Source organism: Pyxicephalus adspersus, chromosome 2 (genome assembly GCF_032062135.1).
Source record: "Pyxicephalus adspersus chromosome 2, UCB_Pads_2.0, whole genome shotgun sequence".
Lineage (NCBI taxonomy): Eukaryota > Metazoa > Chordata > Amphibia > Anura > Pyxicephalidae > Pyxicephalus > Pyxicephalus adspersus.
In genome coordinates, this window is record NC_092859.1 from 146237975 (window position 1) to 146354950 (window position 116976).

Below are 116976 nucleotides of genomic sequence, written 5' to 3' on the forward strand. Positions count from 1 at the left end.
ATAAATCAGGGCAATTGAGTTATTTTAACTCCATTCTCCATTTTATTGTATGACCATTTTCTTCTAAAACTGTTTTCATTCACAAACATAATTATATCATTTTGGTGTGAATTTGTTTTTGCATGAAATGATCATTTTCTTAAAGATTCATACAATTTGATGAGTAGTGCTGCTTAGCATTGTGATAGTTTGTTTTATAATATATGAATATCAGTCTTCAGCTCTCATTCAGAATAAATGATCATTATAGCTTAGTAGGAAGCTAGGGGAGGGGGTCTGGTATATATTTTTTAGCACAGGATCGGTGCCTTTGTCCACCACTGCTTTTCTGGCCTCTCTATAATAAGCAGTAATGTCTGTATTGTCATCATAGAGAAGACTTTTCAATGGTAGCTTTCAAAACTTTCACCAAGGACAAAATCTGTGGATATGAAAATCACTTCATAGAACCTGAAAGGCCATTGAATTTGTGTATCTTGTACATTTATGGAAAAAGGCAGCCAACTGTTTTAGGCTTTTACATAATTGCAGAAAAACATGTGGACTTCTAGTATTGTTCTGTTACCTATTATATTACAATTCAGAAAGTGTTTTCCATGGAAATCTTAATTTAACCTAAAAGTGTGTTTACATATTCAGAAAAAGGATTTTAAAGGCCATGCTGCTGAAATTCTAGTGATTAGATTAGAATTGCTAGAATATGTTGCATTGATTTTTACTGGTTTGTCTATAACTGCGTTTGTTGGCCTTTTTACCATGGGGGACCTTCAATAATCTTCAGGTCCCAAGGAATTCCTTCCATAAATACTATATCCACAGCTCACAGTATATCGGTGTGGTGGTCATTGGGACAAATGCTTTTTTATTATTAGATACAGATAACCAAAATGACTATTGGTGTCACTAGTTACTGATCTGAGAGGCACAAATTGCTCAAGGAACCTCCAGCAACCTCAGGAGGAACCCTGGATGAGAAAGGTGTTACTGTTGATGGTAAATATTAAGGCCAGTTTAGGAAATGGAATACTAAAAGCTAATATTAACAATAAACAAGGTTTCAAAGAGCTGAAATCTATCTGTTGCATGCATTGGCTTAGTGTGCTGTGTGAATGTATGCATTGATCAGCCAAAACACGCCATCCACCTCCTGTGTCACAAAAACAGCTTTCATCTGTTGAAACATGCCATCCACAAGACCTTTAAGGAGATTATTTGGTATCTGCCACCAGATTATTTATGTCATACTACATCTGCTGGCCTGCCTTCTTCCCATGGTGCATTTTGCTGCAATCTCTTCCCTAGGTAAACGACGCACATGCAATGGCCCATCCAAATGATCTTAGGAACACTCTGTATGTAAAAGGCGTAAAGATCTGCAAGAATTAAAAAAAATAAATTATAACAATTATTGCAAACCTATATGAACTGGAAGAAGAGACATGCAGAATATATGGGTATTAAAATGTCAACTTTAGATGTTTGATTACACTGGGGAACACATTTTTTGAGGCGTTAGATCTTACACTTGTTTTTTACTTATTTTCCAGAATCCAGAAATGACCCTAGTTTTTTGCTATCACATCCAGTTTTTACTATACAGGGTACCCTCCATTTTTTCAAAAAACATGCAAATTTTACAATGAAAAAATAATGAAATAATAACTTGAATGTACTGTTTATTTCAATTTCTTTTGTTCATACAAATGATTTATTGTTACATATTTTTTTACAGTAAAACATTTGAAAATTAGGTAAGCAGTTAAGGAAAAATGTATGCTTAAACCTTTTCCTGGAGTGTTCAGTGTTAGGACAATCCCGCCGGATGCGCCAACAATAGTCAGCCATCATATGTACATCACATCTACTCAGATACCGTCCTTCCATGACCTTCAAATCTTGGATCGTTCACCTTGCTCATCACTGAATACACCAAGGTTTTAAATGACAGGTTAGGAAATGCCAAAATGAAATACTTGAAACTTCTCCTTCACTTGGTAAAGCTTTAACAAATCGCTTCATCAGACACTGCTTTCATGTGCAGAGGCGGGAATATAATATTCTTTCTATCAGCAAGTGCCTCATGTACAATGTTTGGATCACCTGGTTTTAGGGCAGATCTTGGAGGCCAATTCCTTTCCACCCAATGCCTCTCACAAGCTCCGCTGTCCCACATGCACAGATAACGGGGATACACAGCATACCATTTTAAGGTGAACACAGATGACCTAATTGTGTTTATGATATTGCAACAACTCAATGACTCTATGGGCCTAATTTATTAAACCTCTCCCAGGCTGGAGAGAATACACTTTCACCAGTGAAGCTAGGTGATCAAGCAAACCTGGAATGGATTTCTTCAATGTCATTTGCTATTTGCTAGCAAATGCTTTCAATCCTGGACCAGATCCATCCCAAGTTTGTTGGATCACCCAGCTTCACTGGGGAAAGTGTATTCTCTCCAGCCTTGGAGAGCTTTAATAAATCAGGGCCTATGTCTGCATATTCTTCACAAAGCGAAACTGAATGCCCAATTAGGACTGACCCAAATATATATTGCCATTGTGAAGGCAGACACACTTTGGGCACTGCTTTGAGCTATTGATGAATAGTCACCATTCAGTTGAGTTATAGATTGGAATTCCCAATTCCTCCATTAAACCAGGTATGTTATGGCAATAAACTAAGCCACTGTCAGTTCTAAAGTACTGCAGAGATGCAATTTTGAAAGTTTGATACCTTGTTCATTGTTTACCTATGTTTTTCTCACGCAGTTTTGAGGTTCTGAAGCCTTCTTCAATAGTCCCAAATCACATGCCAAATCACTCAAACCATGCTGAGCCAATCCCTTACGAACAGAGTCCTCGTCAATTTCAAACTCTTCATCATTTTTCTCACCTAGTTCATCACCATAATCATGTTCTTTAAGAGAGGGTAGTGTAAGGAAAACCAGCACTGGGATTTCATCTGAATGAGCCACTGGGCGTATAGCCGATGGTAGACTAGGATACTCTGTTACATTTATTTTACCTGTTATATCCTGAAGTTTTCACTATACAAAAGTAACAGTCACTGAAATTATCTCCTGGCTCTCGCCAAACCATAGGTATACCAAATGGCATCTTATCACCTGTTCCCTTTGTCCACATCCATAAACTCTTGACACACTGTGCACACCTTATGAGGGGCCCAAGACGTATCTTGATCACCAGGTTTAACTTTGAAATATGACAAATATGCTTGCTCTACAAATGTGCTGATGTTCACCCTTTGACTGGGAATGGTGAATCTGCCACAGATATAACAAAATGAATCAGGGTTGTTTAGGCACTTACGGCAGAAAACAGCAGAACCAGACATGACATGAAAGAAAGGAAATACGTGTGTAAGTAGAAAAGTAAATTTTGCTTATTCACTATGTAGGGCAGCGCATGACCTCTGACCACACTGTCTTCAGTGTAAATGAATAGACTATATAAATCCACGCTATAGTAATCACATTAATATAAGCAGTAGAGAAAAAACCTAATGTCATAGAAGAAAACTAACTGCACTTTCAGAATCAGCATACTTATTTTAGTGTAAATAAGCTTAAAAATTGAAGTCAACAAAAATGTTTTTGTTATGTACTAAACCTTTGATTTTATTGGTTAGTGTATTTTTTACTATACTTTTGTAATAAAGTAATAAAGTAAATTAAAGAAACTAAAGTCCCATTGAACATTGTTTTCTATCTTCTAAGGAAAAACTAGATTCATAAAATCAGACCTTTTCCCATTTCCCATTGTGGGCCAGTTCTGAAATTCATAAGCTTACTCTAGGTGCTTTTGATGGTGCACAGGGGTCAACATAGTCTGCAACTACAGAACGTCAAGCACAGAAAGCTGTGATGCATTGTGCAATAATGGCATTCTCTCGTGGCCAGCATTATGTTTTTTCAGAAATGTGTGCTACGGTAGCTGTTATGTTCGATCAGACCTTTGGGCTATTAATCCCCATCACCACCAAGACTCTGACTTAATCAGCCTTGGGTACCCATGCCAAGTCACTGGATATCCTTCTTTGGACCACTTTTGTTTGGTACAAGCGCCTGCTTACCAAAACACTTACCATTCAGTGTTTTTAATGTTTTTGCTAACTGATGTATGTATATATGTGTATGTATGTATGTATGTATAAATATATATATATATATATATATATATATATATATGCCTATGTGTTTTTGTATAAATATAAATATATATATCAGTGCAGCAATTGCCCTTTCATTATTTAAATTATGTCCTTATTTCAGCATTTTTTTGCAGTTTATACAATACTCCACTTAAGGCTCCACAATTTTGCTGAGCAGAATAACCTTTGGCCCACATGCTTGCCAAAAATATACAGTGCATGCTGTAAATAAATGGAAAATTCTTTAAGTGACAGCCCCTAAGTGGAACTAAAAATACAGAAAATACCTTGGTAATGGGTTAGGGTTTTTTTCTCTCCGTCAAAAGCTATAGTTAAGCACGAAGCCCCCAAGTCCAGACAATCAAGTCTGTATGGTGTTTGCTCCTGAGAATGGATGGAATAAAGAACTTGGAGATTGCTAACCTTTTTATGAGACTTGCTTTTTTCACCTTGATATTTTACCTCTAAGTACCGTTATATTGCGATTGTAGATTAAGGTACTCTATAAAGGTCGCACAGGATTGCAGATAAAAGCAAAAGCCACTGAATGAGTAGGCACGTGTAAAAAAAAAATTAAAAAAACTTTTAGAACAACTGCATATTGGAAAAGAAATTTCCTGGCAATGTAAAATAGCTTCAGCCTTTTATTAGAATTAGATTAGAATAATAGGCATGTGGTTTTAGTAATATATGTGACTCTTTTTCTATGTATTTATATTTATCACGTTTTCTAAAATGAACCACTTTGTTCTCTTCTGTGGTGACCCTGAATTTTATATTCCGTGTGGATAAAAGCAGCCTAATATAAGGGCCCATTGGTACTCTCGGCTGCATCCATAAGCCATCGTGAGCTTTGGCTTAGCCCAATCCACTGTTATTAATAATTACATAATAGTGCTTTTCCTCTTTAAGAGAGAAAGAGATGGGCTACCATGGTAACCACTTTGGATTTAACTCACTCAAGGCCTCATTATAGGCATCAATGCTGTATGCTTTTTATGTATGAGGAACACGCTGTTGTTAAGCTTGGGATTTCAAGAGTTGCTATTAGTGTAGTAGGAAAGGTCCTACAGTTCTGCAGAAAAAATGAATATATTTTTATTTATCATCTACTAAGGGACACTGGAATCTGATAACTTTGGGGTACACTGCCCCCTTCAGGAGGCTTAGTTACTGGCAAATACAAAAATGTGCGGGCAACTCCCAGATATTCCCTCCTATCACCCACATCTCCAGATTTTACTAGTGTCCAAGGAGGAATGTTTCTCAACCGGGTTTCCGTGGAACTTTAGTGTTCCTTTGGGGGGTTCCTTGAACGATGAGTATTTTTTGTCACATTTTGGAAGACAGGGCTACAAGGGGGCGCTACGGCTTGCCCAGAGGTGGTGTGACCCCTTAAAAAGGCACAGAGTCCAAGCAATAACCAGGTTGTTAGGACATGCTCATCTGTCTGGCGAGTCCTTGCTGTGCACCAACGCAGTATAAATCACTGTCATTCTGTCCAGGGATGTCATTTGCAGCTCTGACTCCGTTGAAATCTTGGTACTTCTTTATCTGTGGTCTCCTGGCTTGCTGCCAGCCCATCCCTAGGCATCATCCCTTGTGCTGGGGGCAACGGAGTGCTGGAAATGCAACCAGTTTCCCGAGGCTGAGCAGAGGCTTACTAAAGGGGAAGACTGCAGTGTTAGATTGGGGGACTGGTGTTTGGTGAGGACTGCTGCTGACCAGGGCTTTACACAGGTCTTCTCCAGGGCTTCTAGTGGTGAGGATGTTGCACGGCTGGTTACTGCCAGGTTATGGTCCTTGGGCACACCAGGGTGGGCAGGATGATGCACGGTACCAAATCACTAGGCAAGAGATTTGTCAAGGAAGGCTGGGGTGGAGGCAGGCAGCATGCAAGAAAAGTCAGGAACAAGCCAGGGGTCAAGAACCAGAAATTCAGGAAATAGACACGGGGGGCCACCACAAACACAGGAGACTTTGGAAGCGACAGGAGGCACAGGTGACATGGGAGACACAGGGATACTGCAGAACACTGGAACAGCACAAAAGAAACAGACAGGGAAACACCAGACTGGGTAATAGGGTGTTAACAGGAGCTGGACAGGGGAGCACTGAATTAAACAGCAGCTGTAGCAGGGGGCTCAACGCTAGTGGAGACATGCAGCACAAACGCTGAGTGCTGTGCCTGAGCTGGCTAAATAGCTAGGGCTGATTAGGAGGCTATTTCCTGATTGGCCGGCAGGATGGGCGAAACTGATTAAACCTGGGAGAGCAGGCACACCCAGCGTCAAAACTGCCCACATGCGCAGAAGAGAGGCTTTCGACACTTTAGCGATGAAGAGGTAAGTGTGACAGTTTGTAGCTCTCAGGTCAACCTAATAGATACCAATTATCTTTTTGGCTATTTGTAAGGGTGACATTCTTCCCATTGGCCAGCAATGTAAAAGGCATTCTTCCCAATGACCCTAATGCTAGTGTACTGTGATCTGTGGATAAAGTAATTATATCAAGGGTTCCTAAAAGTTAAAAGACTTAAAATGTTTTTTAAGGGTTGTTCTATGTTACAAAGGGTGAGAAACACTGATGTGAAGGTTTCTGCTAAAAACTTACCTATTTTGACTAGTCTTCCAAGTTTTTCTTTCTGAGTACTGAATGCTGATTATAGGCACTTCCCAGAATCTGTTTTGCAAAACTGCAAAATCTGCTGTAGAGTGCCTTTTAGGTCCACAGCCATTTGGTGTTGACGGGGCAATTACACTTGACTTGTCTCTAGAAACCCCTTTAAGTGAGTAGACTGGTCAGGACAATTTACATACGCTACCTTTTGAAATGTGCCTTCTCAAATTCTCTGCCATTCTGCTTCTTAACTTTAACACTGAGGCACTAAGCCCTGATATCATCTGTTGGTTGGAGTGCCCTGTTCTTTGTGTTCTCTCACACTATCTATCTTTCCATTTCTGCTCTTGGTCTTCAGAGCCACATGGCTCCTCAATATTTGATTGTTTCTGCTGTCCAACTTCTGTGACCTCATCACCTTCAGCCACAAAATCCTCAACTGATGGCGGCTGTTCGATGTTACATGAGTACCTGAGGCCATTCCTCATACTCTAAACCCTAGTTTTCCTTACCACTATATCTGGTAATAGACACACAGGGGACAGTCCTGTTGGGTAGTTCCAGCTCAAACTGTTCTAATTTCAGAATTGGTTCTCCTATGCTCTATGAAAGTGATGATGTCTGCAAGTTACACTGTTATACTGTTGTTACCACTTGTACCCCACTCCAACACTCAGTATTGCGGAATCTCCATCCTATCCAGCAGAATGTAAAGGTTCTTAGCAAATCTTTTTGCCTTTCTTTGCAGAATCCCTTTCTGATCTGCTCTTGGTCATGGAAACATTTGAACCTGTGGCTGCAGTGGTTCTGTTAAATTCCAGGGGCCATCTTGGCCTCCTGAAAAAGTTAGGATCTTTCTTGAGCACCTGGTTTTTAACAGGCCCACTATCCTATAAAGAAGGTAACCTCCTTATTTTTGGTATATGCAATGCAATGAAACATGTAGATTTGATTTGTTCCACTGTGCTATAAATTATTATTTGGCATTTTTGTGCTTGGTTTTCTTCAGGTTTTCATGTTTTTATTACATTGACAACAATTTTAGCTGCACTAAAAGAAAATCAGAAATCACTTCCAGTGATGGCTGGGTAAATGTATTTTCTGTGGACATCTATTTTGACTTGCTTGAAAATGATACTACACAAAAATATCATTCAAGAAAAATCAATATAAAACATTTACTTTGGTATATACACAGAACACTACACAATAATTATATCCAAGACTATTGCTGAAAGTTGTTTTTACTTTTTACACAAACATACAAAATGCCCACTGAAGACCACAAATAGAGCCAGACTGCCATTCTTCCCTTTACCAGTAGGAGTGTTGGGTCACCAAACTTTGGGTCAGCAAACATGATGTAGACCTCCAATAGCTACATAAACTCAACCAGTCTTTGGGATCAAGAAGTATTTAGGACACAAAATTGATCTGAAAGAGTATTGCTAGTTTTAATACTTCTACTAAGAGTTCACTATCACAGTATGGACTAAATTATAATATGTAACTCTAGTAATAGGTAACTAAACGTAAACATGTGGTTTATTGCCATTGAAAAGAATATATGACATACAAAGAGTGTTTTTTAGGCAATAAAAGTTAAACATTTTGTTTATTTTAACAGATGTGTTGTACATTCTAAAAGCAAACAGATTAATTTAAAGTGCTACTAGAAATAGTTTCAGTACGTATGTATATATGTCATGTGTAATCCATCAAGGTTATTGAAAAATGTGCTTTAGTTAAATGTGAGTTTGTCCCTTCTTCACCTAATTTGGCTACCTCAGGGGAGTTTTTCAAGATGTAAAGCACAGAATGATCCTGGTGTAATGCAGGATTAGTAGATACTGGGATGTACTAATTTTAGTTTGGAGAGGATTGTTCTTGTATTGTTTTACTGTTGTCGTAAAAGCTCTTACCATTAATGATAGATGAAGGTAAAGATGTACCAGCCTGAGTGGCTAAGCATAAACCAATCCTCTAATCGCCAACATGCTGGCAGCTGAAGGCTGTTGAGGATCGGTTTCACCTCCAATTTGAGGAGTACGAGGGGTGGTGGTAGTGCCCTCCACTGGAATCTTAGGAGAGAGGGTTTACCTTTGTTGCTCCGTGGGGTCTACTTCCCAGGACGGTGTGTAGCTCTGTTAGGTAAGTAACCTATGTCTGTGTCAGAAGCTGGCATGGTTTTAATTATTCTACTTCTCTTGTGGTCACTATAAGGTAGGGCTGCTAAACTTTATATTGTAGGTCTGTTTATCTGTAGAAGCCCTGAGTGTAACCACCACTTATGCTCCATGTGAGTGCCTACACAGGGTGTGAAAACCTATTCCCCTTCCTCATGTGTTTGAGCCTGGTAATTGGCTACTTAGGTCTCAGCACTGTATTTCGGGAGTATAAGAAGACGGTCCAATGCTCCCTGTTACCCAAAGTTCCAAGTGCTCCAACAGATGAATGGAGCACAGGTAAGATTTATAGAGGTGGGTGAGGCACCAATCTGTCAAAAGAACCCTAAATGGTCAATGTGAGAGACCTGTATCCTACCTTTATATATATTATCAGAAAATTGTTTAAAATCTTTAGAAGTATCATAATAACATTTTAATTTTAATTTAATTGATCATTCCTGTCCAGTTGTATGCTCAGGTTACCCATCAATTTTAGCGGCTTAGGAGGGTGGGAAGGGACAAGACCAAGCTCAACATTGAGAGAGATTTGCAGGTACATCAAATATACCATTATGATTTTTTTGTTATCAACCTGATAAAGAATGTAATTTATTACATTTTATCAGTGTCTAACATTTCTTATTGCTTATAAGGAAGTATAGAAAATCTCCATAAGCTAATGCAAACACAGGCTCTGCACCTGGGATCACATACAAACACACTGAAGAAACGTGACATTGTGCTTGGTACTAATCTTTGTTACATTATTTAATTGTTTATTTATAAAGTATTTTATTCCTTGGGAAGTGATATTTTAATTAACAAATCAAATTCTAATCAGCGGGAGAGTCCTGTAACATATAGTCAAAAAATGAATTAAAAAAAAAATAATTAAAATCAAGTCAAATTGATTCTTAATAGCTCTGTGGATAGTAATGAATTGTATAAGTGAATATTGGACTACACTGCCTTAAAATTACATTTTCAATCATTGAGGCTCATTGTGGTGGAGAAGTTAGTTTTGGCTCTAGGTAGCTTTATTCTGCAGGGCTGTGCAGGACTGAAGGAAGTATGAAAGATTTAACTGTTACTGCCATCTGAGGCTTCATTACAGAGATCTCCCTTCATCTTCTTCGACAGACACAAAAACAGAAATAAAAATGCTTTTCTTGAGTAGAGTAAGGAAAAGGTAGAAACCATCAGATTTTTATTTCTGTGTTTTAAATTTGAACTTTAATCACAAAAAAAACTTTTGTTATATATTTTCTTCAATTGCTACAAAAGTTATAAATCCACTTTGTGTGCATCAAATGCTTTTGCAAACTCAATGCCTGTACAAAAAGCGAAGTTGTGTCAGCTGCCTGCGCTTAAAGCGGAACTAAAGTAAAAAAAACAAAAAATCATGCTTACCTTTACTCCCGCATTTACCTCAATCGCGCTGGACCTTTCCTTGATGCAGTCCCGCAACGTCCTGGAAATCTTCTTCCCAGCACAAAGGAACTGCCAGGGGCCAACTCTCTTCAGTCTTCTCTTCCTGTCTTCTTGCATAGCCCCCTGTAAAGGGAAAAATAAAAGCCCGTCTCACTGCGTATGCATGGGAAAAAATGCCCCTTCTGCGCATGTCAGAGAAGGCAATGCACAGAAGGAGTAGCCAAGAGCCCCCTGGGATGTGTGACGTAGGTATCCCGGGAGGCTCTGTGCACCTATTCAGCCACATTGATCAAGACTGAAAAAGGCGGTGCTGCACCCTTTTGTTTTCTAAAATCAATAAAATGTTTACTTTATTTATAAGGGTTGTCTATCATTTTATGTAAAGTAAAAAAGTTGAGTTTAGGTCTGCTTTAAGTAGAGAAAGGGACAGATACAAAACCAAGACAGGGAAGACCTGGTGAAAATGTCAGCATGGATGATGGAGTAAGCATGAGCAAGTTTAGTTCAACTTTAATTCACTGCTAGTAAATGTTTTTTGAAGAAGGAACTGGGAGTGGCTGAAACAGGGGTGAGGGGTTACAGACAGAACCAGAACTTCCTGAGTTTGATGGGTTTGTCCACTGAGACAGGGTGACTTCCAGTTCCTCTGCTATACAAAGTGAGGGGTTGTACTTTCTGCAGAAAAAAGGACTTCGGAGGATTGAAAATGCATAAAACTTCGTCAACAAACATTCTTGGGTTTTCTTCAGCGGGTAAAAAGATTATTTTGCCCACATGTGCCATTTTGATGAATGTAACCAAAGCCAACCAAAAAAACATTATTTAAAATTCTGGTAGATTAGTAGCTGAGGCAGGATCTGCAGCCCAGTGTCACAACCATATCATGAAGAGCAGAGTTATAATTCTATATTAGATAGTTTAACAATACAGCACATTTATTACTGTTATCTAAAGCCCAATTGTACCTTCACCTTAAACACAAGCACTGTAATGATGTTGGGATATCAGACACAAAGATCAGCAGTCCTTAGCCATAGTGTCCTGCTAACAGGGGGTACATTTGGCTTTTAAACAGAACTAAATCTCTGCCATCTTCTGACTCCAGTCCGCTTAAAAGGGTTAAAAAAATGAAAAAACTAATAGCCATAATTTACAAGCTTGGTGATGTAAAAGCGGATTCTATGAAAAAATTTAAAGAGCTTATCAGAACAGAAAAGGTTTCAATGGAATGATGGATGTTAATGTGGGTGGAATGTTATAAGTAGAGTTGTTGTTCTGTAATTGTGTTGCAGAAAACCATCCGGATTCCTGTTCATGCTTTTAGCCATGCTTCATGCATGTTAAAGCTCTCCAAGGCTGGAGAAGATACACATTCATCAGTGAACCTGTGTGATCCAGGAAAATCTGCAATGGATCTGGTCCAGGGTTTTCAACATTTGCTACTAAATAGCAATTATGTTTAAGAAATTAATTTCAGGTTACTCTGGCTTCACCTAGTTTCAATCATAAAAGTGTATCCTCTCCAGCCTTGTAGAGCTTTCCTAAATCAGGCCCAATGTGTGAACTTCCATTAAATAATAATTTGTATGTTTTATTTATAAAGTGCCATAAACTTCCAAAGCATCCTAAAGACTTCAATGCAGGCAGTAGTTGGTAACAATACATTAACAGATCAAACATATACAGAAGGAATGTACGGCTACACAAAAAAAGTTGCAAACAAATTTAAAGTAAAGCAAAAAATAACTCTAAACAATGCAGTTAGTGCTTAAGTAAAACCAATATAACAGACAAAAACCAAAAGAGAAAGGGATGTGTCCCTTCAAGCTTTCGATCTAGCGTTGAGTGATAGAAACACTAGGTAAGGTTAAAAAGTTAAAGCGGAGGATGCAGCAGTTTTTTTTTTACAGCTGGCGTGGGGTGGGCAGAGGTGCAATAATGTCATGATGGTGACTGATTATAATAAATTGAATGTTTTTTCAAGGCAATTTAAGTGAACGCTAAACAAAACATAAAATGATATAAAACATTATACTCCCCTGTCCCTGGTCCATTGCAGAATTCCACCTTCTTCTTCCTTCTTTTCTTTCTAATTGTGTTATTCGGTGTCATCTTAATTGGACGGGCCAGGATGACCTAACCGCTGCATAAGCGCACGGGAGTTCCTCCAGTCCGCAGGGGAAGTTGGATATCCTGACAATCAATGCTGCATGTGCAGCTCAGCAATTCTGACAGCGCCAGCGAGTGATCAGGCAGGTGAGAATGCTTCTTGCATAAGGAACATCGTCTGTACCCTTTCTGCATTGAAGCCCTGCCTGATTTTTAATGGTGGAATTTTAATTTTGTTTTAAAAGAACCAAGACTTGGGGCATGATGGGTGTGGTACAGAAGAGTGTTCCAATGGATTGGGTAAAGCCCACTGGAAGTCCTGAGTATGACAATTTTACTATTTTTCTGAATTCCATTCCTTTCTGTAGCCTGAATTCGTCCATGAACACATTGTAAACCTCTTGAGTGACATGATTTTTCTTTGTTAGCCAAGCTTCACAGTATTTGAATATATTTGAATACAAAGAAAGAAAAACATTGAGCTAATGTCATACCTTAGTTTCAGTATACACATGAATATGCATATATAAATATAAAGTGTTGTGTTTCTGATTGGTACAAGAGTTACTGTCTTGCATTAAGTGGATACATCTGAGTGTTGACTTTGTGACCTTGCGTTGTTTGTTTTTAATACAAACATATCCAAATTACTTACGCACGACCTAAAAGGTCACTATAAGGTAAAGGGCACTCACATTGTTGTTCTGTTCGTCTTGCATAATACTCTCCATTCCTTTCTGCATTTTAGACATTAATTGGCACTCAATGACTGCAAGGCTCGCTTGCTGTCTTTACTATTGAACTGCCTAATAGCTGGCTGCAGAGGAACAAGGACTTGCTTAGCAGAATACTTCTCTGTGAGCGCATTTTTTTTTTTTTTACCCCCCTACGTTTTCATTTTTCCTTTCTGACCACCACCACTTGAGTTGCTCTATGCAGCTAAAAAACAGGAAGCGAGATAGGGCTGAGCATCAATTTATCCATACAGCAAAGTGCTCTTAGGTTCCTTTCAGACCATGTAAGTGATTGTTTTGTAAAAGCCGGGTTGCTTCTTTTCTCTTTATTCGTTCTTGCGTTGGCCTTTGTTTCTTTCTGGCTTATCATCTGCTGCTCTTGGGGATGAGCCTCTTGGGGGAATGGATGTTATATCGGCAGACCCTGTACATGTCTTGGTGACACCAAGATATCTTTCAGTCAAGCTTTAATGTACAAGTGATGTTAAAGATTACTCGCTCGGATGCTATAAAGTATTTTTTTAATAGTTATACATATAAATAAAATAAATCTTTGGTTAGTTTGAGCACCAGACAATCTACCCATGATGTCATTGTGGCATGTTTCAGTTTTTAGAGATGGGAAGTAAAACATTTAAATAGGATTTCATCTTCTGGCCAAGGAGATGGACATTCCAAATGATGTAATGGTTGGCTAGATTTACTCAACTTATTTATACATTGACCATTTCCTTTAGAATATTTTATGTTGGCCATTATTTATTATTTACTTGTATTTATATATTGCCAACATATTATGCAGCTTTGTACAAAGTCCATAGTCATGTCACTAGCTGTCCCTCAAAGAGGATCACAATCTAATGTCCCTACCATAGTCATATGTCTTTAACACAGTCTAAGGCCAATTTTGGGGGGAAGCCAATTAACCTAACTCCATGTTTTTGGGATGTGGAAGGAAATCTATTGCCCAAGGGAAACCCACCGAAGCATGGAGAGAACATACAAACTGGCTTCCAAATGTGCCACAATGGTTCTAAGCCAACAGGTAAAAACATTGGTCTTTTATTGCCAAATCTATCCCTAGGAAGTAAACGAGGGGAAAGGATCGAAAAATGGATTCAATAGCAGCTCTTTGGAGGCTGTCAACAAAAAGAATGAAAAATGTGAAAGTTTAAAAGTTTTGTTTAGCAGCGGCTCCAGGCTGGTTAGTGGCTGACAGCTTTGCAACAGCACTCAACGTACAGCCTGGTTGGTAGCTGACAGCTTTGCAACAGCTCCCAGCTCCAAGCCTGATCATTGGTTGACAGCCCTGTGGGGGCTCTCGGCTGACAGCCTTGCAATAACTCTGGTCAGTGGCTGTTAGCTTTGGGGAAGCTCCTGGTTAACAACCTACACCCATGATCAGCCATTGTCACCATGCTGGCAAAAAAAGGTTGAGCATTGTAGTGGTTTTAATGGGTGGTCAGCGAAGGTCCTTATTTATTCTCAATTGAAAGACACACATGGGGCTCGGTTTTCATTGTTCATCTGGAAGCTGAAGTTACCTGCATTTAGAAAGCAGTCAGTTCCTAATTTCCATTAAATAAGAAATTCATCATATAGAATTGCAACACAAGGCAAATTGTAATATAATGTCTTTAAAATTACCTTTTTATTATAAATGGGAAACAAAAAAAAAACAAATCCGAAAAAAATTATATTGGCAACCTGTAGGAGTTCTGTGGTTGGTGTACAGAGAGCCCTCAGGAATAATATTTCTGCTTGAGTGATTGGATCATGGATTTTGTTAAATGTCTGCACTTAGGTCAAAATTTACACATGCCCTGCAATAGGAATTGTATTTTGGTGAGACCCCACGTTAAAGGGATTTAGATACTGCATTAGAACAATGAAAGTGTCTGACTAGAAAAGTAAAAACTATTTTGGGTGAACCTGGTTACAACAAACCTAGAATTGATCTGGTCCAGGATGTAAATGGTAAATGATGTTTAAGAAAAGCCTTGCAGTTTTTTCTTCTCCCTACCTCCTAATCAGGGATTTTTGTTGAATCATCCAGATTCTCTTATAGTCTATCTTTGTCATTCTTGGAAAACTTTAATAAATCAGACCTGGTATGTCATGTATTCCTTAAGGAGTTAAACCAATGCACACAACATGCAAAAAAATGCCTTGCAATGAAGGTGTTACCTTGGTATGTTGGCATATCATTAGGAATAAATGGCACTGCAACATCTCAAGTTTATGTGTGGGAATCTGAAATTTGTAAAAATCTTTGCATTTTCCTTTCTCTTTACCTCCAACATTTTTGAACTGTAAGAATATAGTATACAATTGTGCAATTATCTTTTATATTCTTTATGAAATGTTTATTCTATTGGATTACATAGATATATACTGTATATACAAGAAAATTCAGCATCCAGTTTTTTGGTCACATTGGGCCTGAATAAGTAAAACTCTACAAGACTGGAGAAGATAGACTATCATGGGAGACCCTCAATGATCCAGCAAACCTGGAATATTTCTGGTCCAGGACTAAAAGCATTTGCCAACTATTAGTTAATAATTTCTCAGAAATATATTCTATGATAGTCTATCTTCTCCAGTCTGGAGGGGCATTAATAAATTAGGGCCAATGGTTGGTACTATAGGGCAGTGGTCGCCAAACTTTCGGACCTGACGGACCACTAAATTCATAATTTTTAATCCTGTGAACCATTAATATGAATTTTTTTTAAAAAAGATAAATACATTTGTAAAATAATAATCTTCCTAATGGTGCCTGATGAGGACTGTGGTGGCTCTGATTCATTGATCAGCTCACGAATAAGTGAAGTATTACTATTGTTACTATTATCATTAGTTGCATTATCTTTGGTATTACTAAAGAAATGCAAATTATTTGTTTGCTTTTTCTCACTCATTTTGTTTTTTTTTCATTTGAATCTAAGCCCAAACAAGAAATGATAGTTATCAAAGTCAAACTATTTAATGCCAATAAATATAACAGTTAAAGAAAATACACAGTTAAGGTCATACTTACCTTAAAGAGCATCTGAAAAATAAACAAATACAAAAACACAATCGGATGAGAATCGGTTTTGGTGGAGCGGGGTGACTGTTGTAATGGTGGAAACAATACTAAAGTGTACGGCTCGGCAATGGTTGCCTTATACAACTTAATACTACACTGACGTCACGCTGCGCCTTCCTTGTTTATCAGGTCATTGAAACACCAAAATCACCATTTGGGTCTGGGTTCCACTCTAAAAAAAAAAAGCAGGCAAAATATTACATTTTAAATGTTGCACAAAAAATAAAAGAAGAACGTAATAGAACTAACAGACCCATCTAATTTTTGGAACTTGTAAGGCAAAGGGCATACTATGTAGCTGTGATCCTGTATAGTTTAGCTCAGTTATGAGCTCCACCAATTGTAATTGGGTAATTGTATACTCGACAATCAAGTTGTGCATGATTGCTAAGTGCCACTATCATTCTGAATAATGATCGTGCCATTCTGATCAGATTCTGTCATATGCTGCTGTCGCAGCTGCCAGGGTCTCCGGTTACGAACTTACAGAGATAAAATCTAAAATGATGCCTTAAAGAAATTGGAAAGAGTAGAGATTAGGCTAACATTCTTATCTGATGAAGCCAATTAATGTCTCTAAAATTTGAGAAGTGCTGATTTTCAGGTTTCAAAAAAAATAAAAAAGCCACTTACAGGAAATCCAGGTCTGATATTAGGGAGAGGGAAACATGGAATATGGGTACTTAAGGCAGACGGACTAGCAAATCAGCTTTGGATTAACTCCTCCGTCTACTATAGAGCTTGATTTTGATGCTTGTACATGGCTAAGAAGACTGTAATTCAAAGGCAGACTCAAGCAGCGAGGGGCATAACCTGACATTTTTACCTAGAGGGCCGAGAATCTTTTTTCGGAAAACTGCTGCTTGGATCACAGTATGTTTTTTTAATTGTAGTGCTTGACCAACGTCTGAAAAGAGCATTAAGCCTCCGTTTTACATAGCTTTAAATAAGTTATATCCGACTTACAGATCTACTGTAATGATGTAGCCAAAAAAAGGTTTGGAAAAAAGTTTCTGACTTTTATAATCCATAACAGGTTTTACAGAAAGAATAATATTATATGTTTTATAAGCTCACAATTTACCTATCATTTGAATTTGAGAATCAGTCAGAGTCGTACCTGTAATTTAAAAAGTGATTTTTTTTTTGGTTTTTCATTTTTGTATAAAATGTATGTTGTCGATGACATGTAACATTTACAGTCTGAAAGCTCAATGACAATTGTACTGTATAGTATTACAGTTGTGTAGCACTTTAATGTTAAGTATTGTGAATGTGAAGTATTTAATGTTATGGAATAAGAAAATAGAAACAAATATATCTATAACCCCATTTAACCTCAGAAGGGTAAATCATTCTAGTAATGAATGTTAACGAAGAATTATATTCTAATTGAAAAGTATTATATTACCATATCTTATATACTTTATTATTTATCATTTGGAGACCTTCTAAAAATATGAATCCCTAGATTAACACATTGGGCCTGATTTAATAAAGCTCTCCATGGCTGGAGAGGATACACCTTCATCAGTAAAGCTGGGTGATCTGACAAACCTGGAATGAATTTTTAAAAAGTAATTTTCATCAGCAAATGTTTCTAATAAAAGTTTGCTAGATCACCCAGCTTTACTGATAAAAATGTAACCTTTCCAGCCTTGGGGAGCCGTCATAAATCAGGCACAATATATCAACTTTCTCAACTTTTAACATGGGGGAACCCTTGAAATAATTTTCAAGTCTTCAGGGAACCCTTTCTATAATTAATATATCCTCAGCTCACAGTACATTAGTGTGGTGATCAACAGGAAGAATGCCTCTTACATTGCTGGCCATTTGAAAGAATGTTACCCCCCTCAGATAGTCAAAAAGATTATCGGTGACAGTTAAACTGACCTTAGAGGCACACATTTCTCAAAGAACCCCCAGTAACTTCTGGTTGAGAAACAGAATTACAGCATGTTCTGTGGGAGGTGAAACATGTATTAGGCTAAACAAAAATAAAATCTTTTAGTACTTTACTCTGCCTATATAACCTTACCCTACTCCATAGATGTCTGAATAAATGAACTTACAACATAATAAAATTTAATCATGCACAAGGGTCAAGAAGAGGTTTAGTGATGGTGGATTCTCTTGATACCATTACCTGCATGGACACAATTCCAAATCAAATGTAAACACTTAGATTGAGAAAGGTCGGAAACTTCCTAATAATATTATCTGAATAAAATGTCTCCACTATCTACGCTGATAAACAATGGGCTAGGGTGAATGCCAAAACCACTGTAGCATATTACAGTACTGGGGATATGTTCCAGAAGCACTCCTCAGCTGAAGGGACTGCTGGAAGTGGTGGTGGGGTGAGAAAAGCTGCTGGTAATGGCTTTAACATATAAGGCCAAATTCAGAGGGCATTTGGCAGCGTTTTCACCCCAGGAAGGAATTAAAGGGAAGGATAAGGCTGTTAATAATTGTACTGCTGCAGATTTGTGGCTCTTATTTGGGGTCCAGGCCTAGGGTGTGCTGGAAGTAATTGGTGAGCCAAGCACTCAATCCTACTTCCCGGCTAGAAGTTGAAGGTACCTAGGAAGCACCTGATGATAAGTTATATTTTATGTATTTCAGTCTAGGGGGAGTTTGACACTGAGGCCGGGTGGCTCAGGCAGAAGGCTGGTTGTAGAAAGAAAAGAAAGAGAAAGAAAAGACTGAAGTCTGGGAGCCTGGACAACCAAGAAAGTCTCTCCAAGTTTGGGTCCGTCGGACCAACAATTCAACAACTGAACGAGTGGGAGCCAGGATGCTGAAATTTATGTTATTTTTCAGATGGACTGTGATATCACTGATCCCCTGCGAGGGAAACATTGGTTAAATATTTTCTTGTTTTGGAGCAAATAAAATTGCCGATAGTGCCCTGTAATTTGAATTGATGTCTGGACTACATTTTTGCAGGGAGGACGTTTAGAGCTAATCCCCCACAAGGCTAAAAATCCCTCTTGCCTCTTCAGTTACTGGATGGTGGCTGCAAATATTTATTTTTTATGTTACATCATTAAGTTAAATGATAGTGAAATCCACATTCTTCAGTCTGTTTGTTATATACAGAGATCTGGAAAATTGTGTCTCGGCCTGTGTCGCTTGGCTTACCACAGGTTCTGGGTTTGACCATTGACAAATGGAATCCACAAACAATATAATAGTCAGAAGACCTAATCATAAATAAAAGAATACATAAATAAATAATACAATTTGTCCTTTGGTTTTGGTTATCATACTTAATTTTAGATAAAAATATCCTATCATATGAGTCTTAGAAATTGCAGGGGGGATTACACATAGGGCATTTGAGAGTCTTCCTTGGAGGATTTTTTCTGAATTTATAATAAATGATCAGACACTAAGTTTCGTAGCCATTCCTAATAACTCTCTAAAGTACAGATCCGCTGTCATCTCCCTCTCATTTTAACTTAACAGCATCAAAGCAAACTGTTCAGTTCCCTATTTCGTGGCTGGCAAAGGAGCATTCTGTGCAATTTAGGCCAATCTCACCTTCCCTGTAATCAAAGCTGAAGGTGCTATTAGGAGCTTAACTGGGTCACCACTGACAAATCAATCCATTAATTTCAAAGAACCAAGCAACTGGTTTCCAAAAGGCCGTCTTCTCTAAGCGTGTGCCTCTCTCATCACCTTCTGATTTACCCTAACTAGGAAAGAGGATAAGTTAGTGTAGCAGGAAAGACAAAACGATTGTAGGGTGTATTAAAAGTAAGTGACCTGAATTGATATCAGACAGAGCATACTTGCTGCAGTGGGTAGCTAGTGGCCTTTTTTACCTTTCTGACACCTCAAGACTTGTAAATACAGACATACACTGGGGGAAATTGATTTTAACTCCTCATTTCCCATAGGAATTGATTGACAATCTGGACACGACTGCAAATTAGGAGACTTGGCTTGTTTTCTGGCTAGACAGGAGAAGAAGAAAATATCAGTGGCTAAAAGTAAGTTGTATTTAGTTGAGTTTTGAAATGTTAAAAAACAACTCAAGGAAAATATATATATATATAAAAAAAAATCCCTGATGGAGAATATTCCAAGTCTGTGTGTTTCAAGTGGAGTAATTGATTCTCCACCAGGGAATATTTCAGTGAATGTCAGATTCGCTGCTTTATAAATAGATCGATTAGGTATTTCTTCACAGCTAGTGTTATTTTCTAGACTATATTAAAGCAAACCTATCACCACATTTGTAACAATATACAAAAGAGTGGCAAATTCTTTTGTTTATTTAAAAAAGTTGTGTTTTTTTACATTTTTTCCAAAAATGAAAAAAACATTTTCCAAAGATGAAAAAGTAAAGACTGAATGGAAAACCCAGAGCCTCCTTGGGTACATATGTCCCATATCCCAGGAGGCTGCGGGATGCTCCTTCTGTGTCCCAGGTAAGCGCGTTACCCAATCTCGCTCCTGTGATGAAGGAAGAACCAGGAAAAGGACGGAGGTCCTTTTGAAGGAGATGGCGGTGAACGATGTCCACTTCACACTGGGAAGAAGAAGAAGGAAGATTGGACAGTGCAGGACCTACTGGACTACTGGACTAGGATCGCGGAGTGATCAAAGGCTTTCCACCTATAAAGGTGTTATATATTTTTTTTAAATTAAAAGTTCTGCTTTAACTTCAAATCACAAATTCAATCATTTACAGGCAGGATGGCAGTTTAGTGAAAAATTTCACTTTTTTATAGCTAAATAACACATTTTCATAGAGGTGTGTATATCCACCCTAAAAGTGGGACACAAGGATTATGGTGAGGGCCTATGAGGTGAGCCTAAAGGAAACTAATCTATGGGTTGAGGACTTTGAGCTTTAGACTGTTAACAAGAGGTTTTTGCTTGTTCTACTTCCAATGCAGATACAAAAAATGGATATACTAAAAGGGGGGTTAATCTTCATTTTAGGAAAATTAGAGCCCTGCAAATTATTTCTTTAAGCTCCTGCAAAAATTAGTACAAATTGCTACAAATTAGTTTTGTTGTTTGTATCTGGGTTAATTGAGCTGCTTCATTAGATCCTGCTTCATACACAATGGAGAGTCATTGCCCACAAACAAACTCATAGCAGCTGATAACTAATGTAAATGTTGCCTGGTAAGCCCACTGTCAAGGGAGATACTGGTCAGCATTGCCACTGGCGGGTGCTCATCAGTGGCAATGCATCTGATTACCTTGCTCAATAATGCAGTGCATTGAACTCGGGGCTTCTATGGAGTAGAATGTATGGATCCACAACACAACTAGGGCAACACGAACCAAAAAGTCCCCACCTAATAAGTAAGAAACATAGTAGAGCATACATAAAACAGACTGTTGGTGTCAGCATGGGCACCTGTGTACATCTTCACCACTCTGCAGGTCTTCCCCAAACTCAGGCTACAAGTTGCTTATGTTGATGATTCCAGAGGTTAGTGTGGGTGGTAACAATAGCTGGGTCATGGATGCTTTCATATTTCACCCAGCAATAAGATTGGGGATGTTTTCTCCTGTAAATGCCAATCTCACTGCATGTGTTTTTTTCACATTGCCGGAAAAGCTACTTCTGCACATGCCTATATCAGGCATCAAGAGCAACGCAAAGCCTCCTGGCATATGTGACGTAGGTATCCCAGGCTGCGGGCTTCCCATTCAGTTACCATTTGTGTAGTTAAAGACAGAATAGGAGGGGTTTTCCTTTTGTTTTTTTTTTAATAATTTTGAAAAAATAAACATTCATTTTTTACTTTACTGCTTAAATAATTTAGGGGCCAGTTCATATTACGTTAGATACATTGGCCCTGATTTATCAAAGTTCTCCAAGGCTAGAGAGAATACACTTTCGTCAGTGAAGTTGGGTGATCCAGCAAACCTGGGATGGATCTGGTCCAGGATTAAAAACATTTGCTAACAAATAGCTAATGACTTTTAGGAAATCCATTCCAGGTTTGCTGGATTACCCAGCTTCACTGATGAAAGTGTATCCTCTCCAGCCTTGGAGAACCTTAATAAATCAGGGTCATTGTGCTTGGATGCATTGAATCATTGCTCTGGTGCCATTCATCAAGCGTAGGCTCACAAAGCATGTTTGTTGGGGTGTATTAGGCAGCTAATTCAAATGCATGGGCCCCTGCGATCCATGGCATGATAAATGCAATACTATGGATGTAACAGGGCGGATAAGTTTCCTTTAGTAACTTTTGGTCATTGGCCTTCAGTCTAGAAGCTGGTGACATCACCAGAGCCTTTCTGTAACTATCTGGGAAACCCGTGCCATTGGAGTAAGGAGGCGGTGTTCCTGCACACAGTTATATCTGATCAAGCATTTATCAATGGAGGATGGGTAGCTTACAATTAGGTAAGTATATCTGGAATTGAAAGGCCATAAAGAAGTAGTCACAATTTAAACAGTTTCTGCAGCAGGTGTTTAGTTTTCACTTAATGAGTGAACTGACCCAGATTGCTCTTCTTCACACATTCATATGCAACAGTGGATCAATCAGCAGAATTGATGCTTTGGAATCACACTTTCAGAATGTCCATTTGCGCTTCCCAGGATATCATTTACTCATTCTTTATCACCTTCTACTGAAGAAGCCAGCAAGTCGGTCACCATTGTTATAGTATAGTAAGCCCATTCACTAAAATCTCTCAGCTTTAATATGGTAATGCCATTTAAAAAGTAATTTCTTTATTTTTCATTCTGTAGCTCGTATTAAATTATTACTCATGATCATGCATTAAAGGTCTTTGTCCAAGAACTTCCTAATACCAGCAATCTATCTCCATTAATATTCAATCAGCCACACGGGCTACAATATGACAGATTCTTCAGACATTATTAATGCACGATCCACTGTTCTTACCATCAAGATAGCAATGTATGATCCATACCCATACTGGATTTACATTCCTGGAAACTATCATTTGTGAAAATCTCGGGTTCAGCCCTCCAACACTTCTGCCAAAATCCTCCCCAAAACTAATTACATGTTTAGAGGAAGACAATGAGCCATTGCCTTGATGATTCCGATTGGACAAATTTTGGAAATGTGGACAACAACCATTAAGTGCTCTCTCAGCGTGTATGCTTCTCAGACTGAACATAAGGTTGTGTTCAGATGGTATAAATATTACCTTCTTTGTTTTCAGAATTGCTCTGATGTATCATATCCGGTGGTTGTGTCTTAAGGTGGTGAAACTGTGTTTTAGGGTTCATAATCTGCCTTGCACTTTATTGAGCTATTTATTGACCTGTGGGAGAACTCTTTAGGGAACCACCACTATAATTACTATATCAACAGCTCACAGTATATTAGTGTGGTGTTTAGTGGGAAGAATTCATTTTACATTGCTGGCCATTGGGAGGAATGTAAACCCTTATAGATAGCCAAAAAGATCATTGGTGTCACCTAAACTGACCTGAAGGAAATTTATATTCTGGAAAACTCTATATGCAGTGCCACTAATCCAACCATTGCTCAGTCCTGGAAAACCCCTTCTCTTAGCTCAGGCATGTCCAATGTCCGGCCCGGGGGCCAATTGCGGCCCGTGTTTAGATTTCCACCGACCCGCAGCCTCTGTCATAAAATCAATAATATGCCAGCACTCTTGACCACAGTATAAAAATTTACGCATACAAAAAAGCTATTTTTTATTTAATTTGAGTTGATCTCGGCGAGCATAATCAGCAGGACGGGAGTCCCCATGTGTGCACAGGAAATCCCCTACATCATTATAGTGGGCGTGTACTGTTCGGGACCATGCCCACTTGATTCCAAGAACGTGCTCTGCACGAAGCCTGCACTGACACCGGACTCAGTGCACAGGAAATCCCTCATGTTAGCCTGGTTGGCGTGTGCTGTGTGGGACCCGCACAGACCATGCCCACACTAACCCTGAGTACGTGCTGAATGGTCGGCCCCCACACATTTCCACCTCACCAAATCTGGCCCTCTTTGCAAAAAGTTTGGACACCCCTTTATTAGCTTCTAAGCAGCCCTCAATAGGCTGAATGGGAATATGGTTAATGAGAAGTTGACTTTTATAGCTTTAGACAAACATTGCATTTATAAATATTTGGACTCCTTGGATTGGTCATGTGTTGCCAAGTTTGTAATCTCTAACTTTCTAAAAGTTAATAATGCTGAGTGACATGTTTTATAATTTTTAGGTTTATGCCTTTTTATACCTTTATGGGCTCCTGATATGATATGTTGCAGTTTTCTAAGAAACTTTTCTGGAAATCTAAATTCTCCTGTTGGCTACTTATTTTATTTCTTTCCACTCTTATTTGCCTTATCCCCCTTTTTTTCTGTACATATATTTTTCATGACTGTTTAGAACTTATCCTCTGCACTTTGTATCTGACTGTGGATGATTGTTTTTGTACCTTTTTCTAAAACTCTTCAAAAATAACATTGACAGAAAATCTGAGTGTCCTCCAGTATCATGGAGGAGGCCAGTGGTGACCCGCCAAAAGATCCAAAAACTTGTCTGTACAGAAGTCGTTAACAAATCCTCACTCAAAATGATTATTAAAAATAATTTCAGGCAATAACAATTTAAAGTACGTACTTGGCCATTTAACTGTTTGCTGGATTGGTTGCATGTAAAGAAGAAGAGATCCCAGAGAGGCTGCAGGTGACCTGCAGTACCAATATGCAACAAAGGATAAAAAAAGTAAAAAAAAAATAAAAAAAAACTTTAGTATACTAAATATCATTCAGTAACATATTACATCTACTTTAATCCTGTGCTGAGAATAAGAATTCTTTCTTTAAAACAAGAACAAATAAAAAAAGGTAAAATCATAATTAAATCCAACTGGAAAAGGAAATGAAAATCTCCCAGTCCATATAAAAGGAGATTGTAGAACTCCATTGTCTTATAGTATAAGTGAATGAAAAAACCAGACCCACTGAATGGGTTAAGACCAAAAGCCTAAAAAACAAACACAATCATTTGGATTATTTGGGATACGCAACAACAAATCTGAAGAGGAAGCACAGAAAACAAACTGCTAATAATACCTGTCGTATTTTTTAATGGCTTAATTATAGTTATGAAAATAAATGTCACTACTTATTAAAGCATTCTGAAAAATTGCTCTAAAATATATCAAAGCAAAAAAGCTTCCAATTCTACAATTTACCCTAAAAAACAGATTTAATTTTTTGGGGTTTTATTAAATGATTATTATATTTTATTGCTGTGAAATCACTTAGATTATATTGTAGAAATATTTTGAGAGAATTGTTTTTTTTCTTCTTTATTATTTTTTACTTTTTTATTTTATCTTTTAATTTATTTTTTTAACTTTTTAATTTCTTTTTGGTGTCTTATTTTTTTTTTCAAACCTTTTATTTACTTTTTTGCAACCCTCAAAAAATTGCAAATACTTATAATATAAGTATCAGCCAAATTGGGTTTTGCACATGGCCTTTGAAAACATTTTTTTCCCTGTTGTTTGTACAAAATATTTTTTTGTCTGCAAATCCATCCCCCAGTGAAGGACAGACCAAACTAATTTATTTCCTTATTAATAGCTATTCTTAGCGTTTGCAGCCAATCTGGTTGTCATAGTTACAGTGATTAGTAAAGGCTAAAATATCAAGCCAGTCTTGAGGGAGGAGAGACATTCTGTACCTCAACATACAGTAACCAAGGTCAGCAGGTACATCTAATCCTCCCAACCTCGTCCTTGATTATTGGAAGCTACAAGGAAGCAGAGAATGTGGCAGCTGGCTGCCAAATAGACTCCGCCACACCAACCTCAATTTGCTTCCCTCAGGCTCGCCGTGATAAACAACTGCACTTTAAACCCATGCTAAAACGAGGAAACCATCTGCTTTTCCAATATAGAAAATGATCATGCTCGACGAGCCCTATTGTTCAATTACACGTTGGCACTTGGCACCTCCGTCTCTACCTTTGCAGTGTCACTACTTCTCATTAGAACACTTAATGCCGCGATTCATCTTCACGGCGGATTTGTAACGCGGTCATCAAATATTATGATTGTAGACAATATTGTAGCCATAATAATATTATAATGAGATAACTTTTTATACGCTACCATTCAAATTTATTGTCTGTAATGATAATCCTTTTTTACGTGTTTTGCTGCAAATAAATTTGGTGTGCATTTCTAGGCTTCAATTACGCTGTGACTGTGGAATAAATACAGCGCGCTGCGTTACATAGTTATGTAGTAGGTCGGGTTAAAAAAGGACGTAAGTCCATCAAGTTCAACCTCTAGAGAAATAAACATCCCAGGTAATAAACCCTATAAGATATAGTTGGTCTAGAGGAAGGCAAATAAAAACCCTCGTACAATTTGCTTCAACAGGGGAAAAAAAATTCCTTCCTGATTTAATGAGGCAATCGGATGTTCCCTGGATCAACAGTCCCTGTTATTTTTACTTTTAATCCTTAATACTCAGTTATATATTGTGTGCTTCTAGAAATCATCCAGATTTTTCTTAAAGCAATCTATAGTAGTTGCTGAAACTACTTCCTGAGGGAGCCGATTCCACATTTTCACAGACCTTACCGTGAAGAATCCCTTCCTTATCCGGAGCTTAAACTTCGTTTCCTCCAGAGTGCCCTCTTGTTCTTTGTAATGATCTCAAAGTGAATAATTGGGAAGTGAGTTCTCTATTTGGACCATTTATATATTTATACAAGGTGATCATATCCCCCCTTATACGTCTCTTCTCAAGGGAGAATAGATTCAGTTCAGCTAATCTCTCCTCATAGCTGAGCTCCTCCATTCCTTTTATTAGTTTAGTTGCCCTTCTCTGCACTCTCTCAAATTCCACAATGTCCTTTTTGTGAACTGGTACCCAAAACTGGGCTGCATATTCCAGATGTGGTCTGACCAATGCTTTGTACAGGGGCAGGATAATGTCTCCATCTATATTAAATGTCATTTGCCACTTGGCTGCCCAATCAAACAGTACATACATCCTGTATAGATTTAATTCCATTATATAGTTTGGTGTCATCTGCAAACATAGAAATGGTACTTTTAATCCCAAACTCTATATCATTTATAAAGATGGTAAACAGTAAAGGTCCCAACACTGAACCCTGGGGTACTCCACTAATAACTATAGAACAGGATATCTCTATGCTCTGTGGACAGATGCAGTTACACAATCGGTTTTTGCATTTATAGTTTAGTTCCAATAGTAAAATCTAAAATTCAGATGAATCATCATGATGGTTTTAGGTTGTTAACTTCTATTATATTTTGAGTTTAGTTGGAACATTAAAACAGAACTAAACTGGTTGGGGGTTAATGAGATTCCGCCATAATCAGCAAGCATGACCAGTTGCTAATTCTTGCCAATTATTACACATACTCACCGATGTTCAGCTGCATCCCCAGAAGGCGCCATCTTTGCTGCCAGTTCAGTGGCAGACTTCCATGAGGATGATAATCCATTACGGTTATTGGACGGCCTTCGATGGTGTAACTCCTGGGAATGTGCAGAAATGACATTGTGTTCAGCGGCTGGCTCTATGTGTAACTTCAGTGTAGAGCTTACACAAAGGCCCTGATTTATTACAGTTCTCTAAGGCTGGTAAGAATACACTTTAATCAGTGAAGCTGGATGACCCGGCAAACCTGGTATGGATCTGGTCCAGGATTCAAAACATTTGCTAACAAATAGCTAATGACTTTTAGGAAATCCATTCCAGGTTTTCTGTTTCACCCAGCTTCACTGATTAAAGTGTATTCTCTCTAGCCTTGGAGAGCTTTAATAAATTGGGGCCAAAGAGCCACCAGAAGCCAGGTACATAGCATGTGTCTTTTGTCAATTAGTACAACCTTCAGGGGACCTTTTGTTTTTTTAAATTAGGTCACATTTAAGGTTTACTGCACTGCACCATTATATAAAAAGGACTATCACCCCATACACTCCTGTTTCCACATCTCCCCTTCACCTATTTATTGGAAAATATCAAATCATTCTTAATATTATCAAATCAGTGTGTAAGTATATTACACAATGTACCTCTTCATCAGGTAACACGCATGGGCTAACTTATTCATGATACACATGTGCAGAGATATTGTCAGAATTTCCACATACACAGGCAGAGGAGCGCTGCCCACCATCCCAGCACTTCTATATCATGAACATTACAATTATCATCTCCCTCCCCATCCCGCTTCAGAGCAGAGGCTAATGAACACTAGAATGTATGTGAATGTTAAAATATGAAGAAATGCAATTTAGAAAATGAAAATGCATTTGGAAAATTTTTGAAAGACTCCATTTAAGTGGACTTAAAAGCCAAACTAAAGGTCATCAATTCCATGCAATTTGCTTGTGACGGAAAAAAAAAAAGAAAAAGCATAATGCAAATGGTATGAAGTTTAGAAGCTTTGCAATGCTCTATATCCCCTCCCTGGTTTGAAGAGCAATAGAGACACCAAGGATTGGAAGGAAGGAGCTGATCGTGAGCAAGGCAAAAGCCGACAATGCTTAATGAGAAATTGCTGTAATCAGGACAGGCAGAGTATGATAAACACTGACAGCCAATGACTTAAGCTGCGTACACACTTGCAATTTTTGTCGTTGGAAAGGATCTTTCACGATCCTTTCCAACGACAAGGGAGTGCACGATGCATGAACGGTGCTGTACATACAGCACCGTTCATGCTCTATGGAGAGGGGAGGGGGAGAGCGACGGAGCGGCACCCGCGCTCCGCGCTCTCCCCTTCCCTTTCATTAGGATCGGCTGTCGTCCGTCGTCCGTGGATCCGGGAGGTCGGTCGTCCGGACGATGGACGACACCGACTGTACACACGGTAGATTTTCGCCCGATAAAAAAATCTGACGTGTGTACGTAGCTTTAGTCAGAACTTATATTTTTGATGCCATAGCTGTCATAGGTGGAAGTAGGCACTGATACAGATTCTTATGATTATGTGTAATCAATACTTGGTTGTTTGGAGATCCTAATAGCTGTTTCATTATAGAACACAGAAACATTTTTATATTATGGTTTTCCCAATGGGAACCAAAGAGCTGAATACCTTTATAATTGTGTGTGTGGGGAGGAATGTCTGAATTAAATACAGTAATGTTTATTGTCGTATTCAGACCTTGGCGTATTATGTCATGTACTGTATGCATATTAACATGGTAATTTAAAGTGGCATTAAGGCAGCTCATTCTAGGAAATTAGCAATTAAAACACATCAATATTTTAAAAGAAAGAGAATATGCAGAATTGTTTCAAATACAGCAAGTCACAGTGCATAGTAACGTGTTGCCTTGTGTTATAGTATTCTGCAATGCATGCACATAACCTCCTCCTCTCTGGTATTCCACTAACCCGACTCTCTCCTCTACAATCTATTATGAATGCTGCAGCCAGACTCATCCATCCTTCCCTCCGCTCCTCTTCTGCTGCCTCTCTTTGTAATTCTCTCTATTGGCTTCCATTTCACCTAAGAATCTAATTCAAGCTCCTGTGCTTTGCCTTCAAATCCCTCCACAGTTATTGTCCCACTTACATTTCTGACCTGATAGAAAAATACTCCCCCAGCCGCTCTCTCCGCTCCTCCAATGACCTACTAATGACTTCCTCACTCATAACCTCATCACACGCACAGCTCCAAGACTTTTCTAGAGCCGCCCTAACTCTCTGGAATGGTCTTCCTCCTTTTCGGCTTAAACCCTCACACCCCATTCCATTCCCCATATCCCCCCCTGCAATGGCGTGATACATCTTAGATTGTAACAATTAGGGCCAGGGTCATCTCTTCCTCCTGTTCCATTGTCTGTATCTGTCTGTCATTTGCAACCCCTATTTAATGTACAGTGCTGAGTAACGTTTTGGCGTTATATAAATACTGTTTCATAATAATAAAGCACATCAGAGCTGTGCATCAGAGTTCAATGAATTGCACCACAACGCAAAGTATGCATTTTAACAACACCCCATAAATATGGGCCACTGGCGACTCAGGCCTTGTCTATTGGCGGAGGATAAACACTTGACCTGGGTCCCCTGGTGTTTAAGGACAAGCATTATGACATCACAAAGTGGCATAATAGGACCAGTCAAGAGAACAGCAGAGACCAGCAAGTATTTGCTTTTCCCCACAAAACAGGCAACACATAAGGTTCATGTATTTTTCACGGGCAGTAATTGATTCTCACCAGGGAATGTCTGAGGGAATGTCAGATTCCCCTATTTTATAAATAGAACTTATAGAGGACCATTGCAGGCTTTCCACCCAAAGATGGGAAACATTGTTCCTGGAAGCGACATGTCACTACCCCAAATGTGCAACATGCTTGGATTGACCTGTGGTGCACTTTGCTTTGAATCTGCAAGCGACTAACTGTGCTATTTGGCAACCATGGACTCAAATCTAATAAGCTGTTAGAAGCTATTGCACTGCCTTCATTTAAAATATAAAAAGAATAGGGACAAAGAAGGACACTGAGTAAAAACTCAGAAAGTATTTTAAAAAAATAAAGATTAAGTAATAAACACAAAAGCAGTCTATACACAAGTATTAAATGCATACTTTACCATTTAATAAATCAATGTCACTCTTTACAAAAGGTCAACTATACAGATTATTTGAAAAGCAAAAATCATATGTTGTATTTGGAACTTTACAGCTAAAACATTTTATATGGATTTTTTTTTAATACAAACATATTTAAAATAAAACCCTAAAAATGTAAGAGCGAAAGAACAGGCTAGAACAGCTAAAAGCTGATATGATTTTTTTGTTATATAAAAAAATATATGTGTTTAGTGTTCTTACACCCACATAAAGAGATTTCACCTTCAAATGACAATGAGAAGCTGAATAGACACAGAGTTCCCATTAAACCTTGAGGTTGAAAATGTTTGACATGAAGTGAGGATCTTGATAGGGTTTGCTTTACAGAAAATCATTTCTCTTTTAAGCGTTAAAGATATTTGTCATTTAAAGAGACGTCTTTATTTGTTTTTAAAGCACTTTTAAAAAAACAAACGGTTAAAACCTTATCCTGCATACCATCACATATGTTATTTTCCTGGAATAAGTACGAGAAGGAGAAAACAAACAAAGGTATATTCAAGTCCGAAAAATAACTACCTTGTCTACTGATTGGAAACATACATTAAAAATATGTAAACATTGCATCTTTATTTCAGACTCATCCAATCTCTCATCATTGGTTCTTTATAAAAGTTCAAGCTATTCTCTCTATACTTCTATGGAACAATCAATGAAAAGCTATATTTGAATATAATGAATGCTAGGGAGCAGGGTGGTATGGGTTCCATGAACATCAGGTTATATTATTAGGTGGCCAGTTTAGCTGGGATCATACATTCCAATTATCAGAGAGAAATAAACGATTGGGTTTATTTGGAATTCTTCTTTTTTTAACCTCTTTGAGGGCTTTGTTACCTTGGATTCCTCCAGTTCAAGAATCAGCCATTGGCGGGACCAACCCTTCTATTTCAGAGACTTAGGCTGTGTACACACGTTCAATAATTGATGTTGGAAAAGATCTTTCACGAACAACAAAAGTCCTAAAGGTGCATGAAGGAGCGCTGTACATACAGTGCTGTTCTGCTCTATGGAGAGGGAAGAGGGGAGAACAATGGCGTGGCACCCCACTGCACTCTCTCCCCTTCACTTGTATTACAAGGGTTTGTCGTCAGTGGATCTGCCAGGACATATCCATGAACAATGTCGGACGAGCGCTGTACACATGACAGATGCTCATCCGATACCACCCCTGAGGCGATTATCGGAGAATCATCTGACGTGTGTATGTAGCCATTACTTACAAGCTAGCACCAACAACAGGCCTCCTTTCCCCCTTTCATTGGTAAACCGGACTACCCTCCAGGCTTAAAGAAATTTTTTTTTGTCTGATTTGGTAACTCCCATACCATTTAGATTTTACCATTTCCTGGTTAAGGAAGTGGAACATTACTTAGTAATTTCATTAAAAAGAATTCTTTCCCACTATGATCATATCCAAAGATGCAACATTTTATTAGATCAGTCGGTAAGAAGTACAATCTTTTACAACTGCTTTACCTTTTTTTTTCTCCAAGAGTGGAGACGATAGGCTATCATGGAAGAATCAGGGAAGTCATATTCATCATGACCTTGTTGTTCACTTGGTTGTTTATTGCAAGTTCAGGATGTTTCCTTGAAATACTAGGGGTATTTAACAGCATTCTTTGATTCCTCTTTTTAGAAAATCTCCTCTGTTCCATCTATTTTGTATGTTCTTAAACATGATTGGTGAAATGGAATAGGCTAGAGCAGTGTTTCTCTTTTTGGGTTCCTCCAAAGTTTGCTAGGGTTTCCCTAAGCCATGAGCAATTTGTGACTCTCTGGACAGTTTATGTGACACTATCGATCTTTTTGGCTATCTGTAAAGGTGACATTCTTCCCAAAGACCATAACACTAATATATTGTGAGCTGAGGATATAGTAATTATAGCAGGGGAGCTTTTCAGGGGTTCCTTCAAGCTAGAAAGGTCAAGAGACACTGGTCTAGAGCTTTTTCTTTGAATTTAGTTCCTAAGTTCTTTTGTTTTTTTAACCCTCCCCTACTGTAAGTTGTTCTTTACTGCAAGGTGTACCCTTTGCTTGCAGGTCAGCTTGATTTTTCTGGAAGTTGATCAAGGTTCATTATCCACCATTCAAGCCATTCTTCATTGTAACATCATCACTTTCTCTTTTGTCCATGGTCTGAAGGATTAGATACAGTGCTATGGGCTGTAAACCTCTTTACAATGTTGCACACCATGGACACAGGAACATTAGGATTTCTGGAGATGAACTTGTAGCGTTGGGATTGTCCATGGTTTTCTATAATTTGGGTTCAAAAATCCTCAGTCAATTTTTCGCTTTTCTTTCTTTTTTTCATGCACAGCATCACATTTTTGGAAAACAATATTTAGTACAACTCTCATAAGGTGCCAATAATTTAGTCCAGACAATTTTTGACATTTTGTGTGCAACAAAAGAAATAAACATGAAAATACTAGCATTTGAAATTGCAACAATTTTTTGGTTGAAGTGGTACATTTTCTGACATAAATGCAAGGATGGATGTAACTCCAATCCAGCTTGTTTAACCTTCTGTGTCAGCAGTGGGGTCCTCCTGGGTCTCCCGCCATATCGTTCCTTTTCATTCAGATGACAACAGATAGTGTGAGCTGACACTGTTGTACCCTGTGCCTGCAGATCAGCTTGAATTTGTTTGAATGTTGATTGAGGTCCTTTATCCACCATTTGAACGTTGAGATTTCTGGTGGTGGATTTGTAGCCTTGGGATTGTCCATTCTTTTCTATCATTTTGGTTCTCAAATCCTCAGACAATTCTTTGCTCTTTTCTTTTCTCCATGCTCAGTGTTACACACAAACAACGAATTACAAGATTGAGTCAACATTTCTCCACCTTAACTGGTTGCAAGAATTTCCATATTGCTAGCACCTGTTAATTGCTACAGGGGATTTTAATTACAAATAAAAGAGCATCACATGCTTGAAATACAGTTATATAGTACAATTCTGACAAAGTACCAATAATTTTGTTCAGGCCATTTTTGATGTTTTGTGTCCAAGGTCTCATTTTGTTCCCTGCTTTTTTGTGTTTTTCCAAAAGAAATAATAGATAGATAATTGAAGAAGTGAGAATTTGTAATTGAGAAGTGGAGCATTTTCTGATATAAATGCAAAGGTGCCAATATTTTTGGCTATGAATATATAGAGATTATAAATCTTCAGAGTTTCCTCTGTGAAGCAATAATAAAAAGCATGGGGATTCACAATCTTTCTCTAATAGAGAAAATGTATTTTTGAAATCACTAATATTTAACTGCTGCCTTCTCTTTATTTCCCCAAGACTGGAGATTATAGACTATTATGGGAGAGCCAAATTATGGGCCAAAGTATGGATGTTTCCTTGAAATACTAGGCATCTTTAACGCGACACCCCGTAATCTGGCCTGATCTTTGATTCCTCTTGTTTTGGAAGACCTCCTCTGTTCCATCTATTTTGGATGTGATTAAACAAGGTTGGTAAACTCTATGAGATGGAGTAGGCTGGAGAAGTGTTTCTCAGTTAGGGTTTCTCCAGAGGTTGCTCCAGTGTTTTCTAAAGCAATGAGCAATTAGTGACTCTCAGAGGTCAGTTTAAGTGACTCCAATGATCTTTTTGGCTATCTGTAATGGTGACATTCTTCCCAATGGCCAGCAATTTAATTGACATTCTTTCTACATACCACCACACTAATATACTGTGAGTTTTTTTTCCCTTCCCTTACTGTAACTTGTTCCAGTTAATAGAGTAGGCTAGAGCAGTGTTTCTCAATTAGGGTTCCCTCAGAGGTTGTTAGGGGTTCCTGGAGCAATTTGTGCTCATGGGGTCAGTTAACCATAAACACCAATGATCTTTTTTGGCTATCCGTAATTCTTCACTGTTCATAGGCTGCTTCTTCTATGCAAAATCGAGATCTAACACTGCATCAAGTGCTTTCCTCAAACGTTCTAAAAAAAAAAACAAGCGCTTGAACTCATGTCCTCATGCCCTACCTGATGCCAACTGTTTAAAGTTGAACTTTATTTCCACTTTAAAATAAACTTACCTTTGTTACAATGTAATAAAAAGCACAGGGATTCACAATCTTTCTCTATTAGAGAGATCTTTCTATTTTTGAAATCACTAATTACTTCAATGGCCCACCGTTAGAGTTTATATGATATTGATTTTATTTTATTCAAAAATTAAGCAAGCTTGGGGACACATCAATAAAGGTTTCCAAATACCCATGGAGAATTTAATTGCTGAATTCCTTTTTTCTTATTATTATTATTATAAGGAGACTATTCAGCCTCAGTAAAGGCCTGTCTGCTGCAAATTTAATTTAAGCTGTTTGTAAGTATTGTAAATGAAAATGGATCAACAGTTTTCAAAGCTAACAAATTTGTTTGATGCATTTTAATTGACTTATTGCTTTGATGCATTTGTTATAGTAATATTTTATCTGCCACAAGTGAAACTTTTTGTGGATCTAAATTAGAGTGGTGGTTGTTGTGCTTTATTAAGGAATGCACACAATCAAATGGCTGCTGACTGATTTAATATTTGGACTTTGTGATAGCTTTCATTGTTGTATGCATTTTGATAATTTAATCTAACATGCTGGATATCAAAATGTAATTATATTTGTTTCAAACTAGTGGTAAATGCTTGTCATACCTCCCCATGCAATTAGAAGTTGCAATCAGTATATACCTTTTAAACACGTATGTAGTGCAAGAAAATGAGTGATTGGAAATTGAAAATCAATTGGATTAATTATAGTCTAATAGGAAAAAAAAAGAAAAGTTCACTCAGGTAAACCAATAACCTCCGTATGCATAGTTCACAGAGAAGGACAATCTCGGGCAACAGAAATTAAAGTAAAACCCCAGCTCAACTCTCATTTCTAAGTCATAGAAATTGAATTCACATAGCCATCAATATGAGAGCACAGCTTACAAGGCCATGGATATGTGGAACCAGGGTCAGATGTAGCCAAATGTGCAGAACTGACTTGGGCCCCCTTATCCGTGTAAAAGACTTGGGGTACTTGTGGGGGTTCCTTGTGACTAAAGAAGGGCCTTCACAGCAGCATATTTTGCACCTCCCTCTATTCACCGTGTGGATCCAACATTCCCTGCATTTTCGGGGTGTTGCATGTATTTCAGAGTGTCATATGAGTCAAACTGGGGTTCCATTTTAAATTGTTGTATCGTAATACATTACACCCAATTTAAAGTTGGCTGTACAGAGAATGTATAGTCAGATTAAAAAGTGCATGATGAGCACTGGGGGTTTTGGTCATATCAAAGCAGCTTTTTTTGATAAGCAGCTATGTCTGCTGCAATGGAAAACGCATGGGATAACCTACTTTACCTGCAAGTAAAAAGCACATGAATAGGGCAAGCTGCATCCATAGAAATACCACACAATGCAAAGTAGGTCAATTGCAACCTCTGAACTGTCATGTGTACTGCTTAGAGTCAGAGTCAGTTTGCTGACCTAAATTTGGATAGATGTACATTGCAAAATGCGCTAAATACAGAAGGGGAGGAGGCTTCACCTTTTTTATTTCTTAAACAAAAAAAAAATTGTCTATCCTTTTATGTAAAGTAAAAGTTTTGGTGATTGGTCCACTTTAAGGGCAAGAAGTAAATTTATCAGACGTTTAGCAAGCCAGAACACAAATGTGTGTATGTGTAAATATTTTTGCATTACCACTTTCAGTGGGAATTTTGTATTTTCAGCAAATGCCTTTCCTTCAGTCACTTACGTGACTCCTTATGCATGACATACGTGACACTTCTATAGAAAGACCGAACAAAAAAACATCTCCATGTTGCCATAGCCCTTCTGTAACTCTCCTGGTCAGTTGCAGTAAGCAGTACAAAAAAAAAAATTATGACAAGTACACATTTTTTCCCATTCTCTATTGAAAAATTTATTGCTCCACATTTATAGACTTTGAGAGGTCCTAAAGCGGTTAAAACAGTAATACTCTTTTTTTGTTATGGAGATGAGACGAGGTCTTTGTTCTTTGGAATCAAAGAAGAGGTAGACAGGACTGACAACACATGCTTAAAAAAGCAGTACCAAAAATACATAAACCCGATTTAATAAAGCTCTCCAAGACTGGATGAGATAGACTGTCATGGGAGAACCTTGATGAGAAAGTAAACCTGGAATGGATTCCTTATGGATTCCCCAATTTGTTAATTTTTGGCAAACGTTTTAAATCCTGGACTAGATCCATTCCAGGATTTGCTTAATCACCCAGGTTCACATCTTCTCCAGTCTTAGAGAGCTTTAATAAATCAGGACCATTGCGTTGTCATGTCAAGGAGAAAGGTAGGAGCACATTCAATTTCTAAATCAACACTTATTTTTCAGTTATCTTGCAGTTAGTCTGCATAAAGTGAGAATTTATCAGAAAAAAACTGCATGTATTCCAGGGATAAATATAAGCTTCTGGATAAAAGGATTACTTTAGAAAATATAAATCTTGCTCACAAACATTAAAATAAACGAAAATCTGTTTTAATATTGAATATGATCCCTATTACATACAATACATGATAGGAAGAAATCCTTATAAATATAAATCTTTTAATAAAAAAGGTTGAATGGCTGTAGTACTAAGAATTAACAGTGTTCAGGTTACAGGTGTTCAAATACAGAAAGGAAATGGTAGTTAATAAATGTACCAGTAGTGTATTCTAAAATGACAGAACCCCCCCTGGACACCAAAAGAAATAAATTATTCTCAATGAATCGCTACTACCGGTGAAATGCTACCAACTTACAATAGTGTTCAACCATCCAAGGGTACCGGGAAAGTGGACGTCCATGAAAGGTTAGATAGTTGTTCCTGGGTAGCTGACAGCCTACTCTAAATGAAAAAGCATTGAAGTGGCTTCAACAAAGTTTGACAAAGCTATACTCCAGGCAGAGAAATGATTTGTATAAAAAGAACAAAAAAAAATATTTATAATAAACAATATAGGCTTTCCATAAAATTGTAGAAAAAAAACCCAGAAGCCTCCAGGGAAATGTGACGTGGGTATCCACAAAAAAAAAAACTAACATTTTTTTTCTTTTGGGGTGAGGAGTAATTGTGGAAGCCAACTTACCTTTCCAGGTCTAAATAACGGATTTAGCTCTGTGAGCTTTACCTCCATTTCTAATGCTGTCATATATCAGAATTTGGTGCCAGCACCAATGATTTCTTTGGAGAAATTGTAATAACAGTAAAAAAGAAAAATAAATGAAATATAACCATTAACAATATTTAGCGGCATTGTCGGATAGACAATTTGTATTTATATAAACCCAGCTATGAACAAATTGAATGAATCCTCCAAAGTTGTATGTAAACATTAAGCAGGTCACCTGGGTTTATTTCTATGTAGGTCACCATGGTAAATTTGGAAAAAGCTTGTGTATCTTAGCGATGTAAAATCCTGAAAAAACATTTTTCTTACATAATGACTAATAAAAAAACAAAAAAAAACAAAGAACAAGGGGTGTTAAGGCAAAATGGCTTTGAGTCATTACTTCTGCTATGTACATATATGTCTCATGTGAAAGTTCACCACATATTCTGCATTAGTCCTCTGTACTGATATTGCAAACGGTTCAAAAGGGTGAAAGGTGAAAGCCACAAGCCTGCGAACCGTGTGGTTGATAGGTCGTCCAAGAAGGCCAGCCTGGATTTTAAACTTTAGAAGTCCAGAATCCCTGGCATAGAATCTAGGAAGAAAACAAAATATAAGAATGAAGTTCACACTACTATACATGACATAATGTTCATACAACCATTTACACTTGTCTGAAGTCAGATTCTCCCAAAAAAGAAAGAATTCTCAGTATTCTACCAAGATATTGTTTTAAGATGAGTGGGTCAAAGCTGTAGGAAGGTGGCAGGCCCTGTATTGTGACCCAACTTTTCAGTAACCACCCAAAAACAACCAGGTGGTTACCAAAAAGTGTCAGGCGGTGCACCCAGCTAAAAGGGGCTGGGAGTAACACTGTACATTAAAATTAAATGTAGCACACACGCAACTATCATCCCTATAACTGTCACTTTTAACTGCCAAATCTTATCTGATGGAGTCTGTACAAATAGAAGACATTGGATTATAATTTAATATCAACAATAGCAATGTTTAAAGGGTAACAGAAAAAAAAAAAAAAGGATAGTATAAACAATTCATAACATATACAACTGCTACACATATCATTTTATTTTATTGTGATTTAAAAATGACCCTTACATTTTATTTTTCAGATACTGTATTAATAAAATAAATAAATGTAATTCCACTTGGCAACCTGTAGGCATTTTGTACACCACTGGAGTACAGGAAACCCCCAGATTTGTAATTTCCTACTATCTTGTGTCATATTTTCCACTAATGGTTCACAAATTTTATCAGAAGTCTACAATGAAATGCAAGTTAAATTTTAGTTATCTCCTGCAACAGGAATGTTATTATTGGCGAGAAACTCCCCAAGGGTTAGTTATTTCTAAAAGGTTGCCAACAAAGCAGCTTTCCACATTAGACCTTTTCCACACCAGAAAATTTTAATAAATTAGAAACTCCTATTTAGGATTCATTATGCTTAGGAGACTGCAGCACAAGCAGTTGCTTAGAACAGACACAGGTAGGAATCTGCAACAAGTGTTATTAAAGTTTTTGCAATATAATAGAATTAGCACCCAGAGGGTTCTTTTCTCAACAAAAGTAGAGTTACACCAACATCTGTTTTTTAAAAATCCTTTCACATATCATAGGTAAAGAATGAGTATAAAACTTTGGTGGCTGGTTTCTTTAAAAAAACAATTTTGAGCTCAAATATCAATAAAACCTATTTGCAGTTCTAATAGAACAGTGACAGCATCCGTTGTAGTCAGCAATTTAATGGCACATCTTTTTCTCAATCTTTTTCATTATTTGTGTCGGTGAGCCCAATGCCATATCCATTCTGAAGGTGCCAACAAATTTTAGATACTTCCTTGTAAGCTGGTGAGAAAAAAAATACCAGGAATTTACCCCCGGATTCTGCAAATTAGCCCAGGCATACTATATCAATATTTGGCTATTTTCTGGCATGTGATGGTGGCACTGAAGCGATGTTCAGACTGACAATGAGGTTGCGGTGCAGTTACTGCTTCCTCATGCCAGTCAAATGTTGCCTTGGGGGAGATGCTCTAAGTAGCTTCTACCAAAGTCGACCCTATAGAGTTGTATTTTTCAGCCAGGTTCTGTGGAAGCCTAGGGTTCCTCTAGAAGTTGCTAGGGGTCCCTTGAGCCATGGTCACTCTGAAAGCAATGATCTTTTTGGCTTCTTGGCCAGCCACGTATGAGTCGTTCTTCCAGCTGACCACCACACTAATGTACCGTGAGCTGTGGATATATAAAAAATTTAAAGCAGGTTCCCTAAGACCTGAAAGATATTTCAAGGATACACCCATGTTAAAAGGGTTGAGAAAGGCTACTACAGAGTATTAAATCCGCAGGAGCCGAAGTTAAAGAACCAAGTCGGTGTGAGTGACCGGCAAGGTGTCATGTGGGACTGTTTGATCCTGAGCAAGGTATGAACCTTTCTTAAGTGACATATTAGTCCAGGTTCTATGTACATACCATATCAGATTTCATTGCACACCTATTTTTACTCATCCTCTCCTTATACTACACATAAGGTAATAAACAAGAACTATAATTGTCCGTTAAAGAATATTAGTTCATATGATTTTTAATAATTCACATGCCAATTTTATAGCTTGTAACAAAAGTATTAAAATTACCAACACAGAAATGAAACCAGCAATGCTGGCACCAGACCAGACTGTTGTCCTATAGTTTCATTATATATATATATATATATATATATATATATATATATATATATAAATATATATATTTTTTTTAGCACTTGTGATATGCGATATGTTGCATATCATGCAGTGTATTACCAAATCCATTAAAGTAAAGAAAAAAAAAACTGACTTTAAATTTTACAATATAACATTGTATTAGAAGAGAAAAACATCATTTCACATATTAATGCCACACTGTAGCACTGTATGAATCATCAGTTCAATCTCTTAATTTTAGATATATCTAAACCTTGAGCGGCTAAAACACTGCACAATAAAGAACTACCAATTTCTTTTATAAAATAACTGTTTTTACATATCATGGCTGCTCATATTTTTCATCTGCTTCCAATCCATGGCTGCATGACATTACAATGGCTTTGCAAAGTATTCAGACCCCCTTTACCTTTTTCAGTATTGCTATGTTGCAGGCGGATGCTTGGCGTCCAACCTGATGGAGCTTGAAAAGAATTGCAAAGAAGAATGGCAGAAAATCCTCTAATCCAGGTGTGCAAAGCTTGCTGCATTATACCCAAAAATGTTGAGGCTGTGATTGCTGCCAACTAAGTACCAAAATATGCTTCAACTACATGTAAAGTACTAAGTAAGTACTAAGTAACTAAGTAAGTGCTTTAAATACTAAGTAAAGGGTCTGAATACTTCTGTCAATATGACAGATCAGTTTGTTTCTTTTTAATAAATTTATTAAGTTGTCTAAAATTATGTTTTCACTTTGTCATGGGCTCACTTATGGGTTGCTGAGTTTAGATTAATGAGGGGAAAAAAAATCAATGATTGTAGGGCTGCAACATAACAAAATTAAAAAAAGTGAAAAGGCTCTGAATTATTCTTGAAACCACTGCATTAAAACCTTGTAAGAATGGTGCAACATGACTATACACTCGGATCATCTGCTAATAGCTTTCATAAGAAGCACAAAAGATATGGTGACAACACAGAAACAGAATGTTGTCACCCTGTAATGACCTGAAAAATTATTTTTATGACAATCAAGTTTTTTTCAATTTTTAAACAATGCAGCAGTTTAATAAAAAAATGTAAACATTTTGGAACACATTGGACCCTATTTATTAAAGCTCTCAAAGGCTGGAGAGGAAACACTTTCATTAGTGATGCTGGGTGATCCAGCAAACCTGGAATGGATATGGTCCTGGATTCAAAACACTTGCAAGCAAAAAGCAAAATACTTTAAAGAAATCTATTCCAGGTTTGCTGGATCACTTAGCTTCACTGATGAAAATGTACCCTCTCCAGCATTGGGGGCTTTCCTAAATCAGGCTCACTGATGTGAAAAAAGTACATTGTTTATGTAAATAAAACAAATTATATATATATATATATATATATATATCTATCACATCTACTCTTTTCATTAAATAAATACTGACATAGATAAACAAAAAATCTGCACGGGAATTATAAAATGATGTGAATACCAAGTAACCTTATACAATTTCCAGATTAAAAAAAACATAGACCTATAAAAAAACAAACAAAAAAAACCTTTTCGGTCCATTTTAAAAATAAGAAAGAAATTTTAAAAAAGGTAATATTTTCAATAATAAAACAAAGCTTTTGTATAGATTAGAATGCATTATTAATTTTTGAAAAGCATTTAGCAGTAAATACCCTAGCAATATTAGATTGTAAATTCTTTTGGCAGGATCCTCTCCACTATTTATGTACAGCAATGTGTAACAGGTTAGCACTTGATAAATACTGTTTATTTTTAATAATCAATATATATATGAATGGTACATTTGTGCCCCTGCAGTATTATATATAAATGGTGGCGTGTAATCTTAACCTCAAAGCATGTTGATTTAAGAGATTATTACACTTGCAGCTTTTTCTATTGGCTTTTAGTGCCCATTTGTACATTGGTGTTGCTACCTTGCAGTATTGTGTTCCTTTAGAAGAATTGCTTCCAATTGCATATTATGCCGCACATCATTCAGGACCAAAATATTCTGCATATACACCTTGCATTATATTATTTTATATTTTGGAAGATATAACAGGAAATGGAAAGAATGAAAAGGCGCTGACATCACATGATATTACCAGTATAGTCCTATACATTCACACTCTTAGTACCGAACAATGAATATGTTCATATTTTCCAGGGCTACAGCAGATGGGCAGAGCTGGGCTACAAGTAGGATTCTGTTTAGATGAGAGAGGCGGGCGTGAAGTGTAGCCTATTCACCATAAGTACCATAAAAGCAAATGTTTCCATGGCAACCTGTGTTTCCTTATATTCATGAGAGGAGAATAGCGGGTGAAAGAGCCATACAACAGTGACAGGGGTGTTTTGGCGTATTACAACAGCTGTAAAAATAGACTTCATCCCTTTATATTTGTCATAAATGTTGCTTCAATGTTAGGTCTTAAGAGCAGAATCCAATGATTAGGAATACAGGATAGGGTTGTGAATACACACTTAAATTCCGATTTCTAATAAATAAAAAGGTCTGTTCCCTTTATTAGAAGACTGTAGTCTAGTATTACTTTTATTATATACTTGTATATTTACAAGCTCCTGATTTATTCCCCTACAAATATGAATTTTGGGGGGAATAAATGAAGGTCCTCCTGCATCTCAGGTTGCTGCATAGCGGGCTGGATACCGCCCAGAGAAAAACTATAGCGAGCCAGGGGTGCCATTGCAACTTTACAATGAGTGAGTTTTTATTTTATAAACTTACAGAGGGGTTTTCAATAGGAAAACAGTTCACGTACCCATAGAACAAAGTTTAATTGTTTTATACAGAATCTGTAGACTAAACCCTGATTGAATGCCCGGAGTTACTTTTGTAGATATCTACAGTATATCTCTGCCATATATCTGAGGGTTCTTCAAGAAGTTTCTTCACTTTATAACTCTACTTAGGCTACGTACAAACTTGCAATGGTTCTCGTCCGATAATCGGCTCAGGACGATATCGGACGAGAATTTGGCGTGTGTACAGTGCCCGTCGTTCAGACGACTGTCCTGACGGATCCACGGACGATAGACGACGAACGATCCTAATGGAAGTGAAGGGGGAGAGCGTGCACCAGGGTGCTGCTCCTTTGTTTTCCCCTTCCCCTCTCCATAGAGCAGAACGGTGCTATATGTACAGCACTTGTTCATGCATTGTGCAGTCGTTGGTCGTTGGAAAGGATCGTGAAAGATCCTTTCCAACAACAATTATTGCACGTGTGTATGCAGCCTTCAAAGAATTTCAAAAACAAATGAAATAACTTTTGTGCATAGTCACCTCCCTTTGCGATGTTTTCTTTCCATTGTTGTACCAACTTTTTAATACCACCAGCAAAAGAAGTTTTTAGGTGGGAGTGTAGCCACATATACACCGCTGCTTTAACATCATTATCCCATGAAAATCTTCTTCACCTTAAAGATTCTTCAATTGGTCCTAAAGGTGGAAATCGGAGGGTGCTAAAGGCAGACTATAGGCTGGGTGTTCCACAACCTCACACTATTGTCTAAGGTTTTCCAATGTGTTGGGGCAGGGTTGTCATGCAACACAAAAATCAAATGACAGAACGCTCTTCCTTTTTCGTGCAATTTATAACTTTTGCAGCCATTTTAACCACAGCATGACAAACTCTTATACTAAACTGCAAGGTCAGCTGCCTTGTCAGACAGACTAGTCACATGACACTTTCAGACACCACCAATTACTAATCTCCCCACCTCCACCATTTTCAACAAAAATATAAAAGTGTGGACACTTTTTAAAGACCACTGTTATATGGGCTTCTAATAAACAGTATTATCCCACAACTAAAACTATAGCTAACTAAATATAAACAGCAGCTGTGAAACCTTTGTGTAAAAATCTAAAAATATTGGAAGATGATGAATTTCCCTCTGTAAATATAAAATAATGCTAGTATATCTGCAGGGATGGCACAACTGTACAGCCAGCATCTTTCTTATATGTGTGAGAATGTACAACACCATGGGAAGATAGCAATACGTGCATCGAGCGCGAACAGGTTTGCACCTGGGGGTCTGGGTGTTACGCACCACTGGGCTAGAAAAGTCACAGCATAAATTACAATATGTAGTGCAAATAAATGTATTAAAAAAAATGGGATTAGAAAGGTCCTGTCCCTTCTGCAATAAAAAAAAACCTTACCTGTTTGATCGCAATTTTTTTAAATACATTCACTTGTCCTCATTCTGTTGTAGGTTTTTTTTTTTTCTTCGTCATTACGTTCTTTGGCCACCTTGACTGACTGGACTGAAATGGCGATTGTATGGGCATTCATTGAGCCCTGGCACATACCTAATTTTCTAAACAACGCATGGAATTTGCAGGTTCTTCCTATGCTTGTGTGGGTTTCCACCAGGTACTGCAGTTTCCTTCCACATTCCAAAAGCATGCAGTTAGGTAATTGGCTTCCCCACAAATTGACCTTAGACTGTAATAATGACATATGACTATGGTAGGGACATTAGATTGTGCGCTCCCTTGAGGGTAAGTTGGTGATATGACAATGGACTTTGTAAGGCGCTGCATAATATGTTGGCACTATATAAATATTGAGTAATAATAATAATATTAAAAAAAGGACATCACCTGTCGCTTTTTGCAATAGAGACCTGCCTGACAATTTTTTTTTTTTTTTTTGCTATCGTACCGCTTTAATATTTTAATTCAGTCTCAAATGAAAGCAATTAGTAATTCGGCAGAAACTTAGATGACTCTGACATTCGGAATCTTTTGCTGCTCAAAATAAATTCAAGAATGAAAAGGCCAAATTATGGAATTCTAAAATGGTATTACATCTAGATCTACCTTTTGTAATTTCAATAAAACCGTGACCTGGCCCTTGTATAGCCAAGAACTCAACACCGAACATCTGATACAAATGGTATGTTTGTGAAAGTGCTCCACGCTGAAAGTGCTCCACGCTGACTTTTCAAATGCTTACAAAAGACGATTTGAAAAGAACGATTTGCGCTTTGTGGCGTTACTGTGCATTGTAAACAAAAACGTGAATACGGACCATTGAAATTCCAACTTGCCTATACATCAGTTTCCATCAATAAAATAACCATTTGAATCTTCATTAGCGTCGACTCTCTTTTACATCTACAAAACTACTAGAAATAAAATACAGAGCAGAAAAAATACATTAAATTTGTCCTCACCATGAAAAATTCAATAAAAAAAAATATGTACCTTGTTTTCATTCTTTCAAACAGAGAAGTAGCGTGCCTGTGTTAGCGCCGATTTTAATATGATGTGTTGCCAAGCAACAAGGCTGGGTTTCCTGGCAAGTGTGAATAGGATTTCAATTCACTTTTGGGGAATCCAACACAACTCTTGTAAATTAAAATTTACAATAACTAATGTGCATCCAAATAAATAACATTTTTTTAATCCTTAATTACAACAGACAGTGATGATGTAAACAGTTGGGACACCTACCTTTGCAATTTTCCAACCAACATGATTTGAAAAAGGCTTGTCAAGTCTAGAAAATGTGACTGTGATAGGTAAAATGTCCAAGTTGCCTTTAAATGGGTTATCAATTTTACCTAGCCTGACAATAAAGGACTTCTACAGACTTTGGTTGTGGGGCCAGGGGCAGCTAAGCGAGTTCTTCCCCCGTAATGTTAGCACGTCAAAATCATCTTTGTCTGTTGCTTTACCAATTCTAATATGAAAACATTACTTGGGTGCCGGGAAAAGATGAGGACAGAGATGGACAATACATAGAACTCAGCTGGTTAGTGAAGCACAGACATAGCAGATACCAATGGATATAAGAACTTCAGAAAAAAGAATTCTATTCACGTAACAAAACGAACAAAAGAGAGAACTTTTAGGATAGCATTTCAGAACAAGATCTACTCAGATATAAAATGAATAAATACAATTCATTTTTATTAAACAATCATTTAAAACACATACTAAAAACATCAAATTTGAGTCTCAGAGTGTCACTCAATGATTCTATGCGTTTTGTGTTTTAGCTTTGTTTTGTTTTTGAATTTATGTTTGAAAGAATTTTCAATTACATGAATTATGTTATCATAGGTCTTATTGTTTCCTGAAAAAGTGGTCTGTGATCCACGAAACGCGTAGAATCAACACTCAGACCCTTTCTTGGAATTGCAATTTTAAGTACAAATTTGATGTGTTTTATATGATTGTTTATTAAAAATGCATTGTATTTCTTAATTTGAGCAGATCTTGTTCTGATTTTGATGCCTGGAAAGTCCTAGTTCTCTCCTTTGTTCCTTTTTTTACATGTATTGTGGGTATCTGGCATCAGACCTGCATATACTTATACCAGTTGCTGAATATTGTTGCAAATCAAGAATTCCATTTACAACGATTAGCATTGTATTACACCAAAATGTCTAACAAGTAGTCTCATGACATGTGAATGAAACAAGCATGCACAAGTTAATGGAAAGGAAAACTAAATTCAACTTGAAAAAATCTGAAAACAAGTGGATTGTTTTTAATGCCCCTTCTGCAATAAAAACCTGACCTGACTGATCGTAAAAAAAATTGATGTAAAAATCTAATTTCAGTTGTGAATCGCAAACTACGAATCATCATCACCAACAACACCAAAGGGGGAAAAGCCAAGGTCAACAGTTTATAGCAGAAGAGACCCATGCCATGTGTAAAATAATATATATATGTATGCGCTTCTTTAAAGCCGCAGCTAAAACTACAGCTAACTAAATATAAAAACAGCAGCTGTGAAAACAAATTTCAGCTGTTAATCACTAACTACTAAAAGATGATAATTTCCCTCTGTATATCTGAAAGGACAGGACAATGGTACAGCAAGCATCTTTCCTATGTGTATGGTTCATCGGGCACTAACAAACCTGCACCTGAACGCTAGGTGTTGGGCTAGAAAAATCACAGCATAAATAACATTAAAGTGGAAATAAATCATTCGGAAAATTGCAGTTGGGCAGGTCCTTTATTGCCTGTCCATTCTGCAATAAAATAAACTTACCTGACTAATTGTAATTTTTTTAATTACACTCACCTGTCCTCATTCCGTCACGGGTTCGCCCATCCTCACCCGGTCCTCTTCAGGGTTCAGGATCTATCAAGATGGCCAGGTTGGAATGATGTAACTTCTGTGATGTCATGTCTGGCAGCCAAGGGTATGTTGGGATATCTGACATTGTACACTAACACTGCTAATAGACAAAGAATTTGATCTGCATACTATTTCTAGGTATTTCTAGGCTTGAAAAATTTTCAAGCCTTTGGATCAGCATGACATACAGTCAATGATCATTTACAGAACCAAAACCTAATTTTGGTAGCATACATATTTCTTTAATTAAAGGTAGAAGGCTGTGCAACATTCTAAGGTGGTGAAATATCCAACCGCCATGGTTAACATCACTAGGACAGCTGCAGTAATCTAATCTGTTCATCTTATGCACAGTGAATTATTTTAATATTTTTAATCACTGCAGTACAGCAGCAGGCTGTGATTTTTGTATGCCACTCAAGGCATATTTCTCAATCTCGACTAAAGAGAGAATACTTGACCATTATTTTCGATTGCATATTTCTCTTCAATATGTTTTGCAGTAAAAAAAAATGGAGAAACAAAAAAAAACAAAAAAAAATAAAAAAATAAAATGACTCTTTTAACTTAGCAGTATTTAAAATTTTGATGAAATCTTGAAAGGATTGAAGAAAGTCAAGGAAATCAATAATTCAGTTTTCAATTAGGCAAAAAAGTCAGAGCCGTTGGACTGAATTTATATCTTGGGTACCAAAATTTTAACTAATGTAGACTCATGCGAACTGGCAGCTGAGAGCCTACCACCAACCTATTTCCTTTCCTTTGGTCATCCAGCCTCAAGTACAATGAACATTTACATCCAAACGTCATAATTTTTAGACCAATCTCAAATTAAATCAGCCTCAACAGTTATCTCAAATTATTCAGGTGCATTACCACCATAGCATATCGAGTACAATCATTAAAGCGTACCTAAACTCAACATTTGCACTTTACGTAAAAGGGTAGACAACCCTCATATGTAAAGAAAAATTGGTTTTTTTTTGTTTTTTTTAAAGTGCAACTCCTTTAAAAAAAAAGGGGGGGGGGGGTACAGCAACTTTCCTTTCAGTTTTGATTGCCTAGATCAGAGGTCGGCAAAGCCATTAGGGCAGGACTCCGGCCTAATGTGCTCCTGCTTACCCCATAAACGTCCTAGTGGCCGAAAAAGATACCTACTTAGTGCCTCCCGGAAGGCTCTGGGTGCTCCTTCTACGCATGCCCCAATCTCGGACATATACGATTTTTTTTCTATTAAGGGAAAGAGATGCTCATCTCATGCAAGTGCAGTGAGATCAGCTCTCTTTTTTTCCCCTGTACAGCGGACTATGTCACCCGATCTCACACCTGCGCAGTGCACACTGACATGCCAAGAAGACGGAGGAAGAAGGAAGTGAAGAATGAAGATGGCGGTGCTGGAAGCGCCAACACAAAGAGGAATTCAAGGACGACGCGGAACCGGATCACGGGAAGGACCAGCGCGCCACCGAGGGACCTGCAGGATTAAAGGTAAGTGTAATTTTTATTTTTCTATTTAGTCCCGCTTTAAACATCATCTGGGGAGGTAAATGGTCAGGATGAGAGAGTAGAGAAAAAATGGCAATGGGAGGAGAGAATGTGTATACCTTTTTAGCACAATAATCTTCATCTATTTATGTCTATAAAAAGGTGCAAATCTGTCCAGTGATGTTTTAGTTTTGAGAAATGTATCTTTGGTGGAAGCAAATTGCAAGGATCTTTTATTACTTAACATCCTCTACTTATAAGTCATACATTTTTTAATTCCGGTACATCATCTAACATACTACTAATTGTTGTACAGACAGGAAAAACGTTGATTATTTTACAATAGGATTTTTAAAAAAAATGTTACTTCAACTGATGAACTTTTCGGTAATAGTCATTTTTTACAACCTTTAAAATGTTATTGGACATTTTTGAAATCATGACCTTGCACATGTTATAAATAAACACAAAGGCTAGGTTCACACTTATAGTTTGGTTGCAGTCTATTTTCTACTTCCTCATGCCAGGTACCACTGCGTTTAGGGGGACATTACATGGCCGAGTGGGATTGCATGATTCAGATGCAGGCCTGCCCTCTGCCCTCTTTATTACATTACTACAGCAATAAGTTGCATTGAAGGAATTCAGAGGTCTGTTACAGCTCAGTGGTTAGGGCTGGGTCCCAGGTTCAAATCTAAGCCAAGACATTATCTGCATGGAATTTGTCAGTTTTTCCAGTATTTTCCGTGTCATCCGGTTTATTCTCAGATCACAAAACAATGCAGTTAGGTTATTTGGCTTCCCCCTAAAATTAGCTGTATTAATGACATATGACTATGATAGGGACATTAGACTGTGAGCCCTTTTAAGGGACAGCTATTGAAATGACTATGGACTTTTGTAAAGCGTTCGTGTAATATGACAACACTGTATAAATACAGGTTAATAATAATTTTCAATACCATAACTAAAAAAACGCAATATTTCTCAATTGTGCTGGGCAACAATGCTCACAAATGTGGAAAAAAAATATACAGAAGAGCATTTGAAAAAAAAAGAGAGAGAAAAAAAAAAGAATTGATACATTGAGTGCAATCATGACAGGCAATAACCACATCAAGTTATCAGAGTGCAAAACTAGAGGAAACTTCAAACACAAGAGAAGGATCACATTTATGGCTGGTAACCAGAATACATTACCATGTTTTATATGTGTTAAAAAACACAATACCAAACACAAAAGGATTGATATATATAAAAAAAAATTAAAACCATACAAACAGTGCACATTACCTTACAAAACATATTGTTTTAATTCAGCCTGTGGACCGAATTCAGTTTTCAACTTTATTTTAGTTTGTTTGTCAAAAAGCAAGAAGCTTTTCATTTTCAAAAGTGTAACCAAAATGGTGTTTGTAAATCTCAGATGCAAGCAATTTACCACACACAAGGCAAATTTGCCGCAATTTCTGACAATATTATCTGAAACTAAAAATATAACTTAAATAGCTGAGAATCAAGGGCCACTTTCAAGGCAGTTCCTCTCATTTACCCACATTATGTGCAGTCCAAAATGTAAGATTATGTAAAATTGAAGTACAGGAACCTATGGCTCATAAAACTCTCAAAACATCTTGTTTTCTTTCATTCTACAAAAGTAGTCCAGAGGTATCACGCTAGTAACTGCATGACGAGAAGGATTTACTGCGTACCATGCAGTGAATGTATTTACAAGCATGGCGCGTCTCAAGTTCTTTGAAAATATGAATTTTTAGAATACAGGTGGAAAACTTGACAGCAAAGAAAAGTATTACATGGTGTCATATTATATCTTGTATTTTAGAGGTGATATAAAAGAGAAAAAAAAATAACAAAAGGGTTTGAACTGCAATAACAAAACTTTTATCAGAATCTCTGGATGGAATGAAACAGACTGGGGATGGAAAGTAAGGGGACCGGTATGAGGAAAACCTATGGAGACAGCTCCTTTCTTGGCCATTTGTACCTGGAATCTTCATCAGGTACTGGTGGTCAGGAAATCGCAACATACAATTATATAGCATGGTGTTCAACCCAGGCATTTTTTTAAACCGTGTGGGAGGAAATTGTAGGTGTGTGGCAGCCTCTGTACTGTGACCCAACTTTTCTGTACTCAACCAAAAACAGCCGGGTGGTTACTGAAAAGTGCCGGGTGGTGCGTCCAGCTAAAAGGGGCTGGGGAGAACAATGATATAGAACTACCATTTGTATTGCAATAGCAATATCCCCCACTAAAGAAGAAGTCTTTCTTCATTATAGTAGTCTCAAACAGCAATATCTTCAATGGGGGGGTTGTTCTAATAGAAGAGCCTCACTCCCTCCAAGCCCAAGACTGGAGAGGATACACTTTTATCAGTGAAGTCGGGTGATCCAACAAACTTGGAATGGTTTTCCTAAAAGACATTTGCAATTTTATAATAAATGTTTTCAATCCTGGACCAGATCCATTCCAGGTTTGCTGGATCACCCAGCTTCACTGATGAAAGTGTATCCTCTGCAGCCTTCGAGTGCTTTAAAAAATCAGGCACAATAGTGTAACAAAATTAGTTTTTTAGATGGTAGACTTCCTACTTTGGGACACTACCAGGCTATATAAGAGAAGTCTCTAAAGCAGCCTTTGCAAACCTTTTTAATGTCGAGGAACCATTGAAATAACGTTTAAATCTTAGGGAACCTCAGCTATATTTACTATATACATAGCTCACATTATATTATCATGGTGGCCCTCGAAGAATAAATTCACTTACAGATAGCCAAATAGATCATTGGTGTTGGTTACACTAACTTTAGAAGCACAAACTGCTCATTGCTCGAGGAACTCCTAGAAAGTTCTGGAAAAACCATGGGGTCCATGGAATCGTGCTTGATAAGCATTTTTCTAAAGTGTAATCCTCTAAAAAATGTCTGCATGTAATTTAAACCTTGCTTATATCACATCTGAAATTATTTTTCCAATTTCTAAAATCCCTCCTTTTATTTGATATTGAATAACCTAACCAACAAAAATGTACAGCTCTAGCTAGATTATTATTATTACTATTAAACAGGATTTATATAGCGCAGAGGTTACAAATGACAGACAGAGACAGACAGTGACAATGGAGAGAACCCTACCCAGAAGAGCTTACAATCTAAGACATAGGGGACGTAGCACACAATAGGAAGATCTGAATAATTAGGAGACGCTGACCTCCACAGTATATCAATCTAATTATTTAGAATCATGCAAGTTCTGCATCAGACTTGAAGAAGTCCTTTGTCACCATTATGATATTTTGTTCACATTATTCTACATCATATATGATCCTCCTATCTACTTTCCCTGAATGGAGACAGACATTGGAGGTCTGTTAATACACCTACAATGGTATAATTCTACAAACAACATTAGGATTAGGAAAAAAAAATTGATATAACCTGATAGCAAATGTTAGGGGAATGCTCAGACCTGTGTTGGGATCAAGCAAAGAAAGCCACGTGGCTCCCACAGTGTACCACAGCGGTGGTAATTAAAGAACTTGTCTGAACATTTGACAGCTAGGCACAGTGCTAGTACCATTCACTGCCATCCCTATTCATTCTTATTGGGCTACTACAGGGAGAAATTACATTTAGCGGCTCCCCAGAAGCAGCAGTTAACACGCCACAACCTCATGACCAGTGTGAACATAACCTTTACAAAGCCCTCACTCAAATTTTGGGTCTTTGGGAACACCTCAGGGGCCATTATAAATTGCTTTTGGTTTGGCACTATGGCTGGGCTTTATTCCTCCCCTCCTCCTGTGTCACTGTCTGTCCTTTGCGACTCCTATTTAAGGTACAGCGCTGTGTAATATGTTGGCGCTATATAAAAACAGCCTAGAATTAGAAGCATAAAAATTTTAAAACACTAACAAATTAAAGTATGTCTTTACTTCATTACCCTCTTAGGTTTTGGTCTTTGCTGCCTTAATTCACCATTTCTCTAACATTTTTAGCTACTCATAATGTTTCTTCTTTCATGATTGTAACAAATTATATGATGTATGTTCATTGATTGAAACACTTTGATTATCCAATATCGAACGGACATTAAGTTTAGCAATACGGAGCATGTAGTGTTACACCTTTGGTTTGCTGTGTATACACTTTACTGGGTTTCATCTTACTGCGCTGTGATTCTTCCAACCACCCAGGATGACCTGTGGCGTCACAATGTGGTAATGGCAGACAGGTGTCTCACGTGTTTCAGTTATTTGATATGCTGCAGCCAGACTTATCCAACCTTCCAACCACTCCTCTGCTGCTGCCTCTTAGTTCTCTTCATTGGCCTCCATTTCACCTCAGAATCAACTTCAATCTCCTGCGCTTTGCCTTCAAATCCGTCCACAATTCTTGTCCCACTTTCCTATCTGAACTGGAAAAAAAAACTCCCCCAGCCACTCTCTTCGCTCCTCCAATGACCTAATGACTTCCTCACTCAAAACCTCAACACACGCACGGCTCCAAGACTTTTCTAGAGCTGCCCCGACTCTCTGGAATGGTCTTCCACATCCTGGTCGGCTTGCTGCTACTTTCTGCCCATTTAAAAGAGCACTCAACACCCATTTTTTGCAAACTTGCCTACCCATCTTCTTCTGTCTCTTAAACCCTTACTACTTCCCACCACTCCATATCTCCCCCTCCTGTGTGCTGCTTCCCTTACCTCCTATATTGTAAGCTCTTTGAGGCAGGATCCTCTCCTCCTCCTGTGTCACTGTCTGTGCCTGTCTGTCATTTGCAACCCCTATTAATTCTACAGCACTGCGTAATATGTTGGCGCTATATAAATACTGTTTATACTAAATAAATACTATTATTATTAATAATATTAATAATAATAAAATAATGGAGGCTCTCATCTGAGTGGACAGGTATGAGCACCACGTGGGATGCCCCAGGAGCTTGGGTGGTCAGTCTCAGGCAGGTATAAAAGTGAGTGCGGCCACGGCACTTGCAAACTGCTTGGTGGCAGCTAAATACCTCTATGTACAAAAGCAAATTTATCGCACTGAACTTTGGATGCTGAAATAATCCATTTTTTGGATCAGTGACACCAATCAAGTTGCTATTATTCAGTGACTGGTCCTATGAGCATTCTCGGTTTCTGCAGTTATTTGCTTTCATTATGCATTGTTGTATTCCTTGATAAAGCAAGACTCAACCGAAAAGGGTACTCAACACTCAATCAGCATACATACCAATCTTGCAATAGCAAAGAAGTTTTTTTGCAAAGCTTTTTTTTCTCTACAAAAAGGTGATGGTTTAATAAAGCTGTCTATTTATTTTACACCGCAGTTTCTCTCCAAATGACAAACTATGAGGGGAGCCTCATGAATGGTGCATTTTTTGCATAATTCAGTCTCTCGCTAACAAAGTTGCCTATCTTGTGACAGGCTGGCTCCGTCAGAATAGCAGTTCCTAACATTGCAACTTCCATGAGATAAATCTGCTACCAGGGCTCTCTCAATAACCAGGCCTAATGCACACAATGCATGCAGTACTGCTTAGAGTAGCACCTCTGTTCAAACTATGACCAGCTATGAACAAAACTAATTTTTTTTTAGTTTTGTACAGAGCAGGCAAGAAATAGAACTAAGCAAGTTTCCTACATGTACCCTTTTATGCCAATCTCCTTCCAACGAGACAACAAAAGCACATTTACTTAAACTCAACATTTTCACTTTACATAAAAGCGTAGACAAGCCTTATATGTAACGAAAGGGGAAAAAGATACATGCATGCGCAGTGAGATTGGCGCACTTTTATTCCCTACCTCACCAGATCTCGCACCTGCACAGTGCGGGTAATGACTAGTAATACCTCGCTTCTTCAGGGGGAAACGTCCATACAAAAGAAAAGCTTCTTGTTTTTACTTAAAGGAAAACACAAGTATAATAGGAAATACTTCTTAGCCCATACAAAAGCCTTTTAAATATACAGAGACTTTGTCAGGGCCTTCTATAGTTGTACCTTATTGGGTGATCTCCGCAGGTCTTTGGCCGTTCCATGACGGAGACCCATTTATCGTCATAACTGAAGAGTGAAAGGTCAAGGTAAGGGCTTCCGCTGTACGACTGGGCGCTAATAGGAAGCTGACTCAAAAGCCTTCTCACTGCTTCCGTATGGCCTCCATACTTGGCATTCACAATTGTGTCTTTAAACCTAGAAAAAAGAATTCCCAAAATGAAATTAGAAAAACAAGACTGCAATAAACTAGCTAAATTTTGGAGAATGGTGCTATGCGTATGATGCCATGCTTATAACAGTTGTCTATATGTGTAGTTTACATTTCATTATCCATATTACAGTACATCTAAAAACAATGAAAAAACGACTCTAGCTGAACATAATCTATCAAATCAACTAAAAAATTGAAGATAAGAATTGTCATATAAAATAGGTTAAACAAAGGAACTAGGATGTACGGCTCCATTAAAGCAGACCCGATCCTTCTACACCTGTGGTGACCAACCTTTCAGACCTCACGGACCACTGGATCCACAGAACCTAGACCGTGCATGCGTGGGGAGCCGTGTGTCATAAGTGGAAGAAACTTCCTCCAGAGTGACATCATGATGCCAGAACCCACCCACTCTCCCATCGTAGGCTCAGTCAACAGAAGGTACATTGACTTTTGCAGCGCTGGGTCCCAGGTTTGAATCTCAGCCAGGACACTATCTGCGTGGAGTTTGCAGGTTTTCTCTGGGTACCCCGGTTTCCTCCCACATTCCAAAAACATGCAGTTATGTTAATTGGCTTCCTCCCAAAATTTACTTTAGATTGTATTATTGACATATGACTATGGTAGGGACATTAGATTGTAAGCTCCTTTGAGGGACAGCTAGTGACATGACTATGAACTTTGTACAGCACTGAGTAGTATGTTAGCGCTATATATATACTGTATTATTATAATATTAATAATAATATACTGGGGCTTTTGGCAGCAACAGTTCTATAATTTAGGGGTATTATACAGAATAGTAAGGATAAAGTGTTACCCCACCCACTAATTTAAACAATTTCACATCTCATAATAGATAGTAAATCAACAAATATAGGCGACAAATGGGGACTTCAACAATTTATAAATAATATATTATATAAAACCATAATTTATTGTTCAAAATTAAAAAGTTTACAAAAAATTACAATTCAATACATATAATAATGGTCTCCATGAATCAATTATTTTAGTTCAACATGTTTCGTAGAAATATAAACCACTTCATCAGTAACATAATTCATGGGACCTATGAATGTTTGTACAATAAATGATGATTTTATATATTATATTTATCAATAGCTGGATGCCCTAAAAGTCCCCTTTGCCAGCTATATTTGTTGATTTGCCTATTATACACAATATTAAAAAAAAAGCCTTTTCAATGCAAACATTTTTCTGCAAAACTTTGTTTTCTGCTACTAGATGTTCCAAGTCTAATGACCAGCAAGGCGGTTTAGGCCCTCTTGTGAGGGCAAGTTCTCCTAGATTTAACCCTGCCTGTGACTGAACAGCAAAAGGAGAAATAGCACAGTGATAGGCTCATCTCTCCTGTACTCTGCTTTCTTCTTGTCACTATATAAATCAGCTCCTTGTAAATCTTCTTCTTCCCACACTCTAGTCCTGCTGTGCTGGATTAAATTCAGGTACCTACAATGCTTTTAAATATTAATACAAAAACAATACATTCAATGATGTACTGATAATTACAGGGGTGCATTCATTTTTTTGTTATATCTGCAAGTGAATGATAAAAAGCAGGCCAATGTAGATATATAATCTCTTACAGGTTAATGGGCCCTTTGTTTGAACTGGAAATGCTGCAGAAAAAAAGCTCAGAAAAAGGTGAACAATAAAAGAATCACAAAGCTTATTGTAACTGCTTTGAACAAAAGTCTAGAAGAGGTAGTGAGGCAACCAATGGTAAGTGAATTTAAACATGCCTGGTATAGACATCGTTCTGTCCTCATACATAAATGTTATACCACAGACTAAATGAACCTCTTGTTCTTTTTCTACCATCACTCCGCCATATTTCTATGTCAATGACATGGAGTGCTTTTTACTGCGAGTAGGAACTGCTTTGGCACTGTTCAACTCAATAGAATATTCAGTATTATTCTTGTATTGTATGCTGCTACCCCACTTTTTAGATTGTAAGCTCTTCTGGTTAGGGTCCTCTCCTCCTCCTGTGTCTGTCTGTCATTTGCAACCCCTATTTAATGTACAGCACTGCGTAATATGTTGATGATATGTTAATACTGTTTATTATTAATATCATTAATAATAATACTAATAATAATATTACTAAACAATTAATTTCTGTTATAACAAGGCACACAAAACAATACAGCTATATACTATATTTAAAGCCGAAGTAAACCCAAAACCCTAAATCTAAAATGTCCTGGTATCTGTCTTCGGCCCAGTACAGAGGGAGCGCCAGGCGCCACCATCTTCTGCTCTCTTCTTCCACGTTCCTCTTCCTATGTCACACGATCTTGCACTGTGCAGGTGTGAAATCGGGTGACGCAGATTGGTGAAATAAAATTGCGATCCCACTGTGCATGCTTGAGATCTGCAATTTTTTTCCCCCATTGATGAAAGGAGCAGCCAAGAGCCTCCCAGGATGCATGATGTAGGTATCCCGGGTGGCTCTGTGCTCCCATTCATTCTTAATTGCCTAGGCGATAGAGAATTAAGGGGTGGTGCTCCACCCTTTTTTTAAAAGTTTACACTTAAAAACAACAGAAACTTAATTTTTACGTTAAACAAAAGAGTTATCTACTTTTAAGGGGAAATTCTGAGTTGAGGTACGCTTTAAGGAGGAACAAAATTTACACATTCCAAATGGGTGAGCGGGGAGTTGGGATTATTTTGGAGAAGGGACAGGCGATGCCCGTGTTTGGGTGTGTTTCTTCCAGACTCAATAAATACTAGTAAGTTAATTGGCATTTGGGTATGGTAGGGATATTAGATGGAGAGCTCTGAGCGACAGTTAGTGATATGACATTGGACTCCAAAGATCTGAATAAAATGCAGGTAACTATATAAATCTACAATAATTAGGATACAATTAGCTAGCGCAAATACAAGGTACTTTAGCAACCCCAGAATGAAAAAAAAGTCAAAATGCTCACCTGCTATGAAGAACTTTAGCATCATCTGTTGCAGATTGTCCCATATTGGGACCCCTTCCTGCTGAGGCACCCAACATGGCTGTTTTTTTGCCTACCCCTTAACCCAGCCCTGACTTTGGCATAATAATCAATGATCAAAATCTTTTTATACAAGGAGCTGGGTGTCTATTGCAATGCTAAAATGCTCTGCTTTTAAATGGAGCTATAGTTCCAACACACAAAAACATTTCTTGGTGGGAATCAATTACTGCCATTGAAGCAAAATGGACCTGTCAGGTTCTCCGGAGGGAATGTCTGATTCCCTGTTTTAAAAGAAGAACTCTATGCCTTGCAGTAATATTAAAATAAAGGTAGCACACAATTTACTCATATGGTATAATAGTATAGGCATGTATACTGCTTGTCTCATTCACTCCTATGACCAATACTCCTCTGAATACTAGAGCCACCATGAATCTGAAAAGGCATAGAAATAAATGGATAGGTTGGTGGCCATGTACAGGAGCTGGAAAAAATTAGCTGGTGAATGCGTTGTGAATAGTGTATCTTGGAATTAGACCTAACAAGTGTTGACTATTATTTAGCAACCACATTTAAATAAATTTTGTATTTTTAATAATAGGAAGTCTTACCGTCGCTGTATCTGCCTGGCAAAGTTGTTGCTGGATGCAGAACAGGGGAACTGAACGGCCTCGCTGTGCAGAGTTGCATTCCTGAACAGGTCACAAAAGTTTTCAAATAGTTCCAAAAGCTCGTTTGATGTGTTCTCGAAAACAGCAATGACTTCTGTTGTCACCATGTTGTATACCACAAAGAATGAGGGCTAAAAGAGAAAATAAAAACAAACCCAGTGGAAAACATTCATATAATATTTTATCAATACTAACAATTTTATTCTTGTATACCACCTGGGAAAATGTTTACTTTTCTACAATAGGGCCTGTTTAAATTGTGGCAAAATTGTTTTATTTAAAAGATTTTACTGTGTAAATTATTTTTTTACTATCTTTTTCCATGTAAAGTACAAATAGTATGACAATTTTTTTTTTATTTTCATTTTTTAAGCAGTTAAATAATAAAAAAATACATTTCTTTCTAGGTTTGAGTTTCTTAAAGCGGACCTAAACTAACATTTTTACTTTACATAAAAGGGTAGACAACAGAGTGTGTGAGTGTGTCTGTGTGTGTGTGTGTGTGAGACGAAAGAAAAAAAAAGTGAAGAGGCTCCCAGGATACCTACGTCACGCATTCTGCGATCGAGGGATTTGCAGGATTAAAGGTGTGTAAAAAGTATTTTATAGTACATTTATATTCTACTTCTATATACCCTTATAGGACTTTTCTCAGGGATCTACCCAGCCTCTTTTAAACTGTTTGGGTGGTTACTAAAAAGTTGGGTCACAATTCAGGGGCTCCCACCCACAGCTTCTTCCCACCCAAAAAAACTCTGGGGAGATTACCGCTTCTGCAAAACTATCTTCCAAGTACTCAGATACTGGATTCATATCCCCCTTACTACCTCCATCATGATGAGGTGTTTAGCTTGTTTGTGTATTTTCTTCCACCTTTTTCCACAAGAAGAAACCTAGATCCATTCTATAATGGACACTTTTTGTGTAAGTCCTATTCAATGTTGTTGCTACTGAATATTGATAATACATTACATAGTCCCTATGTGATGTGTAAAATCTGTAAAAACTCTTCTGAAGAAGCCATAAACAAGTGAAACGCATTGGGTCACCAGACCTGTTAATTACTCTGCAATCTTTATATACTATGAACTCAAAATCTGTTAGTCTGGTAACAAAATGGTACAAACAGTTACCTGTAAACTTTTATTTTACTGGCATGTGGTTTTACATTTGCCAAGTAAACCCTTTCAATTTGCATACTCTTCCAAAAACCCTGGAGCCCTGACATTCCCTCAAACATTCCCTAGTGGGAATCAATCACTGTCATTGAAACACATTGACCTAGAAGATTCCCACGAGCGAATGTCTATTTCTCTGTTTTATAATTAAAGCCCTATGTGTTGTAACAAGCGTTGCAATGTCTTGTTACCGGACACTTAGCAGATGGCGGAACCAATCCCCATGGAAAGACAGACTCCCCGAGAAACTTAACTACTCGATATGTACATTGCCTGCGGTGACATCACTGGACCTAGTAAATATAATTATTCAATAATGATACATTACCCACCCAGCTCACCAAAAATCTGGGGATTATGGGCAGTAAAAAAGAAAAGATTAAAGCGCAACTGCAGTTTGATAAATCAAAACAAGAATTTTGTTTCCTTTATCAAATTTGTGAATCCAAGCACGCAGCTCAGAAACAAAGCCAAGTTATTCCCCTTCTGACAAGTGACGAGGAAGACGCTGAATTTCTGAAAACGAAGCTGCTTCCAAGCAGTTTCACAGCTGCACATGCAGCACGACAAGACATTTGTTGGTCAGTTGAAAAGAAGAGACGTAACTTGAAGAATGTTTATGGAAAAGGTCAGGAATATTATCTGCGGCAGCTCAATAAAACGTATGCAGAATCCTAATGACACAGTCACTGCTTTACATACATATATTCAGGATACGGCACAATTTTATATTTCTTTCCTGTTCATGTGAAAGGTGAAAAAGAAGAAGGTCAATGAATGGCAGGGAGGATGGATCTGGGGATGGGAAGAAGACCGTGTAGCAATGTGCTGCAGGCAAATTCAATACACCTTCACCTTTTATTCTAATCATCAGTTCCTAATGTTTACATTTATGTAACCCATGTACTCGAAACAGACAAAAAGGCACGTCAATTAAAGTGTTGATAATATAAAATATATACAGTTTGGTCCATACATTTTTGGACAGAGACAACTTTTTTTCTAATTTTTGTTCTGCACATTACCACAAATAAATTTAAATGAAACAACTCAGATGCAGTTAAACTGCAGACTTGCAGCTTTAATTCAGTGGGTTGAACAAAAAGATTGCATAAAAATGAGGAACTAAAGCCTTTTTTTATGCAATCACTTTCATTTAGGTGCTCAAAAGTAATTGGACAAATTAAAAAGCTGAAAATAAAATGTTCATTTCTAAAACCTGACTTTGCCCAAAAGGTATCTAATGTGAATCGGGCAACACTGGCTAGCACTCTGTGGTTAGCACTCTGGTCTTTGCAGCGCTGGGTTACAGGTTCAAAACTCGGCCAGGTCACTATCTGCATGGAGTTTGTAGATCGCTGCGTAATATGTCAGCGCTATATATATATACTGTGTAATAATAATGCAGCTGAGCTGATCTTGCAGGGGTTGCATGTGCCTGAAATAGTCTTTACATTCATTCATGTGTTCCCGTAAAGCCACTTGGATTCCATGTCCAGGATGTAGATATGTCTTGGCTCTAATCAAAATTAAGACTCACCTGCCCCATCTCATATCATCTGTAATGCCAGGGCTTTATTTGCCTCCTGGAATTTAAATGAATGAAGGTGAATGGGGTTTACCACCAGGGGTTTGGGTATCCTTACAATTTGAATATTGAGACCACTCTAGCATGTGGGCACCCAACATATAGCATGGGGGGGTTGAGGACCTTTACATGGAAACGAATTAAAATGATAAATAGTGAACAAGCAGGTTATTATTGCAGAAGGGACAGGCGATGCCGGGCACGCTGACATTCCTCTGGCTGCATGCATGGAAATTATGATAAGATTCCTGCCTGGCCAATCAAACTGGCTGAAGATACTAAACCCAGAAAAGGAATAGATAAAGATGGCGGCATGCTTGAAGTAGCACTGACAGATGAGTGTAATAAAAAAAATTGCAATTACGCAGATACATCACTTGTCCCTTTTGTAAAAAAACAGCCCGTCTATTCATTTTTTACATTTTTACTTAAGTTCCATTTAAAAAACTAATTGGACATGACCCCTCCTCTGTCCCCTTCTAGCAGGAGCCTGAAAAGGATGCCAGGACTTAAGACGTGGGAGAAAACAAGAGGTAAGAAGTCCTCACAAGGGGCCTGATTGAGTAAAGCTCTCCATGGCTGGAGAGGATACACTTTCATCAGTGAAGCTGGGTGATCCAGCAAATTTGGATGGGATTTCTTCAGTCTTTTTTTTTTTTTTTGCTAGCAAATGTTATGAGTCCTGGATCAGATCCATTCCAAGGTTTCTGAACATCGCTAGACTTCATTGATGAATAATTTTGTATCTTTCAATTGTTTTTTGCTTTAATAACAATTAAGTTTCCTTTAAAAATATAAAGTTAGGGTAAAGGTATAGCAACTTCTAACTCCCAGCATTGGGAGAAAGTGTTTAACATCGGCCAGAAATGCACAAATAAAAGCAATTATAGTCTAATACCACCCCCACAACATGCTAATAGGTGTCCCCATACTACTGTAGAATAATTTCAGTCAGTAATATTCTAGTTTTGTGTGTAATTTGCAACCCAAATGCTGATGTTAAACTACATCCATAATATTTTCTTCCTATTTTACTTCACATTTCCACTTACCAAATCTACAAACCCCGAGCATTTACGCCCTTTTTGAAAATGTTAAAAGTTGCTAAGAGCTTATAATGTATACTTCACATGGTATTATTGAGGCACAAAAAGCCAGAGAGTGAATAAAGCAAATTAATGGCTTCAAAAGTGGCACCAACCAAAGCAGTCGTAAAAAGTCCAATAATTGATAACTTTCCTCACAAGCTCAGCTAGGCAGCATAAACAAACTTGTTTAAAACAAAGTATGCAACAAAAATTGTCTGTAAGTAGACTTAACAAGTTTGCAGTCTAGCCTGTTACATCCTTTGTTTATTTTCATTTTGTAATTAGATATTTGGAATTAGGCTGCTTACACACGTACAATAATTGTCTTTCATGATCCTTTCCAATGACAAAAGACTGCACGATGCATGAACAAGCACTGTACATACAGCACCGTTCTGCTCTATAAAGAGGGGAGAACGACTGAGCGGCACCCCCCTGTGCGCTCTCCCCTTCACTTTTATTACGACCACTAGTTGTCCATGCATCCACCAGGACAGTCATTGGAACGACGAGTGAAGTATCTCAGATTCTCATCTGATATCAGCCCTGAGGTGATTATCGGTTGAGAATCGTGTGACATGTGTACGTAGCCTTAGAACTGAGCAGTCACTGTTAATATAAATAGCTGTGGGGGGTTAAGACAGAACTAAACCCTGACTATACTCATCCTGTCCCTGTTCCATTGCAGGCACCGCCATATTCTTTTTTGTTTGAGATCTTGATTGGTCGGGCTGGGATGACGTAACCTCATCCACCAAACAAGCCCAACGAGTCCTGCGCTGTCTCCTCTTCATCGTTCCATCCAGAGCTAATATCTTCTTTCTTTCCAGTTCTTCCTAATGTCACCAGAACTCGTAATGTTGAAATTGTCATGATAGGTCAGCTTTAAACCCTGTACAGATGTCCAGTGGATGGCAAATGATTGTCCATGGTAGTGATGACTGTTTTCACTGACAGATAAATTAATGAAAACTACACTCAGTGACAAGTGAGCAAGCAGCACACCTCTATGCTCTCCTCCATTGGAGGAGTACAAACCTCGGGGTACTGCTGTGCATGTCAGATTTTCACACGAAACGAGCACTACTTTTATCTCGGGTGACTTTTTCCTGACGTGTATTAGCGTTAGTATCCACTGTTGTTTACTGTTTAAAGCATATGTATCCAATAAAGCACATGTATGCGTTGCACAAGTTTTTTTTACAGGCGAGTATAATGGGGTTTAGTTCCGCTATGAAGCGGTAAAATGCAAGGTGATTAATTTGTCTCTTCGCCATTTACAAAGCAATATATTAAAAGAGAATGGCAAAATGTATCTGTATGAAAATAAAGAAAATAGCAGAATATAATCTTTTCTTACATCTGTTTTCAGATCATCAGTGCCTTGGTAACATCACAATCACTAAGATCCTGGAAGATACTCATCATTCCACAGGAATTTCACCAGAATGATAGTTCAGTGTTCTCCCCAGACCCTCTTAGCTGGGTCCACCACCTGGGACCTTTCAGTAACCACCGGGCTGTTTATGGGTGGTTACTGAGGAGTTGGGTCACAATACAGGGGATGCCACCCATCTACAATTTTTTGCCCCCCAGCTTGAAAAAATTCTGGGTTGATCACCCACGATGGGGTCAAAGAAAGCATTTTTTCTAACTTTTAAAAGTTAAAAGATAAAAAACTGTCCAGAATTTGGAATCTAATGGCCGTTGTGAAATAATTATTACTGACAAGACCACCAACTGCACCCTTTAACCTCCCTATCGGTATGAATGAGAATTTTTAAATGTAGAAGCGGTACATTTAAAAATCCTCATTATTTTACATCTCCACAGTCCAGCCTCCCAGCCAGGGCCCCCCCGGCCTTGCGTCCCCAACGTTCACATGCCGGGGACGCAGATGCTGGCCAGGCATCGCTGGAGGATGCTGCTGCAACATGGGAACCACGTAGGACTTTTTTAATCTCCCTGGAAATTACACCCGAGGGTGGCTCGGGGTCACCGCTTTTGGTGTGGAAAATCCACCTCGAGCCACACTCGGTAATACCGCCAGGGAGGTTAATTATAGCACTTTTATAAGCAATGCTTTGTGAAATTCTCCTATATCCTTATCAGGGTTCTCCCCAGAATGTTTTTTAGGCTGGGTAGGAAGAAGCTGTAGTAGGGTGGCAGCCCCTGTATTGTTACCCACTTTTTCAGTAACACACCCAAAAACAACCAGGTGGTTACAGAAAAGTGCCGGGTGGTGCGCCCAGCTTAAAGGGGCTGGGGAGAACACTGCTTATAATAAATGAACCAAATGTTACTGGTTTGATCACTTCAACAATGCTAGGCCAATCCATAAATCTGTTTAGCAAATTCTAAATTTTCTTGCTTACGTTCCATTACAAATTACAAGACATTACAAAAAAGAAAAAACACACACACACACACACACACACAAAACTTCTATCAAATTGAAATAATGAAGGAATTTCTTTATACCTGTACCTGTGATGGATCGTTGACTCTCAGCGTGACCACATCCTCACTTGTATATTTGATGAATAAATGACTTTCATCCAGTAGTTGCATTTTCCACATGCGAAGCTGCCGCAGCTGATCGAAGTACTGGAAGAAACGTCTTTTAGCCATGGCGCTGCCATCTTGCTCTGCTCTCTTCCACAAATATACCAGAAGCCTGTGCTTCAATGAGTTAATAAATGGCTCTTTGTATAAGTTTGCCATTCCGGTTTGAGTTTCACGTTGCACTTCAGGGTAAACGGCTGACAATATTAAAAGGTCATCCTCGTAACAGAACCGACCTATTGTGCGTACATCAATGAAAGTCCCCTCTGAGGTCACCTGAAAAACATGAATTGTCTGCTGTTGCACGGACAGAATTGCCAATATGTTTTTGTACAAATAAAGGCCTTGATTGTGTGACAGAATGATTTTATCACATTTAAAGGTCCTTGAGTCACAAAGTTTGCCGGTATGAAGGTCTATTATATGAAGAGAATAGTCCTCCAGTGGAGATCTGGGGTTGGGAGTTACAGACTCGCTGTTACGATAGATTTCATAAAAAGGCGGATATGGCTCTTCAGGTAGATAGGCTGCAGATCCCACAATGACATAGCGACAATCGTCTGTAAATAAACTGCATTCACGATTTAAGTGCTCCCCATTGGAAGCCACATTAGTGATATGGAGAAGTACAAAGAAACGCTCAAACAAGCGCCCTCTAATGTTCACTGACCTCTGGTCGTTAGAATTTGCCAAAATTTCACCTTCGTACCCATTTAAAAGATCTTCTGCTGCCTGGCAGCCTTGGTACTCGTAGATTTCTAAGGAGGTTTGGTCTGAGGAAAAGGCAATAAAATACCGCCCATCGGGGGAGAATTTGCGAAGGAAACAAGGTGGTTTTTCCACATTGACTACGGTAAAATTCGGAAAGACATTCTGGTGGAAAATACGAACTTGGTGCCAGTGGGACCCAGGCTTCCCGGAGCTTATCTTTCTACGTTCTAGACGGTGAATTACATTTTGGTTCTGTATTCTCCTAGGTCTTATTGTAGGAGCTTCATGATCCATCATAAACATAACGTCATCTTACTGAAAAGAAGAACAAATGGGGTTTTAGAACTTTGAACAGTAGAAATACCAATATACATACTATATATATATATATATATATATATATATATATGTATGTATATATATATATGTTATAACAATAGCTGCATGCTTTGTTTCTATCTCCCATGTATATATACATACATATACACATTATATGTGTATATAGATAAATAAATATATATATATATATATATATATATATATATATATATATATATACACACACACACACACACACACACACACACACACACAGAGGGAGATGGATGGGAGATGTAGACAAAGCATGAACCTATTGTTGTATCTTATTCTTCTAAACTGGGCCAATAACAACCTCCCCTTCCAACCCCTCCAAGGCCAATTCTGATGGATTTACATAGTAAAGTAAACCCTTTTTTAAAAAAAACTGTTACATCACTGCAACATGGCAACTAAGAAATATTCTAAACACAACCCAAGGGCTCACTGCTCTTAGGAATTTGAACAGAGCGAAATCTCAGGGATTTCCTCTGATAAGAGACTGATGTGTAGTGAGATAGTCTCAAGGCAGTGTTTTTTAACCAGGGTTTTTCCCCAAAAAAATTAAAAAACAAAGGGATCCTAGAGCCATTTGGGACTCTCAGCTGTTTAAGTGACAGCAAAGGCGATTTATAAGGGTGACATTCTTCTCAATGGCCAACAAAGAAGCATTCTTCCCACCGACCACCACCCAAATGTATTGTGGCTATAGTAATTATAGTCAAGGTTCTCTGAAGACCTGAAAGGTATTTCAGGAGTTCCTCCAAGTAAGAACAATAGAGAAAGGCTGCTCATTTCCACTGTGTGTGGTTCATTGCTGTTTGCCGAGCTTCGCCTAGTGTGCAATACACAAAGACGTCAGGTCTGATTCATTATCGCCCTCCAAGGCAGCTTGTAAAGACAGACTATCATGAGAGAACCTGAGTGATTTTAAAAACGAAATTTATTCCAGGTTTGCTCAATTGCCAAAGTTCTCTGATGGTAGACTATCTTCTTCAGTCTTGGGGAGCTTAATAAATCATGTCCATTGTATGGAGAACTATTTATGATGTTCCCACTTATGAGATGCGCTGCTGTGCTCATTACCGTCCATTTGTTTGCCCAATTCAATGTAATGAATGGGCTCAGCAATAAAACAGACTGGCTACACATTTCAGTAAAATGCATGCAATGAACTTTCTTGAATGAAGCCTCGGGTCCATCCAATTCTATGTAATGCAACTTCAGCAGCTTTCAGGTACATGCATTATTCTGTCCAAACCACACAATCAACCAGGACAGCTTGCAGTCCCTGGCACCTCATTGCACAAGGTCTTCAAATACAAAAAACTTAACTTAAACTCTCCATTGCAGGGAATACCTGTAATCATGTTACAAAAATAAAGTCTGCAATTGCTGACCCTTTCATCTATGAATCCTCGTTGGCTGTATGACTTGCTTCAAATCTTTACAAGTCAGCAGCCTAGAGCAAGGAGGTCAGTTCAGACTTCAATCCATTGACTCAAAGAGCCTGGTTTTTTAAAGCTCTCCAAGACAAACCTGGAATGGATCTGGCCCAGGATTGAAAGCATTGCTAACCTTTAGCAAGTGCATTTTAGGAAGCCTGTTCTAGGTTTGTTGGATTGCCCAGGTTCTCCCATGATAGTCTATCTTCTCCCATCTTTAATAAATCAGGCCCAAATTACTACAGCTAGAAACGTTCATTTTTAGGAGGCCGGTAATGACGGGTTCCATATTACCGGTGTCCTTTAAAGTGACCTTTCCTTCGTTTATAAGACATCATGTAACTTTAATCTTCTCCCAGCAGCACGTCATCATATTTCCTTTGCTCTTCTGTCACTGGAAGTGACATTTCCAACACTTCCAGGTGTGAAAGACTTGTTCCTCCCATTTCCTCCATAGGACAGTATTGGTTCCCTGCTGCTAAACCTCTGCTGTCACATAGAGGAAGGGTAGGAATACAAAGCCAGTTTGGAGCTTAAACAGGGTTTTATTTCCTTAATCCAGGGGCTGATGAGACTAGAAGGTGAGTCAGGAAAGAGAAGTTTATGGGCCAGGCTGTATATAATGTAGGCTGACGTTTCTATTGAAGGAGGTAAGTAAGCACCTGTGGGGGTTTTTGCTAATGTCAGTGTACTTAGGGTGCTAGGAAGGAAAGTTAACCAGGAGGATGGGGACTTTGGGAAGCCCGGCGTCGTCTCCATGGGTGCTAAAAGTAATTTTTAGTTTAAAAAATAAAAACATATTAGCGGACGGCGGGCTTGAAAGTAAAAAAGAATATTCCACCACGCAAAGACAGCCTCGAAATGTCAGAAACTAGCAACAATGAAAGCACTCATGTGTGGAACAGAATGGTGTAGGCAGGTCTAAAGGTTAGGAATTGGGCTGTTACTTTGCTGTTCTCTATCCAACAGGAGCAAATAATTTCTTTTATCTCTTACACATTCACAGTAACTCCCTGTAAGACATGGATGTAGGAAGTACATCTGTTACTGTTATCCATTAACTGTTCAAATATGACAATAAATAATAGAGAAATGTATGAGTGTAAATAGTTCAGCATTGACAAAATAATGGTGGCTTTCCTTTAACCCTTTCCTTGCCAGCACTGGTATTATTATACAATATTTATATAGCACCAACATATTAGGGAGCGCTGTAAATTAAATAGGGGTTTCAAGTGACAGACAGATACAGACAGTGACACAGAGAAGAGGGGCCTGCCCAATGAGCTTACAATCTAACAGGTGGGGAAGCAGCATAAAATAGGAGGGGGGATATGAAATGGTATGTAGTGAGGGATTAAGAGACAGAAGAAGATGAGCAGATGAGATGGGCTCTTTTAAATATGCAGAAAGTTGGAGCAAGCCAAATATGAAGAAGACAAGCCAGGCCAGCTCTAGAAAAGTCTTGGAGCCGTGTGTGTGACGAGGTTATGAATGAGGAAGTCATTAGTAGGTTGCGAAAGCAGGGATTGCAAAACTGTTATTGCTAAGCAAGAAGTTTGCAAAGTGCCAGGTAAGTAACCCTGACATTTTCTGCAACTCTATGGTTACTTCAGGTGCACAAAATTCTGCTTTTTAATAAATGTACCTCTGCAAAACATATTTTATACAGATCCTGACCACCCCAAGTGCAGGCTTTGTTTGCAGCAATACTACAGATGCATTTTACATATGATTGAATGGAGACGATAGGTCTGACCGGTCTCTCTTGGAGCAATTGCACTGTGGAGAATTCCTGGCACTAAACTGGGTGGGTAGCAATGCGGCACAGAGGATCAATATAGATCCCTGACTCCATCAAGTAGACCTGACCCCCACCAACATGGGATGGATAGGACCACCTACATTACTTTCTGGGGGGAGAGGCTAAAGTTATGATGGCTCTAAAGCCATCTGATAACGGTATGGATCTCCAAGAGACATAAGCTTAGTGAATTTTATCACGTAGAGAACTTATGCCAATGTGGTGGTATAATAAAATGTTCACGCAGTGTAAGATTGGGTGAGGTACACAGAAGAAAACCGAAGATGGCGGTGCCGGGACGAAGAAGAATTCCATGACGGTGTGGGACCCGATCAAAGAGGAATCTGCTGGATTAAAAGTAAGTGTGATTTTTTTTTTTTTCACTAAAAAAACATTGCAGGGAGGACAAGCGGGAGGAAAGCACCCTACATAGGAAATGGCAGCAGTCACCCCAGTGTGTTTGTGCAGCAGATTGTTCAATGACAGTGTTCAACCAAGAAATTTTTTTAAGCTGGCTGGGAAGAAATTTTAGGCGGGTGTCAGCTCCTGTATTGTGACCTATCTCATCCGCAGGCTTGTCCAAAAGAGCATAGGAATAATGCGAATCCATTGCACAGGGGCAGAGTTGCAACATCACTGCCAGCCCATTATTGGCTGTGATTTAGGCAAGGAGAAGGCAGAGTTTTCATTGCTGGCGCTGAGCAAACTGAGAACTAAACTGACATAAGGTGTAAGCACACAGCATATACCTGCACACAACTGCAAGTGCTGCTGGAAGAATTTGCCCCTCAGTTCCATTTTAAAGCAAACCTGTAACCCCATCCTCTAGTGTAACAGGGATTGGCTCAGAACTGTTACATGGGGGGCAATTCTCATCACTTCCAAGTAGGGGTATGAGACTCACCCCCATCCTCTAGCAAGGATTGGCCCAGAAAAGTCACATGGGCCCCGAATCTTCCAGGTAGGGGTAGGAGACTCACTACCTTCTCTTATGTCACAGAGATTGGCCCAAAAAAGTCACATGGACCTCAAAACTTCCAGGTAGGGGTAGGAGACTCACTACCATCCCTTATGTCACAGGGATTGGCCCAGCTCCATCACATGGGAGCCAGTCTTCAGCACTTCCAGGTATGGAGTATACTGGCCCAGCACTGTCATACAATGAAAATAACCAGTCCTTCCAGGTAAGGGGATTGTCTCAGGGCTGTCACATGGGGGCCAATACACATGACTTCCCCCTAAAGAGTACATGACAGGGATTGGCCCAGGGCAGTCACATGGGAGCCAATCATCAGCCCTGTGTATGTTTGTACTAGAATAACTCTGAGCTTATACAGGTCCTCTTTACAGAGACAAAGGCCAGACTCTCTTCACAAAGAACATGAATAAAGTAAAAAGTAAACCTGCATTTTTCTCTGCCATCAGACTAGGGGTAACTTCCTGTCATGGTGACCCCAGTATCACTCATTGCTGTATTCTAGCACTGGGTGTCCCTATACAGCTGTATGTGGGAAGGCAGAACACACACACACTGGCATGTGACAAAAAAACAGACAACCCCTTGTACACAGACACACATGAGCAGCTAGCTAAGACACGGAGCGACTTACATGTCTCCGCCGGTAATGTGCTTTTCCTGTAGGAGCCCTCGGGACACCGGCAACTCTCTATCTCCGCACCGCGCATGCGTAATGACCTTTCATGATGCCAAACAAACGAACTTTCCTGATTGGTTCGTGAAGTTGATTTCCGGCGCATGCGCGTTGTGTACATCCGTATGAACTTAGGTGAGCCGCCGACCGGTCTTTCTGCGCGTGCGCGGTTTTTGTTAGAAGATTGTCTTAAAATTACAGAGTTGTGTGTATGAGGCTGCTCGGCTGCAAATGGGAGCCTCGTCAGGACTATGTTTAAATATTTATTATAAAAAAAAAATAAAAAAAAATTCCTTTGCAGTGGGGCTACCCCTGCATTTCAAATGTGGGGGGAGAATGTATCAAAAAGCAGTGTTTATTTACCTTTTTGCCCTTTTCCTTACTTCATTACAGGTTCTTCACATCCTAAGGCCCTGGTATCACCTCAACAGTGCAGAACACTATGAGGTCGCCAAGCGTCGCAAAAGTGCTTCAAGTCGCCAACCGGTGGTCCTAGAGAAAATTTTAGGGTTGCTCAAAAAAATTTTCAATTTTTATGTTTTAATATTACTAAAACAAAAATAATATTTTAATAAATTCTTCTGAATAACAATTTTCGCCTTTATATTGCACTAAATTCACAAACTGTACTAGAAAAACAAGGGAGGCGCAGCGTGAGGTCAGTGTAGTATTAAGTTGTATGAGGCAACCATTGCCGAGCCGTACGCTTCAGTATTGTTTCCACCATTACAACAGTCACCCCGCTCCGCCAATACAGATTCTCATCCGATTGTTTTATTTTATTTGTTTATTTCTCAGATGCCTTTTTAGGTAAGTATGACCCTAACTGTGTATTTTCTTTACTGTTATATTTAATGGCATCAAATAGTTTGACTTTGATAACTATCATTTCTTGTTTGGTCTTAAGCTGCATACACACGTGCAATTATTGTTGCTGGAAAGGATCTTTCACGATCCTTTCCAACAACTAAGGATTGCACAATGCATGAACAAGTGTTGTACATACAGCACCGTTCTGCTGTATGGAGAGGGGAGGGGGAGAGCGATGGAGCGGCACCCTGCTGAGCGCTGTCCCCCTTCCCTTGCATTAGGATCGTTCGTCGTCGTTTGTGGATCCGCCAGGACGGTCATTTGGATGATGGACGACAGGCGCTGTACACGCCAGATTCTCATCCGATATCAGCCCTGAGCCGAATATTGGGCGAGAACCATTGGACTTGTGTACGTAGCTTTAGATTCGAATGGAAAAATACCAAAATGAATAAGAAAAAGCAAATAATTTGCAATTCTTTAGTAATACCAAAGATAATGCAACTAATGATAATAGTAACAACAACAGTAATACTTCACTTTAAGAGGAACTTAACTGAAAACTGAAAAAAATCCACTTACTTTCAATCCCGCAGGGCAGTCTGATCCATCCGGGGGTGTCCTGCATCGGGTCCCACGTTGTCCCGGAGCCAGTGCTCCGGCGCCACCATCTTCTCTTCTTCCGGTTTCTCCATTCCACGTCACCCGACCCAGGCGTGGGATCGGGTGATGTAGAATGGAAAAAAAACTTGCCGATCTCACTGCACATGCGTGAGATCTCAAAATTTTTTTGTTTCTGCAAAAACCTTTCTTATTCATTCTCGATCGCCTAGGCTTCCCTTTTATGTAAAGTGAACTTTATGAGTTTAGGTACGCTTTAACTGTGAGCTAATCAATGAATCAGAGCCTCCACAGTCATTGTCAGGCACTATAAGGAATACCATTATTTTACAAATGTATTCTTTAAAATAAATTCATATTAATGGTCCACGGAATTTAAAATTATGAATTAGAGGCCCGTAAGGTCCGAAAGGTTGGCGACCACTGCCTTAGTGCATTGGGCTGCGCATTCAAATTCAGCGACATTGCAAGGCATGATACATGCGTCCGCTCACGTTACTGCAATACAAAGATCTAAGGGCCGGTCACACCCGGCTGAAATGTATGTAATGCGTGTTACATGGAAGTGCATGGTGTCCTGTGTTAACATAATTTGCATTAGAGCATTACATTTATTTACAGGCTACTCAATGCAATAATAAATGGACCCACACTTTATTTGTCAGCATATCACCGTGAGCATTAGCTGTGTCTCGAATGAGAAGGCGCATTGGGGAGCTATAAATAAATGACACCAATGCGTGTAATGCACATTTCTGCAATGCAATTGTATGAATGGATCCCTGAAATGGCAATCCAGTAAAATAAATAAATAATGACACTTACCTTTACAAGCCGTGGATGCTTCTGCAATCACACTCCAGCCAGTACCACGCTGTCCTTTCTAGTTCAGCATGGGTTGGACACTGGATGCTTCCATTTTTTTTCGGGATCTTCTTCCTACATCACCTGATCTCGCACCATGCAAATGCAAGAATGGATGTTGCGTCTTCCTGCAAATAAAAAGTAGAGGAAAGCCCCTTTCTGCACATACCCAAGATCAGAAGGAGCAGCACGGCATCCTGGGATATGTGACGGATGTATCCCACAAGGCTCTGGGCTTCCAATTCAGTCTTTACTGCCATGGAGGAAAATGCAGAAGGGCAGGATGATGTAAAAAAAAATATTTAGAAAAACACTATTTTTTGGTATGTAAAAGGGTTATCCACCCTTTTATATATATATAAACATTAGTGACAGGTCCACGTTAAGCCCCATACAGCATGGTGGCTCAGTGGTTAGCACTCTGACCTTTGCAGCGCTAGGTCCCAGGTTCCAGTCTCGGCCAGGACACTATCTGCATGGAGTTTGCAGGTTCTCCTCATGTTTGCGTGGGTTTTCCCCCACATTCCAAAAACATTCAGTTAGATTAAATGGCTTCGCCCAAATTGACCTTGTGGTGATAACATTTGGCTATGGTAGGGATGTTAGATTGTGAGCTCCTTTGAGGGACAGTTAGTGGCATGACTATGGACTTTGTAAAGCACTGCGTAATTTGTCGGCACTATATAAATACTGTGTAATAATAATAATTTCTGTCTCTGAAAAGAATCTTTTGTCATCGTTTCTAGTGAGAGATGAATGAACGAGCACCCTCAGGAGGCATGATGCTTGGGAAGAAGGGCATAAGGGCTTTATTAGGGAGCAGCCCTGCAGGAGGCACAGATCATCCTGGGGACTGATGGGGAGGGAGCAGAAAGACATCAGAACATGAAGGCTTTGGCAGCAGTTTTTCTGCAGACAGTCTGACCCGTGTGGCCAGGTGGAGGGCCCTCAGTCACATGTTCCTTCCATCAATTCACATTTGCACAACTTATATTCCAAATATTTTATGGTTAAAGCGAGGCTCAGACTATAATTGGGCCTACCAAGCGCTTTCAGTTTTACTAGATGAAGGGGTGTACTCTAAATACGAGGCTTGTTAAGCTTTAGTAATGTGTGTGTTCCACACCCGCAGAATGAAAAAGGTTTTCTATGTTTTCCTTTTTTACATATGGGGCCTACCAACACATGTTGTTTAAAATTTCCCTGGAAAAAGGTAGCGAAAAGAAGGCGGTTGGGTGTTTGAGGTTGGCGATGAGGTTTTTGTATTGGTAAAGGGAATTTTACCCTATTTGCCCACCCAAAATACATCTGTAAGTGTATTTAGTTAGGTATTATGTGCAACAACTTTTAATGCATTTCTGCTATAGGTAAATTGAAATAGTTTGTTCATTAGGATGGTAGCTCCTCTGATATCTTTGTAGTTCAATTAGTCTTTATTGAAGGGTATTTTTAACATTTTTACAAAAAAAAAAAAAAAATAGAAACAAAGATGGAAGGTACATCTTAAACAGTATATATTTATAATATTGTGCAGGTGTAACTTGGGGGACAATAAAACAGGTAAGAAAAAAAGCAGGGAAGCAAGAATGTTGAGATAAAACAGTAAGGGATAAGGGTGGAAAGAGGTAGATAAAAGTCCCATGTACTCTTTAGACAGCACGTATATGTTAGTAATACTGGAAAGTTAACAGCTGATACTCATTCACATACTAAAAGGTTTTTTGTCAGGTATTAGGATTTTCAGATGTGCAGATAAAATCATTTTTTAATATAATCTTTCAAGAAGATTTTAACATGTTATCCCCACAAAATGCAATTTTGAAAATAAACCTCATTTTAAAAATCAAGGTCTACTTCATGTACAGACTTTTACCTGGGTCAACACGCCCTGCTTGTCCCTGTGGTCTGCTCCACACAAATAATAGCTGCTTTTCCTACTGATTATACACCTCTGTGGGCTGGAATAAACAGCATTATAATTTATTGCAAAGACAAAAATTCATTTTGACCACATTCTAACCAGCATTGCGGACTGACTCTCTTCAAGAAATTATTAAATACTAAGTAAATAATAAACATTAAATAAATATTTGATTTTTCTCCTTGGCCTAGTAAATTACCATCATTACCACTGCAATATGCCCCCCTGCAGTGAGAATTTTTTTAAAGCCAAACTAAAGCCAAAATTGAACAATGCAAAAAACCATATTGATATGTGTAAATTATAAGTCTCACCTTTGGAACTGTTTATAAAATTTCAAAACCTATTGTACAATTTTGCCAGTTTGTAGCTGACCTCTTGTGCGTTTCATGTTTAGTGACTTGGTTTCTACTTTAATGTAAATGATGCTGGGAAATGTAATCTAGTGTGTATTATCTTTCCCAGGGGTTACACAAGGTCATATAAGTTTTACAGTTCTACTCTCTGAATTCAAAAGAAATGAGATGTATTGCAGTGTTCAAGCACATTTGGTATGACATATTTGGTATTGACATAAAAAAGGTTTTCTTTCCATCCCTTGGTTTACATTCACTGTATTCACTTATCAACCTGAATGCTATTAGAATTTGCCTTGTTTAGTTTTATTTGGGCCTTACACTTGGAGCTGAGAAGTAGGAATGTTTTTACAAGGGGGTGCTGAGAAGTTCCTGGCTTTGCCCCCTCCCAGGTGAAACAGAAAAATGAGTGTGGGGGCATATGACAGCGTAATATCTTAGTATGTAACTGTGCAAATATCAGGTCTTTGTGATCCTTAAAAATGTTTTTTTCTTTTAGTGAGAAGCTGTGATGGCCGAGGCACAAGCAAGTTTCAAGGTCGTTGGAGTTACAGGCCGTCATTAATTTTTTGTTTCTCCAGAGAAGGGAAGGACGCTTCTCCCCCAGTGTTTGTGACATCTCAGTGTGAATGTCCTTTGCCGACTTTCCCTGGAGAAACAAAAACTTTATGACGGCCCGTAACTCCAACAATGTGAAACTTGCTTGTGCCTCTGCCATCACAGCTTCTTACTAAAAGAAAAAACATTTTTAAGGATCACAAAGACCTGATATTTGCACAGTTACATACTAAGATATTAGGCTGTCATATCCCCCCAACACTTATTTTTCTATTTTATCTCGAAGGGGGCAAAGCCAGGAACTTCTCAGCACCCCCTCGTACACCCACTGCCAACCAGATTAGTCTAGTGCAGCCTTTATGGACATTTTTAACATGGTGAACCCTTGAAATAACTTTCAGATCTTAGGGATCCTCTGCTATAATTACTATATCCACAGCTCACAGTATATTAGTGTGGTGGTTAATGGAAAGAATGTCACCCCTACAGATCTAACAGAACCATAGGGTTCCACTGAACCTGGTAGAGAAACACTGCTTTAGAGGTATTGTCTAAATAACTTTTGCAGATGCTGTTAAATTTGGTCTTGGCAGCTAAGGTTCATTATAGACTTGCTGTTGACCGCAGCTTTGTGCACCTAAATGTGCTGTGGTTTCTGGAAGCAATATGTCGCTTCTGGCCATAAGGTTGCTTTTCTTTCTCTGGTGGAAGAACCACACCACAACCACACGAGCAAGGGCAATGCAAGCAAACACATTACCTGTTAACCACCTGAGCGTTACACTGATTTCTAGATTTCTGTTCCAAAAGCGTCACAGGTTTTCATGAAATTTTTTTTTTTAAATTGTAGACCTGTAACTTACAGAAATATGTCCGAATAGGGTTCTAGTAGATATCATGAATAAGGAGCTTGAATTTGATTCTAAGGTGAAATGGAAGCCAATGAAGAGAACTACAATGAGAGGCAGCAGAAGAGGAGCGGTGAGAAGGATGGATAAGTCTGGCTGCAGCATTCATAATGGATTGTAGAGGAGAGAGCCGGGTTAGTGGAATACCAGAGAGGAGGAGGTTACAGTAGTCCAGACGTGAGATGATAAGAGTGTGTACAAGGAGTTTGGTGGTCTTTGGGGACAGGTAGGGGTGACAGGACCTGTTCTGAATATGAGGGAGTAAATGAGAGGGCAGAATCAAAATTGAAATCCATAAAAGGTTAGGTGGGGTGTTGTCTAGGTTAAAATTAGTGATAAGTGAATTCAAAATAATATATCACAGCTTTGATTACTTATAATACAAATGGCATTTTAAAAGAATATACTCATAATTCTGCTGCAATTTTGGACATTATTATCATCACCAACAGTGAGCTTTCAATGTGTTTAGATTTCCACCAAAACCATATTACCAGAATGTTGGTGATTGCAGCAAAACATTTTGTCTTAAACTCCCCGCTTTGTTCAACAAGAATCCCGGTCTGATTGCTCTGATGGTAGAAGAAACAGAGAGGGCTACTTGGGTACAATGTCATCTTCAATCAGTTCATTAGTTACAGGCATCCAATAGCAATTCCTTATGTAGTGCCATTAATTTTTAAAAAAAAGTGCATCTTGTGATATTCCCAGGTGGGAAATATGAAGCTGCAATGACACAAACGTAATGATCAGCCTTGGTTATTCTTAGTTTTTACAATTTTGAAAGCTGTCAATGAACGGCACCATTAAAAGCACGGTTGTATTTCTGTGTTTATAGGCTCCAAAGAAGTGCACATCTAACTGGAAAAGGGAAAATATTGCCAGTTTGTTCATGAGCATATTCATCAATTCTTAGAACAGGCAATGGTGAAATACATATATTAAATACATTCAGGGATAATTCTCAGGTTACTCAACTTAACCGTCTTTGAACACAGCAGGATATAAATATGGAACGATAAATTGCTGGAAATACATGCAGAAAGAATACGTTTGACTAGGAACTTGGATTCACCTTTGTTTTTTATGAATGCATCGTGTTACATGTCTGTTTTAACCACTTTCATATTTACAGCAGAATGGATTTCAGAGTATGTGTCTTCCTGTATCCTCAACATACCTTGTCATTTATGTATTATTAGTTAGATTAGGTATAATATGTTCTATTTATTGCTATCTGTAAGAATGAAATTAAAAAAAAAAAAAAAACAGTACGAACAGTTACACTTTATATAACATGGCATTTATTAGATGCTGTAATCTGAAAATAGGATAATCATATAATAGGAGCTATTAAAAAACTATTAGTTTTCCATTTTGAAGCTTATTTTTGACTGTTATCTTGACACCCACGTAATAGGGCAGAAAACAAGGCTGGTAACAGCTGTGAAAATAAAGAGGTCATGTCTTGAAAAGAAATGTAAATTTATAGGAAGCTTGTTCTTGTTGTAATGTTAGCTGAAATGACACAATGTAATATTGTCTACGCTACATAAATCTGTGCCTTTCTGCTACCTAATACAAAAGGAATGTCATAGCCTTTCAGGAAAAAAATAAATAAGCAAAGATAAAAGTATTTTATTGCATACATTTTTTGCATGACAATATGAAAAAAAGGACATAAAGGCATGCAGGACATTTTACATGATTCTAGCTTGTTGGTATGACATTTAGCAATGTTAAATGATCAGCATGGTTGGCTCAGTATGTTCTCCCGTATTTGCATGGGTTTTCTTCTGGGCACTCCTTACATATCCTAAATACAAAAAAAAAAAAAAAAAAGCAAAACATTTAGGTAGGCTAATTAGCTTCCCTTCAAAGTTAATGACATACGACTATGGTAGGGACATTAGATTGTGAGCCCCCTTTGAGGGAGAGCTAGTGATATAACTATTGGCTTTGTAAAGAACTGTGCCAAATGCCTGTGCTATATAATGCAAATGAATAATAATAATAATGTTTCATGTACATGGTGAAGGTGTAAGGCCCTGGTCCAGCAACAGTACTCGCCATTCACCAGTCGCCCAATCTAACACCGCTCTCTTCACCTATAGTAAGCCCCGCTCTGCCTCGGGAGACTGGTTGCATTACCCAGCACACGGTTGCCCCAAGGACTTGGTGCCTGGTGAAGGGCTGGCAAAGGTTCAGGAGCCCACAGATAAAGCATTTCCAAGATACCAACAGAGACAAGTCCAGAATACAGAGTAGAGGTCATACACAGAATATCCGTCCACCAAACGAAGTACACAAGGGCAAGACACAAGCAGGGGTCGGGGTCACAGGGAAAAGGTCGGTCCAGGCTGAATATAAACGATAGGTCAGGAACAGGCAAAGGTCAGCAACAGTAAATAACACAAAACTCACACCAACACAGATTAGCTCAGCTAAATGCTAAGACAGGCACTGGTGACTGTGAGCAGAACGGCTAAAAAAAGTCCCAGCAGTCAATGGCAGTGCAGGATAGTCAGGAACTAATCTGCCTCCAAAATGCCCTTCAGCTGTGCACAGCCTCAGAGTATGTACTGGGGATGCCGAAAAAATACATCAGGCTGCACTGCTAAAGGGAAGCAAAGGCTGCAGCTATTTCTTTATTCTCTTTGCTCCTGCAAATGACAATGCTGGGCAAAATAGGCAGTGTGGGATACTGTGGTGGCACACAATTAAACAAAAAGCAACAAAAGCTGGGCATTTTGTATTACTTCAATATATTTTACTCTCCTTATTTCTCTGTCTGTGCTCCTGTACCTTTTCACTTTATTGATACTCTCTGGTGACATCTCTAATAATAATAATAATAATAATAATAATATTTTCTTGGTTATTAGCATTTGGTGGTAATTGGGTTTAAGGATTCTTCTTGAATCCTGCGATGCCTTATCATATCTCCAGCTGAAGTCAACATTTAAAAATCCTGTGTCTCTACTCTGTATTTATAATTTATACTGGACCTGCGCCATAAAATATCACATTAACACGGGAAACACACATTAAAGCAGAACATATGTGTAAAACCCACTGCATGTTTTTTTATAAGCATTATTGTTGATACGAAGCCAGAAATACCTATTAAGTGAAAATTACTCATCTTAACGACAGCAAGGAGATACAGGAGACCTTGAAAGAGACACAATTCAACATCTGTCACAAATGGAGGATGCGCTTTATTCAGTAAATGGTAAAAAGATCCGACAACTAACGATTTCTGCCCTTATTCACTTAAAAGTGTTAAACCCTCATTGAGTTTTTGATTAGCTTGTGACCTATCTGCAGAAAAACATCTCCTAACATAAATGGCTTACAGTCTCTTCCATGGAAAACGTAAACTAGTTAGTTGGAAAAAGCCTCAAGAGATGTATTAGGAGCCTTGGCTTGCTGGTAAATTGTAAATACATTTTGTCTGCTATTGTTATAATGGCAATTCTGTGTTTTCAGAGGAATTTGAAAGTTTCTAAAAGCTAAGTCAACGTACAAGAGGAAATCTCGAATTAGTTTCTGATTTAATGATTGCCATTTTTTTAATTATGTTTCTTGATGCTTTAGAGACCTGAACTAACGCAGTATTTGGGAGACGATCACCAGTGCATGACAATCCAGTGTTAGCTCAGGTGCCTGAAAAATGTTGTTTAGTGATCACCATTATTAATAATATTATTATTAATAGCAGCACTGCCCCTTAATTCTCGAATGCCTAGGATACCTATGTCACAAATCCCGGGAAGCCCCTGGGTGCTCTTTCTGAAAGGAGCCTTTTCGCGCAAAGAGAAAAATTAGCCGAACTCACACATGAGCAGTGAGATCGGCAAGTTTTTTCCCATCCTATCTCACCCGATCTCGCACCTGGGTCAGGTGATGTAGGATGAAGAACCCCAAAAAAAGACACCCGGCGGCACCCGGAGCCGAGACGTCGCATGACCTGATGCAAGACACCCCCGGTTGGATCAGGCTACCCTGTGGGTTTGAAGTTAAGTGTATTTTTTTTTTTGTTTTTTTTGGTGTATTTTTTTTGTGTGTTTAATTTAGTTCCTCTTTAACTTTAACTTTGCTAAGATAGGAAGCATCTGTGTCCTCTCTCTTCTTATTTTGTTCTGCCAATGATGTACGCTGGCTTGCACAATTGTCTGAATTAAATTAAAGGGGTGGGGGGATTTTTGTGATTGGCTAAAAGATGTGAGCCAGCGGTGCATGTGAAACTCATACTAGAACAATAATACACATTAAACAAGGGGATTTAAAAGGCTACAAATTTTAAATAGTACATCTAAAATATAGTATATAATATGTACCAAAACTTACTTCTAAAGTTTCTAAATAAAATTTATAAAACCATCCACATGGCATGCAGTATAAAGAAATACCAGATAGAAAATTAAGGTTGTTAGGCTTTTCAAAAACTTTTCTTTCATTGACCTAGAGATTCAATACTTTTTTCTTGAAAGTTTTAATATCCAGAAGACAAACCCTCTACACGTTACATGGTGTAAGCCATGGGACATGACAAGGGAAATATTATTAACCAATAAAGAAAGTACTTGGCATGTGATTGAGGCATTAAAACATGCACGTCTCAAAATGTAATATCCATATTCTAGGAAGGTCAGTTTGTAATGTCTGGATCAGGAGGCTCAGGGGTGAACAAGAACTGTGCTGATATGTACCTCCTCTGTAGTGTTCCTTGATAAAGAGATCTGGTACATTCTGCATTAAGTTTTTGGAATCCAGAATACAGGTAGTCCTCGGGTTACATACGAGATAAGGACTGTAGGTTTGTTAAGTTGAATTTGTATGTAAGTCGGAACAGGTACATTATTTTACTAAATGCAATTAGGACAGATGTTTGTCTTAACGTATTATTAGGCAGTGTGGTGTCAGTTACTGTATAAAATTCTCATTGTGAGTTTATCACAAACAAAGCAAAAAAACAAGAGAAAACTTTTTTGGAGCCTAGACATTCATTAACTTCTGGAGCAAGCTGTGCTTTGATATGCAAAAAGAAACAACTGCAGAGTTTGTCTTGGTCGATAAAGATTTGCAAGAGCTATTAGAAACAGCTCAGTCTCAGCTGTGTTTAGCAAAAGATTTCTTCTGCAAATCATGCAAACTGCCCCCTCCCCCCATTAAGGCTCCATTCTGCACACGAGGGAGCAGGGAAGCCCCTTTTATATCTAGGAGTTGTCTGTATGTCGGATGTTCTTAACTTGAATACTACCTTTATTCCAATACAGGAATGTTGCATGTATTTTGAGGCACATTAACACTGATTTGATTTCTATTGCATGCCATGTGGGCAATTTTATACTTATTTTTGATTTTATAATAAGATTTGGTCCCTTTCATATACTTTGGATGTACTACTTAAAATATTTGACCTTTTAAATCCCCAGGTAGTGCCTGAACAAGGAACTTGATATTAGGATCACCAGGAATTATTTTAATAAAAGCTGCATTTTTAAAAAAATGTAAGCTACCTTTTGAAATGACGGTATCACGTAAAAACTTATATTAGATTTTGGTGATTGAGTTTACATCAACTTCAAAAAATGTCCGTTATATAATCAGTAAAATCATACAAATCTTTATACTTGGTCAGATGTGTACTGCAAAATGTTATATGTAAAGGTTTTAAATCAACTTCCTAGCAGGCTTCCAATTAAAAAATTGTTTAGAAAAGGTAGAATCTGTCTCTGAATGTTATTGCTGTTTACACAGGTGCCTTTTTCCTCATTTCTGATCCATTTGCATTCCCTTCTTTCTTTTGGTGGGAAGAAGATTGATGCTCACTGCATGCCTTCCTTTTTATTCACAAAATGATAGATTTAAAATTTCTGTATTGTCATTTTCTCTGCTGTTTAAAAAAACCATGCGTTGCAGTCTCAGTCCCACTGGTTTGAGTAGCTAACAAGAAACAAATGAAAGATTCAGAATCTCTTTTGTTCCTTTTTTTATTTATTTTTACATTTTTCCTGTGACAAAACTGAAAGATAAACAAGAAATTTGGATTGAAATTAAAGTATATCTATACCCAACACCAAAAAAACTGGATGGAATGGGGAAAGTTTAGATCTTCTGTCAGGTTTTGTAGTCGGAGCTTCCATTGGAAATTTTCACACACAATGCCCCTGATTCATCAATAAAATCCGCGCTCGCTGGAAGCGCGAAAGTACGCGCGGCCAGCGATCGCGGTTTACCGCGGTCCGGACTCCAGTGTGCGCGTACACTCGCCTCACTGCCAGCCGGATTCCTGCCTTCATAATAATGAGCAATTATACTCATACTATTATATATACTGTAAAATAAATGTTCTTGAAATCAATGTACTGCTTTTACACATATAAATCCAATGTATTGCATTCAATACAGTTATTTTGTATTGAATGCAATACAGACGGATTTTGAATTTTCCGCCCCACCCCACTGGCAATGTACACACGTACCAACGTCACCAGGAACTCCCTGGTGAATCATCGGGTGCAGAAGCCGGCCGGAGGAAGAAGGAAGAGGACAGAGATCACGGCGATGGACGACGCGGGATGCCGGTCGGATGAGGTAAGCGCTGTATTTCGTACTTTCCCATAGGTTTACCTACCCCGAGTGTGACTCGGAGTTACCGCTTTCAGAAACTTTTTTATACCCCGAGTCACACTCGGGGTTACCGCTAGGAAAGTTAAAATAAATATTTAAAGATAATGGACTTATTTGCGTATTAACCCCGGCTTGTTTCCTGACTATTTCTGATCACTACCTGCCCTGACCTTTGGCTTGTCTGACCATTCTCTGGCCCTCGCTCTGGCACCACGCTTTGTTCCTGCTAGTTAGCAGTCACCTGCCTTGGCGGGCACTGGGCCGCAACCTGGCAGCAGCTTGCAGCACAACATCCTCACCTCTAGAGTCTCTGGAGAAGACTGAGCTGTTGCCTAGATTCTGCACCCCGTGCATGTTTCCACCCACTGGGCTGGTGACACAGAGGGTCCACCACTCTGATTTGTGGAGCTGTTACAATAGTATTCCCTGATCGGATAATAAGAATAATATCTCGTATCCCAGCACGTTTCGCCAACAGGCTTCCTCAGGGCATATGTTAAGAGCGTTAAGATATGATGGTTAGAGAAGATTTTGTGAAGAAATGGAAAGGAAAATTCTTCTTAAAAGGGTAGAATCCAAAATATACACTATTAACGGAAGATTTGTGTCATTTGGTGCTAAATCAAATGTGCGGTGAATCAGGCAGCCAGAGCTCTTTCTTGTCTTTGATTTTTTGAGGTTAAAGTGACTAAAGTGTCATTAGATCAGAGGCTCAGCTGTCATCTGTAAAATATAAACACCCCATCCCATAAAAAAACATATTCTAAATGTAATTTTCAGCACAACTTAGAAACAAAGCACAAGCTTTCGAGTTGATTGTTACCATTAAAGCAGAATTCATTGGATATTAAATGTTATGTACATCCAAGGAGATTATAATCAGTAAAAGATCATTGTGCTTAATGTGTACTTTTCTTGCAAACATAAAAAAGGAATAGTTACATCATAATATATCCAATCTAGCTACCTAAATCTCCGCTACAATGGGCCAATATCAGCTCTGCTCATGAAGATGCTTAAATACACAAGATAAACCCTTGATTTCAAGATATAATATTACTTTTTTGCCTGATCTTTGCACAGACAGACATTAGATAGGTCACTTTTATTTATGATATCAGCTCAGTAATATTATTATTTTTTTCAGCGTTATTTATTACTTAGTATTGTTTCTATTTCTTGCTGAATGGCTATAAATTGTAATTTAGATGCCTTAAAAGTACTAAACTTCAATTAGTTAATTGATTTCAATTAAATACATAAAAAGTGTCATTTCTTTTTTCTGGTTAATACATGAAACTGAAGCATTTGAGCATTTAATATTGTCACAGAGTGAAAAAGTTGTGACAAGGGATTTGATTTCACTATATGACCGCTGGTATGCCCCCTTGTCCCTTGGATACATGGAAACTGCAGCTCAGTCGACACTGATGAGTCTTGATAATAAATCCAAGAGCATAGTGCAAAGAGAAATTGAATATTTATCTCTTACTGTTTCAAATTAACATCTGATTGGCTGGTATGAATGATTGCACTTTGAATATCATCATTTAATTTGCCTTCCAAATGTAGATCTGTTGGCATCTAAAAATGCTAATTGCCTGGTTGTGTCTGGCCGCGAAATATATAACCCTGAAAAAGTATTCTGTAAATGAAAGTTAGAATTTATTTTCACTATCAGTCACTCAGTGAGTGTTGAAGCCAATGCACCAACACGACAGCCGGGCAACAAGTGTTGAGGTCAGCAAGATAAGTCTATTAATATTATTATTATTTATAATAATAATAATAATAATATAAATAATAAACAGGATTTATATAGCGCAAACATATTACGCAGCACGGTACATTAAATAGGGGTTGCAAATGACAGACAGACACAGGAGGAGGAGAGGACCCGGCCCCCGAAGAGCTTACAATCTAAAAGTCTAACTACTTCTTTAATGACTGTACTGTAAAAGAGACACTGAAGAAATACAGATTCTGAAATGTCTGAATTTATCCTGAAAATGGTAATCACCTGGCTGTCTTCAATCTCAATACTGAACACTGAACAAGTATTAGGATGAGGAAAATTAGAGTCAGAGCTTTTTGACTGCCTATACACAGCAACTTATTCACATGATGAATGGTTGTGCTCATCGCAGGTGAAAATGTGACAACGTTGTTCATCGGTCCATCAGTGAACGACCGATCAGGAACAACCACTATGCATGTCAATGAAGGGGGGCACAGAGGGGTGCCAATTGCTCATATACTCTCTCCATAGCACAGAACGGGCATTGTGTGTAAAGTGCTCATTCATTCATCTTTCACTGTACACAATCACAAAAGTTTGTGATCACAAAAATTATCTTACATATGTACAAAGCCCAACCTTTTTTTTTTCAAGCCAGTGGTTTAGAAAGTATTTAGGTCATTGGCCAAGGATGTCTGCCTGGGAACTAATTTTTTTCCAACCTTCCTTTTTAAAAACTTTCTTTTAAAGCACACCAATGGACAAGTGATTTGTAAAGTGACACTCGCCTAAATATTCCAACTTTCTTGTAAAGTTCAACAGAACTCTGACAACTTAGACACCTATGGAATGGAGAAACTGACCTTGCTGTTGGCCGATCTGGAGGCTCAACGTTCAATAGAAGGTGTAAGGGGGCAATCCAGATCCGGTAGTATTTCCATAATGGTGCAGTCTGGGTTTTGGAGACCTGTGGCAGTCTGTAAGAGAGCAGAGGCTGTATTCATATACCAGGAGGTGACTATACAAAGCAACTTTTAATTTAGTGCCCAGATAACTTTTATGTCATTGATAGAATGTAGCCAATGACATACGTATCAATTTACTACATTGTATGACCTAATTTAATTGTAACTATTATTTTATCTAGGTGTAATGTTTTCAACCATGCAAAGGTTTGAAGTCTTCATTCTGTTGTATACAATACAAAGAACCTTGATAAAAAATCAACTTTCCTTAGCTAAGCAATGGAAACTTGATTGATGATTCCACCAAAACTAGACACTGTAATATATACATGGCTGAGAACAGGTAAAACTGTTGACTAGTGACCCCTTCCTGCTTTTTCTGGCTTATTATTAAACGAATCTGCCTTCTACATATAGGGACCAACCCTGAGACCAGAGCAAACAAAGCATTGGGTTTCCTGCTCCTAATCAGTATTTGCAAATCAGTGACCTGGAGAGTTCTTGGATACCAGAAAAGATATTCAGTGCTATGTTTCCCTGAGAGTGCCAGTGAATAAATAATTTAGAAAGCCGATGTGGATGTTGATATAAAATTGGTCACTTTGGCAGGTGATGCAAACATATATTGAAGTCAGCAGATCAGCATGGAAGTCAGAAAAATAGGATTTGTAGGGAAGTTTAACAATGGCAGCTCCTTCAGGTTGAGTTATTCCTTCACGTCTGATTTTTTCCAAGTTTTTCATATGCAGCACCACATGGTGATAAAATGTGGTGTAGGAGCCATATAAAAAAACAGCTATAACTTATAGCAGTGGCTTTCAACCAGGGTTCCCCGGAAGATTCCTCTAGAGGGTTCTAGGAGTTCCCTGAGCAATTGATGACTCTCCGGTCAGTTTAACTGATACCAATGATCTTTTTGGCTATCTGTAAGGTTGACATTCTTCACAATGACCAGCAATGGCAGAGGAGTTCTTTCCACTGACCGCTAGGGATTAGCGAGTTTTTTAAACTCGATGTCGCTGCAAATTCGGATATTCTCGCTCACCAAATTTAAAGCAAGAACGGCCGGTGTAAGTTCTCTGATCAAGGTTAATTTTTTAAAGTGTGCGATTCGCGGCACTAGAGGTTAGTTAACCTCTAGTGCTCCAGGTATCGCAAAAAGGGGGATTCCCTGCAAATCCTACTGTTAAAATTTCCTAGATCTTCTGATGGTTTCGCAAAATGGGTTCACTGAAATTTTGCGAAACCATCTGAAGTTTGAGGAAATTTTCATGAGAATGCCAGAGGCATTATCGCTCATCCCCACTGACCACAACACTAATGTACTGTTAGCTGTGTATATAGTAATTTTAGTAGGGGTTCCATGAAGACCCCAACATATTTTCAAGGCGTTCACCCATGTTAAAAAGGTTGAAAAACACTGCTTTATATTATATGCCAAACAAAAACAAAGGGGCCCCATTACAAGAGACCATGCTAGATGTGGACCCTTGCAATAGATGTGAAACTGTTCACATCTATTGCAGCTCCAAAAATTGATCTACTCCTACTTGTTGGATAGATATTCTATATCATCATTTATATATATATATAGATATATATATATATATATAAGCTATAGGAAAAATATAAATGAAATATCAATGAAATGAACCTTTAGAATACATTAAAACAGTTATAAAGTCTGAAAAGTAAAATGTGAAAAAGTGTAGGATTGTGTATTAGTAATGCCAGTCCCAAAGTATATGTAATAAAGAAGAAATCAGGAAAGGTTGGTATTACCCAATCCTTTAAAACCAGGGATTTTAAGACATTTCCACAATGAAAATATTTCCTTCATCTACAACTTTCCAAATGATAAAAAAGGTCTTTTTTAACTAGTAAAATCAGTGCAGATATCAATGAGAAGCAACATTTATGTACAGAATTTATAGACAAGAAAGCAAAACGTCTTTAACACTCATTCAAAGATGGTGCAGGGCATATATCTTTTTTTATGCGCTTCCCTGTAATAAGATACCGCTTCGGGAATTTGTAATATGTAACAGCTACATGTGCAAGATGACAGATATATACATGCTATCAGCTTAATACTATATTAGTATGTATGTACTTATTGTACACAAGCACTTATTTCATAAAAGAAGTGCAGTTTATGTACACCTGTTTGGTCAAAGCTGACCATATGCTGAATTGTTGCGTGATATATTAGGTCTGATTTATTAAAGCTCCCCAAGAATGGGTAAAGTAGACTATCATGGGTAAACCTGGGTGATCTGACAAACCTGGAATGGATTTCTAAAAATAATTTCATAATAATTAGCAAATGTTTTCAATCCTGGAACAAATCCATTCCAGGTTAGCTGGATCACCCATGTTCACCCATGATAGTCTATCTTCTCCAGTCTTGGAGAGCTGTAATAAATCAGCTTTATTTTTAGTCCCAATACCCCTTAAAGCCACAATAAAACTAAAAAAGCTAAATACATTATGGGTGCATAGTAACATAAAAGTGCTCAATGTCTTACACTTCATTTTCTTTTTAAAGCAGCCACAGTCTAATTAGAAAAGCATGTTTCCTGCCATTAATTGCAAAGTGGCTCATCTGTTCCCTCTGTGTGGTCTCATTGCAGAGATCTAACCCCTGCTAAATCAGACCTGTAGCTCTGAAAATGTCAAAGCTCCGCCAAAGAGATCACTGTTTCACACACACAGAGCAAGAGTCCCAATCTGCAGCATTCTGCCAGTAGATTGGCTTTTCTATTAAAAAAACAAGCTTCTACTCAGAAAACAAGTTGCAAAACTTTTCATACCTTTTGTCTGATACCCCTATAATGACTCCAGGCAACATCATCAGTACATCAACCACATGAGACATGTTACTAATGTTTCATTTGCAATTACTGTCCCCCGAATGGATTCTCTGTGTCTAGGAATGATAGCTGTATAGATGGATTGGTCAGCTCTTCCCCAAACAGCTGGTTCTATTTTTTGGAGAGGGGAGGAGGGAGAATAAGTATAAGACATGAGTTGTAAGACAATAGCAGCCATTAGTCGTAGTTCACATGAGCGGTGGGAACACGCATTCCTCAGCAGCTTCCAGTGGTTGGCACCTTGAACCTTAATGAACCAGTGGTTGAACATTTTACTATGAATGTTAATGGGCAGTACTGAACCACTCTTTTCTGCCCCTATTCATTTTCTATTAATGTCAATGGGTGAGTCACTGCTTTTCAACTGCAGGAGCGGTTCACCGGCAGGAGGAAGCAGTAACTACACCACAACCTCACTGCTCGTCTGAACTAAGGCTGCGTACACACCTTCAATAATTGTCATTGAAAAGAATCTTTCGGAATCCTATCCAACAACAAAAGACTAAAGGAGCGCTGTACATACAGTGATGTTCTTCTCTATGGAGAGTGGAGGGGAAGAACAACAGAGCCGCAACCCGCTGCGCTCTCTCCCCTTCACTTGTATTACGATCGTTCACCATTCGTGGATTTGGTAGGACGGATCCATGATGGACATCAAATGAACACTCTACACACGCCAAATTCTCGTCTGATATAAGCCCTGAGGTCATTATCAGACGAGAATCATCTGACATGTGAAAGTAGCCTAAAGCTACGTACACACATGCAATTCTTGTCGTTGGAAAGGATCTTTTTATGATCCTTTCCAACGATAAGAACTGCACGATGCATGAATGAGTGCTGTACATACAGCACCGTTCTGTTCTATGGAGAGGGGAGGGGGAGAACGACAGAGCGGCACCCTGCTGCACGCTCTCTCCCTTACATTGCATTAGGATCGCTCGTCGTTCATCGTCCATAGATCCACCAGGACGGATCCACGGACGATGGACGACGGGGGCTGTACACTTGCCAGATCCTCATGCAAAATCCGCCCTGAGCCGATTATCTGGTGAGAAAAATTTGACGTGTGTACGTAGCTTAAGACTGGTCATGAGTAATGGTCATGAGTAATCCAACATGGTGGGTCACTAATGACCTTTTCATCAAGATCAGAAGACACACTCTAGATTTTATTGGAGATGATTGAAAACGATTGACTTGGTGGCAAAATCTGTGTGTACAGACTCCACAATTTGTGCCAGAAGAGAAAGATGTGGTAGCAGGATTTTCATGGGCTTTGTAGAACACAGGAAGCTGACATCATCCTCCTTATAAAAAGATTTTGTTAGGATTGGATAAAATAATTTTGTCAAAAGGCTTGAACCAATGTTAATTGTATTTTTAGTGACTCGAAAATATAACAATCAAACAAGCAGCAAATGAGAGTTCTAGAGAAAAACAAAAAGTGTACAAGGTTGAACATTGGGTTTCAGTGCCAGTGAGACAACCAATGAGTCACTAACACTATTCAGCAAACATCAAAACTTTCCTAAAACTGGAAAAGAAAATTTATCTTAATCCCAGTTTTATGTATTCGACTGCAATCAGAACCCAAAGAGCCCTTTACTTGGTCACTTATAATATGCAATTTCCTTTCTTTGTGCTTCCTGTACCAACAAATATTGTCAGAATTCCAAGGCAGGCTTGAATCACGTTGGTAACTTTTATATATGAATTTATTATATGCATCAGGGGTTTCTGTATTTAGGTGACAGCTATTGGTGAATTGGGCAAAAATTATCATGTTTTAAAAGCAGGGATTCTACATTACCAACTTTAAGGTCTGGCTCCTGGACTTCCACCACCATTTTTCAAATATCTTGGGGCAAAGCAGGGATTCTGTGATCAGCAACATTAGAATAAACAGATGCACTACAGAAATAGTGGAAACTGTAAATTACTTTGCCGGCAGATCCTTTGCATTTCATTGTTTGATTTGTAGATTTGATGGTAGTTTTTTATTAGTTTTGTTGTTTTTTTTAGGTTTGAAGTGATCAAGTTATTTAATGGTGCATATTTTACCTTTTGAGACTCCAGAGACAAATAAATCATTTGTGATATATATTTATTTTTACAAATAACAGTTTCCATGCCCATTTCCTAACTCTACTGGTGTCCTTTATAATAATATTAACTTTTTATAGCATTGACATATCCCACAGCGCTTTACAAACTCCATAGTCAAGTTTTAAACTGTCCCTCAAATGGATTTACAATTTGATGCCCTGTCCGATGTCATTAACAAAGTCTAAAACCAATCTTGAGTGGAAGTTAATTAACATAACTGCACTATTATTACACAGTATTTATATAGCACCATCATATTACACAGCGCTGTACAAGGTCATGTCACTAACTGTCCCTCAAAGGAGCTCACAATCTAATGTCCCTACCATAGTGTTATGTCATTAATGTAGTCTAAGGTCAATTTTTTAGGGAGAAGCCAATTAATCTCACTGCATGTTTTTGGGATGTGGGAGGAAACCCACGCAGACACTGGGAGAACCAGCAAACTCCATGCAGATATTGTCCTGGCTGGGAATCAAACCTGGGACCTAGTGCTGCGAAGGCTGGAATGCTAACCCCTGAGCCACCATGCTTACCCACCATGCCTACCCACCATGCTTAACCACCATGCATGACTTTGGGATGTGAGAAGAAACACGTGCAAACATAGGAGCAACATAGAAACTCCTTGCAGATAGCCCTGGATGAGATTTGAACCTGGGACCAAAGGTGAGGGTGCCAACCGTTCTGCCCATTTTTATTCTTTATAGCCCCAGGACCTTTTTGCTTAGTGGAAGGAATTCTGCATATCCATTTGTATTTCCAAACCCTCATTACATATTCTGTGACTCTGTACGGGATTGTTATATAAATGTAGTATTTCAATTTAAATTTAGAAATGCCCTCCTACAAAACTCCAACCCTTTTGCCTAACCTTCCAACCTCTACCTTTTGACACCAGATTTTATTAATACGTGTTGCAGGCGCAGCTTACAGAAATGCAGAGTTCTCTTAATCCAAGCTCTCGCCCGGAGGCGTGCAATGCCGGTATTAGATTTGCACTAGCCCAATGAAATAGCGTGAATTAAGCCTAAGAGTCACAAGTGGAAAACATCCAGACAAATCTGTTAGCTAGAATTACATCACCTGATTGTGTGACCTGCTGCTGAGAGGAAGGTGCCTAAGGGGATAACATTTTAATCAGCAAGGCACAAAATTACCCTTATTTCTACCTTTCTACCATAGGGTGGCTGTTTTGGGTTTTATAGTTCAAAGCAATTGAAAGCATTTTGCGGAACATTACATATTTTTGTAACTATGGTAACAAGTAATGTAGGTACCTGTTCTCTGTTAAATTAAGTGTGATTTGCCATTATGGGAAATGTGATGCAATTGTGATCTATTTCTTTCGTAGCTAGAAAATAGCTTTTTTCTTTTTTTTTTTTTTCAAGGCATTGATTTGGGGAAGTTACAGGATATGTTCTTCGTAAATTTTCATTGTTGTAACATGATTGTGTCAGGTGTAGACATTTGACCTAATATTTGTCTCAAGGGAGAAGGTGCATTACTTGAAATGTTAATTTATAGCCCCCAAAAAGGACATTGTTGTGTGTAGATTTGGCAGGTTACAAGAGTGGCCAAAAGCAAAATTACGACATTCAAATAATATTGTATTATCTAAACACTTGCAGGAAACAAAGACGAATAATGAACAGTATAATGAAAAATCAGTGAATCGCAGTACAAAAGCCTGTTCTCCCTTTTGTAATTGAATTGGGCTTATTTAATAGCAAAACGCCAAAGAGCAGTTGTTAACAATGAAGATCAGCGTTTGTTAGGTTAGTGTTGTCAGACTGAGGAATTTTGTTTTTTTGTTAATTGGCTGGCAGGCTTAAACAATTGATTTTTCAGAGGGTATTCAAAATTCACTCTTCCTCTGATTATTCATATACAGCGTAGTAGCTATTTAAAGTGGGTAGAGGGGCAGATTCACATGGGGTGGATATTTGGCATTTTATTGAATGTATTATTATTATTTTTTATACTCTTCTGCAAGTGCCAATTTACACTGCCTGGCAAAAAATAATTCAATATTTTATTATTATTATTATTATTATTAATAATAATAATATTGAGCCAGGCACAGTCCCTCCAAAAGAGGGGAATGTCGGAGGTATGAAGAGAGACAGACCCTCAAAGTCAGGGACAGCCCCTCCAAATCAGGAGCAGTTGAGAGGTATGAGGGACAGTCTCTTCAAATTAGGTACAGTTGGAAAATATAAAGAGGAACAGTCCCTCCAAAGCAGGGGCAGTTGGGCAGAATGAAGAGAAATAGTCCCTCAAAATCAGGGGATGTTGGGAGATATAAGGAGGGACAGTCCATTCAAGTCAGGGACAATCTGGGAGGTATAAAGAGGGACAGTCTCTTCAAATCAGGGACGGTTCGGATGTATGAAAGTGGTCAATCTTTCCAAATCAAAAGCAGTTGGGAGGTATGAGGGGGGACAGTCTCCCCAAAAAAGGGGCTGTTGAGAGGTATTAAGAGAAACAGTCATTCCAAATCAGGGACAGATGGGAGATATAAAGAGGGACAGTCTCTTAAAACAGTAGCAATTGAAAAGTATAAGGAGGGACAGTCTATCTTAATCAGGGACAGTTACGGGGTATGAGTATGTGCTTTTTTAGGCAGAGCAGTATGCCTGTGCCCTAATTCCATCCACGAGGGCTATTCTAATGCCTGCAATGTACTCATAACAGACAGAGGTGCTGAAATGATTCTTTCCGTTGCTAACATTCCCTATTATCATCTCTACTACTTCTATACTACTTCACAACTGCCAATATTTTAGGGTAATAGGTTAAAAGGTTTAGGTAAAAAAGTGTTGCGGCACACTGGCTGCCGAATATCTAGGGGTGTGATCAAAGAGTGGGCAGCTGATAGTTTGTAGATTCGTACCTTTCCCTATTTTCTATGTTTTGGACCAAATATGGCTAGGAAAGTTGAAAAGAGTGAAGCTCATATGTGACTTATTATCATGCTACTTGGTAACACATGAAAATTTCAGATTACCTTATTGGCTCCTGTTCTGTTTTTCCCTTTCATGATCTGGGCCCCACTGTACAAGGACTAGTACAGTATACTACTAGTATAGGCTGATAACATGCCATATTCAGAAACTGTACATGTGCATGCAGAAGGGCTCAGAAGCATGCGGCATACAAGAAAACCCTATGGGAGTTTAGTAGTAAGAATAATGAAAGAAACAAGCCCCACGGAGGTCTTTGTAAAAGAAGCAGAAGGGGCTTGTTCACATAAGCAAAGTCCCATGACTGGCTCTTGTCCAATCCCTAAGCTCCCTTTGTTTAATTCAGCAAATGGGGCATAAGTAGGCTTCTTAGTATTGATGGTACTGGATTTAACGGTGTGTATGTAATAAAAAAAAGTATTTATAAAAACGGAAAGGCTTATTTTAATAATCTCATTACCTTGCTCACCCGTCTTCTTCAGTCTCCTAAAACCCTGACTTCTTCTCACCATTACATATCCCCCTCCTATTGTGTGTTACTTCCCCAACCTCCTAGATTGTAAGCTCTTCTGGGCAGGGTCCTCTCCTCCTCCTGGATCATTGTCTGTATCTGTCTGTCAATTGCTACCCTTTTTTGATGTACAGTGCTGGGTAATATTTTGGTGCTATATAAATACTGTTTATTATTATTATTATTATTAATTACAATAATATAATTATCATTATTCATAATAATATTAATAATAATAATAATAATATTAGGCTTATGTCATATAAAAAAAAACATGAGAAATACTGGTGGGGATTCAGTATCGATCCACAGATCCTATTACACTGGAGACAATCATGTCTCATCATGCCTAAAAGTACCAATTATTTTTTAACATTTTTTTTGCAACCTTTTTTAACATGTTTTAACATATACATTTGCATTAATATTGTTGTTTCTGTTGCATTGGGTATATATTTGTTTACGTTTATGTAATTTTAAAAAGAGAGCTCAGGGTACTTTAGGTTAATAATGATTCTGTTTATTGCAAATTGTATTTTATATATTCATTTATATAGATATTTGCTATTTTAAAGCCACAATTTAGTGTTGCATTTACCTAAACATTAGTTTTATCAGATAGAAAAGGGAAAGACAAAAAAAAAGGAATATACAGGAGGACAAGAGCGAGTTCCCTAATAAACAGGGAGAAGAAAAGATGGGGCAGAGCTCATTCACTTCCATTTACTGTCAGATGTCTCTTTCAGTGGCTGATGTTCGAGTAGGTTGTTAAGCAGCCCTAGAAGCAGGAGCAGCAGGCACTTTGGACTACTCCATCATAAATTTGGAATGTAAGTGCTACAAATAAAAGCTTGCAGAGAGCGGGAATTACTGATATATAGTAAGAGGAGGTAAAGTATGCTGCAGAAAACATTAGAGAGAGGTTTTCCATCAAATTGATCATGGGATTGATTATGTACACACTTCAGGTGATACCACTTGTAGGGTTTGACCTATATAACCCCTTCTGCATCATGGAGATGGAAGGGTCTTCATCCTCTGTCTCTAAGAGAGAAATAATTTCTTTAAACAGAAGGAAGCGGAATTAGACAAGAAAGAAATGTTACAAGATCTTAATGGCACCGGTTTACCATCAACAGGAAAAAAATGGTCATTTCCATGAAAAAGACAAACTTTTCTCAATTGTTTTACCTATGAAAAATAACCTTTAAAATGAATTTATTTTATGTAAACTTTTAGTTTTTAAAACTTTTAGTTACTAAAATTCTTCTAGAAGCTTCAAATGTTAGTCATTTCAATTTCAAATAAAATATTTTTATATCTGTTGCATTCTGTTTTATTAGGATAATACCTGGTGGTTCTGCTATGAAGGTTTTTTTTTTTGTTTTAGGGTAATGATGTTCTATCTCTGAACACTAGTTCAGAAATGTCCAGCAGGCAGCCTGCAGGTTTAATTTTGCAGCCCACAAAGCATTGGCACAAATTTTCTTCCTTTGTGCACTTGCAGCATGTTTCCTTCGCTGACTGGCGCCTGTAGGTGACTATCATTTAGCTTCTTGAAAGCCATTTGTTCTGTACAGAAGCAAAGCTTGCCACCACTCTGGCATCGGCAATACACAGGGAACTTAGGGAGCCAGAGTTAACCATGCCACCAAGGAAATGTGATTGTACACACACATGCATGCAGTATGTGAGTGTTTACATGTGTGTAATCTGCATATACATTACATACACCTGACCCCTGCACTCAGTACATTACATATACCTGACCCCTGCACTCAGTACATTACATACACCTGACCCCTGCTCTCAATACATTACATACATCTGACCCCTGCACTCCGTATGTTACATAGGCTCATCTCTTTCACCTAGTATGTTACATTCCACCTGACTTCTAAAATCTATATATTCCATATATCATATCCCTCCGATTACTTGCTTGATGGGTTCAAAGCTACCATTTGCCACAGGGTGCAGCACTTATTGCATTCTTGTTCTATTTAAAGTGTCAAGGAAAGGTTCCTTCCCCCAGCATTTAGACCAGGAATAGTTTGTCCCTTGAAGGCGGTGGACAGCCCTGTCCTATTTGTTTTTCTTCAATGTTAATCTCTTATTTAAAACTACAAGTGTCTGTGCTAACACACATTACACAAGTATGGTTTACTGTTGTCACCATAAGAAATTCATAAAGCATGTGCTGGAGTGAATATATATAGCAAGAAGTAGCACAAAGATGCCAATAAAGATGAAATAACTGAACTACTAACAGTCTCCTTCCTAATGATTTGACTGTCAGCAAATGGCAAATTATATGGCAATTAAAATCGCCCTTAGGCCATACTGTAAAATTACACAAAGGTGAACAATTATACATAGAGTATGTCTGTACCCACTCTGTGCCAGAGTTAATCAGGCTTTTTTTAGTGTGGTGGGAAGACAATGTCATCAGTACCAAGCAGTAATATTAAGACTGGGCTACACTGCTAAATAAATCTCTTTACTGCTAAGGGACTTACATCCTAACTTTGCCTTTGGGCCCCATGCTTCTACCCCAGTGTTTCCCCTCCACTCTGAAGGACACCCAGGTAATTGTAAATTAAGTTCTAAACTCACATTATGGGTCTTGTTGTAAAAAGTCCTCCAAAACTGACGATCCAGTAAACCTGGAATTGATTTCCTAAAAATGATTTGTTATAGGATGACAAATCTTTTCAATCCCGACCAGATCTTTTCCAGATTTGCTGGATCACTTGGTTTTTGTCCTGGGGTGAATAATGCAAAATTCAACCTAAACGACTGAGGGTATTTTTGGTGAAAAGGCATCACTGCAGCACCTAAGAGGAGTTGAGCATTTACTGGGGAAGAATTACATTTAAAAAAGTTTGCCACAATTTAGGTTTTAACTATCTGTTGCTCATCATCCTAATTAGCAGCACATTGATTTTAGTGTATTGGTAATTAGATGACTGCTAAGAAAAGGTTTGAACCTCTCAGTAGCAAAAAAATATCACCAATGTAGCCCTAGCCTGAAAATTGATCACTATAGGTCACCAGGCAATTTTAACACATGGGGTCCGATTTTTTAAAGAAAGGATACACTTTCATCAGTGAAGCTGGGTGATCCAGCAAACCTGGATTGGATTTATTCAAAGTCATTTGCTATTAGCTAGCAAGTGTTTTGAATCCTGGACCAGATCTATTCTAGATTAGCTGAATCACCCAGCTTCACTGATGAAAGTGTATCCTCTCCAGCCTTGGGGAGCTTTAATAAATCAGGCCCATTGTTCTTTTCATAATTATATGAGAGCTATGACCATACCATTACCTCTACAATTCACCTAACCATTGACCATAAAAATTACCAAATCCCGAAGCTCACTGGCTAGCATTCTCATCTACCCAGGTTCACGTCTTGGCCAGGACAACTATCTGCATGGGGTTTGTATGCTCTACCTGCGTTTGTGTGGTTTTTTTGGAGGGGGACTTTAGTATCCTTACAAAAACAAAATGGTAGCTTAGTTCCCCCATGATTTTTTGTCTGTTAATGACTTGACTATGGGTTCTGCTCCAAAGAAAGTTGGCACTATATGAATACATGAGGATTACAATAAAACATAAGCCAGGGAAAACATGGTCATCTTAGTACATTTTAGCCAACAATCTCCTGCAGCACCAATATCCAATATAATCAAAATAACAAAAAAACTAAAACACATAATTCAACTGGTTGGAAACTTATGAAAAGGATAAGTGCTTTTACCAACCTATGGTCCATCAACGCAGAGGGAATACATAGCTACAATGACATGCAGGAAGCAGGTGTTCGAACAAAAAGAGGCCAATTCATGTTAATGAAATGAAAATGTAATTGGAAGAGTTAAATCTTAATTCCAGAGATACTGTCAGGTGAGGATTTTACACGGCTCACCTGGAAGACTGAACAGATGTTTCCCCCCTGCCCCCATCTGCAGATCACAATCAGCTACTTTACCTTATAATGTAGTTAAACAAACAGCGTTAGTCGGTCTTCCCGGAAAGTGCAGGGTGGCTGTTGGGGACATCTGTTACTCTGACCTTTGTACCCGAGCGCCATATAAAAGAAGATACACATCTACAGTCCGTTTCTCTTTTTGTATTTAATTTGTTTTAATGAGGTGTTTTGTTTTTGATTAATGATTTTCGCGGCAGACAGAACCAATGGTCTCAGCAAAAACAAAAATATGTGAAAGTCTACCGCCGAGCCCAGCTGCTCATACACGGAGTCATTTAGATCTCCTAGCCTACGATACATTAAATGAGCTCTGATCAACAATTTCCACTCTCAGGTTTGTAAAAAGCAATGCACAATTCATGCTTCCTAATATTTGGGTAAATAAACACAATGTTCAGATTTTTACTTTCAACTGGAAACTGTGCAGGGCTGCTGAAATCTCTAATTGATGTTATTAAAAAATAAAACAGCCATTACATCTCATAGTCCTTGAACAACTGTTTGAAATTAAATCTTTGCTTATTAAATGTCGGCATCTTGTTTTTGATGAAAAGTTATATCTACCTAATGCTGGAATTAAAAACAAAATGTAATGGACTGATAAAAAGTGAAAAAAATAAAAAAAAAATAAATAAAAAATGACAAACAAAATTTGTAGATTTTGTTCATGATGACCAAAATTGTATGTATCTTTTAGTCCAGCGGTCGCCAATTAGTGGTCTTCAGCCGGTGCGCTCCTGAGTGGGGTCAGGAGAAGGGGGTGCACTGGCCATAGCCGCTGTCCACGTCCTCTGTACAAGACTCAGGGAAGTGGGCGGGTTGTGTCTCTGGATCTGAGCCTGCGATGGGAGAGTTGGCGGGGTTCTGGCATCATGACGTTACTATGGGGTTTCTCCCCTTTGAGTGACACCCGACTGGTAATTTTAGTGGTCCACGGGACCGAACAGGTTGGTGACCACTGTTTTAGTCATTTGAATTCAGAATAATTACAAATTCATGCCACCGTTGAAGTGAGTAGAATGAGCAGCATGGTGGCTCAAAGGTTAGCACTCTGGCCTTTGCAGCGCTGGGTCCCTGGTTTGAATCTCAGCCAGGACAATATCTGCATGGAGTTTGCAGGTTCTCCCTGCGTGGGTTTCCTCCGGGTACTCCGGTTTCCTCCCACATTCCAAAAACATGCAGTTAGGTTACCTGGCCCCCCTCCTCCCCCAAATTGGCCTTACCACCCAGACTTTGATAATGACATATTTTTATGGTAGGGACATTAGACTATGGACTTTGTATAGTGCTGCAATATATGTCGCCACTATATAAAAAACGTATAATAATTATGGTCAAATTCCAAGTAGAGTCTGATCGGTTCAGTCAAGAATTTCTTTTTTTAGTTTTTCAAAATCCAAGGTTGGAAGATCTACAATGTGACTTAGAATTGACTGTTGGAAGAACCTTACCACCATTACCAATCATTTACAACTGTATTACATGAACATTTTTTTCTTAAAAATAGAAAATTGGTCTTGAGCTCCAGGTGAATGACCTTGCCTAAGCTAAAATGATCAGTCTGCTGCAAGCAGGGATTGCTTTTACTAAATCTTCTCTCCCCCAGTAATCAGATTAAGGGTCCTTTCAGGCCCATGGTGTGAAACCATGTGGATTTTCTGCTCTTGGGTGCACAGCAAACTGCTACTTTGCAGCTGGGAGAGGCAAATCGCAGTTAAGCACCATTGCATGTAGCTCGGGGTTATGGCACAAATCCTAAACAGCAACCATACAGTCCAAAGTGTTATGTCGCTTTTGGGAACCACACCACAATCTGCCGCAGCTGCATGCAAAAAATGACACTTCAACACCCTTTCACCTAAATGGAAGTGGCTTAAAAAAGTAGATGGGCCAACGGCACAACTCTGCTGCTCATTGCAGGTCTGAAATGGTTCTAAATTTGTAGTTGTGTCAGACAAAACCATGAGCTAAATTGGCACCATCATTTTCATAAATATGTTATCATAGGGCCAGTATAAAGGTCCAGAAAGTAGATGCTAACACTGTCAGTCTAAACATGGCACAGATAAAAATCCAGATGAATGCACTGTGAAAGGGAATATTTTGATCTTCCCTAATAAGCACCTATGTTACATATTACCATGAATGTACTTAACATGAACAATATATGTGATGCCAGGTGCACGTACATAGCTCTGGAGTCTTCTCTAGTGTGGTTACAGTGTCTCAGCTTCAGCAGCCACATACAGCAATCCACAACCTCAACTCTATTATCCATAGTGGTTGACAGGCATTTAAAGCGATTTTCCACACTCTGTTTACTGATATTAAAACACCAATGTTTCGGATACATGCATACATGAGGAAAGAATCCTCAGTTTTCTGTTGTGTTTTTGAAACTCAGAGTTGTTGATGGAATACGAGTTTTGCTGAACCCTAATATGCTGGTTGTTTCGATTTGGTTAATTACATGGTGCCATGTTATATTCATGCATGCCATATTGTTTGCTGGGTTCGTGAATTGAACAAGATGATTGTTTTTTACTTAGGTAGTGTAAGCAGTCTCTATGCCAGCCTTTCTAGAACTTTTTAACATGGGGGACCCTTGAAAAAACTTTCAGGTCTTCTGGGGAACCCCCAGCTATAATTACTATATCTATAGCTCATAGTATATTAGCGTGGTGGTCAGTGGAAAGAATGATTCTTACAGATAGCCAAAAAGATCATTGGTGTCAGTGGTAATTGACCTAAAAAACACAAAATGCTTGTTGCTCAAGGAACCCCTTGCAACCCCTGAAGCCTAGAGTTCCAGGAAACCTTGGATGAGAAACACTGATCTAGGCTTTTGAATCTCTACGCCAGGGAAATTGTTACAGGTGAAAACCTAAAATACATTAAAGTATTTCTATACCCAAAACTTTTTTAAGAATTAGGAGTGTTGATTGATTAGAAACCCTATTAGGTTTTATTGCGGTCAGAGCTATAAAGTTTCCTTCAATTTTTTTCCTTGTTGTAGGTATTTCCTACTTCATGTCTGGTTAAATTCTCAAAAACAAGTAGTAAGAGGAAACTTTTTAAATGGAGCCTCAGAGCCTACTTTGTATCCAAAAATAAAAATAAGAAAAAAACTTTTGAACCAGCAACTGTTGATCCAGGTAACATCTGGTTGATTTAATGGCCCTAATTCATCAAGCAGAATCGGATGATCGCTCGCGCATTCGTATTCGCGATCCGAAATCGTACGCCGTCGCGCAATTCAGCAACTGAAAAAGCTCGCGGCCGGAGCCGCGCATCTCCGGGGATATGCTGGTTTGTAGTATGTTTATTTCCCAAGTGGTTCAACTTGATGGACTTTTTTCAACCTGAATAAGTAAACACATGCTACTGTTTTTTTATTTTTGTTTTTTATTTTTTGTACTGGTCATGTGATTTCATATAATCAACTTCAATAAAAATGTATCTTTAAAAAATAAAAAATAAAAAGGATTGGGATATCAATATACTTTATATGCACACATAATCCTAAGGTAAGTTTGTTGTTAAAAACTGATGGAAGATATATTCATTTTAAACATTTAACTATTTGCTGAGAAAATTTAATTTTTTTAAATCCTTTGTACATAATTGGATTTTCCAAGAGAACATAGGTCAGATTTACCAAGTAAACAATGTTCTCCTTCGGGCAATGTTCATACAGATTTCAGCTTTTTAAAGTGATAGCCATTACTGTCATTATGATCTTTGTTTAGTGTACCCAAATTTGAGCTGTTGGGTGCTTTAAAGGCCTCAAGAAAGCCGATCGAAATTTGTTAAAAGCTTTTCAAGTGTTTTTTAAAAGCTTATTGTACTTACAGTCCTTATATAGGATCCACGTGTCCTTAGGAAATAACTATCATGGTGGGGTTCTGATGTACTTACCCGCAATATGCCGGCAAGGAGGAAATATTACAGCATAAAAAGACTTCTTTATATAGCAGATGGAGGTGTAGAGGTACTGCCATTAAAATTAGAATTCTGTTTGGATGGCAGTGTTTTATATGTGTCCTTTTTAGAAAAAAAAAATATTCATAGGGGATTTTTGTAACTGAAAAAATAAGATTTGATTTCCATTATTAGTAGTTATATAATAACATAATTTATTGATTTCTCAGCACTGATGAAAAATTATTTGTTGTTAAGGAGCTGGACATGACAACTTTTTATTTATTTCTTAGGACAAATCTATAGCATTTTATTTTTTTTATGTTTATTTATGGAGCTTTACTATATTGTCCTATTTCTGTATGATAGTGTTTATATGTTTGTATGGCTTTGGCACTGTTCAGGTTATGTTCAGACTAGCCATGAGGTTGTCGTACAGTTACTGCTTCCTCATGCCAGTACCCCACTGCCCCTGGGGGGGTTACTAGTAGATTCTCCCTGCCGTACCGCTCACTATGCCAGCTGCCAAATGTGCAGAGATTGGTGTGAGTGACCAAACAGGTGACAAGTTGCTAGATGCCGGGGAGCTGCACCGGATCACTTAATCCTGAGACATGTCTGAACCTGTGCATTGACTGAGCATTGCTCATGTAAGGTTCCTGATAGTGACCTAAATTTTATAAATCAATTACTAAAATCTACTATAAACTTTACCATGGTAATGTAATTTTAAAAGACATTCGAATTGTTTACAAATCTGTAGCTTTGATTAAAATAAAAGGCAAGTGTTTCTTTCATGCAGGCGCTTGTTCAGACCCTTATTTATAAAGGATGCATATAGACAAGAACTGGATAAAAGCTGCTGTAGGAAATAATAAACACTAAGATGCAACAAACAATCAAAAAAGGTGAAAGCAAGTATTTAATTACAAAATCATAATGTCAATTGCTTATAATAGATAGTGACAACTGTCATTCACTTTACTGACATCAAGTGTCGCCCTCAGCTCCATATACTGACCTGGCCCCTAATGTTCCCCTGACCTATAGGCTAAATTTAGGTATGGGTTTAAACACAACCATGATCCCATGTGTTGAATAAGAGTGGTTGGGAGCCATTTTTTTATTGTGTTCCTGTTACGATGTGTAGCAGCTCCATGAGGCTTCTAGACATTTCTGGTTGCTTTAGAAGGAACCACAATGCAAATGAAAGGAGAGCTTACTGTGAACCCAAAGCGGCTAACTGCACAGTTTTAGACCATACATCTAAACCTAAAGGTGTGACTTGAAGCTGATGTTGGTCTAGGCATTACTTATTATTTTTATTATTATGGTAATTGTCCAGGCAATGAGTGGACCAGAATCAGCACGGTCATACATGGAATTTGGGTGAGATATGTGCTACCAACACCTGAATGGTATTTCTCCTCAATTCCATTTGGACTAAGTGATATTAAGCATATGAAAATGGAGAGGGCTGTTGTTAAAGTGTAACTATCATGAAAAAAAAAAACAGTTATCTGGTGAAAAGCACTCGATACTTCCACAAACTGAATCCTGTGCCATTTTGGCTTCTCTCTTCCTTACAGCGCTGGATAGAATGGTGGGCACGGCCATCTTCTTTCTTCTGTCCACCAGGTTCTTCTTCACATCACCCAAACTCGCACTGCGTGGGCGTGAGGTCGGGTGACGAGTATTCTTATAACGTTAAAAATTAAAGCTCTATAGAAAAGCCCCTGAACTCGGGCACGTGGAGAAGAAGCAGCCCTTATCTGGGATATGTGACGCAAAAAGGGAGGAGACCTCTCCAAAAACTTTTTTAAAAAAACTATTTAATTTTTTTTTCATTTTATAAAATGAATATATATAATTGTTAAAAATGTAATGATTTGTCTGTTTTAAAAAGAAATTAAACTTTCATCAGTCCTAGCAGCCCTTTTTTCTTTCAAAATTTGGGACATTTCCTGTCTCTTTTACAATACTTAACCTGCCTGATTACAATTTCTTTGTTTTTGCAATACTATATAAAGAAATCTTAAGTCCTAGTCCTTATATTGAGAAACAATAAGGAGCAACAACTACACAATCATATACAAGCATATAATTTGTATATATATATAGGAGTTTACTATTCATTTTCAGAGTGTAAATGTAGTTCAGCTGTGGAACTGTCTACAATAATTAATGTCTGTGCAGATCACTAATGCATACAAATAAGGGATCAAAGACATATCAGAAGCAAGAGACCCTTGCTTTATCTAATACTAAACTATTACTTTTGCTTCTTTAGCTCTTCAAAAACTCACATCCAGTCTTTTTATTATTAATATGCACCATTACTCTACGCATTTCAGTCTCTTTGACAATTAAATTTTACTAATAAAAAACTAAATATTATTTACAATTATACTGAAGAAAGATATATATATATGAATATATATATATATATATATATATATATATATATATATAAAGAATGAGCTGCAGTATGAGACTCGTACTGATGCTAGATAAATGGTGCTCAAAATTAGGGATTCAAGTTAGATAATCTCTCATTTAAAAATTGGCCAACATCCTAAAGAGATGATGATCCATGACTATTTTGGGTGCCATTGGCGATCTTCGAAAATATGTACAGACCCGCACAAAGAGTAGTCAATGATCATATCAGCTTTAGGGTTAATTTACTAAAAGAATGTAGGCCGTTCACTTAGCTGAGTGAATTATCCTCCAATGAAAGAAATATACCTTAGTGATTGAAATGAAGCTCCACTGATTGCAGCCATCCAATCATGTGCAGGCCAAAATTTTAGATTTTCTTGCAGAGGAATATGTGCTTAGTAAGCTATAGTATGATATATATTCCTTGCAAGGGGATAATTCACATTTCAAAATGAACAGACTATATTTTTTGATAAACTAACCCCACTATATGTGCGATCGCATCTGCAGTACACTCAGCCAAACTGAATGCATATGTATCAAAAAAGGAGGTTGTAATTGTGAATCATTCACTCATAATGACTTTCATCCAGTGTCAGTAACTAGCTTCAGTCTACAGCAGCAGTATACTGAAAGCAGTTTTGTGTGTAAAGGTTGAGCGGTGCAGAACACATTATGCATGACATGCAGCACCGAGCATAAGAGCAGAGCTTTTGAAATCAGACCCCTGCCGCTAACACAAAAGGTAGTAAAGTCGGCTGACTGAGGAGTGCCAATTATCATGTGACTGTAGATTGATCAAACCAGAATCCTTTGCTGCTCATTTGATTGACTAGAGGTGCTCAATTCGGGGGGAAATTTTACTCAGGGCAAACCTACATGCAGTCCAAAAAGAATAAAAAAAGAAACCACGGGTGAATCAAACTCCCACAGGATTCAACAAAAGACAATCAAATCTGTCAATGCCAGGGATTACGTATTCCAGACCTATGCAGAAAAGGTTCATTTTTATTGGCGATGAGTGTGTATTCAGCTTAGTTCTAGATATACTATACTGTACTCCCCTCCCAGAACAAATATATTCACATACTACCTACAAATAATCACAACACAGTATTGCCTGGATGGAAAGCACATCATTATCAAAGATTCTTAAGCTCTGGGTCCAGACAATTTTTGGTTTTCATTTTTGGATGAAGTAAAAAATGATTAGACCCCCTCTTGGGTTTATCTGGGGCTCCATCAGAGAAGTTTTTAATTCTGGTGACAGTGGGTTCACCAGTAAAAATAATCTGAATCAGGGACAGAAAGACCAATAAAAAGTACACCGGAGTTCTAACCTTCGCCTACTCAACTCATTATTAAATAATATTTTACATATATACATATAATAATATACCTATTATTAAATATTTGTTTAAACTGTCATTTTAGGACACAAATCACATTTTAGAATGGGGAAAGAACCTTTTTCGCTATCAATGTTTATATTCTGCATAATTTCCTGACTTTGGGGGTAAAGAAAATCTCCAGGCAAGTAGATTAATAAACAGTTGAAATACATACTGTATATTTTATGCTGAATGCTGTACAACATTTATGCGATTGACCGGGAAAGACTACTTTATCTATACCATTCGTATAAAGTGCACCTATCATTGAAAGATTATGTAAGCTGCTTGCTTGGTTGGTGTCCTGATCTTCTGCCTTTAAGGGGGAACCTTCATTAAAAATGAAATCACTTTTACTTGTGAAAATCACTCAATCTGTACACAAACCATACCCAGCAAGTCATGCGCTGTCTTGGCTTCCCTTTTTTTTTCCAAGGCTCACTGCTTCATCCAACACTGCCATCTTTTTTCTTCTGGGTTCTTCTTCATGTTACCCAAACTCGGACTATCTAGACACAAGATCTGGTAACATGTCTTCCTCGAAATGTAAAGAAATTAGTCTTTATCTCACTATACATGCCTTGTTTTTTTACATTAACGGAAAGCCCCTAATGACGCATGCCCGGTTATAGGTACGCGGAGAAGGAGCAGCCCACAGCCTTCTTAGACAGAAGTGTAGTGGGGCGGGCACGGGTGTAGTGGGAATGCCGTGTCCTCACTTTTTTCAGGAATGGGCATGCATGCCCACAATTATTTTGCAAAGAACTTTTTGGTGGTCCGCGGCTCTTGCCGGTCTGCTCCCGGCCATGTCTCCTGTAAATGCAATTGCAGGCTCAGGGCAGTGGGGGGGTTGTCTCTCTAAATCACTCACTCAGTCGCAGCTCCGAGCCTGCAATGGGAGAGTGGGCGAGTTCTGGTATCATGACGTCACTCTGGGGTAGGTTTCTTGCCCTTTGAGTGACACATAGGCAGGGGTGTAGTGGGGCGGGCATGTTTACATAACAATGATGCGCATGCACACTCGCCATGAATAGTACCGTACCCCCTCTTCTTTTTTTACGACTACACCCCTGTTTTGGGATATGTGACATATTTATCCTAGGATGCAGCAGGTTTCTTCTTCAGTCATTACGGCCACAGCAGTAAAGACGAAAGGGACCAAAAAACACTCATGATGGATAGCCATTATTTTAAAAAATGTTAAAAATATGATGATAGGTCAACTTTAAAACCTTTCGAAAAACTGACCAAGAATAAAGATGCAGCTCATGTGTTCAGTTAATTACACCGCAACTTGTCATCCAGTTATCTGCATGCTTTTTCAGGGGTGTAACTGAGAATACTGAAAGCAAAAGAAGAGCTATACATCCAGGCATTTAGCATTCTTTACACTGTGTTTAGCAATGATAATTTTTATAATCTTTCAGTGGTCGGCTTAGTTTTTAATACCCTGGAATAAAAGGTGCTTGATTTAATAAAGCTCTCTAAGACTGGAATAGATAGACTGTCTTAGGGGTACCTGGGTGATCCAGAAAACCTGAATTTGGTTTCTGAATCTGATCCAAAAATAAAAACATTTGCCAACTAAAAGCAAATTAATTTTAAGAACTCCAGATTTGCTGGATCACTCAGGTTCTCCAATGATAGTTTATCTTCCCCAGTATTAGAGAGCCTTAACAAACGGGTCCCAATGTGTTCACCACAAGGTTTCGTCACTAGGACTCCATGGTCACTGTAAAAATGGGTAATGTTTATTAATTGAGGTCTATTGATTTTTCTTCTACTGTTTCAATCACTTCTGGCTGATTTTTGCAAGGCTAAATCAAAGACAAAAGTAATTGTATTGGCTGGATAATAATCAAATCAACTCGTCAATTAAATAGAAAATGAATGCGTAACAGCTTGGTGCAATGATCATTGATAGATACAATGCAACCATTTAGTTACATTGTAACAATCACAGTTTCCTGTAAATTGCTTTCCCACTCCAACAGCAGCAAACCTGCAGTGTAACTTATAAATAACTCCACCAGACATATAATTATAATGTCATGATACAGAATAACATTAGTATATATAATAACAGTAGCTGTTTTAAAATGAGCACTGGTCAAAGAAAGAAAGTATGATTCCTTTTTTATTCTTGCTTTTAAAATATATAGAAAAATAAAATAAGTATACCACAAAAAAAAAAAAAAAAAACCTTTGTTAAGAGTTTCCCCCCAAAACAATAATACCTAATTATTTGGCAACAATGATAAAAGTAATTGGCAAATTAATAGGCTCATAGATGACATGAGAATATATCTATGGTCCACAAAGGGTAAACATCTGCGAGAGCTGAAAGTACATGTTTGCACATTACCACAGCAACACGTAAGCTTCCAACAAGCTACCATTAATTCATGATAACATGCATACACAAAAGGATATGGATTAAAAGATTGGTGAGGCTTAAATACGGGCGGGTGGACTTTAATATCTTATGGTCAGAATATAGTGAAAGCAGAATAAACTGCACAATCCAGTGAAACCTGAAAATAATACATATATACCCAGTCAGGATATAAAGCCTACCTGTGTCTTGAGCTTTTATCCTGGCATTTATCTTATACATACCTTTCAGGATTTCAAAGAAAAATAATGTACACCTTGCCAAGCTTGCCCCCATCATCGAACTGTGGGGATAGTCAAATGTTCCTTTTATAAAGGCATTTATGTTTCTAGTTCAAAGCATGGTGAGGTTATTTACAAATGAAATATAGACTTTTGTATATTTTAATAACGTACTGCTGAAAAATGGACAAAATGAGCACCAATAGGCAGAAAGCTGTGGCAGGAGGAAATATTACTAATAGTTAAGGTTAACTAAGGGCTAATAGGAAACAAAAAGCCACACCTAACTCAAGCCTAATTTAAAAAGGGTTGAAAATGTAACACAACCAACAGACATGGAAAGGAGCACCAAACTACTTCTAAAATGAGTCTACAAGGCTAGACTTTTTTGAAGTCTATTCTGGAATGCTAAGTTAGAGTGCCCAGGACTAGGGATGAGCGAGCGAGAATATTAAGTTTGATCTCGCGGTGAATCAGGCCTTTCTCACTTATCGAAAATGTAAACGAGAACGACCTTCTGATTCACCGAGAGGTCAAGGTCTCGCTGAACAGAAGGATTTCCAGGGCTGCACCATCCAGCCCTAGAAACCCTCTGCTAACCCCTGGGCACTAGAAGTTAACTACCTCTAGTGCCCCGGAGATCGCACACTATACTTAATGAATGCAGCCACAGCTGCAATCATTGAGAAGATGCCCAGCAGATGAACCTCCTGACACTGTAATATAAGTATCTCTTACAATGATACATTTGTATCTGTAACAAATGTGGGACTGTGGGAACTTTGCGATCACAGCTGTTAATTAACCTCTAGTGCCTCGGGAATCGCACACTGAGCTCATCAATGATTGCAGCTGTGGGAAGACTCATTGAGAAGAGTGTGTGATCCCCGTTAATTAACCTCTAGTTCCCCGGGGGATCACAAACAGGGAGATTCCCAGGGCTGAATGCAGCTTTGGGAATCCTCCTGTTTTAATTTCCTCTTCCGATGGTTTCGCGGAACCATTAGAAGTTCAAGGAAATTTTTGCGAGAATGCCAGCGGAATTTTTGCTCATCCCTACCCTTGACCTGAGCCACATCCCCAGTGGCATTGTGCAGTGAAGAATGTATATACTACGTTTGAGATTTGAGGCTCAAAAGTGAAGTTCTGTTGCCTCTGTCTCTGTTGCATTTATTTTTCCTAAAAATGTATCCCAGGCATTGTTAAAATAAAAACAAGATGTTCTCAGGCTACAATACTCAACTCTTCTATCCCCTGCAGGCTCACTACTTCCAGATCTGGTCGCCACTTTTTTCCATGTTGAACGACGCCCAGCATTTAACCCAACTTTTGTCATCCTGAGGCATTAAGAACACATCCCCTGCAGTACATGATCACACTGTTATGGATCCAAGACCAAGGAATGCAAAAAAACAGGGTATGCATATTGATTTGAAAACTTTAAAAAGTGTGAGTTTGGGGAAGGACATTTGATGTGTTGTAGGTATTACTGTTGTAGGTATTCTTCATACAGAGGCTGCTGACAGTTCTCTACAATAATATAAATTATCTCCCCCCTTAGTCCAGAATGTGCCCTCTTGAGTAAAATTGAGATGCCATTATCTAAATATACAAAAAATATTTCAGGTGGTCCAAATCACCATGCCTATAGCATGGAAATCTTCTTCAATACCGATGGCTTCTTTATCGATTAAACTTAACTTTATAATGGTAAATTATAAACTCACATGTATAGTCAAAGATACTCCACACACTTTTGAGTCTACCGGGGATCCATGGATCACCCATTGTTCCTCGGCTCAACTTCCGTCCTGATGTAGACACCTCCTCCTCACCCCCCCCCACTCCCTCTGGTGTTCTTTCCCCTTTTTGCAGAATATTTAAATGTCAAAGGGTCAAGTACTACTACAGAGACTGATTTACCCTTTTAATCTGTGCTCATATGATGTTTTATCAAAAGCTGATTTCTGTATACTTGTTACATTTTTCAAGTTTGTATACTTTGTGTTTGTACCCTTTATTGTAGTTATTTATTTATTTGTTGTTTGTTTAAATTCACATTTTCTACTTTTTCTGAAAATATTTTTTTTAAATAGAAGCTTCTGACAGCTCAGACACAGATTGATACCCAGCTGTCAAACTGACAGCAGAGTCCTTGCAGTTACGGGTGGGGCTGGTTAGTTTGATGTTCACTTTACCCCTTTTACCACAAGTATCATGAGGAAGCTGTAGTACAGCCTTTCTGGATCTTTTTACCATGGAGAACCTTTAAAATAACTTTTAGGTATTAAGGAACCCCTGGTATAATTATTATATACACAGATCACGGTACATTAGTCTGACGGTCAAAGGGAAGATTGCTTCTTGCATATCTGGTTAGTGGAAAAATGTCACCCTTACAGATGGCCAAAAAGAGCATTGGTGTTAGAATTAAATTGACCTGAGAGGCACAGATTGCTTATTGCTCTACCAACCTCTGAAGTGAACCTACCATTCCACAGAACCCTGGTTGAGAAACACTGCTGTAGTATAATGACAGTATAGTATAACTAGTATAAATACTAATATCAATAATAACCCTAAAGAGTGCAGTGCCCCAAATACTTGGCACCCAAAATTTATGATCAGTATATTGCATTAAAAATTACTAATCCAACTAAAAGAAACAAGAGTCCAACCTCTATCAGCAGGACACCAACCTCTTTCATCAGTTAGCTGGCCAAACCTAATGCTGGCCTTCCATCCATAAAGGATGAATTAAAGAAATATTGATCAGTGATCTGTAACCCAAAACTCTTGTCCAACACAGGCAAGACTTATTTAAAAAATTTTTATTGGCATTCTGATTTAATGAAAGTGATTAATGAAATGATCCTTTTTAATTAATATAGTCATATTATCTTACAATTATATTGTTATTATATATATAAGTACATGACCAGCATGTACTTATAGTGTAGGAGAAAGTAACAATTTTCGTAATTAATAACAGTAGTAGTGTGTTATCCACCCTATTTAACATATCCAGGCCACATCGCTAATACAGCAAAAAATTAATCAAAACCTAAAATGATTTCATTTACAATTGGGACTTTGGAGGCCAAATGAGTTTACATTAACAAATGTTTACTAGGTATAAAATAATATGCTTTATAAAATTTAAATTTATTAAATAAAGCATATTTTTTTAACTAGTAAACATTTTTTAATGTAATCTCATTTGGCTTATCAAGTCCCAATTGTAAATGAAATCTTTTTAGATTTTGATGTATTTTCTGCAATTTTTGTAATTATGCAGAATGTGGGCTGGCTCAGAGAGGACCGGCTAATCACCTCTTTACAGTGTTTACACTTTGGTGCATGCGTAACAGAGCAAAATTAGAACAATAAAACTACAATATAGTGGCCCTGATTTATTAAAGTTCTCCAAGGCTGGAGAGAATACACTTTGAACACTGAAGCTGGGTGATAAAGTGTATTCTCTCCAGCCTTGGAGAACCTTATTAAATCAGGGCCAGTGTATGAGACTGACAAGGTATCTGTCTAAGTCTAAGTATAGATTTCCTTGGAAATTGCCATCTGCTGGACCCCCTACATTTCTCCACCAGTCCCTAAAGAACCAGCATTTGCACATCTTACACCCAGCACCAGCAGGAGGTCCTGAACCAGCCCCTATTCATTCTTTATGGACTGCTTGCTGGTAAGACACAATATGTAAATTTTCACCCATAGAATTAGTGTGGAAGCAGTAATTGCGCCCCAACCTCACCTAGGGCTAAAAAAGTAAGCACACCTTAGACTTATATTATTATTATGCACTTGCAAGAAAATCTATCTGGTGCTAGGAAAGATACACACAGAGGTTAACACAGTTTGTACAAGCAGGAATAACAATGACATGACTTGTATACTGAAAATAGACCCAGCAGTCTATCATTACATTATATGAGCTGGTAAATATGCTAGCAATGGCTGTATACATTGAAGCACAGTGCATAAAAAATGGATACCCTGACAAACAATAAGAAACCCCCTGGATGAGAGAAAGATGCAGACAAAACTGTTACATTTTAAAGCCATGAAGCAGCGACCGTAGACCAGAATATTCTGTTCTAAGCACCCAAGGGAGACTTGGGAGACACCACCAGGCACAATGTTTATGATTATCGTGCTTTAGCACACATTGCTGAATTAGTGTCTGTTCACAAGAGCAGATTTTCACATCTGAAGCCATTTCTGATTTAATAAAATAATTGGGAGCAAAGCAACTTGAAGGGAATGAAACAGCTGACGTTTTTTTTTGAATTTCAATGAACATATGTGAAAATGATGAAGTACATTCGATGGGAATTTCATTTATTTTGTATTCAGGAAAAATGATTCGAAGGACAAAATCTTGTAAGTCTGTGATTTTTTAGAGGTGTTCACACTTGTTGGTGATCAGTTAATCAAGCACAGTTGATTTGCTGCCTCTGTCTGCTACTTACGCTCTATATTCCTGTTGGGCATACTTGCTGGTTATGGCAGAAGCTCACCAGAGAGTTTAGTTACACTTTAATTTTTCACACTGCTTCTGCGTTTTGACATTGTTAAATAAATATTGAAACAGTATAATATGGTATGTGTTGTTCATATGACGTTATGGATAGATGATTTGTTATTACTGTTACCTCCTCTTTTCTGGTATTCCACTACCCCGACTCTCTCCTCTACAATCTATTATGAATGCTGCAGCCAGACTCATCCATCCTTCCCTCCGCTCCTCTTCTGCTGCATCTCTTCTCCTCTGTCACTCTCTGTATTTGTCTGTCATTTGCAACCCCTATTTAATGTACAGCGCTGCTTAATATGTTGGCGCTATATAAATACTGTATAATAATAACAATATGTCCTGAAATGTGAATCCTTAGAAATGAAAAAACGGATGTACTTTCTTTTGCTGAGGACTTTTTATACCATCCACTGCTATGCAGCACAATGTCCCTGTTGCAGCTCCCTAATATCATCTTATGAGTGGTAAGTTGTCTCTTTTCCTGATAAATGCAGTGCCCTATCCGTCACTATTTAGCATATCCTTGTCAGCATTTCCTATACGTAGCCTAGCAGCACAATGTCCCTGTCACCACCACCTCTAAAATTCTATACCATTGATTGTACGCCAGAAGGTTGTCCATTCTTGCTGCACTTTGTCACCCCTATCTGTACATAGAAAATATTCAATGCCCACTAATGTACCATCGACATCTCAGCAGCATTACATCTCTCTTGTTGCTCTTTGTTAGCAGCAGCAAAGGACAAGTAAAGCTGCCATCAACCTTTCATAAACCTTTTAACCAGCCATCATATAAGCACTTTCATCTGTGAGGACGATGCATCGCACATCCACGTGCTGCCTGTCTTAGCAGCTCTTTCCTCTAATTATTCGCTACTCTAATATATCAGTGACATTAGATGCCTCAACTTGGACCAAATGATAGCAGACCCATGTAATGTCTGCTGCTCAACACCACTCCCATGAAAATATAGTGTAACATAATTTTAATAAGATAAATAAATGCATGTTACTGGCTGGCATGGATTGATGAACTGGGCAAGGCAATCTGAAATTTTATACAGAACACACATTTTGAATGTATTTTATTCAAAAGCCCAACTTAACCCAAAATCAAACAAGCCAAATTCATAAATCAATCACAGCGCCTTGTTTTTTCTTTTTTAGTATACTTTTAAAATGTAAAAAAGAACACGTCAAAGTATGTCTTTGATGTCCGCCCTTCTACCACATGCCATAGAAGTACAGCTCCTTGTAATATCCAGTTCCTTAGGTGAGAAACTTGGTCCTTTCCACAAGTTTTTGGCATCAAATGGATATTAGAAGATGAAAGCAAAAGATTTACTGAATGATATGTTTATGGGATATATACTATTCTCAAATGTCTTCTGGCCAGTGAGGTGATACAATAAGGGCCCTCTTCCTGCTCGCTTTTTCTTTGGAGTTGTCAATGCTGATACTTTCACCATACTTACACCATTTTCTACAGGTTCCCCAGGAGATGCGGACATTGTGGAATTGGAAAGAGTGCAGAGAAGAGCAACTAAACTAATAAAAGGAATGGAGGAGCTCAGCTATAAGGAGAGATTAGCTGAACTGAATATATTCTCCCTTGAGAAGAGACGTATAAGGGGGGATATGATCACCTTGTATAAATATATAAATGGTCCATATAGAGAACTCTCTTCCCCATTATTCACTTTCAGATCGTTACAAAGGACAAGAGGGCGTTCTTTGTGTCTGGAGGAAAAGAAGTTTAAGCTCCGGATAAGGAAGGGATTCTTCACTGTAAGGTCTGTGAAAATGTGGAATCGGCTCCCTCAGGAAGTAGTTTCAGCAACTACTATAGATTGCTTTAAGAAAAAGCTGGATGATTTCTAGAAGCACAGAATATAACTGGGGATTAAAGCTTGAAAGTCAAGATAACAGAGACAGTTTATCCAGGGAACATCCGATAGCCTCAAGGAATCATGGAGAATTTTTTTCCCTTGTTGAAGCAAATTGTACCAGGTTTTTTTTGCCTTCCTCCGGATCATCTATGTCCATAGGGTTTTATATCTGGGATATGTTTATTTCCCTAGAGGTTGAACTTAATGGACTTATGTCTTTTTTCAACCTGACTTACTATGTAACTATATATGTTGCCTAAGTCAACAATATAATTTGTTGTATATTGGTAGTGGTGGAAATTATTAGTCCTGAGGGACACGGTTTGCCAACCTTGAGTAAGAATATAAATGGAAAAGTCAGAACAAAGAAAGGTTTTTGACAAAATAATATAGATATATTGTATTGTATTAAATGATAAGTGTCATAAAACAATAGAAAACCAATCTAGTCAACTCTTCCACAGTAATTTTGTGGTTAGGAAAGACAAAGGTTCAAAATTAGACCCAGAGAAGCACTATACAGAAATCCTCCAGCATTATAGACTGCACTTCTACTGCACGACTAGAAAAACTAATGAGAGACCACACCAGCGGTCCTCCGGGTTGGCAGTCTTTTTGCCCCCCTTT

General features: G+C 38.3%; 1 protein-coding gene across 2 annotated transcripts; it reads right to left on the reverse strand.

Moving 5' to 3' along the window:
* Positions 1 to 37464: 37464 nt before the first annotated feature.
* Positions 37465 to 71749, reverse strand: DET1 (DET1 partner of COP1 E3 ubiquitin ligase). Of its 2 annotated transcripts, none has more exons than XM_072402710.1 (5): positions 71664 to 71749; positions 65659 to 66762; positions 59258 to 59448; positions 55452 to 55643; positions 37465 to 38692 (listed from the first exon to the last, which is right to left on the reverse strand). In XM_072402710.1, exons 2-5 carry the CDS (start codon positions 66748 to 66750, stop codon positions 38503 to 38505), a joined length of 1665 nt encoding a protein of 554 aa, XP_072258811.1. In that variant the 5' UTR covers positions 66751 to 66762; positions 71664 to 71749; the 3' UTR covers positions 37465 to 38502. The 2 variants fall into 2 exon arrangements, with proteins under 2 accessions (XP_072258811.1, XP_072258810.1); XM_072402709.1 differs by having other exon boundaries at positions 65653 to 66762.
* Positions 71750 to 116976: the final 45227 nt, after the last annotated feature.

Coding starts and splice junctions, on each gene's coding strand:
- DET1 (XM_072402709.1), bottom strand. CDS start 66,750: ATGTTTATGATGGATCATGAAGCTCCTACAATAAGACCTAGGAGAATA. Junction 55,644..59,257: donor GCCAGGCAGATACAGCGACG/GTAAGACTTCCT, acceptor TCTTTTTTCTAG/GTTTAAAGACACAATTGTGA. Junction 38,693..55,451: donor TGCGGAGATCACCCAATAAG/GTACAACTATAG, acceptor TTTTCTTCCTAG/ATTCTATGCCAGGGATTCTG.